At 38.6% G+C, this 144,179-nt stretch overlaps 5 protein-coding genes and 1 pseudogene across 7 annotated transcripts in view; 2 read left to right on the top strand and 4 right to left on the bottom strand.

Annotated features, from left to right (window-relative positions):
• LOC144636226 (polycystin-1-like protein 2) overlaps positions 1-38,051 on the bottom strand; it is a 144,606-nt gene extending 106,555 nt beyond the window's left edge. Inside the window, exons 1-22 of one of the 2 annotated variants that reach the window (XM_078495382.1) lie at positions 37,948-38,051; positions 37,814-37,868; positions 29,020-29,133; positions 27,749-28,080; positions 26,598-26,736; positions 21,973-22,298; positions 19,109-19,247; positions 17,871-18,509; positions 16,142-16,264; positions 14,633-14,755; positions 13,822-13,953; positions 12,445-13,156; positions 11,516-12,089; positions 10,658-10,873; positions 10,015-10,146; positions 8,708-8,902; positions 8,086-8,307; positions 6,271-6,981; positions 5,494-5,730; positions 3,039-4,352; positions 2,038-2,206; positions 1-1,030 (exon numbers count right to left, since the gene is read on the bottom strand). The exon at positions 1-1,030 is cut by the window's left edge and continues 1,383 nt beyond it. In XM_078495382.1, coding sequence (XP_078351508.1) covers positions 1-1,030; positions 2,038-2,206; positions 3,039-4,352; positions 5,494-5,730; positions 6,271-6,981; positions 8,086-8,307; positions 8,708-8,902; positions 10,015-10,146; positions 10,658-10,873; positions 11,516-12,089; positions 12,445-13,156; positions 13,822-13,953; positions 14,633-14,755; positions 16,142-16,264; positions 17,871-18,509; positions 19,109-19,247; positions 21,973-22,298; positions 26,598-26,736; positions 27,749-28,080; positions 29,020-29,133; positions 37,814-37,868; positions 37,948-37,980 — 7,667 coding nt within the window. In that variant the 5' untranslated portion in view covers positions 37,981-38,051. The remainder of the gene's footprint in view (positions 1,031-2,037; positions 2,207-3,038; positions 4,353-5,493; positions 5,731-6,270; positions 6,982-8,085; positions 8,308-8,707; positions 8,903-10,014; positions 10,147-10,657; positions 10,874-11,515; positions 12,090-12,444; positions 13,157-13,821; positions 13,954-14,632; positions 14,756-16,141; positions 16,265-17,870; positions 18,510-19,108; positions 19,248-21,972; positions 22,299-26,597; positions 26,737-27,748; positions 28,081-29,019; positions 29,134-37,813; positions 37,869-37,947) is intronic. The other variant, XM_078495381.1, reaches the window with a different exon arrangement.
• Positions 38,052-40,584: 2,533 nt separating this feature from the next.
• Positions 40,585-63,597, top strand: LOC144635516 (uncharacterized; annotated as a pseudogene). The gene is made up of 14 exons (XR_013567375.1): positions 40,585-40,611; positions 40,694-40,745; positions 49,196-49,318; positions 51,134-51,256; positions 51,784-52,368; positions 54,174-54,314; positions 55,515-55,640; positions 57,717-57,839; positions 58,452-59,037; positions 61,288-61,428; positions 61,865-61,990; positions 62,415-62,543; positions 62,898-63,008; positions 63,458-63,597. The product of XR_013567375.1 is annotated as an uncharacterized LOC144635516 (transcript).
• A 3-nt stretch (positions 63,598-63,600) lies between these two features.
• On the top strand, positions 63,601-79,321 carry LOC144636239 (polycystin-1-like protein 2). The gene is made up of 11 exons (XM_078495398.1): positions 63,601-64,235; positions 64,693-65,263; positions 65,654-65,857; positions 66,256-66,381; positions 68,231-68,431; positions 68,721-68,969; positions 69,385-70,092; positions 71,496-71,732; positions 72,476-73,732; positions 76,410-76,578; positions 77,045-79,321. The coding sequence occupies exons 1-11, from the start codon at positions 63,601-63,603 to the stop codon at positions 78,280-78,282; spliced, it is 5,595 nt and encodes a 1,864-aa protein (XP_078351524.1). The 3' UTR covers positions 78,283-79,321.
• A 3,332-nt stretch (positions 79,322-82,653) lies between these two features.
• LOC144636235 (polycystin-1-like protein 2) lies at positions 82,654-103,295 on the bottom strand. Its single transcript, XM_078495393.1, has 15 exons — positions 103,195-103,295; positions 98,118-98,256; positions 97,049-97,174; positions 96,531-96,662; positions 95,564-96,272; positions 94,679-95,252; positions 93,802-94,017; positions 92,731-92,856; positions 92,308-92,490; positions 91,312-91,533; positions 90,022-90,732; positions 89,433-89,669; positions 87,977-89,293; positions 86,322-86,490; positions 82,654-85,932 (listed from the first exon to the last, which is right to left on the bottom strand). The coding sequence occupies exons 1-15, from the start codon at positions 103,204-103,206 to the stop codon at positions 84,461-84,463; spliced, it is 6,345 nt and encodes a 2,114-aa protein (XP_078351519.1). The 5' UTR covers positions 103,207-103,295; the 3' UTR covers positions 82,654-84,460.
• Positions 103,296-103,595: 300 nt separating this feature from the next.
• Positions 103,596-107,494, bottom strand: LOC144636525 (contactin-associated protein-like 5). The gene is made up of 4 exons (XM_078495754.1): positions 107,383-107,494; positions 106,861-106,927; positions 104,710-105,032; positions 103,596-103,848 (listed from the first exon to the last, which is right to left on the bottom strand). Exons 1-4 carry the CDS (start codon positions 107,407-107,409, stop codon positions 103,720-103,722), a joined length of 546 nt encoding a protein of 181 aa, XP_078351880.1. The 5' UTR covers positions 107,410-107,494; the 3' UTR covers positions 103,596-103,719.
• Positions 107,495-113,956: 6,462 nt separating this feature from the next.
• On the bottom strand, positions 113,957-140,167 carry LOC144636234 (polycystin-1-like protein 2). Its single transcript, XM_078495392.1, has 19 exons — positions 140,073-140,167; positions 139,592-139,658; positions 133,088-133,428; positions 132,621-132,759; positions 131,912-132,240; positions 130,549-130,687; positions 128,302-128,427; positions 127,576-127,707; positions 126,588-127,302; positions 125,683-126,256; positions 124,647-124,862; positions 123,965-124,114; positions 123,121-123,303; positions 122,685-122,906; positions 120,944-121,657; positions 119,770-120,006; positions 117,532-118,848; positions 116,648-116,816; positions 113,957-116,325 (listed from the first exon to the last, which is right to left on the bottom strand). Exons 1-19 carry the CDS (start codon positions 140,097-140,099, stop codon positions 114,851-114,853), a joined length of 7,272 nt encoding a protein of 2,423 aa, XP_078351518.1. The 5' UTR covers positions 140,100-140,167; the 3' UTR covers positions 113,957-114,850.
• Positions 140,168-144,179: the final 4,012 nt, after the last annotated feature.

Here is a 144,179-nt window from a genome sequence, read left to right as displayed (position 1 = left end):
ATAAATGGCTTTTCATTTCGCAGGTCATCAAGTGGAACAGCCCTGCCTAAAAGAAATTCAAACTGTGAAACGACTGCGTTACCGTAGCTCGAGTATTCAAGGACTATGCCACCGAAAAACTGCATTCCTGATACAACAAAAGCATTAAATACGATCAAGAAGAAACACACGTAGGACAGTTGGTATCCTACCGACTGGCGAAAAGACGAAAACAAGTAAATCACATAAGGGTTGAAACGAATGAGATTCAAGAGCTTCAATGTAACCATAAAAATTGCAACAGCGATTGAGGCATTTTCCAGGCTGGCCCAGTCTAGGGCTTCGTGAAAATGTACAATTTCATAAGGATTGGCCTGGATGGCCTTGATGCTCTTCAAAACATTCTTCGATCTGATCATGTAGAAGGCTACTGACGCTATAGAGGACACAATCATTAAGAAGTCAACCATATTCCAGACAGACTTGAAAAATCCAAGGCGCTGACGGTAAAGGTGGATCAGCATCACGATTAAGTAATAGAGCACCATGGCCATGAACAGAAACTGGCCAATGAGATAGAACATGAGAGCCCCTGACTCTGTACTGTACAACTCGAGTGTTTCAATCCGCCTTGAAGTGTAGGCAGCACCATTAGCCAGTACCTCGAAGAAGTACGTAGCGATGCTCATCAAGTTTGTATTCACGTTGAATACTGTGAACTCTAATATCACCGCGCGAGTCTGACGATCAAGCCAGCCATGACCGATGGTCTCGTTTAGGACGCCACTGGCAGTGTTTTCGTCATACCCAAGCACTGCAGGATAGCCACCCCCTCCATATGTATTTTGAGATGTTTTTATTGGATCATTGTCTAGTTCGTCGGCTGTTTGGTAACGCCAGGGCTTTGGACACATTTCTAGAGCCTTTGGCCATGACGTATTGTAGGGGAGAGGTTTCCAACCTGGAAGCCTCAGCAATGTAGTGTCTTCGCCATCTTGAGAGTAGTCGTAGAAGCAGTTTGAAATTATGTTAGAGAGTGATCCACAGGAACCTTCAAACGAAGAAAATTTTATTATTAAATTGGTGTGAAAGTACCACTAATTCACTTGAAAGACGTTTACAAACATCCGCAAAATCTCGAAATTATATCGGGTAAGTACAAATGTTGGTTGCAAAAGTACAGGAAACAATTCTCTCCTTCTTGCTGAATGCAATGGAATTTTTTAAATATGGCACGTATACATGTTTTTTTCGACAAAGGTAATTTGATATACGGATGACTCATTTTCCTGCATTTAATAGGTAATTTCTTTTGGTGCAAAGTTAAAGAGGGAAACATTCTGATTCCGTGTTCCAAGATGGTATTCGTCAAGACGCCTTTTATTGCTCATCACTAGTTATGGCTTGCAACTTCAGAATGCTAAAGGAAAGAGTTTTCGGGGACGCTCGGAAAAACATTTTGCTAACTTCTGCGAAAAGAAAGCGTTGTCATTATCTCTAAGATGTCGGTGCAGTACCCTACCAACTCAGCTATCAGTCTCTGGGAGCTGGTTACTCTGTAATTTCGCAATGTACCCATAAAAGATATAGTTATAGAAGTATCCAATATTTGAATTGCACAATTGAAATACATGAGCAGCCAGTGTATTTGAAAAGGAGGAAAACACATATTTTTTTTAAAAATTATCATTCCTTATTCTTAGTTTGCTTAAAGTCAGTGAATGATATTTTGAGCAGCCATCCCAGAAGAGAGCTGGCCTAGCTACTTCAATAATAGCCGAAGGTGCAGGCGTCGCCGGAATATAATAGGGCGTTTGTTTTCCCTCTCATTCTTACTTTTTTACACCTGCATGCAGGCTACTGCATTGATCACTTCACTAAATTTAAAACCATTTTAAAATAATTTCCTGTATTAAATTTTAACTAAAGTCGAATCATTGAATAGGACAAAATTCAAATCACTGAAGAAAAAATGGGACAATGTTTACATGTGTATTAAAGAAATACCCGTCATAAACGATCACTTGTTGAAAAGGATAAACTGCACTAGGAGCTTACTCTTTTTTATTCTCAACTGTCGCATCCATGGCATACCGACCAGTATAGACATCTTGTTCTCGATGTACACGTCATTGCTCTCTTCAAGCCCATTGTACCACGGTTGGTTGTAAATGTTTGGTAGGAACTGCTGCGTTAACCAACTCCATAGTCTGTGTGAGTCGGTGACCTGAAAAATAAAATAAGAGTTTGATTCAGGGTCAGCTTTAACATTTCAGTTGGTTTGTCTTCAAAGTATTACATAATGTAGCTACGATTCATGTTCCAAAGAAAAGAACAATCCCCCAACTGAATGCGAATGAGACGTCCGCTTCAATACTGGTTGAAGGTTCTAAGCCCTTCCAAGGTATTGAAGAAGCATCACACTAGACCATAGCCTGTGAACAGGTTCTCGTTTCCCACCCCAACTCGGGTAGTTCACTCAGCCAGTTCGTTCGTTGCCCGCGGCCAGTTCCTCTGTTGAAACTGGATGAGAACAAGACTGGTCGTCACTCTAGTTCTCTCACTGGAATGAGAAAACATAGGTAACTCCGAATCTGCGAATCTGTTGATTAAACTCAATTTCTTGTCGCGCCACCCATCAAAAAAGCAACCTCCCCCAATATATAAAAAAGCCAATTTCAGAAAGATACATAGATAACAGTGATAGATAACAATGCTAGTGAATTAGTTCTTCTCTCGTGAAATGCGTCTGAACATTTACCCTAATATGGCCAAAGCTATTTGGTATGTTATGAGTTCATTTATGACATTATAGGTTTTAGTAGTGCAGCTTTAGAAATATATGCAGGTAAATGATTTTATCTGGGAATATCTTTAACATCCACGGAAAGATTTTACTACAACGATGTGATATTTTTTTGACTATTGACGTTTACAAAACGCAAAATTGCATTGCTTATATAAGCTGGAAGGTCGAAAAGCTCCTTGTCATAAGAGGAAAAATCTTACCATCACTCGCATGGATATAGCACCTACGCTATCGTATAGCAAGTTCTTACCTTATCAAATTTCGTGAATTGATTTCTCATTGCTGTTGTCATCAAAAAACGGTTTCCATTCTTGTTTCCGTAACAAACGATAGCAAGGAGGAACACGAATATTAAATGAAGGATAATTTCCCTCACCATGACTGTCAACTGAGCCTCCCTTTTAGATCGCTCACGCATCTTTTCCATCTGATATCGCTTAAAACGCTGCTTGGGATCATCACTCAGAAAATCGATGTCATTCTCATGTGGATCACCTTGTTCACTGCCCTCCTCAGAATCTCCGCTATTGTCCTTGTTTCTGCTCAAGATTAAAGAAATCACAATGACTGCCAACATAACCTTTGTTGGTTGTACAACGAAAATATCTTGTCCATTGGAAATCAAAATGGAGGCAAGCCATTGCTCGGCAACCTCTTTACCCCACATTAAACTGTAAAATAAGGTGAACGTTGCTGCCGTAAGAGTTGTGACGAAGCAGAGAAACCAACCGACGTATACAAAGAAATGAGGCAGCATGCAACCTGTTTCACTTATTTCATCCACGAGTTGCTGGGCATGATCAATGTCTTTATATTTGTTTCCCTTTTTCCTTCTTGGTCTGCTAGACTTAAACAAGAGGACAATCAGGATGTTTACAGGTGCAACTATGATTCCACTTTGCACACCGACGACAATCTGTTTCCATGAAAACTTGAATGGTCCAACTTGTATAGCTCCATCCGACTCGCCACCAATGTTATAGAACATGGCATTAGCGATCATGGCACTGAACAAAACTGAAAGACAACACGAGGCTCTTTGTACGCGTGTGAAAGTACTACTGCATGCTTTCCCAAACACTGACATCCAAAGATGACCATCGGCAATTTTTCTCCCAAAGCGTGAACGCACTTGAGCTGAAAAGGAAGTAGGACTTTTGCTGTCCACGGTGACTTCTATCTGTCCGTCGTCTTTTTCCAATGCAATCCATCGATTTATCGGGAACACCCATCTTTCCTCTGTCTGCCGGTCTTTGATGACCACTGCTTCTACAAACCAAGAAGGATTATCCCCTGAATTATCGTGGCCCAAAGTTATTTCTTTAAAAGATCCTAACGGTTCGTTTGTGATAAGGACAAAGCCATTAATACTTCCTCGTGCAAATATGTCACCTGACTCTCCTTTACTTCGGATTGGAATTAAGTTGTGCTCACTTATTTCGCCTTTGATACTAATTGTTACGTTGGCTGTTGTCCCTGAATGTTTCCAAACGCCAGTGCTTATAACCATGTCGTAAAAATAGGTTCCTCCTTCATTGATAGCGACATGTTTTGGAGGACAAATCTACAATAAATAAAGAAATTGTTGTACATTAAAGTGATAGTCCGTTATATGTAACGTTGCAAAATTAGGATACATATGGTAATGGTGCGAGTACTGGTGATGAAGGTCGTGGGTTGATAGTTAGTTAGATGCATATTTACTATGAAAGATGCGTCAAGTTAAATGCGCACGAGCTGATTCAGTAGCATTTATGTGCGATTACGAACTAACTAAAACAAAATAAAAAATATGAATAGAAACAAAAGTGCGGGAAATTGCATATCTGAGCGTTTTCCCTTAAAAGTAAAATGGAGTGGGAAATTTAGGCCTAGTTCAAACGTCGTGCTTCTGCCGTTCGACTGTAGCACGGTATAAACACGACCCTGATTCAGACGTCGTGCGAGAGTTGTACCAAATTCAGGATTTACTGAAGCTTCGTAACAATTAGACAGCGTTGATCAAACAAAAACTCCCACTTTTAGAATAATTGCAAGACTCAACAAAAGTAAAGAAAGGCAACAGAAAAAACGTTTCCTTCTGTAAGTATGGTTTCCAAAAACTTGCTTATTTCAGATTAAGCCTCGCTAGCTTCTTCTTTGCCCTGCTCCCTGTCATGACTGTCATCTTCTTCGTATTGAAACATCCTCGCTGGCTTTTTAGCAAGAATAAAATTCAATGCATACACTCCGTAAGGTAGAATTATCCCCGGGTCTCCTCGTAACTCCTCGCGAGAACGTCATCCCACCAAAATACATTAATATAATTTATGAATTTTGTTTGGCACGGCAAAAGCACGACGTTTGAACTGCTGCCGTGCCAGAGTCATGTAGCATGGCATAGCGTGTCAAAAAATTGCTTTGCCGAACTTTATTCAAAATTTGGATTAAGACGCCGTGTTACTGCCTTTCTATTGTCGAAATTAATTCCTGAATAAAGTTCGGCACGACGTAAGCACAACGTCTGAACTAGACCTTTGTGAGTTCGAGTCCTTCCGAGGTCTAAAAGAATTGAGTTTACTGGATTCGTGTGGTCTTCCATTTTCTTTCTACGGGTTAACGTTCGAAGGGAATCTTATATGGGTTATTTTATTGCTGTGACGGATTTAATTTCCTTATTTACAGTTAAACAACAACAACAACAACAACAACAATCAACAACACACCTTGTTTTCATCTCTCTTGTCGGCCCTTCTCGCAAAGATCAACACAACGAAGTACAGAAGGAAAGCGCATGCAATTGTCACAAGGACTGAAATATTGCCACTCTCACCAAGCCTTGTAAACTCAGTAAAAACTTTATCAAAGTCAATAGGATTTGGCGCTTGAATGAAATTTCCACCAAAGGAAGTCAGGTGATTGCAGAGACATTTAAGATGGGTGCTGTTTGAACTAGCGTCAACCTACGATAGAGAAATCTGTTGTAAGCAAAAATAAAAGGAAATTTTCCATCTTGCACTGTAACTCGTATGGAGCTTCTGCATCTTTTCCTTCCACGTTGGCAAGCTTATTCGGTGTTCGTTTTGTCAACAAGTAAACATGTTTGTAAGAAAAACGTTTCCCTAAAATATCCCCTCCATTGTTCGTTTCCAAACACGTGCAAAGTATGGCTAAATGATATATGTGATCTTTTAAACTTTAACTTTAAATTTAAACAAAAAAAAAATATCGTGGCTGTGCCTTTCTTAATAAGCTCTGCGACCCTTTGATCTCGTCCGGTCTCCATTTATGGCGAACGTGTTTCGTTCGAGTTACATCTATACCAAGAGAAAATGATTTATACTTTATTTTGAAATTATTTTAAGCATGCTTCGAATTCACCTTCTACGATCATGATTCATGCAAGCACTGCCTGATGAGAAAACATTTCGAAGTCAAACGGTCTCATTCGTTATTTGACTAACTGCTCTAAGACTAATCATGATGTCGGGAATGTGATTTACCTTGCAGCCATCGGACGTCCACTTCTCTTTATCTTCAGACCAATACAAGCAACTTGATTGGGTAATACTGAAGGTGTAGTTGACATCTGTTAACGGGTCATACTGTGGAACATCCGTTTTATAGACTCCTTTTGGTGGAGGATCCTTAACACCAACGCATGACCGTCTTTCACGACCATGACCAAAACACGATCTTCGCTTTCTGTAATGTTCGGAGACATTTTTTGTTCCTAGAAACAACAGGCCGACGTAAACAGAACTTGGCTCCAAAGGCACAACTGTTACAGAACTCTCTTCAATGAGGCAGGATGTTTTGTTTTGCTTGTGATCTGTTTGGTTTGAACATGTTGATGTAACAGTAAAGTTGTGATCAGAGTCATCGATTGTAGGTCTTGATCCAACTTTAACAAACATCTCGATAACAATGTCTTCTTCTTGCGCACCGATTTTAATAGAAACGGGAACATCTGCTAGTTCCGCATAATAACTTCGGAAGGACATTTTGTTTGGCTTTAGAAAATTGTGCTTCGTTCCGTTGCTGGTGTTTTTTGGTGGACTGGAAATCGGTATAACAATCTCAATGTCATTATCGAGATTTGATACATTAATTTTTTTTCCATTGCCACTTTGAAGATCGAGACTGGTCACACTTGATTTGACCTTTTTGCTGCTCTTGTCCCAGGTAAAAGGATTAAAATTAACGGCCTGCATCTGAAAAGGAAAACAACAGAAGTAGCCTTAAAACGTTCATTTATGTTGTACGTTTATTAGCAAGGCAGCGAAATCTACATGTAACAGTTTTTAATGTGTAAGTTTCAGTTTGATCTAAACGAGACGACTGTGTTCCCGCGCTGTTTAGTGTGAGAGGTGAATGAAGCACGTTAAGGCTGAAAGCAAGCTAGGCAAATTTTGTTCCGAAATATGCCTTGCACAGTCTCATCTTAATTTGCCTATATTGTCGGGAATTGTGAAAAAAAAACCCATAAAGGTCGACGTAAAGCCAAATGATTGCCGAGCTCAAGATTTTATATGTTATACAAGGGAAATGAAGCATTTGAAGAATGAAGTATTTGGTTTACTTGGTTTACTTGTCCCCTGCCCGTGGTTGTTATCATCAAGACAACAAAATAATAAAAACAATAAAAAACGTTCACTGGCTGTCGCTCTACAGCCTTCGACGGATAAAAAATTGAATACAAAATGTATAAAATATATACAAGAAAGGCGAGATAAAAAGAAAATAATAAAAAACAAAAGCGAAGTAAAAAAGTGCTAATAAAGAAATGTGCTAATAAAAATGTGCTTATTATCTGTAGAGCGACAGCCGAAAGCTCATTATTTTTTAATAATTTTAGCCAGTGAACGTTTTTTTATTGTTTTTATTATGTCTCATCCTGGTTGGCTTCAATCTTTAATCATACTACAAAATAAGTTGCGTTGAAGCGACCAAGACTTAGATCCTTCATTGTCAACAGTTTTTGCCAAAATAAGAATTCTTCTTAAAAAGGTAATAAGAAATATCATTTTGCACAAAAATTGCATAAAACCGTAGCAATCTTGTATCATCGCCTCGCGCTTACACATGCTTGTTTTGTCCGAGTTTTTTGAGGCAGCTATTGACCTGTGATGTCATTGTCACGCAAAAAAGGTTCACATGTTAGTTATAAAGAGTCTAACATTGTTTGAATTGGTATCGTGTTTTAGCCTAAGCCACAGGCCTTTTAATATTAATGCAAAAAACCCTGGTGGGAAGAAAATGCCTTTCGTGGTATAAACGCTACAACAACATCTTGACACCGATTATACTCTCCTTACCTTTGCGTTGATGTTTCCACCACCCATATCTCCAAGGTTACCGGGTAACTTAAATTTTGAAGGTCCTTCTTCCATACCCAGTCCCTTTACATCGTCAGCGGACACCTTCTTAAGAGATATTGCTAAGTTGGTTGTTTTAATAACAAGGTCTTCAGCTGGAACCAAGCGGCCAAAGAATGCATCGCTCATGTTGCTTAATTTTCCAGAAGCCTTTTTTACGAACTGCAGCAAGAGAAGAGTTCGAAAATGTGAACTTCAGCAACTGTTGTTTAAAGAAAGGTTATATATAGGTTCCGTCAGGCTATAGACCCTTTGCATAAATGGCGTCTTCATTTGAATAACAATACATATACATCCTAAGCCTCACATTCACGCAAAAAATCCTTTGTCAAAAAACATCCACATGAGGCTAAGGATGTACAAAGTATTGTTATTCAAATTTGGGCGCCATTTATGCAAAGGGTCTATTGGTTATCTCACTCTGGAAAAAGAAAATTCAAACGAGATTCCCAGTACTTGAGCAATTATGTTTATACTACAGTATAAAAAAGCAGTAAAAGATATAACTTTGACGGAATATATAGCTGTTATTACACGTACAACCCCGTTTAATAAGTTATACCTCTGAGGAAGGTTCATTCTCATCTGAGAACCCGCTTTCTTGAGTCGCGCCTGCTGCCGACTGAAGAACATTCGTAAGACACTCTGTGACACTCTTAGCCGTCAGCTCCATTACCGGGAAAAATGGCTCTTCTAAGTCCTTTACGTTATCCATCAGCATATTTGTGGTCTTTTCTGTCATCTGCATCGTTGATTCCTAGAAAAGAAGTATATAATATTATATTAACAGGTGCGTGATAGTTCTCAAGAGGATGGCTTTGTTAACCCTATTGAAGAGGCAGATGACTAGGCAAAACAGAGGAGCGATTGGGTTGCAATTCCTCAGAAAACAAAAAGAGGGCTTATGCAATATGAAGCTTTCACATCGTTTGCATATACTTGCTTTTGTCATGTTGATTTTTTTATTAATCAAAAAGGCATTTATTGAATCAAACTACGCACAAGCAGAGAACTTATCTAATTGGTTGTCATGCTAAAAGCATGAATAAACCACCATTAAATGCAAAACTAAAATAAGTATCACTTATGCAAGCATGGCCTTCTCGAACACGTTTAAACACAGCATAGGTCAGGTAGATGTCAGCGCTACCGCAGAAGAGTGAATAAATAGAAGGTAAAACTCCCACGAGTAAGCAGCTGAAGCTTTTTTGGACTAAAGTTCTGAGAAAGCAAAGCACAACTGATTCATGCTCACCTTCTTTATCATTTATGTGATGAGAATTTTGTCAACTTGTGAGATATTCACAAAATTGATGCTTTTAAACCAGATAAAAGTGTTTCTAAAAAAGACGTATTTCGATACAGAGTTGCAAAGTTAAAGAGGCAAAGCATTGCGTAACGTTATCTTGTTTCATTAGAGCACGCATAAAGGCAACAATGACGAAGGTGACACGTTATATAAAATTTTCAGCCTTGTTTTACTTTGCTGGTGAAGATCGTTATGATCAATTCCCTTACATTATCCCGGATAAATCACGTGAAAGTATTCGCGTTCTGTTGTCGCTCCCAAGTGATAAAATAGGAAACGGCAACAATACAGACTGATTAAGAGGAACGATTCTAGTGGACACATGTAAATCACTACTAAGCATATTGATCAGCAACTAAATTAGCAACTACGTTGACTAAGATTTGAAACGTGGACAGATAGACAGACAGACAGACAGAAAGACAGATAGACAGACAGACAAAACATAGATAGATAGATAGATAGATAGATAGATAGATAGAGAAAGAGGTTCAGAGAAAGGTAGGTAATAAAAATGACAGAAAACGTGAGCTTTGTTTTGTCTTGATGATGTTACTTACTAGGCTAACGCTATTACTGCCGCTTCCTTGTCCGCCACCCATCGCCGCGCTAACCACGGACATAATCATGCGAGACATGTCAAGACTCTCAGGCGTTATAGCTGTAAACTTCACAATTAATGTTTCTGAAATCTAACAAGAAGACAAAATGCTAAAGAAGCCGACATTGATACACGAAAGACAAAGTATTTTGCTTATTTACTCCGTACCACTAAACAGACATAATCATGATAAAGCGAGACGTGGCACCAGCCCTGCTTGGTGTCACTGTTAAATTTTCCGTTTAGGAAGATAAAATCAATAACTGTGTGTTGTATCGACGTTTGAGTTGTTCTCTGAACCTTTGCCAAACAAGAATATGATCACTGTACGCAATTTGTCAGCTTGGGTGGTGATATAAATTCCCCAAATTAAAGTTATAAGGAAATTTGTTAATCAGCATGTAGAGTTTCAGTCCTTCAAAATAGGTTTCATTCCATGATAACAACGGTTTGAACAAGTACATAAATTACACCACTAAAAGATTTGCTTGTGGATTGGCGGGAGAATTAAATGCTCTGACAAGTGTTTGCTTTTTAGCGTCGATTTAGCCTATAACCAAAGAAATCGTTTTGCTCTCTTAACAGTGTGTTAGTGAACGTACCAACGTTTTTACATCCGGATCCAATTCTTGTCCACAATCATTTTCCTCGTTGGTAGACTTGAGGACAGACAAAGACAGCTGGACAGCCTGGGAGAGTTCCCCTTTATTTAGAAATTCATCTAGCGGATTGCCCTCCCCGAGTACATAGCTTTTCAATTTGGTGGCAACTGCATCTGGAGGCGAAAGGCACAGATCAAGTGAGGAAGATGTTGTCACCTGCAAAAGACCAATTGATGGGATTAAAGATTTTGATGACAGATCAAATATGTTGGAATTTTTTTACGGTACACAATCTTTTGTTTTGAACACTATGTATAAACTCCAAAACAGTGACTTTTCTATTGGCTTGTTGCTTTGTTAGAAGTAAAAAAAACTAATGTGTTTTGTGGACGGTCAAGACCGAAACATGCGAACTAAACGAAGAACTTTTCCAAGCTATTCGCATTCTACACGAATGCATGCATTGGTATTAAAATCTTTTCGAAACAAAAAAACATGGTGACGTCTAACTTAGCAACGGCTTGATTGCTACAGATTTGCACGGTTTCCCGACACCGTTATGTCATTGAAGAAAAGTGCCGACTTTCTCCTCCCCCTGGTTCAAGATAACAAGGCGTCTTCAGTACCAGAAGTCCGAAAATAACCCCAATTTGTTTAACAATAATTGGGTACTTGTTTGATACCAAATTTTGTATCAGTGACTGATTATTATTTTTAGCACTGACTCATCAAAGTTAGAGCTGGAAAGTGCCGAAAACTGTTCGTGTGTACAGCCTCCTAACTGCACTTCCGTTTAACAGAGAACTTTTGGTTTCCTAGTTACAAAGGTGAAAAAATAAACAGAAATATGTTTTTTACCTTAATAATCAGCCGTTCTACAACCGCTACACCAACAGCATTTTTGATAACGATGTTAATTTGCAACTGGTAATCGTCTTCTGGAGATCCCGCCGGTAACACCGTCGACACAGACTGGGAAGAGCTGCCATATGATATTGGCTCTTCTCCAAGTTGAAATTCATAAGTAAGAGAACTTGTATCTTGCCAATCAAAGCACTTAAAAGTAAACTCCGTCTCAAGTGAAACTCCTTCACTGACTGACGACGTACAGTAGCCGCTGTGGGGCGCTCCGGCTGTCTCAAATTCGAGCACGGCGAAACCTTCTGCTCCTTCTGGAGATGTTACGATTAACGCTAAACTGTATTTAGATTTGGACTGCAATGAGTTCTTCTTGATAACCATATTCGTCGCGTTAACTGCAGTTGAAGTCATGTTAGGGAAAATAGGTACATCTTCCCAGTTACTTGAATCGTCATTGAATCTTTTTAATCGCCATGCATAAACTGAACCATTGCAAGGAGAGTTGGGGCATTCTGATGTCACTCGAAGCTTGTTCGAAGCAGACACTACTGCACCACAATCTACGAAGCATCTAAAATAAAATGTATAACAGCAGTAGGGATTAAATTTCAGTTTTGGAGCACTCATTTGATGGGCATGAATGATGAAACTACAATGTGGTCAGTGTCGATCAGTGAGTGAAAGAAATGGTGCGATATGTCAACTACCTCAATAAAGCCAAAGTCAAAGGCAGTAAGAGTATGTGGGGACAATGGATCACCAATTATGTATGAAGCAGTGAATTTGACTTGGTAGAAATTCAAAGAAATTCAAAGTTACATCAGCAACAGCAGATTGGTTGCTCGAATTGGTGTCAAACTTGGAAAAAAAGTTCGTACCCAAAAGCATTTTGCAGCCAGCGTATTGTTTTTATTATAGTGTTTTACCTTAATGCCACCTGAGGTACTTCGCCCGCTGCTATCTCAAAAGACATTTCAGCAAAGGAAATCCTCTCATCTTTCAAAACAGTTAATCTTAAAATATAGTTTTCACCAATTACGAGTAGACCAGGGTCGATGCTAATGGCAGTGGACATTGCATTTACTTCTCCAACAAACGAACCGAAACAATCGTTGCTAATAGTAACGTTGTCGTTCGCATAGAGACAGGACCAAGCAAAATTAAGCCCAGTATGATTTCCAGGACCGATATCTCCATCGTAGCTCAATGACCCATCCACGGTTACAGTTCCCACAGATCCCCATCGAACGCTGCTTCCACCATCAATAATGGCACGTACCGGCGCGGGAACTACCTCAATAAAGCCATAGTCGAAAGCAGTAAGAGTGTGTGGGGACGATGGATCACCAATTGTGTATGAAGCAGTTAATTTGACTTGGTAGATACCAGCGGGTATGGACCTTCTGTAAATGGTCCACTCAGTTGTTCCTTGACTTACTATTTTCCCTTCCGCTGTCTCTGAAGCTGCCAGTTCTGCTTCACTTATGATACGCCATTCCAGTGTCCGTGATAATACAGCAGCAACATTAGGTGGTAGACCTAGAATGAGCGCTTCTTGGACACTTTTGGCGGACCTTTCGACAACAGTTGAATGGTACTTGTCCTTAGAAATGTTTCGGATGCTCACTGAGAAGTCTCCTGCCAAATACAATTGAATGAAGCAATTGATGTGAGAGTCGCTTGACTTTTTACTAAAACAATAGCCACAAAACGCATTGTTACGTATGTTCGATATTCAAGAACGAAGTACTACAAACGTCTACATTTGGTTGTTCTGTTAATGCTTCCTGCAAGTGTTACAAAAACGTCATCAGGGAAAAAGGTAAGCAGGTTATAATTAAAAATCTGCGCCAAACCATTCAGTATACTTTATAGAGTAAATGGGTTTTGGTATACACGTATACCCAAAGCATATTTCCATTGAAAGAAGCGCAATCATCTATTTTTGTGTGAACATGAGTGATTTAAAACACGGCGCATTACAATGAAACTTGCCAAGAAAAAGCGATCTCGAAGTAACAACTTGGATAAAAAAAGAATCATAAAATCTTATATGGTCTCCAATTTTGGAACAAATCAGGTATAAATGTACTAGAATTTTCATCTTGGTCTATGGATTGTTTGGAGAATCCAGATGATTGCAGATAATTTTTGATGTAGCGTTTTACATACATTTAAGTTATGTGCTGGCATCACAAGGCGGTGGGAGTTTTCTTGTGAAAGTATGTTGGACGAAGAGAATTTTGATACAGTTGTAAACACGTTGAAAACGTTTATTAGATTATTTAATTATTTACACTCACCCAGGGGCTCACAATTTACTATTCCATCACCAATGTAACCATCTCGGCACTCGCAGGTGAAGGAACCATCATTGTTGTAACAGTTAGCCACTCCATGACAGTTGTGAGTTGCTGTTGCACATTCATCAATATCTGTGGATAATTATTAAAGCAATATTAGTCAGTTTGTTTTGTATGGAAGATAAAGTAAACGTTTAACTGTTTGTCAAGACTGAAAGTTTCTTGAAAATTTGCTTACGTGCTGATAACTGGCATAACATATCAAATGCTTACGTGCAAATATAAATCAACTATCCTGCGGTCCTCGCCGGCTGAGAAACAGATGATATTTCGCGCGATTTTGAAGGATAATTGTCCGAACAATGGATGTATGTACATTATGTGTGTCGCCAAACTGGTTGGTTCGAGCAGCTAAAGATTGTATTTGCACATACCAGTATGTATAATGACAGAAATTTCGCCAAAGGAAGGCAAAAATCATCAATTTGTTCAGGTGGTGAAAGCTCACGGTACCGCAGTTTTTTTAATCTTCCCCATACGTTGTGTGTTCTAACTTACTATGTTAATTCAAAGCCTTATAATTGTATGAAAACATTTGAATCTGTCCTGTTGTTGTTGTTGGCATCAATACGCTCAAATCATCTTTCCACTGGACGATTAACTAAACAATATCAATCTACCTATCTCTTATGTGAAAGCTCGGATAGCAGGACTGCTGGTTGCAAATGTAACATTATGCTACAGTGACCGCCATTAATAACATTATGATTGTTTAGATGGTAAAATATTACCAAATGCTGACTTGTCATACCCAAGCAGTTTACACCATCTCCTGAATATCCTTGAATACAAGTACAATAGAATGAACCATCAGTGTTGTTACACTGAGCTTTAACGTCACAATTATGGGTCTGATCTTGACATTCGTCGACATCTGCGGAGAAATTAACTGGTAATTGGTAAAATATTTTAACGAGGACGCGAGTGCAAGTGTCTTGTTAAGGATCAAGCTGGGCATCGTTTATGCGCAACTTAAATACGCAGCCGGAAAACGAATTTTAAATGTCACACACGCATTCGCAACAAAAACTTAGACACTAAAAGCATAGCTTAAAGTTTTACTGGTACGTGTTTGGTTTTCATTTCAGGGCTGCGCTCTAGGAGGGCCCGGGTGCCAGAGGTGACGTCTTTTTCTTTTGGACGACTTAGATAACTTTGCTATCATAAAAGCTTTTAAGAGCTGGGCACCCAAGATTCCCTACGTAAAAGCGTTCGGGCACCCTGCAATTATACCAAGAGCACAGCTGTGCATTTTTTTTTTTTTTTTTTTTTTTTTTTTTGTGCATTTGCCAGCAAATCCAGAATGTTCACCTTTCCAGTATTCTGAAGTAGGGCTCTATGGTAGGCAGCCGTCTCCTCGCCCTATCGCGCTGGGACGGCTGACACTTCATACTCTTCCATTGTGGTACATTGGACGATTAACGTTATTTTGCAATATTTTCAAAGTTCTGCCGATGGTGTTACAAGAGTTAATTACGTCAAATGACGCGCTTTTGGCCAAAAATAGTGCGGGTACTCGTCTTTTCAATGCATTGCAGCTTGTCGGTCGGGTTAATTTGGGATCCACTCTGACTTCCCTAGTACATATTTGTATAAGTGTTACTTTGTGAGCCACCCAAGATAATTTTAACAAGGATACCGTATTTACTCGAATAAGCGCCGCCCCCGAAGAAGCGCCGCTCTCGAATAAGCACCGTATTTAGGACAATGAGAATGCGTGTGAAAGTCAAATCTGACTCAATTAAAGCAAAACTATTTAGTACATAATTAACACTCTCTACATTCCACATTGTAGAGTCTTTAATTATATGCAACGAGACTTTCACACGCATTCTCATTAACAATTAGACTACGCCCGTTTTCTATGAGCAATAGTCAACGGGCGCAGCCGGTTGACTTCGCTCATGACGAGGGCGGGTCTAATTGTTTTGTGCTCGGATTCGTCCACCTACATATTTGCACTTTGAGACATCATCCGCTAGCTCGCGAGCGCGCACGTTCTTCGGCGAATGATCGTGGGAGACCATCAGATTCGCGATTTCCATTGCACAGCTGAGTCTACTAAATATATATAGAACTCAACGGGAGAACCTGACTTTTTAGAATTTGATAATGATGAACAGCGAGTCATCGAAACGTTATTCTAAATTTCTATCGCTTATTTTTATTCTTAATTACTACAAATGGTGAGAAATAAATGGCGAGTACACGATCATCATTGCCGTCACAAGAATGTGTAGACCAAACGATAATATCATACCTGAACAGTTTTTGCCATCCCCTGAATATCCCTGAAGACAAGTGCAGTTGAACGATTCAAAAGTGTTATTACACTGAGCATTCACGTCGCAATTATGTGTTTGATCTTGACATTCGTCTTTGTCTGTAGAGGAAAAACAGTAAGTCAAAAAGCACCTCGTTGGCTACATGTTTGCCTATTCAACTGATGTATGTTGGCTTTAAAAGAAATTAGTATTACAACAGGTTAAGTAAGCGTTACTCGCGACAGCGTAGGAAAGTGGCGAAGTAAATGCGTTTCTACACATAGCCAAACTGGGCGTTATACGCCAACAATTTCGTAGCTTACCTCTGAAAAACTTAAAAATCTCTTGGACAGAGATTTACCCTGCGGGTTTTAAAGGGACTATGTCACGGATTTTAACAGATTTTTAGGACAGCCAAAATGTATATTTGTGTCGTAGCAAACTTAAAAATAATGGTCCATTTTTATTAACAATTGTTATTTTAGAGCACTAAAACTGTTTAAAAGCGCGTTTGGCTGCGGATGGTTCGGATGGAAATGGATTGCAATTTGAAAACGTTAAGCCAACGTTTTCCAGTTGTTTCCGCGCGCCTTAAAAAAATCAATATTTATAGCCGAAGTTTGATTTCTATCCTCAAATAAAGGATATACCGTTGCTTGCATCTAAGCGTGAACACGAGCCGCCGAAACATGATCTAATTGGGTATCAAACGTGGCATGTTTCATCATGAAACATTGAAGTTTAGCAGACCGTAACGGCAACTTTCACGCTCAAAATGCTCACCATAAACACTGAGAACAGACGAAACTTTGCACCAGAAGTGATTCAAGTGAACCTGCAAATGCATATCGACACAGATCAGGATCAATTTGTCGGAGGAAGGCCTTGATATCCAATCTTTCCGCCATTTCGACTGTTTCGAAACCGGAATGTGTTGAAGTTTCGGCGCGAAAGTTGCCGTTACGGTCTGCTAAACTTCAAACGTTTGATGACCAATCATGTCACGTTTGATAGTTTTTTACCCAATTAGATCATGTTTCGGCGGCAGTGTTCATGCTTAGATGTAAGGGACGGTATCTTCAGTAAAATGTTCAAAGATAATGTTTTTCATGGGTAAAGTTGCCTACCACTTGTTTCTGAACAGTTTAGATCAAAAATCTGCGAAATCCCCGTGACAAAGTCCCTTTAAATTTGCGCCTATGTAAGACGAGGAACGAAACAAGCGACCATCAAACTGAAGTTAATGAATGTGTCTACACGTTATTGTTTGACCTTTTTTTCGATGTTAAGCTAAAAGACATTGTGGTTTGCGTGTTTTCTGGTTGAGATCGTGACCTTGTTTCGTGTAGAATTTAAAATTTCTTGACTGTTTTACAGTTGACTCGTATATGCATTTACCTCGGATAGCTCGCGCATTAATGCATGCTTTAACCCCAACATACAAACACGTATGTATGCAATACCCCGAAATATATTCTGCCTAGTTTAATTGGTCGGACTGTGCGAAGACTCAACGAATCTTAAAGAAGCGACACTGGTTTGATTAATTTCGTTCCGTAGTCAACCAAAATGTTTTATTGTTGAATCTGTAAACATAACTCTACTTTGCTGTATATAGGTTTTAGTGCACACCAAACCCACTAAACCTAGTTGTGGTGGGTTGCTTCACTCTTCATAAAACGATTAGCAGTAAAGAAATAACTAGAAGAAGACACAGATACCTACCTAGACCGGTGTTTTTCACTTCATTTATTTGTTTTGCGGTCAACGCAGCGTCGTAAACCTGCATGGCGGTAATTCGTCCCATAAAATATCGACTATCGCCCTCTTTTGCACCCATTCTCACGTCATCTTGAGTAGCAAGAGTCATGCCGGCTCCGATATCTTGCTGCAGGACTCTTTCTCCATTCAGCCAAATACTTGCAGTACCAGTTGTGTGATCATAGGAAGAACCAACATAATGCCACTGGTTTAGTGCCAGGGATTGAGCGGTAATCAAGGGGGATGTCTCTGTGTAATCTCTATGCGTGTATTTAGCGTACACGGCTCCTGGCGCTGTAATCCACATATGAACACCCCAATTGGTACTTGGACCATATTGGAAAATAGGCCCGTCTGTATTCTCAGGATACAGCCAACATAGCAATGTGATGGAGTGTTGCACATCTAAGCCCCCATTGTTTGGAAACTGAATGTAACTGTTGATGTGTCCGTCGAATTGGTAAGAACCACCGTCGACATTATTTGGGCCAGCTGCTAAAGACACCCCAAAAGAGGTACCCTGTGGTTGTTCGTCGTAGATTTCCCGTGTTGCAAACCAGCTGTTCAGAGGATAAAGGGCCTTAGGACGTGGAATATTGACAGCTACAGGACAAAAAATAAAATTACTAAGAAAAGGCAATGCAGAAACCTAGTAGCGTAAACTCACCCAATTTTTTGTTAATTAATTAATGGAAAGCGTGTTGACTGTGAACTCAAAATTTACTGAAGAGCAATTTATAAGACCTCAAACAAAGAGACTGACAAGTTCTATTTGTTTCACTTTGTAAAAATCTTGTTACAGTGCGATTGTTTACTTACTCCTGAAGCACAGTTTTAATTTCACTGCTATATGACCTTTACGTTCTCTATTCATCAGCATTTGTTTTGTATTTGTTGTTATCATTAGTTTGTATATATTTTTTGTAATGTAAAAATGTGTCCCAAATATAGAGCGTTTTGTTGCTGTTTCCGTTGTTTTAATTTGTTTGTGCTTTCCTTTTATGATAATTTTCGAGCATTAATTCAATTCAGTTTAAAGCAATATATTACGTCTCAGGTAAAAAGGAGCAGTATTTGAGCAGTATACTTGTATGCATTGTAATCCTTATTGTGAATCCAGTATAAAAAGAAAGTCATACACTTGGTATGCAATATGCTGGTAGAAAGACGTTAAAATAGAAAAAGAAAACCTGCTACAGTACCTACACAGCCATAGAGCTCAACTCTCATTGCTATTGCTTTATGCCAAGTAACTGGTCGAAAACGGACGTAACGTGCTGCGATTGGCGGATCCAGGTCATGATAAACAGCAGTGTCCAGGTCTGTGTTTCCAACAAATTCCTGATAATTGACATGAAATATTGTGAGAATATGTACTTATTGACTGAGTGGGAGGTCCGGACGGGAAAATATTTGGCTCGAGGTCAGGACGTACGGACCGAGCGCAGCGAGGTCCGTGCGTCCTGACCGAGAGCCAAATATTTTCCCGTCCGGCCCGACCTAACTCAGTCAATAAGCATTCGAACAGACGCAATTTATGGCTGTATTATTTTCATTTATTAAGCGCTACATAAAAATGACAAGAAAACGTCCTATTTTAAGTCCACGCCATGTCTCTTAGGTATATGAAAGGGGTACCTTTTTTCAGTTAAAGGTATACGAAAGGGGTACAATTTCTGTCAAGAATGGTATATAAAAGGGTAAGGGGTTAGAACTTGGGGCGGAGCCTCCCCGTATAAAACTTTTTTGAGTACCCCCCCGGGATTTGAACTGCGATGTGCGCACAAAGTTTTTGAACTTTTGTTAAAATTGTCAACCAAATCTCCGAGTTTCAGCTCCATTCCAAGAAGATTTAAATCCGACTAAATTCCTCGTACACGAGTGCAGTTAGTAGAAATTTCAAAGGAGGCGTTTACGAAGGACGACAAAGAGTTTGCACGACGTTTCGGCTAGTCGCGCTCGTCTCAGCGAAGACTGAACTTATCCTGATTAAACAACTTAGCGACGTTTCTTCTGGTTTGAACGAGAGGATTAATAAATTTTCCACCAAAGGATTTTGGACGTTAAAAACAACATTATATCTTAAGCTATGATAAGGACTTGGAAAGGGATTGTACTGGCAGTTCAGGATTTTGCTTCGAGCTTCGTTTCCCTTCGACTTCAAGTTGTTTTGTTTACCACGGATCGTAGGATTCATGTCTGCTGTTGCTTTTTAGTCCCTGAATTCGTTAGTTCCTCGACGACGTTGAGCTCTGCATTACAGTTGATGTCCCAATTGTGCTTAAAATGCTCCGTGAAAACTAGCGGGAAACTGTGTCATTGATCAGGTTAGTCGTAAACATGTACTCGCATTTTATTTGTTGTGATTTAAAAATTTACGCAACAGAAAGAGAAATTTGAGTTTACTTCGCATTTGCTTTTTTTTTCTTCAATTTTCATCATGACTACAAACCAGGATACGACTTTGTCCGATTATGTTGTTTTTTTTTGACGGCTTTTATTTCGATTTTATTGTTGTTGTCAGGAGTATTTCTTCATCATTTGCCAAGTTTAAAACACGTTTTGTTATAATTTTTGCGCCTGCAAACTACTTAAGTCTTAATAAACATGTTGGACATTCTTTGCTTTTTAGAAAAATCTTAATTATCGTTCATCTGAATTCAAAGCCGTGGAATCAACTGGTTCCATGCAATTTCGGCATCTAGCAGCAGTAGCGGGGCCGTACGCATTTCTAGTAGGGCCGTACGGCTTTTTCCGGCCCTGCTAGAGCGAGGCGTACGGCCCTCATACGGGACTTTTTTTCATATGGTTTTCCAAGGAAATTGCGCGCGGGTCCGTACGGGTCATATGATAATATTTACTTACTGACTGACTGAGAGGGCTGGAAGGGAAATATTTGGCTCGAGGTCAAGACGTTAGGAGCGAGCGCAGTCCTAACCGAGAGCCTAATGTTTTCCCGTCCGGCCCGACCTAACTCAGTCAATAAGCCTTTTATCATATGACCTCTAAGCTTTTTGATGTTTTTTCTTTCGTAGATGCAGACGCGGCAGTCAATTTTGCACGCATTTTGAAAAGCTAATGGTAGCTCTTTTTTGGGGGAAGCCAGTGAGGTGCAGTTGAATTTTGAACTGTAAAGTGCGTACAAAGTATTCAAACTTCTGTTGTAATTGTCAAAACTACAACAAAATCTTCGAGTTTCTACAAGCTTAGTTTCAAGGAGATTTCCATCCAAACTTCTCGTACGTGACTGCATCTTATGAAGGACTACGACAAATTATTTGCACGACGTTGCGGCTAACCGTGTTCGTCTTAACGAAAACTGAATCCAACAAAACATAGCAACGTTTCATCTGACAGAGCCGAAATTTGCACTTGTTGGAAACAAGAGAATTAATTAATTTTCCACCAAAAGGATTTTGGATGTAAAAAACAACAATTTTGGCTGTTGATCTATGAAAATGTGGTATGACTTGGAAAGGAATCGTACGATCGTACAGTTTGATTCGCTTCGTTTCCCTTCGGCTTCAGGTCGTTTTCTTAACCATTGAGTATTCTAGACGTCTGCCGTTGCTGCTCAGTCCTTGACTGAATTCGCTAGTTCCTCGACAATGTTGAACTCAGCATTTCGGTTGTCGTCCAGATAGTGCTTTAAAGCTTCCTAAGTCAAAATGACTAGTGGGACCTTCACTGTGTCAGGTTAGTCTTTGCTATCGCTTATTTTGATTTCAGTAAAAACTGTTGAATCAAAAGGTTTTAACTTTCATCGCGAGCTAGTCCCGGGGCCGTACGGCTTTTTCCGGACCCTCTCACGCCAACCCATGCGGCCCAATAAACGTCAGTATTCATTTTGATTTTTCTACTGGAGCGTGGCCGTACGAGTCATATGATAAATGCACCTTATTGGCTGCCTTTCATTGATCGTTAACTAGCTAGAGAAGCCGCGGTTGGACTGATAAATTGAGATACAAATTCTGGCTCCCTTCGTAGTACAAACGGACGTCGATTTTCAGAAATGAAGAACTTCAGTTTATCAGAGTTTTAGTCGATAATGAAAAGTTTATTTTACCTTGTCTGCGCTTTGTCCTTGTTCTGTATAATACTGAAAATTCAGTCCGTCGTCACTGTACTGCAGCTTGTACTTGGTAACCCACATTGGCCAATCAGCAGTATGTCGTCCTTGTGTTGCTACACCTGTTACCTCAGTGTACACACTACCTAGATCCACCTGGAGCCATTGATTGACATCTTCTGCGCCTGCCCTCCAAGCTCCAAAACCTCCTGTAAAGTGTAGTCTGCCGTTGAAGGGGGCAAGTTCTGATCTCCTATGCGAAGAGGCACTTATATGTCCGTTTGAGATTGCATTGTTCTCCATGCCAAGTGCTTCTTGACATTCTAAGAGATGAACGAGAGTGATAAAAAAGTAAAGGTGATAATTTAGGAAACCAGCACCTTTCTTATGTAACTGTGCCTCATCAGTGCAGCCATTTTTTCAAAAAATAAAAATTAAACTATCGATTGATGGCTCTATCTTGTAGGAGTTGTGACATGTTAAATTAGTATCAAAAAAATGAAAGGAACCAGTCATCATGGGTGGAATGGGTAAACTAAATGTAAAGTTTACCTACTGTTACCTTAAGCAAAACCTGAAAGCTACATGTCTGAATACTCGATGATGACGGTATTAATGACGAAAAAGAGCGAAAAGACTGCTGATGAGACATAAACAACGACGGGATCACTCGCACCAAAGCAACTGAGGGTGCGACCCGGGAAAAGCTCTCCGCGGTGAGTGAATATGTTACTCTCCCCAGAAGAACCTGGCGGTCCTTAAATAGGTTGAATCTGCTGGCATCAAAATCGGGTATGGAGCCAAACAGCACAGTAGAGGAGTGCGACGCGATAACACTCAGCAAACCCTTAACATGATCTAATACCAACACTGGAAGAAACACTTAGGATAGGATAATCTTAGCACTTTATCATGTGAGGCATTCCAGAACCAGAATAACCAAAGATAGCAGGCGCGTAGCCGAGGGTTTTGGAAGGGTGTTCGTATTGACAGCAATATTTATTCGGGGGTTATTAATTAAATACGAGCGCCGAAGGCGCGAGCCTCTAGGGGGTCTGGGGGCATGTCCTCCCAGAATATTTTGAAATCGAAGGGCCCGGAAATGCTATTTTCAGCTTTGTGCACGTCAATATTTCAAACTCGATGGAGTGTGTAATAAATAACAGGTACTTTTAGTCATAACAACAATATTCCCGGCGTTTTGTTAACTTGATACATTCATACACACACACTGGCTTAGTACACTAAACGTTTTACAAAAGCTTGACGTGTGCTGCAAAGGCATCTCAGGGTAAAAGCTTAAGCCCCCCACCCCCCGGCTCCACCGTCCATGTACTAAAAGCAGCGTCAAAGCGTCAATATGTACTAAATACACGTATAACCTGGGTCCCCCGAAATTGTACTCCCCGCCTTTCGTCTATTAATTCTCCATTTATCAAATCCCGAACGCCTTTTAAGGAAATATTTTTCAACGATGGTATTATTTTGACTACATATAAATACTAGGTCACTAGGATATATTGAGGCCACTTACTTATTCACTACAGGACTATTCGTAAAGCAAATTTGACAATTGCACCATCCTCGGGTGGAGTCCTTGAAATATATTGACAATTTCGTCCAGAACGGCAGGCATATCATACTTGATATGCATGAGAGCCAGTGATGAGAGCCCATTCTCCTAACAATTATTTATTTACTACTTTCCCGATACTTATAGCGTTTTCTTGCAGGGTAATTTAAAAGCTGCAACACTCAAAGTTTGTTTTCCATTCCCCCACTATTTGCTTAAGGCTGAAAATCAACAGTTTGTGTTTTCAGTCCTCCATTATTGACCTCTCGAACCCCCCCCCCCCCTAATTATGTGCCATTTGCCATCCTGTGACGTAATGAGTGATACGTGTTGTATAGCAAGATAATGCATGCTAAATACATGCAACAGTGTTAAATCAGGCTCACGGAAATTTGTGAAATGTTTAATATTTTTTTGGCCCCTTTTTCAGAATAAAATTTAACATGACAAACACCGATGAAATGTTAGTGGCTCCATAATGGATGATAAAGGAGTTTAGATCGATGAAACCATTTGCCGATGAAGAAACGGAGAGATCAACTAGCGTTTCCAAGCAACAAAAAATCAAAGGATGCCGTTAAATTGGTATTGTCGTTAAATGGAAATGACTGATTCATTGGAGCATAATATATATACAATTTAATTTGTCAAAGAGTTGTTAAAGCCATCAAGTGATCACGGTCTCGCGTGCCTGAAGGATTTCACGTCTTTAAACAACAAACATTACTCTGCAACTTCCTTTATTGACCTTGAGGTAGAAATCTGTAACTGTTTCAATCAAGTTAGACAAATAAGTATCTCCTCAAATGGCCGCTTTCATTTCTGTTTGAAATAACAAGTTGTGCAAAGTAAGAACGTATCCTTTCCCTGTGTTTCCATGCAATGTATTAAATAAAATTAAAAAATGGTGCGCGGTGAAGACACTTAATTAATTTGTCAACCGTTTAGGTATGAATTACCCCCCGCCCACGGCGTCGGTACTCTTCACAAACGGAGAGAAGAGATTGATCACTAGTAAATGGCTTGTAAAAATTTAACTTCATGTGGAAGCGAAAAACAGTTTCTGTGAACCAGTTAAGCAATTAATGGATTATCAAAAAACGCCCTGGTTAAGGAAGTGAAAGAGAAATGCCAACACGTGTTGGCAACAGTCAATACACTTTACAGAGGTGGAAGGTGATTCCCGAAATATCTGAAAAATGACTGCAATTAGAATTTTAATGTACATGGCTGTCGTAAGTAGTTAACAAAAAGATAAATTCCAACAAGAAGATCGAGAAACCGTCAAGACAAACTATGAAGCCAATGGCAATGCTGATCATTCTACATTACAAGACATTACCATGTCGCTAGAGGCCTGGTTCCGCTAATAACATTAGCAAACATTTAACAGTTATTGGACGAGGTTGAGCAAAATATCGTGATTTGTCAGTGGCGAGCAGATCAATTATTTGCCTTAGCCGAAGGCTGAGGCAAATAATTGATCTGCGAGTGACAAATCGCGATATTTTACGAGAACCGAGTTCAATAATTGTTTTATCATTCGATCACTGAATTTGTTTTGCACAAGCTACCTTCGGGAACTGCGTGGAAACCGCACTATTCCTTGCTGAATTAATGCAGACGAAAGCGTATCTTCGCTTTCGACAACCATGGCCAGAAATTGCGGACATCGGATTCGGCGAATTTTGATGCATTGTACATTTAGCGGTCACGAAAGTTGGTAATAGCCGCTGATTCAAAAGCGTGACTTTGGGCTCATAAACATCGACGAAGACAAAAGAATGAGGCCTACATAGATAAATATTTTGTGTAGTAGGGAAACCACTGGTCAAAAGTATTGCATGATAAAAATAATGAAGCAAAAAATCTTTCAAACGATGGCTTTTGCAGCAAAATTGGAGCAAAGACGGCTGAAATATCGCAGTTCAAAGACAGCGGAATTTGGATTTCAATATGGACTGCCGCCTGGTTTGCTTTTCGACGATTTACGAGATTTTTAAAAGCAAAAAGCAAAGCGAAGAAATCAGCACCGAAGGTGAAAATTGGCCAAATAGTACATCATACGGTACTTATCCTCAAACAAGGGCGGCACTTGGGATATTCAGCGAATGTTATCTGCTACGGCGGATCAAAATCTACTTGGGATGCAAATATTGGATTTCAAGCCTCTGAAATATAGAGCGTTGTATGAGCCAAGCTTCGAAAATAAACATCGATAAAAAGCAGGGCCAGTATCATTTGTTGATGAAAAAAAAACTAATCAGAATAGCCGAAGGACCTTTCAAGAACTCGAGAAGAGGGCGGCACTTGTTCCCGGTAGGCCAGAACTTGCTCTGTTTTATTTTGTTTTATTTCTCTCATACATTTCCTTTGAGTGTTTGGCGGCCATATTGCCAATTAAACTCGCGCGTGCGTCGTGGCGTTGACCGGAATTTCTGGCCATGACGACCAGGTCTTCATCCAATTCTCTTTCTTTCAGATATTGCCGAAAAACAAAAAGAGGAAATTCCATTGCCTTCTTTGTAGTTTCGCTGTGTTTTACAGGCCTAGTAGACAAATCCAAGTGGACTCAACTACGCATGAGCAGAATATTATTTGTAGCAAAATCAAAGCAAAATCACTGTCAGACGCTAATGCATACGAGCAGACCATTATTTGTAGGCAGTTATTTGCAGATCACGTGGTGGGCTCTCGGCCAATGAAAAGGAAGAAAAAATTGCATCGAATGATAAAAGATATTAAATGCACTTTCAAATAAGCATAGTAAGTAAGCAATTATTTCAATAGGTTGACTCTATCAGCTTTACATTTAAAACTGTTATCAACAGAGGCCCTAGTAAAAAGTAATAATTAAAAGCCACAAAAAATGACGTAATAAAAGCCATTGACACACCATTTACTATTCAACGATTTTACCCATTATGTAAAACAGTTTTTGAATAGATAAGTACTATATTATAAAAATGGAAACCGCCATGAATATACATGAAAGTTTACGTCTTTTTCTTTACATACATGTTGAAGCATGTCTTAATATACAGTTTACCTCTACAACCATAGAGCTCCACTCTCATCGATGTCCACTCATACCAAGCAACTGGTAGAAAACGAACGTAACGTGCCGTGATTGGTTGACTTAGGTCATGATACACAACTGTGTCCTGGTCCGTGTTTCCAGCAAATTCCTAAATCAGCAAGACAGCAATTTGTTAGAGATTTTTTAACTAAAAGAAGTTCGAAACGGTATTCCTGGAACTCGGTTTTGTATTCTCATCTGCAGTTTGATCTCTTTACAACGAGAATACTTGGGATAATAAAGAAAAGTGATCACTGAGGGAGTAGACGCTGTCTTTTAGCGTAACTAAAGAAATACGATCCGTGTCAGCTTGTGAAAATCAATTCTTAACAGTGAACCACGCGTTATAGGGACAAAATCTCACGATTGTTTAATCTAAAAAAAGCCAATTGTCCCTGGACATAATTTTTTATAGCAAGCTTTAAAACCAAAAGAATTCGTTTGCATTAAAAATTAAAGTATTTGCCATCACTTCCCCCACAACAATTAAGAAGCACCTGCCAAAGGAACATGAAGAGAATTTTAAACTGTTTGCAATACATATCTTTCCTGTGGAAGTTGGTGATTTTCCTTTCCATTAGAAAAAGCTTAATTTTAAATACCACAAACTCGATTGTCCTTTCAGACTTTCTATGATCGTTAAAGTACTCGAACGCTTCCCCGTGTTTGATTTTTTCAGCAAAAATGGAAAATAACCGATGATGTCCTATGGCAGACGCGTTTTAGAGCTGCGATTCTCTAACTTACGTTTTGAAGTGAAATAAAACAGGATTGGTAATATTCTGTGGTACAGTGGAACCCCGATATAACGATCTTCGATATAACGATATTCCCGATATAACGATGAATATGTTATGTCCCGGCAATAGTAAAATGTATGGGACGGAACCCCGATATAACGATTCCTCGATATAACGATATAATGTCCCTGCCCCCTTGGCATATCGTTATATCGGGGTTCCACTGTAGTTATAGTTAGCCTTAAGTTGGCGGAGGATTCGTTTTACCCACCGTTGTTATTATTGATACAGATGGCCGTTCAACATATTTGTAAGTAGGTGTAAGTAAGTGGATGTTTTCAAAAATTGACTGTAATCAACAGTCGATTAGGTCTATTTTACCTCGTCTGCCCCTTCTCCTGGTTCTATATAGTATTGGAAGTTCACTCCATCGTTACTGTACTGCAGCTTGTATTTGGTTACCCAGTTGACGTATGCGCCATTTCGTCCTTGTGTTGCTACACGTGTCACTTTAGTGTACCGACTACCCAGATCGATCTGAAGCCACTGATGGGCATCACTGGTGGCAGCCACCCAACTTCCTGCTTTAACTGCAGTTGCTTGATAGTGAAGCCTTCCCTGGTGAGCAGCCTCATTAGCATTCCATTGGGAAGATGCAGTTATTTGTCCATCAGAGATTGCACCGTCTTCCATGCCAAGAGCATCTATGCATTCTTTACGTTTTTTGGAAAAGATGCAAATACACAGCTTATTTTAAGACATTACTACAGCACCTCAAGTTAAGTACATGTTGAAAATTGCTATCTTGGCAATCGATCTGCGGGGGTACGGGGCTATGTATTTACTTAGACTCTACACCACTTGTTATGTGGCCGGGGGCCCGTTTCTCGAAAGCCCCGAAAACGTTTCGGGCCCGTAAAGCCATTTTAATTTATTTGTATTTTAAAAACAGAGAAGTGTATAGGTCTGAAACTTTGTACGAAGGAAACCTTTGTTCATATGAAAAATATCATAGAATTAATCAGCTCTGTGATATACGGTTTGGGATTTTGCTATGGCTTTTCGGGCCCCTGCAGCAGAGCTATTAAGTGCCACTGCAAATTTCATTTCATTATTTTGGTGTTTCGTTGGACATCATTATTTCTGTAAAGATCAGCTAAGAAACTTATGGTAAATAGTGACCTTTCAAAGCCTTCGGTATTTATAGTTTAAAATTAGTTGATCCTTATAACCACAAAAAGGGTCACGAATTCTGACGAAGATTCCAAATTTGACGATTAAACTTCCGAGGATCTTCGAAGTTGATCAAAAGACCCGTGAAAGTCGAAGTCAACCCGATGGCTACAGCAAATACCCGAAGGAGTTTTGTAGGCTAATCATTCGTAGAACAAAAATAAAACTCACGTAATTTTGTTGAATGTACTATAAATAAGATTTCGCTGACCTTTGATTACTAGATACTTACTTTTTTTTTGTTTTGAAAATACTCAAATTACACTCGCCTCAAGGCTAGTGTAACTTTAGAACTTTCAAAACATCACTCCGTACAGCAACATGATGGCCAAATAACTTATTCTTGTCATGTTACTAAAGGGTAATAAACTATGCTTTATTTAATTTAAAGGATTCTCTTAGAAGTTGTTATACTGTACCTTTCTGGCAATTGTCTCCATAAAATCGGTCGGTACATTCACAGACATAGCTGTCGTCTTCTTTTTCTATGCACGTTCCTCTATTTCGACAGGAGTTGCTGGAACATGAAATCACTGAACGAAGAAAAAAGTAGATCTATGTTATACAACCAGGTAATAATTGTTGGTATACTTTTAGTTCATTTTAACTGTAATTTTAAAGTAAAGATTAGGTTGATTACGGTTCTTGTTTTCGAAAAAGCGTTTGTTTATCATAAACGAAGCACTGAACAACGGTCAAAATTTTAATTGCAGGTGCATCGAGGATAAAAGTAGACATGAAACAAAACTAAACGTTTATACTACTTGTTTTGAGAAAGGGAATGGCGGCGGAAACTTACCCATAATTCGGTTTTGTTTTAAACACTTGCAATAATTTTGTACTCTCATATATCATTGGAATATAAATTATCATCAATCTATAGCCTGCTTGTGGTTTGTATAAATAGCCCGTTACAATTTTTTTGAATTAAATATTTTGAAATCACAACCCTCCTCAAAGCTACTTTTACCTCACAAAACAATTGTCGTCATCCAAAGATCGTTGGTCTAGTTTTCGAAATACAAGTATAGTACTATATTATTTCTGCTGTCATTGTTATATGGCTAAGATATGGAGAGCGACACTCCGGTGAACCCCTAAGCGACACAGAGTGTCACCGGCGGAGCGGGGGATTTTTTTCTTCGGGCGTCCTGGAATACAAAGCGGTCAACAGCAAACGCGGAGGAAACAAAAACAAGGTGCATACGCCCGAAGACAAAATTTAGGCTCCGCTGGAAGTTGATGCACCGAACACAGATCGCTAAGGGAGGGAGGGCGGGGCGCGACATTTGAACTGTAGTCGTGGTGTTTTACCGTCGGGAGAGAGCCATGGGGATAATTAGCCATTTCCACGGGACTTATGACCTGCATGCATAATAAAGTACTATGCAAATGACTTTGAATAGTACTTAATAATTGTGGAAACCCCCCAAAAACCCTTGGCAAAAATTTATCGTGGTTTCTTATCTCAAAAACCCTCTTTTACTTAGATTATTCTAACACTTCGTCTTAAGGTTGACAAACCATTGTATTTTGACGTATTGAAAAAGTGATGTGATGTTTAAACACAAGAGAATACTACAGTTGTTGATATGGTAACGTCTGTTGCTAAGAAACCTGAAGTTGCCCGATTTTCCCCATTCTTTACAAAACGGAACTATGGAGGTTAAAAAACTTCATGGAGCCTCCTCACATATGCATCATTCTTGCACTAAATATATTTTAGAGTTCGGTTAAGATATGAGAAAAGGTTCTGTTCCGAACTTGGGTCAATTCACGTCCTTTGTTTTGACAAGGACACTATGCGATATGGGTGTTAAATAATGAGCGGCGATAATTGCTTTTTGACTCATAAATAAAACGACAACGGCTATCAATTCTGAGAACGGAAAGCCTTATTTGTGAGAATTGTCTGCAAAGTGATTATTTAAAATAAAAAAGTGGTAGGTCCCAAGCTTTATTTACTAAAATTGGAGTAAACAACAGAAATCTTATAACTTGCTTTATTCTACCTGCTGTTATTCAGGGGAGACAATATTAACAGTGTAGTTAATTTTTTTTGACATACGACTTAAGTTTTTCTTCGAAAATATACATGTATAGAATCATTAATGGCACTTGCTATGGGAAATTTTAATTTCGCAAATGGCATCAAACATTGGACAAAGAAATTAATGGTGAAAAATTTCCTACGAAATTTCTTAGATTCAGGTTTGTGAATACCAAACTACGTCAAGGTGTGTAAGCTCTAATCTTTTCATAAAATTACGTTATCCTTTTCCTGATATCTGTTTCGCACATTTTTGTCTCAAAATACCTCAAGAAATTGGAATGCAAGACCATTGACAGCATTTCAGACTATTACAAGGTTTGAAAATTTGAGATAATTTCAGCAAAGGGAATTAAAACGCACTCATACTATATCTTTAACCTCATTTTAAGAGGGCGTCCGTGTTACAACGGACAAGGCACTTTTCGGACCTTCACCGATTTCCCTGATTTTTTCAGTGAAAGTCGACAATTATATCCCAGTAACAAATATCACATTTATTTGGATCAATTCGATATTTTATATTTTTTGCGAGGCGATTTTCAAAGTCACCTCAAAACCATGCAATTCGCCATTGGAGACTGCGTAAACTTGCTATAAATGACGGTCGCTGCCAAAACTTTATTACTCAATTCAACGAGCTGATTATTTTACATATTGAAGTTTCATCTTCCCTCGATAGTGTAGAGGTTTTATAATTGAAATCTATTTAACAACTCCTTCCATTCAAGCAGCTTCCCACTTTCTTGGAAAAAGGCAGAAATCGTTCCAATTCTTAAATCGGGGGATTGCGAGGAGCCTGCGAACACGAGACCTATTTCGTTACTTCCTTTATTATCTAAAGTGTGCGAAAGGGCAGCGCACTCACAACTTGTTAATTTCCTCAGCTCGAACGATATCATACATCATCTGCAGAGTGGAAATAGAAAATTTCATTCAACTGAATCTGCGTTACTTCACTTTACTGATGAATTACTTAATAACATGGATCAAAGGAAGATATCTGTCATTGTTCTTTTGGACTTGTCCAAAGCTTTTGATAGTATTCAGCATGACTTAATGTTGTGTAAACTTCGCAAAGCTGGTGTATCTGAAACCGCGTGTGCCTGGTTTGAAAGCTATTTGTCACAACGTACACAAGTAGTCAAGATCCAGAATACCTTATCCCACCCCTTACCCGTAACGGTAGGGGTACCGCAAGGATCCATCTTGGGGCCGGTACTGTTTACATTATATGTAAATGACCTCCTTCAGGTCCCAAAACATTGCAAAGCACTCGGCTATGTGGATGATACCAAACTCTTCCTTGGGTTCCCCTCCAACCAACTGCACGAAATCATCTCTGCTGTTAACGATGATCTTAAAGAAATTTCAAGTTGGTGCTGTAGAAATTCCCTGCTCATCAATCCTGATAAAACAAAACTTCTGTTTGTGGGAGTCCCACAACTCATGAGGACTTTACCTGCCACTCTACCATCCGCGACATTATTAGGAACAGAAATCAAGCCAGTAACTGTTGCAAAGGATTTAGGAGTGTATATTGACTCCCATCTGAATTATAATGAACATATCACTAAAACCGTTTCAGACTGCATTCATAAACTAACTAGAGTTAACAGGATAAAGCACCTTTTGGACCAGAAAACCCTGATCTTTCTCATAAATGCCTTTGTATTTAGCAAGTTGTTCTATTGTTCGACGGTTTGGAGTAACACAACCAAAGCGAATGTGGGAAAACTCCAGTCAGTTCAAAACTATGCTTGTAGGATCGTAGCTGGCTTAAGAAAGTACGATCACATTTCAGGGACCCTGAAATCCCTTCAATGGCTTAGTGTAAAAGATAAATTGCTTTTTAACGACCTAGTAATGGTAAGGAAATGTTTAAATAATGCCACTCCAAGCTATCTTCGTTTTCAGCGACGTTCAATAACACACACCCGTAACACCAGGCAGAAAAACGATCTTGAGCTGCCGAAGTGTAGACTAAAGACAGGGCAGAGATCTTTTGCCTACCGTTGAGCGAAGCTCTTTAATAACTTGCCTAAGAACATTAGAGAGACAAATGACCTGAACCTTTTTAAAAAGAGAATTTTTAAACATATTTTAAATTTGTAAATGCCCCTTTAACTGTAATGTATATAATTTTAATTGCGAATTTTTTATTTCAACTATACCCCTTTTTTTTCTGATTTTTTTTTTTTTTTTTCTTTTTTCTTCTTTATTGTAAATATTTTTATCTTTTATCTTTTTAATTTCTGTATGGCGGAAGAGCCCCCAAGGGGGAGCTATGCAATAAAGTATGTATGTATGTATGTATTTAAGTTTCGTTAAGTTATGATTTTTTTAATTTGACTCCCAACAAACTCCAGAATGTGCAAAACGCGACATGCCTGTAGTTGAAAGCCATTTTCTCGAATGTGGGACCTGATCTAGAATCGTGTCTATTGTAACTCAAAAGTACATTATAGAAAAGTATGAAATAAAATTTGTGGGCACTCTTTACTGCGCGCCGTACAGAGCTCCACGAATTTCCCAAATATTTGCCATTTTAATCCAAAACAAAAAAAACGCTTGAGCGATCGATAAACCAATTCCAGAACCGTAAATGTTTGGAGATGTGTTAAATACTGCTAGGAGTCAGACTGTAAATGGAAAATATTAATATTTTTCTTTCGCAGTTCCAACCGTTTTAGCCGATTTCTCGGTATTTTCAACGCTCACAGCAATAAATATATCACTTTCGATCAATATGCAAATTTCGGCATAAGCCCGTGTTGTCACGGAACATCTGTATACCGCAAACAATTTGCCTAAAAACGTTTTCCAAAGCGATTATTTCCTTCTTACCTGGCCGGGCGATAAGATTCTTTAGGCTTCTATGTAAAAACTTTCTTTTTGTTTTTGGCTGTAGAGAAGCTGTTTTCATTTCCCACGCTGCGATAAAACAGTGTTTGTTTTGCCGCAAGACTGACTTGTTCGTTTCAGTCTAATTCAATTAAAGCCTTATTTGTCAAACCCCTGTCGGCCCCGGAACAAAATTTTGCAGACCTTTTAAACAAATTGTAAGCTTCTGAGGATGTTTTTTCATACCCAAAAGGGTTTTTATTTGCTAAGCTTTTTTTCGGAGGGATTTATTCGAAAAAATTACATTCCAGTCTGGTCTTGTGGAAACAAGGGAAATCCATGATTTGCGTCGCACAAGTTTTGTTTGCATATTATATGACAGTGTTTTCTGAAAACTATCGGACTCCAATGAGGCAAAGCAAGTTCTACAATTATCTTATAAACATCAATAGTCTTTGAAGCATTGTATAAATAAAATACAATTAATTGGAGTAACTCAATGTTTGTTTTTGCAAACTTACTTGTTTGTTTCAGTCTAATTCAATTTAAACCGACCAATGTCAGCGATTTCGTTTAATTTCGAGAAAATCCTTGGGCGTCCTTTCTGCACGAAATGGCAGCTATTGCATCCAATTGCTCTCTTCACGAGATATTACAGACTCCGTGTGGATCTAGTAGGAATGAGGAGAGCCATGTGTTGCTCTCTGAGTGTAACTCGGATTTTTCAGCTCATTTGTCGAGCTGCCACTTATCGAAATACGGCGATGTTACGGAAGCCGAACTGATCATGGCGAGAGCAGGTATTTGCGTTTTGTCGGCGAGCCAACTCGCAGGCGTGACCATCTGCCCGAAGCAAAGACACTTGTTGGGAAGATTCTGGCGAGCACCAAAGTCATGCCAATATCCTGGTCATACTGGGAAGACTGTAAGTGTGACAGGAAGACACGTAATAAACTTCCAGATGACAGAAGAAATATCTGTTTTGTTTAGCAAGATCACTACTGCTGTCGGTTCACGTAAGTACCTCTTTCCTTGTGATTTTGGTGAGAAAATTCCGCATTGTCAGTTTTTCGATAAGTTTTGTTTTCGTATTATAAAAACAGTATTTCATGATCATCTGTTCATTTTTTATCAATTTTATACTGCTTGCCTCACTAGTAGTTGACGCAGGTCCAAAAACCGAATCAGGATTTCCACTATCTTCCCTGGTTTTACAAAGTCTGACTGCCTTTAAAAAAATCATCGAATGATGTCATGCATGCCAGTCACCACTGAAAAACCCAACTGGCGCGCGTAGCCTTTCATTGCATCGTCACGCAACGCTTCTCCCAGAGGGTGCGTTGCGTGACGTTACCAACGGCTGTGAAGTAGACTGAGTGCGGGCTTGACCATAACAAGGTGTGGTCGATTCGATTTTCTTTTAAAAAAGCGTTAAAACTATCCGGCTGAATTTGAGTGAAATATATCCCCCCCGGGGGGGGAGGAGACCTTTAAAAACTTTTATACGGTAAGGCCCCACCCCACAGACCGGGCTTAAAGCTGACCCTCAGCAGGTGTCAAGCGATATGCGGAAGGCAAGAGACAGCAGAACGATCGCTTATTTGGCAGAAAAGAATGGCTGACCAAGAGCCAAGTGCAGGGCTTCTTTTCCCGCCTTGCAGCGGCTAGACGAAGAAAGCAGGAACCAGGAGAAATCGACCTGAGTCCCAGGGAGCTATTGCTAGAGGAAGAAGAAGCCGATAGACAACAGCTTGTTAAAGAGGTAGTGAACGAACTGAGGCCACAGCACCCATTGTCGTACGACGCATTCAACCTGTGCGAGTGTGCGAGAGAACATAAACTGGACAAATTTAACGTGCCAATGCCCAAAGAAATCTTGCGCCATTTTGAGGTCCAATTCAAATCGAAAGACAAAACGAAAGACCTGATTGAACAACTAAAGTTGTTCATTCAAGAATGTGAATGCTTTCAAGATTGAAAAAGAATGAATATAAAGGGATAAACAAGTCACTAACCTTGCATAGAAACATTCACGTGCATATTAGCACATAAGGTTAAACGTAGTAAAATGCCGTTAACCGTTTTCTGTTATTGCCCCCGCAGGGCTTTCGCCCAGAGACAAAAGCCCGAGGAGGCATTCATTGTAGCTTGCGCGTATACATAGAGAATGTACTTACAGTCAAAATATACGGTATGTATACAGAAAAAATCTCGATTTGCTCGAGCAAGGCCGCGAGGAATCTCTGAGTAATGATAACGTTTTGCCGCAAGGGATTCCTGGGTAATGATGACGTAAAAGCAGAAAATGCCCGAAGAAGTTATGGGTATTATGATGTCACGATAACAGGGGGTAGCGGTAAATGAAAATCCCTATCTTGGGTTAGAACGGTATTAAAAAGACTGACGCGTGTTTGGCATTTGTCACACGTTGATTACTCCGATTTTTGGCTTACGCGTGTTCACAGATTTGTTCGAGCGGTTTCTCTGCTTTGGTTGTGTTTAGTGATATTTGAAGCAGTCGTTAGTAATACGTCGAAAGATTTCGAGCAATCGGTTTCATGTTCTTGGCTACGTGTGTTCCAAGAGCTGGTTCGAGCATTAAGGTTTGCTCTCGGGGGTAATTCGTTTCGCTATCAAACTGTCAGATTATTTGATCCAAAAAGTGGTTTGAATAAGGATCAAAAATTGTTTTCTCGAATCTTTGAATGTGCCATATTTTGTTACTCGTGGAATTTTTAGGCTTTTTGAACTGGAAATCATTGTAAGTTTAATAAATGTGAATGTTATAAGCCCGGGAATAATCTTGCGTGTTGTCAGCACGAATAATGTGTTATGTGTTATTTCCGCTAGGTGTTATTTCCGCGCGCTAGGTAATATATTCGACTTGAACTTGTGAATATTTTTGGGACGCAATGGTGTCACACAACAAGAAATTCCGCAGCAAACAGAGCAAACAATGTCTTGACGTACATGGCACAGTAAAAAAGAAGCCTAATTTTAAAGGCGACAAAAAGACTCCACTAATCCTGGATTATTGCTGTAAAACAAATTATAAAAAGGCGGGGGCAGCTTTATAGTGAGAACTATTACTAGTCAAGACTTGATGAGTTAATGGATAAATGTAAAAATGCGGGTTCTTTATATTTGTTATATTCATGTTGTCGAAAAAATATATTTCGTAGCAGAGCTCGCGACTCCCTTCAATTACCGATGGTAATAGAATACGAAATGCACATTTGTGTTACATATTTATTTTCTTGTTTTAGAGTACACTTTAATGCCCCCGCCCACTAATTATGACAGATAAATTAATGGCCACCATCATATTAAAATCAAATCAATACAATGACTTCCAATTATAAAGCCCCGACTGTTGGTGTTTTTACTTTTATGTCTCGAATACTTCAGAGACTTTTGATGTTCATCAAATAACTGTTTATTACCGGCTGTTTGTTTATGGGGAAGGGCTAGAAGGGGGTAAAATGGGAAATAGGAGTGGGCAAATTGTTGCTGGGAAAATGGAATTTGGGTCACTGGGACTGGGAATCACAAGTAAAAACCAATAGATAGAACTGGGATTTGGATTTAGAAAATACGGGAAAACAATAAGCTAGGGCTGGGAAATCGGCTTTACCCCCCCCCCCCCCCCCCCCCCCTGGAATTGGTTTATCGGTCGGTCGAGCGTTTTCTTTGTTTTGGATCAAAATGGCGAAAATTTGGGAAATTCGTGGAGCTCTGTACGGCGCGCATTAAAGAGTGCCCACAAATTTTATTTCATACTTTCCTATAATGGTGTTAGTACTTTTGAGTTACAATAGACACGATTCTAGATCAGGTCCCACATTCGAGAAAATGGCTTTCAACTACAGGCATGTCGCGCTTTGCACATTCCGGAGTTTGTTGGGAGTCAAATTAAAAAAAATCATAACTTAACGAAACTTAAATAGATTTCGATTATTAAACCTCTACACTATCGAGGGAAGTTGAAACTTCTATATGTAAAATAATCAGCTCGTTGAATTGAGTAATAAAGTTTTGGCAGCGACCGTCATTTATAGCAAGTTTGCGAAGTCTCCAATGGCGAATTGCATGATTTTGAGGTGACTTTAAAAATCGCCTCGCAAAAAATATAAAATATCGAATTGATCCAAATAAATGTGATATTTGTTACTGGGATATAATTGTCGACTTACACTGAAAAAATCAGGGAAATCGGTGAAGGTCCGAAAAGTGCCTTGTCCGTTGTAACACGGACGCCCTCTTAAGTCTTTAATACCGTGATAAGAAAATGTACTGTTATATAACGAACAAGCACAAACCTGCATATGATAGTCCTCCATTAGTTAAGAAAATCAAGCCAATAAGCCAAAAAGTCTGAAAATCAAAAATCAAAACCAGTTAGTAAAAAAAATATCAGGTTGTCTCACCATGCAAGACACCACAATGGCCTCACCTTGAATAATAAAGAAGGCGACTTTTCGTTCATTTTTGGTCACATCGATTAAGGCTTGAAAAGGCAAACAGTTTTTCGTTTTCCAAGGCGTTTGGAGATTTTTAGCTTTATACAACACTTTGTTTTTGATTTTAATGTTTTCACAGTTGCAAGAGTGGCCCCGCAGATATTATTTTTATAGAAAGAGCGCGCAGAAAGCCTTGTTGCTATTACTCGATATAAACACAGAACTTGCGCAAGCTTAAGACATAGTGATTGTAAAAGTTAGGAGAATCTACATTTTGAAGATCACAATCAGCATGCCATTTCTTCCAGTTCCTTTTAACAAAGAAAAAAATGTTTATCGTATTATATTGGTCTAATTAAGCACAATGAAAAGTTTGGGAGAACTTGAAAAAGCTGTGAAAAAATTCACATACTGTTCGTGCTCTCACAACGTTTCTGCTCAGCTCGTGCTCGTATATCTGTTTTAGAAAAACGGGGATTGTTTTCTTTCACTTATCTAAAAAAAATGTCAGCAAATTATCTATGGAGAAAAGAATTATCTAGGAATCAATAAAAAAACATATGAATGGGGTCATGGTAGGTGCAATGTCAAACTGACTTTGGATGATAAATATAAATTTTCCGTTTATGGAAACCCGAATGTGTGACTTGAAAACAATGCTGCAGAGCTTTATTTCGTGTACAATAACTAAGGCGAATAATTTTCAACTTTGAACTTTGGCGTAACCGGGTGAGCCGTGGCTTGAAAATGTTTTACGCCTTAGATTTTTCTAGACTTATTTGGAACAATTTTATTAATTTTCTTCACAATGGTCCTTTCTTTGTTCACAAATTACACAGGAAATGCTTTAACAACAAAACTGAAGCTATTAGCACGAAATAGATTCAAACCAAGTTGCAATTCACCGATAAAAATAGTGATTGTAGCCAGGTTGAGTGATAAGATTTTCAGTGTTGTTCCAAAAAATAGGAATGAAACAAACCTTGTATTTTTAACTCTAAACTTAAGAATATTGTAGAGATTAGTATATTTCCTGAAAAACAATCTAGATTTGTTTCTTTCAGTTCTACAGTCTCAGTAATTACAAGGAGGGGAGGGGGCCATGAATAAGTTAAAAACGTTTAATTACTTAGAATAATAGCAACTGTTTGCTTCAAACGCAGCTGCCATTCATCGTGTAGCTTCAAAAACATCCCCACTTGACTGTAAACATCGTTAAGACGTATTGACTTATGGACCTAATAACGAATTCTTAAGAATGATCGGGAAATTCTCTTAATTTTGTTTTCAAAACATCAAAACATTGATAGACAAACAGATCTCAAATGTATGTCAGTAAAAATCCGGGTTTATTGGGTCATAAACAAATCGAAGTTCTCGGATGGCGGGTCAATCACGGGACTTAAATATTACGGCGGGTTAAAAAAAATTAAATTAACTTCTCACATTATTTCGCCATGGGGTACAAAAGAGTAAAGTTGTCGCCGAGAATGAACGAATGGGTTCATTTGTGAGAAGTAATTGCGCAAAATGTCGAAATTGACATATGTAAGCCGTTTAGGATTGTTATTAAACTGCAGACACAAAACCGAAATGTTATCCTATCTTTATTGTCATAAATAAACGATTTTTCGTGTATTTCTGTACATAAAGAATGTCAAAAGTTTTTAAACTTTTAAATAAATCGTCACAAAATTTAAAATCGATCGTTTATCCGATAACGACGACTAGTTAGGGTGCTCAAAACATCCATCAATATTTTCTTTTAAAGTTTTTCTCTTGAAGTTAAGAAGTACCTTTGAACTAAAATGTCGTGAAAAAGCAATGCGCTCAGCATTGATATATACGTAGCGCCACTTCGACACTACTAGTCTTCAAGTTGGTACTGTACGATTGTAAAATGGAAAATAAAAACAGAGTTAAATGCATAAGGTAGCCTCCTTCCTCCATTTTAAAAAATACCACACTTTAATTAACATCGTTTCACTAACATCAAGGTCTTGTTAACGAACTAACTAATGTTTTTGGAAACGATCTTCCATCTTCGATATTTCGTTTTTCTCCTATTTGCTTAGATAGCAGCACTCATTTAAATGTGCTGTTTCTTTCCCTCTAACCTTTAAACGCAAAATAGTTTACAGAGGTTCTTCTTCGTGCTCTATTTTTTGTTTGATAGTTTGAAAATTGTCTTTTGTAACAACAGTAATTAAATGAAGAAAGAAATATTGTTTGTCTTACTACACATTAAAAGCTTTGAAGTATGAAAAAATGTCAAGCTGACATATAATTGGGTAGAACGTACACGCAGCTATACATGCAGGAATGTGTTGTCTTGTTTTGTTCACAATTTATCTTTTTTTTTTTTATAAAAACCCGCATTATTAAAACTGAGTCCGTGCAAGATATTTACATAGAACTTGGTCGAAAACAACCGGCGAGTTGAAAATGGAGGATTCCAGCTCCTTGTGCTAAAAATTGGTTGAAATTTTCTCGACCCTATATTACGCATAACGCACGTCATACAGATTACTTCGGATTGCCCGCCTACAGGGTCATAAAGAACGATATTTTGCCAAATTTAGCTCTTAATTAGTTCGCAGGTCACGATACCAGTTCATTTGTATCAGGCAATGAATCCTTTCAAATGGAAGATGAAGGTTTGATATTTTAACTTCTTAAGGTTTTTTACGATGGAATTTTAGATGTACTTAAACGAAAACGTTTAATTTTCTTTTGCAGTTGGTTTTCCTATGTGTCACCACTTGGCTACAACTGCTGAGATTGGCACAAGGTAAGTCAGTGTTGATGATGCAAATGTTTCTGTTGCGGAGAAACTTGTCAAACTAGCTAAGTTCAGTTGAAATTCCACAAAAATTTAGAATTTACAATCTGCACTTGTTTTAAATTAAACGTTGCTGTGTAAACAATTCGTGTCATTCACGTTCCTCTTAAATATAGTAAGTCCACTGTTACGTTTCACTTTTATGGAAAACTAGTCTTTTCTCCAAGGTTACTGATTTTAGTATTCAGGCTAATTCTTAAAGCTTTAAACTTAGGAATTAAACGTTTGGCACCATGCAGTTCTTGGGTTCAGCTTAAGAATCAGAAAAAAATCAAATTGTGTCAGCAGATTACTGAAACGCATATACTTTCTACCACCTTTAAACGACGGCTTTGTATATAATAAAGCTTTCCTATATCCCGCGTGCGTTGAACCACGAGTGCCCTTGATTGTTAAGTGATGTTTGAATGGCTTTTTCGTTTGCATATGCTTCAATACAGTTCTGAAATATAAGGTTTTTTGAAAGTTGGTTTTACAGTAACATTAACCGACTGTTAACTGGGCCACCCAACATTTGTCGGCCAACCAAAGCAAGAGAAAGATCACAAAGTTAAGCAGTCGACTATTCTTTCTAAGCAGTATCGAAGAGACTTGTCATTTTAAAACCTGGCAATATGTCTCAGCTCAGTCCTTTAGCTCAGTTTTAGAACGCATCAGTGGTGCGTATTTTTTGTGTGTGTTCTTCTTCCTGAAATTTTAGAGTTGTCCTGTCTTTCGTTTCGATTTCAGTCTAAAGAAATCTAAGGCTTTTGTTTTGCCGCCAGGTTACAATTTTTTTTTTCTTTTCGAGGACCTATTTTCCGTTTCTGATGCGAGGCATTGAAAATTTTTTATTTCATTAACTACTTGATTGTTCGTAGTTGTTTCGTTCTTGCTGGGCTCACATTTGTTTAAGTGATTAGCTTCAAAATTGTATATGATTCTGGAGCATTCTAAGCATTAGTTTGCCACATAAAACATGGAGAAAACTACGTACAGTATAGGAGGTAGCGGAAGAAAGAGAAACCCTATAACACTTGTAATATTAGCTATATAAGCTTTCTTGTGCACGTTACGGTAATTAAGATGACATCGATATAATAAGAGCGATTTTTTTCCGTGACCGAGTGAGATGTGGTACAAAATTAAGACAGGACTACTCTCAATTTTTTTTTTTTTTTCAGAGATACCTTATGGTGAGTCAATCAACGTGGTGTGTTTTTTTCCTTTTAAAGCTATCTTTGTTTGTAAAAAAAAAAATAAAAACTGTCACGAGTGCCGACAGCCATAAAATGTCCGAATTTCATACCGCGAGTAAGAGCACAAGAACTTTGCTGCTCACAAGCGCAAAATAAAGCAGGCTTTTCTAGAATTGTTATATTTGTAAAGGAGGCATTAACGAATGATTTGAGTCTAAGAATGTGATTATTAAGGTTAATTTGAATTTTCTGGAGCCTGTTTAAAAATCACTAAAATTTGATTGATAAAAAATCAAACTTTGAAGCAGTTTTTCAAGGAACACTTTTCCTATGCGGTATAACTCGGTCTCACTTAAAACTTGGGTTTTGATAAGTGGAAATGATGTTCTTTATAATGGTTTAAAAATTAGTCTGGGGCTTTAAATTAGCACCAAGAACTACCCCTTTCTATTTGACCTATTTGGACGAAATCACAACACCAAAATGTCAACAACCGCAGATAATCAAAATACGCTTTCCCTTCTCAAAGCAAAAATTACAACAAAATCTTATTAGTTAGCACTCTACTTGATCTGAAACTCGACATATTTCGCTTACCTTGTGTAAAAATTTGTTGAAGATTGCTTTGTATCCTGCTTTCGTTTCAAATATTTCGTCACTCGGACGGTGTTTCACAAATCGCACACTCGGAATTTAGTAAATCAGCAATAACTATTCCGGATGGTTCTTGCAAAAAAACATCTCATTTCTGTCTTGACAGGTCCAACCGGCCACTTTATGGAAGAAACTTGTTTTCACGTTTTAAAAACCGTGTTTTGGCCGTTAATATTGCAGAAGATCAACTAAAGCGAAAATGGCGGTTCGACTTTCGCTTCTTGATCTGTCACGCAATGACATGTCACTCGAGAGAAGGCATGGTTACAAATACCCTGAGGAATACCGAACGTAAAGTGCCCGGACAACTTATTTAGTGGTTTTGGTGGGTTGTATAAACGTAGGAGCTTGCTACCTTGAATTGATGAAATAATAAAACCGTTTCGAAACAAGCCGTGGCAGTGTTGATGGAAATAATAATCAAGCAAAGCCCTGTTGGCTGTGGATTCCTGTGATCATCCAGGGGAGGGGGCGTATTTCCGGCGTGGGGGTGGGGGGTTATCACCGGATGTGAAGCCTTGAGCCCCTATTATCTGACCCTATTAACATCACAGTCACAGACAAGCTAGAAGGGGTTTTTCATTTCTTAATTCTCCGTGTAATTTAACTTGAATGTTATCTTGGTGTAGCGAAAACAACCAGTGACAATAATGGTCTGTTTGTGGTTAAACAAAATACTACACTCTTTTTTTTTTATAAGAATACAGTTTTTCCGATCCAGGCTGAATATTCTTATTTTTCTGCCGATTTTAGGCTGAAAATATTCTTATGAACATTCTTAGAAAATACCGTTTGACATTTCCGGTTTAACAAGTGTTTGGTGTCCACATCTGTATCGTGTTACATTGTGCACATGTATGTACCATTGCTTTTCATTGCAGCCTGGCCGTTTTGGCTTTAAACAAAGCATTCCTCACAGAGATAAAGTGACGGAAATGAAACTACCTGATTTTGTTTCAACTAAAAACTATATTCTTTTCAAAATCTCAGCCTCGGTTTTATTCTTAAAATATTCTTAAAAATTCGCAAATTTCAGCCTCGATATTCTTATAAACTAGATTCTTATAAAATAAAAGGAGTGTATGTGGTTAAAACAAGCCACGGCAGTTTAGGCCTAAAAATGAGGTACCTAACACAGTGTGGATATTTTTTTTTCTCCGTTTTGGTCTGTGAAAATCGAGTTTTAACGACCCGTCTGATACCAGCGGTTGATTTTGTAACACATGACGTGATTATATTCTACTAAAACTCTAACCCCGTTTTCGAGTAAATGGAGACGAAAATTATTGCGACCGCGTTTATGGTGCCCAGGCTGTACCTAGCGCTCACGCACTGACAAGTGTAAATGGCCACCTAAAGCAAGCTGAAAAACGTAAAAACGTTTATGAAAGACTCCTCTGCGTAATGAAGATGGGGAGGGGAACTCCCTTAGGTGTGTAAGACACGGATTTTGGTCACACCTAGGGTGTTCAGCAAAGGATGCGGGTAATTTTAGCCACCAGGTCTCGTTTTAGAGGGTCTGAATGGGGTTTAGTGTTTAGTGTTGTTTGCCCATAATTTTTACTGTTTGATGTTTCATTGGTCAAGTTTTTAATGTCTACAGTTTCCGAAGAAAATACTGTTAAGTGTTTGGAGGGTTTTCCGTGAACACTTTTAGCTTTGTAAATTCTTATCTGCTCTTTAAAAATCGGATAAAATCACTCATGAACTTAAAGACAATTTTCGGATTCTCCTCGGCAATCTTCGGTAGTCTTCGGATATCTTGTCCCCGGAAATTTTCGGCAATCTTTGGCTGTCATCGGGAATATTCGTTAGTCTTTGGAAATCTTCCGAAATGATTGGAAATCGTCGGAAAATGGCCGAAAACTTCTTCATATACTTAGCAAAAGAATATGGATCCATTTTGGATATATTTTTAAGGCCTGTCAACCCCCCCCCCCCCCCCCCCGCTTTTTTATTTTTTATTTAATGTCTTGCAGTGATGGGAGCATGCCTCCCTTTGCAAGACCCCCCACAATGTAGATATATATGTTTTTGTTTCCTTCTGCTATAAATTTACTTGTTGCAGTGATTTTTTTTACTGTTAGTGGCAAAATACCTGAAATATAACTGTTTCATGTTACAGTACCAAAAAATTAAGTGTTTAGTGTTATCGAGGTACCCCCATTCAGACCCTCGTTTTGGGCTGCCCTTCAAGAAAAAAAAAAAACACTTAGTGATTTTTTTGCAGTCTAGATATAGGGCCCCGTCCACACTGACCGGGATAAATTTGAAAACCCATCTTTTTTTTTTCCGGCTAGGCCAACCGTCCACAATGAAACGGCTTTTACGATATCCGAAAACGTTTTTTTTTTTAAATACGCTCTCCAAAGTGGCTATCGTTTTCAAATTTACCCGGGTCAGCGTGGACTGGCATGGAAAATGCCAAATGGTATCTTCCGGGGATCGAAAAGGAAAGCTTGAGCCCCACCCATAGTGTTTTTTTTTGTTGGGGGGGGGGGGGGGGGGGTCCGACAAGCATTGCCCTCGTTTGAATCGTTTGCAGTGACTTTAATAGGAATAAAAAGCCGTGCGAATTACTGCAGTTGTTGTATTTAAGACATGACTTCTTTGTGCATGATGTAGTGGTCAGGACCGGAGCCAGACTTCTGGCATAGACGAGGTAATATCTTGCTAGGGTGGTCTGGGGTCATACCCCCAGAAAGTTTTGAAGTCTAGAAGCCCTGAAACGCGTTTTCCAACATTTTTAATAAGTTTTTTCTTGCGAAAAATCAATGTTGTTAAACTGAAAGTTATTTTTTGTTTTAATTCTGACGATTACATAGAGGATTATACATGGTTGATTGGAGATATGAAATTTATCTTCTCGTGTTCAAATCCGATATCTCACTCGTTCGCTGCGCTCACTCGTGAGCTATCGATTTAAACACTCGAAAATAAATTTCATATCTCTAAGCAACCATGTATTATCCTCTATGAAATCGTTAACTTTGGAATGAATTAGGCTCCATTTACGCCAAGGATCCTGAAACGGGATTTTGAAATTCGGCAGTTTTTTTATTTGTATATAAAAAAAATCATGCCAATGTAGTTTAATTTTATTACTTCTTCTAAGCGTTCATAACATATATAGTTCGAGGCCAACCAGAAAGGATAGCCCTTACATATTCCTTTGTTAGGAAAAAACAATAAGGAAACTGCTTCTCCTGACGAGAATTCTTCACTAAAATCCCCCTTCAAATACTTTCATGAACCAACCGTTTGGTGGGTCTGTTCGAAAAGCATTTCAAATACCTAAGCGGCAGTTTGTATACCCTTTTCCATACTCCACCTCGTGAGATCGATCTGTAACCCTCTTGTTTGAAAAAAATGCAGCCTTTTCGGGGAGTACCCCTGCACAGAACGCACCACCCCAGCCCCCGGGAGGTTCGTGCTGTAACAGACTCTCATTGCGTGACAAACACGGGGATCCACGAGTAATGACACGCAACCGTTGTTTGAATTTCAATGTCGCATTTTGGGGCTCTTAACCTCGTTAAGTGGATCTGTTCATCGTGTTATCAAGTAACTTGTATGAACGGCCGCTTGGAACCTGAAATGTGGTTAAAATTGTCAAGAAATACGATGTTAACGAGGGCTTCGCTAATAGTGACTAATTGTGTCATGAGTACCATAGCCGCTTGCCCGTGGGAAATTACAATTAGCCTACGAAAGAAAGGGAGAAAACAATGTTTTACCTCTGTTTTGCAAGGTAAGGGTTAAACACAAAGTAGTTAACTCGTTTGGAGCTAAACGATAGGATTTTGTTCGAATTTTGGCTTTATTAAAGAGAAAGCGTACTACGTAATTCGATTATTTCCTTTGTTGACATAAGTCGCTGTCGAGTGATTTCCTTGAAATAGGACGGGCTATTTCTCGGATAATATTAAAAGCCCCAAGCAAATTTTTATATCCTTAAAAAGTACATAATTTCTACTTATCTTAGCCGTAATCTTAGGTAAATCTGTGTTATACCGCATAAGAAAAGTGTTTCGTGAAAAAAATGCTCCAAAATGAAATCTGTAAACAATGGAAAATTGGTGATTTTTAAACGCTCGCCTGGATTTCAGAGTTCAGTTAATTATCCTGATTTTAGACTCAAATCATTCGTTAATGCCTCCTGTACTAATAAACAAACTTGAGAAAGGTCTTCTTCATTTTGCGCTTTTAAGGAGCAAAAAGTCTTGTGACCATGTTCGTCGCCCTCGTTTCGGGCATTTCATGGCGGCGGGCGCTCGTTATAATTTTTGAGTATTTTCTCGAAAATGAAAAAAAGATTTAACTAAAAAAATACACCACGTTTATTAAGTCTCCATAAGGTATCTCTGAGCAAAAAATGAAGGAGTCGATTTTCAAAGCTTGTACCGCATTTTCCTGTTTTCACGCGCGGTGTACAAAAACATTTTCTCTTAAATACTATGACTTAAGATAGGCGGCTAGTTTAAGAGATCTTTCTGATTCCAACAGATATCAAAATTGAATCATTTGAATCCGTTGCAAAAACAAAACGTGTGTTCACTGCCAGCCGAGGAAAGCTTAAAAGTGCTGACACAAGAAGTTTTTTTTTCCTAGGGACATGTAACAGTGATATGTAGCAGAAAAGAATTCACAATATGTATACATTCAAGAAAATGAAGCGTGTACATATTGCAGCAACACATCCCGTAAAACGTATCACTGCAACATGATCCTGATTAATTTTCTTGTCTTTGTACATGTTGTGATTTTGTCGTTGCGACATGCCCCTTCGTGTGTGCACCAAAACACAAATTATGATCTCATTCATCAAGAATAGTGCAAAGCTAAGAGACCTATCTTTTTGTTGCTGGAACATTCAGCGTTGTCAGTTTCCTGCGCTGGCTTTAAAGTTAGATTTTACTACTGGATCTATCACGGAGTTTCCTTGTTCGTGCTGACTTTAGAAACTAGTATGTTTGTCGCTGAGTTCATTTTTCTTTTGTTTTATGTTATCAAAATTGTTTTAAATCTTTGTCCAGAGTTGTTTTCCTGTCTAGCTTAATTGTCTTGCCGTTGGTTTTAAATAACTTTTGATGTGAAACCTGTCGAGTTGTTTTATCTGTGCTTTCTTTAAAACTATGTTTTACTTGTTTGTTGAGTTTTTTTTTCTTCCAGTCAAGAAAAACAGGAACATGATTGATCGGATGATGAATATTATTTTAATTTCGTTTCGAAATGATGCTTAGTTCGTTGAAACATAATTGTCGCCTGACCGTAAACTTAAATTGTGGTATGTAGCATTCAAGCATGCTAATGGAGCCTGCACTGAGATATTTCTAGTCTTATGCCTAGTTTTTTAAAACATGTTTGAAACCACTTGAACCTCAATATACGTGGCGATTGCAAGCCATCGCAATTATATCGTACAAAGTTAAAGAGAAAGTTAAAAGCTAGTACAAGTACAAAGTCTCGCGCCTCGCCACCCTATATTGCAGTATCATCTAAGAAATTCAGAATTTGTCTTGCCAAGATTTCGAACTGTTGCATTCGGCAAACATGACATAAGCAATTCTGTTCCTGTTATTTGGTCGAAACTTAGCCAATTTATTCGATCGTCTGAATCCGTTGACATTTTTAACAGGCACATTAAATCAGTCGATCCCCTTAATCATATGTGCAAACTTGTAAAGACTGTTTCTTATGTCAAGGCTTATTAACAAATCTATTTATTTATTTACTTATTTTATTTTTTTAGCGCTTGATATGCTAGCGATACGACACAATAGTAAAGTTGTTGTTGTTGTTGTTTCTCAACATGAAAATACTCTCTTCGAATATTCACGCATTTCTTATAATATAAGTTGGGAGAGTTTCAGTTGCTTCAAGTCGATTTGTTTTTAGCGGTCATCATTTCGCGACATTTGAGTTCTATTCTGAAATTTCCGTTTTGAATTAATTTACATACAACTTAAAATTGCAAGAAAAGAAAAATATTAATAAAAAAATATCGCAAAAAACGAAAGATAAAGTCAAGTTTCTTTCTCAAGAAGCTTGCTGGTAGAGCAGATGGTTTTGCTTTTCACGTGCATCGGGACAAAGCAGGGAAGGCTTAACAACAACAACAATAACAACAACAGCAGCAACAACAAAAACAATAGTAATAACAGCAACAACAACAACAACCATTCTATTAAAAAAAAATAAAAATATTTACAGCATGATTATACCATAATTTAAATCCGACGTTTCTTACTAATCGACAAACTAGTATAAATTGCAGCAGTGTACGGGTTGCTTTTCACTTTTAAACATTCTTCTATAGCATGGGTAATTCCTAGCTTCTGCATATATCATTAGTAGAAAGACCGGCAGGTGTGCGTAAGTAAGTGGGTTCGACTCCTGTTGGGAGAAATTTACAACTTTTTGCAATTAGTTTGTTTCACTGACTAAAAAAATTGGTTCAGTGGTGTTAGAATTGGCCAAGTGTAAGCTCCTCAGTAGAGTGCATTCTCTTAACTATTGCAAGCTACCTGGGTTAAACTTGAACTACATGGTACGATTTCTCTACAGGTTTCAACGAATGTGCAAAGTTAACTCACAATTGTGATCAGAACGCAGACTGCACTGATTTACCACAAGGGTTTTCTTGTCAGTGCAAGGACGGCTTTGACGGCGATGGAGTAACCTGTACAGGTATTAACTTTATCCATACCATTGATGTATACCTACAACAATAAAACAAGTTCTATGGTTTGCATTGCCCAGTAACAGCTTAAAGAATGACCTTGAAGAAAACAAACAAAAAACAAATAAGCAAATAAACAAACAAACAAACAAAAAAAAAAAATAAACAAACAAAGTCGGTTGCAATGTGCAGTAACAAGAGGAAATGTTTAATCCGTCCGCGCCAAGGGCAGAATTTTGATAATTGTTTAAACTTCTTTCGGTTCATCTAATTCTTGGAGCACAGCTTGTTGGCTAACTAACTATGGTGATAATTCACACTACTGTGAAATCTAAAGCCTTTTTGAGTAATTAAACGAGCCAAATCGACCGTTGGATTTGTCGAACTCAATCGAATCCAGTCACGTGATTGAATCGTTAATGCACAATTGAACAAACCCTCGCATGCAAAGAATTGGAGAAAAAGAGAAACGCAGTCGAACAGATAATTAGTTTTGCGGCTGCAAACGAGGTTCTACTTTAGATAACATTCGATTGAAATTGCACATGACGGGTGGGGAGGGGGGTGGGGGGGGGGGGGGGAGGGGAAGATACAAGTGTCACCGAAGCATACGGATTCTTTCCCGGAATCTTCCTTGTGGCTGGGATTTTAAACGCCTGGCTAAACTAGGAAACACTGTTGCGGACACAAACGTGTCCCAGTTTAGCCAAGCGGAAAACAAATGTTTAGGAAACAAATTTTGCTTCACGAAAACCAAAAAGTGTTTCTGCCTCAAGTCAAAAACATTTTTGCTTCCGAAACATATATGGAGGCAATGTTGACTAGTTTATGCGCATGCGTGTCACTGTTTCCAGAACACTGTTTCCTAGTTCAGCCACTCGAGCAGCAAAACATTTTCCATTTTTAATTTGACCACCTAAGAAACATAACAAGGAACAATGTTTCCGCAACAATGTTTCCTCGTTTAGCCAGGCCTTAAGTCCGCAAAGCGGCAATGGGTATATGGAACTGGAAAGTTTGTCAATAATATAGAAGGATGAAAAATAAATCAGAAAATTGTACTACAGTTAAGTGTGATACATTTCTATTTGCCCTTTGAACTTGATAAGTAGATGTTCTCAAATGATAAAACACACTGTTCCAATGTCTGGTAACTTTTAAATGTACTTGATTGTTGCAATTGGCTTCGATTGACCTCGAATAAGTTCGATTAACGTCAGTACGGTTGGATGAGTCACGCGTGGATCGTGTTTAATCTTAAATTGCTGCAGCACTGCCAAAATCGACAATGAATACATTTGCAAAATAATCTAAATTATGCGCGAAAAAGGCAAATGAACAAACCTTCCTATATTCCGCGCCAATAGCGCACAATGAACTGCAGTCGAGCTATCTTTCAAACCAATCAACTTTGTCAAGAACAAAAATTTTACCAGATGCTTTCTTAGAAAAATGGAGAAATCTGTAACAAGGGTTGTTATATTTTAATATTTATCACGGTAAGGGGGCTTTTATTTATTAGTGTATGGGGGAAGAGAGGAGGTTGGCAAAACACTTGGAGTGGCTTCCAAATATTGCCCAGCCCCCCTTCCTTGGTAGGCAGAAATGTCACATCCCCCCAGTAATTCACCCTGTTTTTTTAATCAATTAATTATTTATTTTCTGCCAATAATTTGCTGTAACCACTTCCCCCTCTTTAGCTTCCCAAAATATAATAACCCCCACAATCTTGTCAACTCCCCACATGCACAAATAAGTGAAAGCCCCCTAACGTTATATCCTATTTTTAGACATTTTTTCCTTCCATAATTGCTTTCAAACAGATATCGACGAATGTGAAGTTTTAAAAGATGTTTGTCATAAAGACGCGTATTGCACCAACTATAATGGTTATTACAGTTGCACCTGTGTTTCCGGGTACTCTGGCAATGGCACAGTTTGTATTGGTGAGTATTCCACTAGGTGGAAAGTATGGAAAGGTCTTGTTGTTAGAAGAGTTCTTGGTTCTTATTGTTAGCAGTACTGAACAAAAAAGGGCAACTCGCCAACGTTCGACGAATAAACTGCAAGAGGAAAATAGAAATGACCGTGAAAAATGCTAAAATCCACAGCCGCCTGACAGTTTTGTGTAAAACATAAAGAAAACGAGACCGAGTAACGTTAGCAAGTTTTGGTTTATTACAAGATGACACGAAATGTATAAACAATTTTTCGAATTATTTAAGATTTACAGTCATGTATGAAATTATAAATATTCCAAGAAGTTAGCTTATAACAAAGTGTTCAGTCAAGCTGTTGATATTACATAATGAAGAAAAATTGAGCAATCTTTAAAGGGTTAGCCTGCGAATACAGCCGCCTCTCATTCGCTCCCGCTACTACGTGCGAAACGTATTCGCAGGCTATTAAAGGGTTCGATACCTTCATTAATGCTTGGCTTAATGAATTTTGTGTTGTATTTATTTTTTTTTAGCTCCAGAACAATGCCCCGCATCACTGGACCTGATCTTTTTACTGGACGCCTCAGGGAGTGTTGGAGCAGACAATTATGTAAAAGAAAAGGAATTTATAAAGATTGTGACCAGCAGATTTGAGATAGAGACCACCAGCCAAGCTGCTGTTATTGCATTCAGCTATGACGCATCCGTTGAAGTTCAGTTAGGCTCTAAGAATACGGCATTGTCTTTCGCTACTGCGGTCGACAATATCCCGTATCCTGCAAGTTATACCCGTATTGACCTGGCACTTCGGCTGGCTTATGATGAATATTTTTCATCGGCCGGTTCGAACGAAAACCAGAAACTAGTGATATTGTTAACCGATGGGATACAAACTATATACGGTGGTATGACTCCGTCTTACATTCCACCAGCTGATACAGTACAGCTTCTCCGTTCCAAGGCTGCTCGTATCTTTGCCGTTACTATTGGGAGTAATATTGACATGAATATGATGAGAGACGTGACTGAAGAAGACGACGATATTTTTCAAACCATAGAATTCAACGACTTGGTAGCGAAGGCCGCCTCGATATCGAAGACATCATGCATCGACGCTCGTGAGTTTAACGTATTGCTGGTTTGCAGCTGACGTCACAGCAGCCATGTTGGATGACAGGAACAAAGCGTTCTCCTCCGTTGGGAACTAAACTTTTTTATTATGCAAATTCCGCCAAAACATGTTTTATTGTTTTGTCATCCAACATGGCCGCCTTGTCACGTGGTTGCAAACCAAGAATACTGTGCAAATACTTTACATTTAAGCAAAGTCTATAGAGGGAAATGGTAATGAAGCCCGATAAAGTTCTTCGTTGAAGGTTTTTGTTCGCTATTTTGGGGGTTGACAGTACAAAAACCTGACAAAATACAATAGGTGGTTACGTGTGTTCATGCAACCAACCAGTAAAAATATTGCGATTACGTAACTCATGCATAGTGTATGAGCGAAAAACACTAAAAGATGTACACGGTCATGGATCTTCCAACCGAAATCTTTCCCCTTTTTGTTTGCTCCTTTGATGTTTTTATTGCTTCCTAACCATTTCCCTCTATTAACTATGATTTAAGTTCTGTCTTACCACATGGGATTACGCACGAGATTGAGCGTAAGAATAGTGAGGACAGCAGGAATTTAAGCAGAAGCGAAGGTACAGGAATACAGAGACTGGAGACATTATCGTCCTCTTCGCGTTTTGAAAATGGGACAATGCGTAATGCAAAATTTGGAGTTTTCTATCGGAATTTCAGGGATTCCAAGGTCAAATACCTTTGTCAGAATGGTATTTCTGCGTAATTTATGAACTGCCGTGAGTTTATGATATTAGGCAAATTATTTTACTGATGAAATATGAGAAATGTGGCCTGGGTGAGAAGCCTGTAATCGCGTAGACTGTTCACAGTCCCCTATTTTTCCGTGAAGTCGTAGAGATCGAGCGTTGAGATCGATAGGCCTCCATCTTGGTTTCTGAACGCGAGTGAAAACTGGGGAGAGTGCAAAATGCCCGTGGTATAAACACCCCGAATCCCTACCCACAGGGTTTTGGCACTCTACCCAGTTTTCGCTCCCGTTCTGGAACCAAGTTGACGGCCCGTCGAACTCAACGATCGATCTCTACGACTTTACGGGAAAATAGTCTAGTAATCGCGTCTTAAGTTTCCCATTCATCTGTCTATAAACTCTCGCGTTGACAACGGCGCCGTTTTCCAGACAAATTTATGTGTCTAGTTTTACCCCCGATTTCTTGAACGTAATTTTTTCCCATTGGAGGTTCGAGAAATTGGTGTTCCAGGGTACACTCGAGCTCATAGAAGATGAAAATTCATAAACTCAAAGGTATCATTGGTATCCCGGAGGCATTCACAATGATTGATGATGGGTAAATAAATGGATGGCTGAATAACTTTGTTTAGGTGTCGGGGTAATAAGCTCACGCAAATAATTATAAACAGTATAATACAATACAAATAAATTAACAATGAAAAAAATCACTACGATAAAATAACAATTTCTCAAGCTTTCAGCGAAAACGAAAATTGGTTCGAGAAACTTGGAGTTTTAGAAAACAGGGGGTAAAATCGCAATGTTCGACTACTTGAAGCAAATTCAAGGGAGCAACCTTTGGTTAACGATACCGGGAGGCTGAAAAAATCGAGGATTTGAGAATCGGGATCCTACGCTATGTTAAAAATACAATTCATGTGGTGAGATTCATAGGTAACTGCGATCAGTCATTGTAAATAGTTTTAATTAGTTGTAGAAGAAATAATTTGCTAAAGCTGCCAGCTCATGATAATATAATTTTATTATCATGAGCTGAAGCCTCTTGCGGAGTAATAATATTGTGTATGGTTTTCTTTTTACCAGTTCAGACCCAAGGAATAGCGTTTTGTAGTACTGATCCAGAAATGACAAATTGCGATTTTCCAGCGCATTGCGTTAACACAGGTAGCGATTTTCTGTGTGTCTGCAGAAATGGCTATGTTGGTGATCCGCCCCAGTGCGAAGGTAAGTGATTAACAAAAGAAACAATGTATTGTGGGACTAACATGTACTTAGTCTAGATTTTTCGCTTAAAGGGAAAGTTCCTTCCAAAATGACACTTTTTCTTCGCGACAACGGAAAGGTTACACAAAGATTTGTTACTCACCAAACTTTCAGCTTCCAAAGAGTATTCAAACCCTATGAATTCCTTGTCTGAACTCGTTCAAAAATCGAGAACCGGCTGCTGCCATCTTGGAGTAACTTAGCAACCTGGCGATAAATGCGTGATATCAAAGAGCTCAACTTTTATTCTCTTGGAGCCCATTTTGTGCAAAATGATGCTGCACGAACAAGTATTTCAAAAAGCAAGCCGTTACAAAATTAACTAGGAGTGTTAAGTATTTAAACAATGTTTAAACTTCAGGTTGAGCTCTTAAACGTCATAAATACATCGCCAGGCTGCTTAGTTTCTCCAAGATGGCGGCGGCCGGTTCTCGATTTTCGGACTAATTTAGACAAGGATTTCATAGGGTTTGAGTACTCGTTGGAAGCTGACATTTTGGTGGCTAACATATCTTGGAATTATCATTTCGTTGGCGTGAAGAAAAGGTGCTATTTTGGAATGAACTTCTCATTTATGGCGAATGCACTAATAATTATATGTTCAACTTGCTTGAAGTCTGTTGTAAATAACATAATTAACATTCCAAGTCCTTTGCTTTACGCAAGCTAATGTGATATTTCCGCTACGTTTTCTGGCAAATGTGCTGACATTTTATCTTTAGGTCCCCAGTGACACTTTTTTTTTCGCTTCTCTTGATTTCTGAAGGCAGATTCTTTGCTTTCGCTGCAAAAGCATTGGCCGTAGTTAGTGCTAATTCTGTGCCGAAGTTGATGTGGTCATGCACGATGTAACAAACTTTTCAGGAAAACCTAACATTATATAAGCAAACCAGTGTTTCATCCAGCACACGTAACAATATTCAGAAATGCTTTGCTTTGCGCCAACAGATCACAAAAATGGACTCCAGCACTGCTGACTGCTGAGTCATCAGACCACTTCTATCGCTTAAATTGGAAACGATTTTTACCTTATCTGATAGCACATAAATTATTTTGCCTTACAATTTTTATTTTTAAATTTAAGAATTTATACAGCATAAAAAAGAAAGAAGACAACTAATAATTAACATTTTTTTCTAAAACTCCTCTTTGTATTCCAAGATATAAATGAATGTGAAGATGGGTCACACGACTGTCACGTCTCTGCTAATTGTGTCAACACCCCAGGCTCGTATAACTGCTCATGCATCCAGTCGGGATACAGTTATAATGGCAGCATATGTGTAGGTATGTTCAATAATATATTTCCCCTGTATATATTCGTCCAGAATACGTTAGAACATCTCATTTCGCATTTTCTTTATTTAAAAAATTTAAGTTGAAACTTAAGTTGTGGGACGGTGCAGGCTAAGCGAAATCGTAGAGTCTCAGTTCAATAATATTTTTGTTCTGAAGTGACATTTCGTTGGCAATACGCCTTTAGATAAGTGATTGCAAATAAAATAGAGAAATTTATAAAGGATAGTTCGACAGAAAGTGCCGAAAAATATTAAAAGCTAAGTACGCTACACATGAGAGATGCCGATAAGTGCGATATTGTGGTGCCTTATTTTATTATGTTCATGGGTTAAAAAATTGTAATTGAAAGCCTTTTTCCAGAGTCGGGCTCCTCGCGTATGCCTTAAAATTTTAAGACTTTTTCTCACTGAGTGGTCGATAAACATCAATGTAGCTTTTGCCAATATTCACACGGCAGTTCCAGCAACGGTTACTTGATGGACGTACGGACAATTACGTTACAACCACAATTTTTCAACTCGATCGGCTTACAAAATTTTATAGATTTGGCGCTCCGCTGGCGCGCCTTTCCGCTGTTATACAGTAGATCCTCGCTGACCTGAGACTACTTTACCTGAATGATAAACCTTTCCAATGCAGAGCGGCTTCGAATACAATACAATTTACAATACAATACAATACATTTTTATTGTCCATACGTGGGACGAGGTCTCCCTCAATGTCCGAGCCAGAGGCTCATGTATAAAACGTAGGACTAAAATTAAAATACTATATGCTATTAAAAATATAAAAAATTTATCCCACCCATTAAAAATAGAATGAAAAACAAGAACAAAACTAATACCACCCCCTTCCCCTTACCCCATACTGTATAATTAGTTTAAATCAATGGATCAAGTGATAAAAATATATATATATATATATATATATATATATATATATATATATATATATATATAATATCAAGTGATAAAAAATATATATATATAAAAACGCACATTTAGTGGCTATTTTTACCTCTGTTAAGTGACGTTAATTGAAAGGTAGAAGATCATTTAAAGTTCCAAAGTGTTTGTAGTTGAAGCGATTTCATTCTGCGCTTGCCATCTGAGATAATCTGTTACACGTTTTGTTTGTGTTTGTTTACGGAGAAAATACGGGTGTGGTATTCGCTGTGTCATATATATCCTGGTTTATTTTGACGACATTTATGCCAAACGTTATTCTGAAATTTGACTTACAACAGAGACTGCTTTTGACAATATAAAGAAAAAAAGCAAAAACAAATTATGATAAACAACTTTGTCTCTTCTCAAACTCTCTTTTTAGACATAGATGAATGTGCCGATGGGTCACATGACTGCCATGTCTCTGCCTCGTGTGTAAACACTGCAGGCTCATACAACTGCTCATGCAACCAGCCGGGATACAGATACAGTTATATCAACAATATGTGTGTAGGTATGTAACCTCATGGATTTAGGTTGAATACCAGGTTATGTATTCCCTTCGATACTTCCAATTTCTACACTCTTTTTTTTATAAGAACGTCTACTTTCGGGACGACGCGGATTTTTCTTTTTTTTTACAATTTTTTTTTTTACAAAACGTTCTTAAGATGCTCTGAAGTTACATTCTATAATATAGTCCGACCTCGATTCAACTAACCTCCTGTCTATACAGGAATAGCAAAATATATGGAAAAGAACAGCGAAATAACATAAAGTCGTAATTGCGAACATATTTTGCCAATCCCTTGGCCCTTCGTTGTATCGAGGTGCAACTGTATTTCAATAATTCAATAGTCCTAAGCAAAAAGAAATAAGTAGAGCCTAAGTTGGACTACAATCTGAGAAGTCCTACACAAAGTGTGTCATACAATAAGAAAACCACATTGTTAATGTTAAGGTATGTTCCTTCAAGAATTGGGCTAATTGCATTGTTAGACCACAAAGTATTCCCCTTTCCGAAACCCCGTTCTTCTTTTATGGGGATTCCGATTAACAAGAATGGGTTGAGAACTTAAAAGTAACGATCTTTGCCTTTAACATTGCTTTTATATAGACATCAACGAATGCCAATCTCTACCAGACGCTTGCCATAAAGACGCGTATTGCTACAACTATGACGGCAGCTATGACTGCGCTTGTGTGCCTGGATACTCTGGCAATGGCTCAGTCTGCCTGGGTAGGTTTTGAAATCATCCTCGGTATATCATGTAATGACAAATAGTTGCCGACGTGTCGGTCGACTGTCGGCCGTGTGTTGGCCCACGCGTTGACCGACGCGTTGTTTGGATCGGATTCTTTACCTTCACCGAGGAACGTAAGGTCATTTTGGGTATTACCAGATCTCAAAAAAAGCTATATTTAAGTTTTATTTCAATTATTTAAAATGATATCATGTAAGAAAGTGAACGCTTAAAGACGTAGTTCTAACTATGACGACATCTAGCTGACGTAAACTGCTGATGTTTTGATTTGCATTTTGATAGTCTCAATAAGCGTCGAGCTTCTCTTTTCTTTCATCACACTTATGTTAAGAAAAGCACTTCTATCATGTTCCTTTTATACGGTTTCTAGAAAACCATTTTTTGAAGAACTTGAAAAAGCGCTTGCGAAATGCCTACCACAGCAGACTAGATTTACAAAGGTTTCTACACGTGTTTCCACAACTTGAATGCCCGATGGAAACTGGGAAGTTGTTTTCCTTCACAAAATGCGTTTAAACGCGTTGAAAGGGTAAATGGGAATAATTGAAACATAACTACGATGGTTGATTTTTTTTTCTTATTGTCAGCTCCTGAAAAATGCCAAGCACCACTGAACCTAATCTTTTTACTGGACGCCTCAGGGAGTGTTGGAGCAGACAATTACGTAAAAGAAAAAGAATTCATAAAGATTGTGACCAGCAGATTTGAGTTAGAGTCCACCAGCCAAGCTGCTGTTATAACATTCAGCAGTCAAGCTTCCAACGAAGTTCAGTTAGGCTCTAAGAAAACGGCATTGTCATTTGCTACTGCGGTGGACAATATCCCGTATGCTGCATTGGAAACCCGTATTGACCTGGCATTTCGTCTAGCTTATGATGAATATTTTTCATCAGCCAGTTCTGAACGACAACCAGAAATTAGTGATATTGATAACTTATGAAATACAAGCTCAATACCTTGGTATGACTCCGCCTTACATTCCAACAACCGATACAGTACAGCTCCTTCGTTCCAAAGCTGCTCGTATCTTTGCTGTTACTATTGGTAGTAATGTTGACATGGCGGACATGAGGGCTGTGACTGAGACAGACGAAGATATTTTTCAAACCACAGAATTCAACGATTTGTTATCAAAGGCCGAATCCATATCAAAGGCATCATGCGTCGACGCTCGTAAGTTTAATATCACCATATCATGCAAATATTTAAGACGATAGTTAAGACGTTTCCATCTTTTGTATGTATAGCTAGCCCGACGATGTGACGAAAACATATTTCGTGTGAACTAAAACAAGCGATTTATCAGCGAACAAGATCAAATCCTTAAGAGATTTAACTTCTTTGCGATGGCAACGTCAAAAGGTACAAAAATACCCTATTTACTATCTTTATCACCTGATCGACAAAAGAATCATTTAATTTATAAAAAATAACATCATAGCTCTGAAGCCCTGCCGAACCCTATATGTGACCCTCCACGGGAAAACAGGGACAAAGGTGATAGCACGCTCACAACACGCTTCCACTCTAAAACAATAGATTTCGATTTTAGCACGCTTAAAGCGTGTTCTGAAACTTGCCTCATTAGTAAGCCTTTGTTTTACAGGACACACTAAACACAATAAAGCGTGCGTAGCCGAACAAAAAAGCGTGTCAGCACACTAGGTGTGCTCGCCCGCACGCCTAGTGTGTTGTGCTCGCACGCCTAGTGTGTTGTGCTCGCACGCCTAGTATGTTGTGCTGACCTAGTGTGTTTAGCACAACACACTAGGCGTGCAAGCGAGCACTTAAAGCGTGTCCAGTCTACTTTATAAAGAAAGATCGTGTTGCTCTTAACCTACCATTCCTTCGCGAAAACGAAAATAGTCTTATAGCTTTTCGCTATGTTTTGATTAGTCAGCGACGCCATTTTTGTATCGCGGCTAGAAGATTCGATTCCAGTATTTCGCGGCTTTCTCTGTACGATAGAAAAAACAAAAAACTTTTAAGAGAATCAAAAGAGCAGGAGAACGACTTGAATACATGTTACCAAGTCGTTATACATTTCTCTAATTTTTCATTACGTAAACACATGTAAAAAATTTCTCGTCAGTGGAAATCCAGCTTAATTGAAAAAGTCTGCCTAAAGTCGTTGCTTTGACATTCGCTAACTACTAAGTTATGTCAATGCAGTATTTGTGTTGACGTCTAAAATTTTTAATTCACACTTGTGTTCCAAGAACAGGGAGTGAAAACCCTGAATACTGTTCGGTTTGACGCCTGAGCAAATTAAGAGAGATCACTAAGAAGTTGAAACTTAATGGGCATTTGTAAATGAGTCTTTCTTTGTTTCTTCCAGACAAAGTTTAAGTAAGTTAAAGGAATATTGTTTACGCTCATTTTCATAGTTGACTTGATCATAACACTGACGGCTAGTTTGGTTCGGAAACGGCCGGGAAACGGTAGAAAATAGCTTTAATTTTTTCGTTTTTTCCTCGTGTGCGTAAGTTTGCCAAACATAATCTGTACTGAATGACTGTTGTTTCAGTCATAACCCTAGCGTGTTCTCGAGTGTTCAAGCGTGTTAAATCGCACGCTAAGCGTGACTTCGATTCGCACGCTAAGCGTGACTTTGAGTCGCATGCTAGCGTGTCTTCGAGTCGCACGCTAAGCGGTCTTCGGTCGCACGCTAAACGTGACTTCGAGCACACTTATCAAAACAAAAGGTTTAGCGTGCGAAACAAGGCTTGCGTGTCCTGCATTGTTGTAGTGATTAAATATGTGCATATCTGTGTCACAAGACACGCTAAGCGTGCTGTGTTAGCGTGTTGTGAGCGTGTTATCACCTTTGTCACTGTTTTCCCGTGGAGGGTCACATATAGCTGTTGTGCCAAAAGTATGTAACTAACAAGCTAAGACTCACTTTCTTCGGGTCGCTTTGAAATTATTACCCTCAAAAGCCTTTTCGCGTTGCCATTGCAACGAATTTGGTCGTTAATAAAAATCCATTTGTTGATTGGTTAGGGCTATTTAAATTTTTACTTAAAGTTATTTCTCAACATATTTGGCGTAGCGGCGATAGAATGCCAAAGGGCGAGAATGTTTTACAGCATTTTTTAGCCACCTTAAGTTTGTTTTTCACTAACGACGTTAGCGTTCTCCACAAGCTATTTTCTTCGCAAGCTGTTCTAACCGCCACACGAGCATCTGAATGGGTATATCAGCATGGGTATGAACATGAGTATGGGTAAGCATACGCATAAGTATGTGCGTGCGCATGAGCGTAAGCAAGAGCACGCGCATGGAAATGGGCATGAGCACATTCCCTTTTCCTCCGGGCAAAAGTCTTTACCTACATTTGTTAGGGCTTAAAGAGAAGCAATATGAAAAGAAGAAGAGGCTAATTGAAACCGTCCACTGCGTTTGGTTTTTCTTTTGTACTAGTCCATACTCAAGGAATCGCTGTTTGCAGCACTGATCCGGACATGACAAACTGTCGTCTCCCAGCCCATTGCGTTAACACGAGAAGCAATGTTTCGTGTGTCTGCGGAAGTGGATTCGCTGGTATTCCACCTCAGTGTGAAGGTGGGTGCAGTTAATAAACTCTAAACGTATTACCTCTTTTGTTCTTGGCATGTAGATTTCTGTATAATATAATATAAGATAGTCACCTATTGATCTTATGTCATGGTATGAAAGCGTGCTGTCTGCCGTCTAGGCTTTTTTTCATTCCTTTGATTCAAATTAATTTCAAGACGATTCAGGTATACTAAAACGACCTCAACACCTGTAAACATACTGAAGCTTTGCCAAGCCTGACATAATGAAGTACCGTGAACAAACAGTTGTGATAGAAAATGTACCGAGGGAGGTTTTAGAATTAAGATTGAAATACTTTATTAAAATTATACAAAAGAAAGAATCGTGGAAGGTTCGAAAGCAGTTGCATCACCTGCGTTATTGTATATTTTGTTTATGCAGGGTTGTTAATGTTGTAACTTCAAATGCTTTCTTTCCTTAGATGTAGATGAATGTGTCGAAAAGTTATATGACTGTCACGTATCTGCGTACTGCGTCAATACTGTAGGCTCATACAACTGCTCGTGCATCCAGTCGGGATACCGTTATAACGGCACCATGTGTGTAGGTATGTTAAATTATATATATATTTTAAATTTAACTGTTTATGCTTGAACAAATATACCTCGTAACTGTATCAAAGAAAGCTTCTGGCAGAGAAAAAAATTGCGAAAAATATTATAATAAAACTTTAAAAAACACACGAAAAGTAAAGCGAATGACCGACTAGCGGTTTAAGAAGTAAGGACCAATAAGCACCAAACGAACAATGCTTTTAATTAAATACGAAGTCATGTACCAGCACTGCCAGTGCAAGGCTATTATTTGTGCTGTGCTGACGATACACATGTCATTGGAATCGATACGCTTTACCGTTCACTTTGCCGAAATAAAGCTGCTTAATTGTATTTTTAACGTTAGATGGAAATGTTGCTTCTGGTCATCATCATTTACTCTATAACGAAGGTCCTTTCTTTCTTAACCCCTCACAGATATCGATGAGTGTCTTGAGGACTTGGATGATTGTGATGAAGCCGTAGCCAAGTGTGTTAACACACCAGGATCCTATATCTGTTCCTGTTACAAGCCAAACTATGTTTGGAATGGAAGCATTTGTATTGGTAAAATACACAAGTTAAAAAATGCATCGTAGCTGTGCACTCATGTCCTCTTGTTGGTCAATTTTTCGATTTAAACATCGTATTTGCGAGGCTTTTTTAAACTCAACGTAACGCAAGAAAGTAAATGAACTGTGTTTGTAGCAAATCTGAAAAAAGTGACCGAACTTCAAGCTAGTCGCAATTCAACCGTCTCAGTGTTTTTTTTTTGTCTGAAGGAAATGAGCAGACGTTGGCTTGATGCTTTCTTCCTCGCTTTGGCACGTCTTATGTACTTCCTGTTGTTGCTCCTAACCAAATCTAACCAAGTCCTAACACATTAACTCTAAGGTTTAATTCCATTCTTTTTATGTAAAGACGCGGACGAGTGTGAGGAACCCGCCCATTGTGCTGAGAATGCCACTTGTATAAATTTGGATGGAACATATGATTGTAACTGCTCAGGCGCAGAATCTCATCTCTGCTATGGTATGTACAGTGGAACTTCTCCCTACGAACACTTCTCTAATACGGACACCTTTCTATTACGAACAATTTATGATATCCCGACAAAATACTCACATAATTTATTTTCTATAATACGGACAACGGTTACATTTATTGCGTGGACTTGCAGTTTATATATTACTTATTTTGTCTTCATGACTGTCGTCGCCGAATATGTTTCGAAGTTGTATTTAAGAAACGTCGTGATAGGCACTGATGCGTTAATATAGATTAGACAAATACTAATGGAAAAGGGAAAAATATAAAATGTACACGTAAATTACTTTAAACTAAGGTTATTAGAAGCGCCAGTTGTCACACTGATTAATTATCAGCTAAGCTTTAAGGAAGAAGAAGTGCTTTTAATACACCTGTCTTTACTTCATACTTCAAGCTCAGAGGAAAAGAACAATTATTTTGCTCTTCTTTAGGAACTACATTATGTGATGCTCCACGAGCAAGAATACTTCATGTCGGCCGGACCATTGATCAACCCATGGTTGTTCAGTTGAGCTCATATTACACATTTGAAGCGAACATTGAACTGAGGTGCGCTCAGATATGGGCACAAAACATGTCTTGGATATTAGCCGATCCATCGTTGAACGATTCTGAAGCTATTTTAAATGGAACCGTTATTTCGGCAAAAACTAACGAATGGACTCTCGCTGACCATCATTTAGCATTCGCCCATGAACTACATGCTTTGTATTTCCCTTTGACGGTAATCCAAGGGCACAATAATATAACAGAGAGAGTATATGATAAAGGTTATATCATAATACGACCCTCTCCACTGGTGGCAATAATCTCAGGTGAAACCGAAATAACCAGAGGAAGTAAGCAAAATTTCATCCTAAATGGCACCGAGTCGTACGATCCTCATGTGGGGCCAGGAGCCCTGGAAACATTGACATTTTATTGGCTATGTAAGAAATCAGATGAAGAGTTCCCGACGGAAAACCCACTTGAGATACAAGTGGTATTTATTCCTTTGAATGACTCTGAGAGATCAGGTGGGGGCTGTTTTGGTACCGGTATTGGAAGACTGGAATCCAATGAGCCTGTCATTGTTTTAAATGCCTCAGCTATGGAAAACTCGACTGCATCATATGTCTTTCAACTCATTGTAGCCAAAGATTCCAGAACATCGAGTGATATGAAGACCGTTCATGTCGTTGAAGGAAGCCCTCCGGAAGTCTCACTGAAGTTAGTATGTTAATTAATGTGTTTTATTCTTAAGAACTAAATGAAAGCAAAGCGACAAACTTAGTTGCTTAAGCACATGGCTTTTACAACTAGTTGCTTATTAGATTTTCAAGAGCGTTTTACAAAATCCTATAGAGACAGTTTAAAAACATTTAAAAAAAGAAAACGACACTGAAATAAAAGAAAGAAGAAAAAGAAAAACTAAACAGCTTGCCCTTCGGCATGTTCGGAGATATCGAAGAGTTTAAGAACATTGTTGAATGTTGGTAATTGTTTTTTATTTTTTTTCCTAATAATGACGTTACCCGCTGCTTTCGCCCAAACTTTAAAATAAACGACAGCTCTTGCACTTGCATGCTTTTCCAGACTCACCTTTCTTGCTACTGTAAGTCTTCTGAAACGCATGGTATATTTTGTCGACGTAATCATTTCTTTATTTCAACGTTTTTCCCAACAGTTTCGTATTAAACGACCGCTTAAACGTCATCCCGTCAGCGCCGCTGACCATCTCAGCCGATTATTTGGGCTACTCGTGTGACGATCAGGCGGAGTACCAATGGACCCTTTACGAAGAAGACAAAGAGGCGGAATGGATGCAAAGTTTGAACAACACAGAAAATTCCAAAGTGTTTACAGTGGATCCAAACATTCTCAAAGACAATACGAAATATCGGTTGGTATTGACCGTGCTACTCAGCAATGGAACTCCTTCTACAAGTGTGCAGGTTTTCAAGACCGCAGTCCTCCCACGCGATGGCTCTTGTACTATAACACCGGACACTGGCGAGGCTGTTTATACATTATTTGAGCTAGTATGTTTCGGCTGGTTCGCACTCAACGAAACTTTCACCTACGAAGTACAAATAATTGCGGATGGTGGAATTCGTTATACATTGTATTATGGCCTCCTGGATAAACAGCAGTTAGTTTTACCGCAAGGAAATGCCTCACGTGGATATTTATCCCACGTCAAGGTATTTGTGTCGAGGAGCAACGGTGCAACTTCTGAGCTAGATCTTCCAGTAACGGTAAGATTTTTTTCAATGCATTTTTTTTTATTACGTAAAATGTCCTTTTTCACGGTAACCTGCATGTCATTGTGTAAAAGAAAATTTTGCTTAGCATAAGGTTTCTTTTTGAGAGAGTGAAATCATATATATGAAAGGCCGGAAAGGAATGGCGATTGCTAAAGATATCTAGAAGTGCGGGTGGAATCAAAAAAGACTATCTTTTTTATTCTGTATGTAAAATGTTTTTCTTATACTTGTTAAATAAATATTTTGACGTCTATTGCCATAGTGAACTAAAGCTAAGGCTTGCGACCGTCCTGCTGCCGATCAATCCTCGAATGACAAAAAGTGGATGCAGTCCACTCGTTTTGAGTTTACTTTTTGAGTTACTACTTTTGTTTCATGTAGGTTACTCCACCCAAACCCAGAGCGGCACAAGACCTTTTTGGGCTTTTAGGAAAATCTCCAGGCTTGTTTGAGGAATATCTTAACACAGTAGATACGCAAGAAGCTTGGCAGATGATGACCGCAATGTTATTGACAATAGAGACACAAGCATTGGTCAAGAGCAACTTCCTCAACTCAACCCTATCGACTGAACAGAAGAGTATTGTAATTATCAACCTCTTAAACGCCTTATCTATGTTTTAAGTAATTTATTGCAGCAAACAGCTCTCTCTTTCTCAGGAAAAAAAAGAGAAATATCACAAAAATCCCGGAGCGATAACTTAAGCTATAGAATACTATCCTATATTATATTTATCAAAGCACGCGTAATTGGAAAATATGTTGTTTACATGCTTGTTTTGATGATAATGTCGCCGTTGAGATTTGCTTATCTTTGGATTTATAACTTTCCACCTTGACGAACACAAATATGTTCGTTTACAGCGCTCTGATTAAAAACCTCTGACCGCCCAAGAAATAAAAAATATTAGGGAGTGAAATGAAAACAATATATTTTAATATATTATTTCCTATATCAGTGATTACTATGACTTGTTTTGCAGCTCAGAGACATTGCCCTAAAGAAGTTTCAGCTGGCCAAACTCGATGACCTTTCAAGTGTGGTGTTTATTTCAGCCTTTCTTGCCTCGGCAGGAAAAAATATAACCGAGCTATCCATCAACAGTATGGTAATATTTTGAATTCATGATTGGAAAAAAAATGATAACGAACGAACGAATGAATGAATGAATGAAAGAATGAATGAATAGTTAATCCTATAGCGTGCATATGCATTGGAATATTTCATTGTGGCATATGCCCGCGTTTTAAAAAAGCGTAAAAGTGTAAAAGCTTGATAGCATAAGGTATTATAGGTAATGAATACACGTATTCGCATTTTTTCTTTCGCTTGCACTAATTAAAACACTGTAAACTAGGATCAAGGAACGGTAAAATCCTACTGCTAAGATTTTATTTATAATACCTTTTGTGGTGCCGTGTACGCTTTCACGCCCTACTTAACTTTAATCAATTATCAGCAAAATATAATGCACTTATACAGTACAAACAAAACTGGAAGATCCAAAAAACTTCATATAGTGTTTTGGCAATGAGATCTCAAGCTAAGAGAGGTAAGCCTTAGCAAGTCTCTGTCGAAACGGTTGTACCCTACGGGCTCCTAAAATGGTGCAGTTTGGTAGTAAAACGGCTGATTTTTTTTTAAGCGAACAGCCAAGAGGAAAAGATTTTCCTATTGATTGGAAAGATATTTATACTGGTAATAAATGACAAAATGTCATTGTTAACAAACCGTTAACTTGCCTTCAAGTTTTAATTCTCAATCAGAAATAAGTTTCACTCACCAGCCACACTATTTAACAATTAGATTATGAGCTCGAGATTTCTATCGTGTGATAGTTGATGAGGGCGAAGCCCGAATCAACTATCACACATAGAAATCGAGAGCGAATAATCTAATTGTTTTAGTATATATCTACTAGACGTTCAAAACTTAACAACAAGACAGGCTCTCGTTTTTATTGAATAATGATGTAAATTATTCACACAACACGCGGATAATTGACAACTGCACCACATTGCATTGGCTTCTGTGTGCGCGTTTGCATTTCATTCACGATTTATTGAAACCGTTATATGCCCGAAACTGAAGGAAAAGCCAAATTTTTATTGTAAAATGACGATTGAAAGATGTACTGACGTACAAGGGCCCTTGGAAGTCAAGTGTTTTTAAAATTCGAAAACGTAAAAGATTAAAAAAAAGTTAAGCGAGTTGTTCGCAAGGAAGAAACCACATTGCACTGTTTAGCTTCTGTGTGCGCCTTTGCATTTCATTCACGATTTATTTAAACCGTCGATTGCTCGAAATTGAACTAATAGCCGGATTTTCATTGTAAAATGACAATTTAAAGATAGACTGACTTACAAAGGCCCTTTGGAAGTCAAGTTGTTTTAAATGTAGGAAACGTGAACGATAAGAAATTTATGAAAAGTTAAATAGTCGCCCGCAACCTTGAATTCGCTTTCAATTTTGTTCTTTTATTTAAGTCTTATTGATGCATAAAAAAAACTTGCAGGTCGAATCTGTTTAGCCTTTCTTTTACTGCTCCTCGATGGGACGATGAAACTGTGTTAGTTTGCAAAGACATTTTAAACTTTATTTCCACAAAATGTCTCGGTGAAACGCATCTCTGAATGTTATAAAATTATAGATTCGCCCGCTTTTGAAAGCGTAAATGAATATTAATTAAATTTCTTACCGTGTAAAATCTTCATTACATATTTCGGTACAGTCTTTATCTTCTCCAACATCGCCTGGAATAGTAAATAATCCAAGTCCTTCTTTACGGTCAATTTAAAAGCGAAAAAGCGGCGACCATTCTGTTGACAACCGCACGCTGTTTCGCTACTCACCTTCTACAACAGAATAGATAGTGAGTAGCGTAGCCAATCAGAGAACAGCATTCGTGATAGAACGCTAGTAGATTTATACTAATAATTGATATTAATTGTTTGCAGGAAATTCTCCCGAAAATATTAAGAAACATTACTGATATACTGCTTTCTAACGCCAAGAATATGAACGCCAAAGATGAAAAGTTTATTTTCCAAGGAGTTTATAACTTACTTTATGGAACAGTTGAGCTGCTAAGGGTCTCTTCAGACGTAGCGGCGGCAGTGCCTGGGGACCGTTTAGCTATGACTGCCGACCAACTAAAGGTAGGCCATCATAAGTAGGTTAAGTCTGCGTTCGAGAATGATGGCCTAACATGCCACAGATTGTCCCGGTTTCAGTAGCATGAAGCGACTAGAAGTATATCTACTCCCTCCCCCCTGAATGGGATGCTTGTCCATCGCAGGGTTAACACCCAGCATTACATTCGACGGTACCCATTTATGCACCTGGCATTGGTGGGTCAGGACACCATAAGTAATAATAGTTATATACAATAATTTTGTGGGTGACCTTTGCGAGCATTTGAGTTAAATTCGTTTTTTATTTTTCCAGGCAAGAGACATTGTCCTGGAATCAATGGGCATTATTAGAACGCTACTCCATACTGTAGCAATAAGATCAGCGGTATCTCAGTCTCCCAAAAGGCTACAGGTCCCTGGCATGGATGTCATGCTGGGTCGCGATACCAAATGTGGACTTGAAGAAAAAAGTTTAAACATGTCAGAGGGCCAGAGTTTTGTACTACCACAAAATATGAGAGAAGGGTTTAACAATACACGCTTGGAAGAAGCTGAATATCATGTAAGTATGATCTTTTAAACAAATTATACCTTATTATGTAGCAAAACGGAAGAGGATAAAAAAAAATAGATTGCTCTGTCAATGCTCTCGTATTCTGCCGCTCTAACGTTCGGCATGCTTTTCTCTCCAGTAATTAAAGCTAAGATCAATTATTTCGACTTGACCGAATTGTGTAAGCGTTCCAGAAATCGAAACACAGCTAATAGATCAAACATTATTAGCCTGCAAAACAGGTATGTATTTCATTCAGAGCTGCTTTCTACGCTTTCACTTGCTGACGCAGCCGAGGCTTACACAGTTGATATTTATGTTTTAGTTACTACTGTGAATAATATAGTTTTTTATTTTGTTATTAATGAATTGATTAAGTAATTAATCAATTAATTAATTTTTATGAATGTTGAATTTTTTACAGATGATCCGTACGGATTTTAATCCATACCGGTGGCATGAAAGCCACCAAAAAGTAAAGTCAGAAATACTGAGTCTTGAATTCACAGACAGTAAAGGGGAAATTTTACCCGTTGGAGGAAGCAACATAGATATCGACATCAAAATACCACTTAATTCTGGAAACTCTTCACTGAATAACTTCTTTGTCAGACCACTCATGATGCGATACCACACGGTGTTACTCACCGATATTTCTGATTCTATGATACTTGAGGTGAAACCAGTAAACCGCAGTCTTGTAATGATAGTGTATGTTAAATTTGGAGAACGCCCAACTGTGAACAGCTACAATTATACCGCCATTGTACCAGACTACTCCTCTTGTAACTGGATCAACGTAAGTGGTCAATTGGCAGCAAAGTGCTCGAGGAGTCCATACGAGATTATGACCACTGAGGACTTTAACCAGACAGGTTTGTATTATGTCGGAGTGCTGTACGTGGAACGTAGTCAGCTGAATCATACTCGAGTTAGACGTTCGTGCTTTGGAAGAAGAAGACAGAAAAGGGATTGTGTTGAACCAAAGCCACCTCCAGTGAAAGGAACAGTGTACAACAGAACATTGATTTTTAATCCTACTACTGATCAGAACTACAGCGTCAAGGTTAAGAAATACAGCTGCTACTACTTTTCACTGACGCAGGACCAGTGGAGTAAAGATGGTTGTAAGGTGAGTAAATAACGTTTGTTACAAATGAATCATAAAAATGATGCTTTTGTTTTTGACTAAACCTGTCTGCCAGAACTTTGAAGCTTATAAAACATGGTCACTCTATTAAAATCAAGCATAAGACAGTGGCTGATTTATAGGAAAACTTGCAATCTGATTGGCTGAACGGGCCGCACCCTTAATACAAGGCCCTTAAGAGTGAACGCTCGGTTTTTTTGAGGCCACGAAGCATCAAAATAAATACATTTTCATGGAGTTGAAGATTGGATCATGCTAAAATGTCATTAGATTGCTTGCTCCGTATTCTGTTCTTTGATCCTGGAATTCTTCCCACGCCAACCACATGCTTACTCTCCGCGAAAAAAAAATCAAATACTTAATCAGTTTAGTTAAAGATTGTAACAAAAACTAGAGCAGCAGACATAAACTTTTTTTAACGTTTGTAGAAAAGTTGGCAATCGAATGAGCTATCGCCAGCGATCGCCAGAAAATGTGACTACCCTATGTAAGCTGCATGGTTAAACAACGCGGCTTTTAAAACGCAAGCATTCTAAGCTGTTTTATTCTGAAATAGGGTAATATTTGAGGAATGAAAAAATAGCCGTGTTCTTCATGCGTCACCTTAAGACGATAAGGTGCAGATTGTGTAGGTCAAGCATATAAAGGGGAGTGGAAATGCATAACTTTAGTAAAAAATATACAATTATTTCTTGAACCACGTAAAACAACTTCACCTATACTTATGGTCAGTATTGTGCATGGGAAACAATAATGCCACAAAATATTAAGATGGACAGATGAGAATACCACTATTACGAACCAAGTATTTCAAGAGTTCTTACGCCTTTGCTTGGCTTTCATCTGATGTCGTTTGACTGTTGTCGTATTTAAATACCAAATAACACGGAATGAAATTGATGATGCATTGTTGTATCATCTACAACAAATTAAACCCACAGTTTTTATGCGACACAGGGTCTGTAGTCTTAGTTTCCACTTGAACATTAACCAAGGAGCGTAAATAAAATAATTTGAGTTCACCTTACATCCTCTAGTATTAAGAAAAGCTAGTGCTGGTAAATGACATGCCGATCACGACAACTTGAGTGCGAGTTTCTTTGCAAGGCTCAAGTGAGAAATAAAAAAGAAGGGGTTTTTGGTGTGCTAGAGTTATGCCAAATCAATTAAGGAAAACAAACAAACAAACAAACAAAAAAACAAACAGATCTGACCAACAGGTCACGATGAAGAGACTTAATTAAACGAAAGAAACCTTCGGTTTACGTTACCAAACTGCTGAGCCTGTAGCATATATCATCACAAAAACCATCGACTGATACGTTTTGGCCCGTACGATTTATAGAATGTTCAAACTCTTGGAACTTTTGTGTGTTTTTATTTAGGTTGGAGATGACACGGATGACGAACAACTCCAGTGCCGATGTAATCATCTCACATCATTTGGTGGCGGCTTTCTTATTGCACCAAATCCGATCGACTTCGACAAAGTGATTACAGAATTCTCCAGACTTGGAGAAACTGGGAATTACGTGGTTCTTGCAACGGTCTGTTCCATTTTTGGCGTCTATCTCTTGGTGTTAATCTGGGCAAGGAAAGCTGATATGCTAGACGAAAGAAAGGTACGTGTACCATGTGCCACTCGATCCATCGTAATAAAATTAAAAAAAACGTTATTAACATGTATAGAGAAGAAAACAACAAAAATATCTTATTGAAAATAATTCTTATTACATCAGACAGCGAACTAAAATATAATACCTTTATAATAAGTGTAATAATAATGTGGTTCATCTAAAACAATTATCAAGCCATCACTTGTTTCATCTGCATTTTCATTGTTTCTAATCTCAAGTTAAGTTAACGGAGTTCCTTCACGGATTTTAAAAGGTTATCAGATATTTGAACCAACATTTTTATTTCTGTCGTAGGAAACCTAAAAATAATGGAGCGGTTTTGCTACAAATTGCTTTATTAGAGTACTAAAACTGCTAACGTTTATGGCTAGGATGGGAATGGATTGCAAAAAGGCTAAACGTTTCAAGTTGTTTCCGTGCGTCTTCAAAATATCGCTTTTATAGCTGAAGTTTCATTTATATTTTCAAAGATAATGTTTTTCATGAGTTAACCTGCCACCTACTTCAGAACAGTTAAGACCAAAAATCTGCAAAATGTCTGTGACGTAGCTCCTTTAACGGTTTGATTTGCTACTTACGGAGCATCGATACTATTGCATGTAATATGTTGCGCCCAGTACGTTTCATGTAATTTCGCCTGAACTATTGGCAAAATACATGTCATTGGAATAGCATTAACGAACGACATTGTAGAGTTATTAAATGTGAATTTTTTCCCCTCCTGGTAGCTGGGTCCAGCTGTACACGTCAAACCCACCGGTAATGGCATGTGCAAGTATGACGTGACTATAAGTACGGGCGTTTGGCGAAATGCTGGGTCGACGGCTAGCGTGTTCATTAAAATCTTCGGCACCGAAGGCATTGTAGAGGCTGTGAATTTAACTGGAAGCTCTCCACCAGGAAGAAAAATGTTTGGAAGAGGCAGCATCGACAGGTTTATTTTCCATCTTGAGAATTCGCTCGGAAGTATAGTTAAGATAGAAATGTGGCACGATAATTCTGGGAAGAATTCTTCATGGTTTCTGGATCAAGTTCGCATTGTTGATAAAAGTACAGGCGAGAAGTGGGATTTCTTCCACCACAATTGGCTCGCTCTTCACAAAGGTGACGGATCGACCAAGGTTACTCTGATGTCCAATGATCCAAATCAACACGGTCCTGGATTAAAAAACATGTTTTACTCCGTCTCTTCAACAGACCTGGCAGATTATCATCTTTGGGCCTCTGTCGTTACCAGACCACCACGCAATCCATTTACACGTGTCCAGCGAGCCTCGTGTTGCTTATCTTTTTTATATCTGGCGATGATATGTAACGCCATGTTTTATCAGGTGACTGGAGTTTCAGACGAAGTGATTCAGATTGGACCATTGAAGATGTCATTACGTCAAGTAATTATTGGTCTTCAGAGTTCGTTGATTGTTGCCCCAGCAAGTGTTTTGATAACTCTATTATTCCGTCGCAGAAAAGCTAAAACGAGTGACGAGAACGAAGAAGACAACGCTTCCTCGGCTAAAGGGGAAAAGAAACCATTTTTGTTACCACATGCCTTTGTGTATCTCGGTTGGTTGCTCTGTATTGCGGCGATAGGGTCTTCTGCCACCTTTACAGTATTTTATAGCCTTCAATGGGGGAAAGAAATTGCAGATCAATGGCTTGCTTCTGTAGCTGTCTCCTGTGTCAAGGATGTTTTTGTCTGGCAACCGTGCAAAGTTTTATTCTTTACTCTTTTGCTGATTATAATCTTCAGTAGGCCCAAGTCTCCGGAGAAGATCAATGGAAATGATGGATCATCGTTTGCAGAGGATATGAAGGAACTGCGTGCCTATGAATTACAGAAAGCGACATTTTTTAGGTTTGCCCGGCAGTTTGGTGCCTTTATGGTCTTCTATGTTATGCTAATGACAGTAACGTATGGGGACAAAGATCATCACAGATATCTGATGAATAAAGGCACTCGTGATAGCTTCGCCTTCTTTTACAAGGTTTGTGCAGATCATAGCGATTTTATGCGTCTGTGATAAACAAAATGCAAGATGCTCTAACTGTCCTGATAAAAATCGGTCGGCCCTTGTGTTTATAATTCCCATTAATGGGATATTTAATGCATGTTCAATAGCCGGTCATACAGAGACAACCGAATGTACGTTTCATGGGAATGGTTGGTAACAAGCTATGTTACAGTGTTATGGAGATTCCTTTTCTTGTAAACAGTAAATTATAGCGGAGCTCCTCAGCGCGCGCCAGCGCGCGGAGCGGGCACCATGGGTAATGCGGGTACGAGAGAATTTTTGTAAACCCGGAGGCCGGTTTTGCGTCGCGCCCCGCCAGACTCTCGGGGAGGGGGAGGGGAGTCCCAAGGCAACCCAGGCAGGGGGGGCGGGGAGACATCTTCTCTCCTTCGTGGGGGTGAATTTGCCCTGCGCAGCGTGGTGCTGTGTGGTCCTGCTCTCGGCCCTCTCGGGGGACTTAGTTTTGTCCCCTCTTTTGTCCCCCTGAGGCACTCCCGTGCCAGCGCTTTTTCTGTGGTTCGACTTCTTTGGACTCCTTTTTTCTTCAGCTGTCCCCGCCTTCTCGCGGGCTTCGTCGCTTTGCCCTGCACTCCGCGCACCCTCCTTGGGCCAGCCGGGGTTTCTTCGTCTCGCTTACCTCTGGTGCAACGTAGGGCTCGGGGATCCGAATGGCACAGTGGGGCGGCGGGGTCGCGCGGCTGACCTCCCCCTCGCTCTCACTGGGGGGTGTCGCTGGTCGGTGTGTGGTTTTCTCGCGGCCGGCCGCTCCCTGGTGCTTCCCTCTTGCCTTTTTCTTTTTTTTTTTCTTCGCGACGCCGCTTTTTTCCTCTCTCTTTTCTTTTTCCCCCTTGGGGGTCCCCTTCGGGCTTGGTTGGCCGCTTGTGGTGGTCTTCTTGTTGCCCGCTGCCTCTTCCTCTGCGGCGCAAAGTCTTCGCTTCTTCTTTTCTTTCTCCTTTCTTTCTCACACTGGGATTTCTTTCCCTGTGTCATCCAGCTGGGGGGGGGGGGCTTTTAGGGGGGTGTTAGGATTTGGCGTCTTTGAGTTTGACTGTGCTTCCTTTTTTGTCTTTGTGGTGGCTTCACTCGAGATGTTTTACTATTGTTGCTTTTTGTGGCTTTTTTAGGGTAATGAGGCAGGTTGGTGCCAAGACAAAAAAGAAAGGAATAGGGAGGGCTGGTGGCTGCAAATGTTTTTGGGGATGGTGTCCGGGAGTGGTGGTAGTAAGCTTTTTTTTTGACTGGTGCACATGTGTCGCGCTTAGTCTCTTTGGGGGTGTGGAGAGAGTTTTTGGTTTTTGTGTGCCAGTGTCGCTGCTCCTTGTGATATCAGGGAAAATAGGTATTGGTATTTCTATAGAATCTATTTTTTCTGGGTTAACTGATTATTCTTTTTTTCTGTTGGGAGGGGGGGGCTTTGGGGGGGGGTGGGGGACCCTTTCGGTGGTGAAGATGTCACTCTTTTTTCTGAGTTAGGTTCCCCCTGTTTGCTCGCGTGCTTTTTCTCTGTTTGCTTCGGTTGCTTTCTTTTCTCGTTTGCTTGGTAGCTTGGGCTCTGTCTTGCTCTCTCCTTTCCTTCATTATTAGGATGTAGAATGAAGGTGATGAATTATGGTTTCTATCTATGTTGTGATTTTTTTTTTTGTACTTTCCTGGGTGCCTTCACCCCGACTCCCCTCTCCTCCCTCCTTTTTTCTACTGGGTAATCCCGTTTTGCAACATAATTCCTTCAGACTTCTTGAAGCTTTCGGTGGAAATAATTTTGATTGATTTTGTTTGTTCTCTTATTTGTGTTGCTGTACGGTACCCTGAGGGGGGTGGTACTCCCTATAAGAGCTATACGGGTATGTGCCACTCAACTGGGTATGCCTTTTTGCCTTCGCTCTGAAGGGTATACAATCACCCTTTTGACTCTGGAACGGGTTGATTGTTTTCCCAATCCTGATTAAACACTATTAAGTTGCTTGTCGTCTTTTTCCCCAGTGAGTCAAGTGGGCTTGTGTGTACGCTTGTGTTTAATTTCCATTGTGATTTGCTGGACAGGGTACTACTTTGCAGTGTTTGTCTGGAACGGGTCGCAATTGACCTTTTGTCTCTGGACGGTCAGGTCTCAGCGGTACACCCCCATAGTATTTAGGGAGTACCCCCCCCCCCCCCTCAACCCCGGACACGGTAAAAAGAAATAAGGAAAAATATTAATTATTATTTGTTAAAAAAATAAAACGAATATAAAATTCTCAGCCTTAAAGTTTTACAATGGCCAGAATTCAGAGTTCAAAAAAGTGCAAAATAATTAACTGGGGAGCTCCGCTTTTAGGCTTGCCTAAATCTTTATATTATTTTTTCTCAGGCTTTGTTCTTAATTGGCTTTTGTGAATAGTTAAACGTATTACTATGATCGTTTGTCAATTTTATTTTACATCCAAAGAGATACCGATCGTTATACAGGAATATTCACGAGAAAATTCTGATAACTAGTCCTTCAATTTCGACAATTCTACTCCTGGCATTACCATTACCATAACTCTGATGAAAAGGAATTACACCAAGAATATTGCCTTTCACCAAAGTGAAGTATCACGAAAAAAGAAACACCTTTACACCACTGAATGGTCCTTTTCCAATTGGTTGTTAGCACATATTTCTCTTTCAGGTAAACACGGGCGAAAAACTTTGGATTTACATGTTGGGTAAGTTTATTCATGACGCGTATGCCGGTGAGTGGTACAATGGACAGTGGGAACAAACGCCAGAATACATTGGCAATAAAATGTCAATGCTTGTTGGAATGCCACGCCTCCGACAGCTGAGGATACAGGAAGGTAAATAACGTGCACATGTTGTGTTTGGGCACCCTCAGGATCCTCTCAGAATAGAAATGAAATTTCTCAATGACTGTTGTTTTAATTCGGGGTGGTTAAATATCACTTTGAGAATGGGAAAAAGTTCATCTAAGTTTTTCAGAAAGGCAAAACGGAACAGCTCGCAAATTCAGGTTATTAGATTTTATGGTCAAAACGTTCTGCATTTTTTGTTACTTTGTGTCAGGTTAAACAAATATCCTTTTAAAGGTCCTTTACGACATGGTAAAACAGAACATCTTCATTCAAAGTATTATTTAGATGTTCGTTCAGCACTACTGGCTCCTATTTATCGTGTACCTGGGTGGATGTAATGTTGCGGTAAAAACATTTTTTTAAAATGTTGTTTAAAATATTGTAAAACATCTCCTATAGATGCTTTGACTGAAGAATGTTAACCATTTTTCATGCACTTGTTGTCATACAGAATCATGCCGAGTCGTGAAAGAGTTTGAGACGATCATTGACAAGTGCTACGACTTCTACTCGATGTCAGAAGAAGATACAACTCGTCTGTATCTCCCACATTGGATTCATCTGTCAGACGCGCAGCACGGATGGGCTAACCTTACTCAACTCTGTCCCATGCCATGGCGTTATTCATCGCCAGAGGAGCTCAATAACTTCCCTTCATGGGCACAGCACCATATATATGACGGTGGCGGATATGTCCTCGATCTTGGGTACGATAAACCGACTGCTATCCGCATGATGGAAGGCGTCAAAGACAAGGACTGGATTGACAGAAGAACAAGGGCCATTCTACTTGAATTTCAAGTCTTAAACTTGAACACTAATTTAATGAGCATTGTAACATACCACTATGAGGTTCTCCCAAATGGATTTGGGCTAACGTATGAAAAAATTGACACGATAAAAATATTTAATTTTGGAAATCTTTCTTACAGTTTTTATCTAACGTGCCAATTGCTGTTTATGTTGATAGTATTAGCGTATGTCGTTATCCTTTTGATGAGATTATGCCGTCAGCGGTGTGATTTTTTCAAACGTGTATGGAACTGGGTAGATATTGGACAAATTATGAGTGCCTCACTTGCCATTGTGTTCTATATCATTAAGGTAAAGTTTATGCATGATAGCATTCAAGAACTTAGAAAAAACCCTTTCGTGACAGTGAGCTTTCAGTTTGCAGTTTTTTGGACTGAAGTTGAAAACGCTGCTCTTTCTCTTGCTCTGTTTATTGCCACCTTTAAAATTCTTCATTTTATTCGCCTTAATCCGCATGTGCAAATCTTAGCGTGGACGATGGTTACGGCGAGACATGACATATTTTCATTTTGTGCTCTCTTCGGCATACTGTTTGTTGCACATGCCCATTTTGCCTTCATAGCTTTTGGAAGCTCTGTGTTTTCCTTTTCATCATTTGCTCGCTCGTTCGCGTCCGAGTTTGAACTGTCGCTAGGCAACACAATTCACGTTGTAGAGATTAATGATATTAATAGACTTTTAGGTTCGCTTTTTACAGCCAGTTTCATGCTCACACTTGCAGTTCTTCTCGTCAATATTTTTGTATCGATTCTTGATATAAATTTACATGACGTAAAAGAGGACGAAGAAAAAATCCAGGAAGCTTTTGGTATGGGAGATTTTATTAAAACGTTCTTGTTTGGTCAAAAGAACAAAGGAGAAAAAAGCCACTTGTAAAACTTTTAACGGAAATTTAGGGCGCGTTTTTTAAACCACAATTCTGTAATAAGAATAGTTGATACAGAATGCTACGAATAGTTTGGATTGCCTGCATTAAAAGACGCCCACGAGTAAACATTGCGTAACAAATATGGCGGCTGGCGAGGAAGCTACTATTGCAGCCATTATCACTGCAATTTTTCTACTTAATAAAGAGGAGGAAGAAAGTATGGGGTCTGTCATGTATTTGTCGAATGTTCTGGTAGTACTATTCACAAAGGATAGGAGACACATCCCTCGAATCAACGGCTATGTCGTCCGCCATCTTGGATTTCATTCCCAACATTCTGTTCATTCTGCCCCTGGAAGCAGAATGAATGGAATGGCGTTCTGTCCATTCCGGAATAGGAATGCGTAATAGAAAAACGCGCGCATTTTACATTCTGTCCACTCTCATTCCAGAATTGTGAATAAAAAGCGCGCGCTTAGCTAACTACGGGTCTCTGCTTGTTTAAATATGCATCCAATAAATACTTTACTTCGCAAGGTGGCTGTGGGGCAGTGCAAAATTTTCCATTCCAGTTGAACAGTTTTTCCTTTATCCACACACTATAGATGTATCTTGATATTCTATGTTAGAAGTAAGCAACCCGTCTACGAGTCGTTAGCCGCTTCAAAGCTAATTAATAGAAATCATCTTTTTGTAGTTTTGATTAATCATTGACTGGGTATTTCATTTCATTAAATTGAAGTACCGAACTAGTGAATAAAGCCGAGCAGTTAAAAATTACTAAGAGCACAGCGACGAAGCATATTTTTTTTATTAATTTTTTAGGCTGAGTTTGACTCTACACTTGTTTAGCACACTTTCTGGTTAAACCACTATGTTGTAGAGCTCATACTTTATATATATAAACCATCACCAAGTTTTCACTATTGCATATAACGGAGTTTTGTTATTTCGAAGTAGTTCCACGTTAATTGTAGGTAAATGTAGGTAAACTAAAAAACTATTACCATTATTTAAGTTTGAATAAAAACCCACTCAATAATGAGGCACCACTAAATAAAATTACTGTTTGAAAATATATTAGATACAACTGACTGTTTGTTTAGAGCTCTGGTGAAGATACTGTATACTTTTTAAAACGTTTAGCTGGGAAAGCTATTGTTTCAAGAGCTTAAGATGCTTTTAGCACGAAATGCATTTCGCATCATCTGAACTTTATCCAGGAATGGAATGCGTGAAAAGAGACGCAATATCAAGACTTGACTCTATGGATGATTTTTTTTTAAGTTATTAAGTCATTCACGGGCTTTTGTGATGGTGGGGGACATCATGTTTTCATTTCGAGGAATCGGATTTCTGTAATAAACATTACTAGACCCATTAATAAAGACACTTCCTTCCTTCCCCCTACATCTCAACTACACATAAATCAGTGCTGCTATATCCTGAAGCTCGCTTGCTGAGCCCCAACACAATAAAAAAACCAATGTTGGAATTTAATGGCTATGAACAAAGGCTCATAGCCGCTTAAATAAAATCACTGTTTTGAAATCAAGATCAATTCACAAGAAACAAAATTAAATATTTTTCTGGCCCAGTTAAGGTGAGTACACTCAAAAAGGCCAAAAGCATTTTTTCACGTTCAAGCGCAAGCGAAGTCCTATTGTTTAAGTTCTAGTGAGCTGTAGGTGAAAGAAAAGTTCTGTTCTTTGAAAATCAACGCGCTCGCTGTTATTGCATTATCTTCTCTAGAGGAAGAGAAACATGTATTATATGAATATGCTGTCATGTTTGGCACATCAGTCGACGAAGCAGTCAAAAAGGTTTCTAATTAGCGGGCAGCAGTGTAGTACACACATTCAAATTCATATTACAAACTGCAAACATCACATACAGTTTCCTCACCTCGCATTAAAATTCAGATTCCAGCCTCACTAGAGACGAGCAGGCTGGAGTGTCAACGTTGTCTAAATTGCAAGGTACATCCGTCAGACAAGATAACATAATGCACAGAGCGGGCATTTTTCCTCTGAATTGATATGAAACTGAAATAGTCTTGCAAACAGTAACTTTGAACGTACTTCTAGGCATAAAAAGAGTTCCAAGCGAAAAATAAGCCGCCTAGTTCATTAATGAAGATGTCAGTTTGCCACCAAAGTCTCCTAACAACGAACAGCTAGACAGCTTTAGCACCAGTGACAGTGACTTTGAAGAAGAGGTAGAGAGCACTCTTGAAACAACACTGAGCATGATCCGTCTGAACAGGCTTGGAAGCACGATAAGAACACTAACAAGTCGGATGACAGACTTCTTGCAGGCTATGGTCTTCAGAACATCTTCGAAAATCCTCGTGAATTTTTGGGTCTTTATTGGGTAGTATTTAGAAGGCATACTTTTTCGGATTGGAAGAGAACATTGCTGGTATGTATAACACTCGGATTTTTTTTCGAATTCTGCTAGTGGGAATGGTATTTAAATACTGGGAAGTGTGATTTGGAAAAAATGGGCTGAGAAATGGGATTGGTACCTCCCCCCAGGACTCTCTCTAATGCCACTTACAAATAGTATGGAAAAGTATTGGAGGCAATGGTCATTGCATCGCCTGGTAAGTTTCATTGAGGCAGTTTTCTGAACTAACAATTCTACCCGTGGTTCACGGATAGGAAATAGACGAGTTCTCCATTATTTGCCTTTTATCCAATTGAAGAGAAAAATCTAAACGACGAAGAGAGTCTGTTTGAGATGAAAAACCCGCGCCTGTGTCTCCTGAGATGAAGCCCTCATCACAGAGTGGAGCCCGTAGGCGAAAAAAGACGAAAGAAGACGATTCCGATGAGGTTTATTGATACTTAACGTAGATAATTGGCCTCGGTTGTTAAAGAGCCGATAGATTGAAGCTTATCTGGCGTACAGCTAACCAAGCTTCAACTCTCTTCTATAAGAGTGCTTTTCAAGGTCATTAATAAAATAAATATATTGAAGCAGAAACGAATAGACAAAATAGCTCTGGATAAAAATGGATGAGACTGAATTTGCTGTTAACTATATCGCTTAATCCAGCTTTGAAAAACGGGTCCTATAACCACTAAACCTTGGTAAATTACTTTGTGCATTGACTTGAAATATGTTCAGTTGCAGTTTGGCCGTTTTCACGCTAAAAGACGCACAAATCGTCTAAACGGACAAGTCGTCGGACGATTGTTTTCGTCTAGTGCAAATTTAAGACGGATTCTAGAAAATTTGTCCTTCTCGACGACCAAGTCGTCCTCGAAAAATCGTCTTCCTAGAGGTCAAATCGACAGACACATTTAAACGACTTGTAAGTCCAAATTCGTGTCTGTCCCGTTTTCTCATTAAGACGATTTGTCCGTCTCAGACTATTTGTCCGGCTAGAAGATTTGTCTGTCTCTAGTATGAAAACGGCCATTGTTTTATAGTCCTTTTTTTCCTCTGATGTATTTCACGTTAAATGAGAAACGTGCATTAGCTGAGCTAATTCAGGAATGGATTTGGGTATTGTTGATACTCGAAAGTGTAAGTTTTTGTTTGAATAACCGTGAAATATGTGATCAAGTTTACCGATAAACCTCCTTGCTTTCGTAAGGTTTATTTTGAAATTAACATCTCAAAATGGTCTCGAAATATTACAAATTAGGTATATATCGGGAGTAAATTACTTAATAAAGCCATTTGGGTTGTATTTACGTGTGTACAGGATTATTTCTATGCTAAGTTATACAAATAATTTTAGTAATATGCCCGGTCGCTAGCGATGAGTGTGCTGTTTGCGGTATGTGATAACTATCGAAGGTACCCAGAGAGGCAAAAGATTCTTCCTCGCGATGGAATATTAAGACTCCACCCGCCCAAGAATAAGAAAGATGATTTTTCATGAGCATGGCCGGCTCTAAAACAAGGTTATATCTTTCTCGAAGTAAAGCTAAGCAGCCTCTGGCTAAACAAAAATAAACATGTCATCCGCGATACGAAGCAACACATTCACGCAACACTGTACTAATCAACATCTTCATGGACAATTTAAGATCTTGTCCTTCCAGAACGAATTTAAAGCACATCTTGCAAATATAAATGAGCCAAGATAAATCACAACAGTTCCAATAGCCAATACATAAAGTTCATATAACAATAAATACAGTGCAGAGGTGTAAAAATGTACTACCGGGAAACTACGCAGACCTTCGACCTCTACACATTTGCTGGCGGCATTGATAGGGCTCTACTCAACTTAAAACACTTCTTAATAATACAGCTGACAGGATATAGTTCCCGTTATAAACTAGTAATAAACAAAATAGATTTAACAAACGACCAAATCCAAAAGCGAATGGGAAATTTATAAAAGTCACGATCGTAGGAGACTGTGAATGTCTGTCACCTTTAATATTACGAAGCCATAATAATTATTTGTTTATAAAAGACGTGACTAATAAATTTACAGCTTGTGCAAACGTTAAATATTATTCAACTACTGAAAGGACTTTATTGAGCTATTTCCAATTTTATAACATTTCGAGACCCCAGTTTATACGCGATGTCTATTTCACAATACATGTAAACCTTCATAAAAGCGGTAGATTTTATCGCATATCTTACGGTTATTCAAACAAAACCTAACACTTTCAACGTACCAACATTGCCCAAATCCATTTCTGATAAAATACTGGTGAAAAAGCCTTGATCTCCCTCCAAAATCGTATTTTTGAGCGTCAAAACAACTTTTCGCCATACATTTTCTTCTAGCGACTTGCAATGTTTGCCCCCTAGCGATCCCAGAATCCTCCACGCAAAACACAGGATCCGATTAGTGGCAAATCATTCATTTCAGAACTGACGAACTTTTGACACAATATATCGGTAAATATGCTTTGACATGGTGTTTACTCATCGTGTTTTGTTTTAGGGAAGGCTCCGCCCCGAGGTCATATGATCATATGACTAAAGCTCATATGAAGTCAATATCTTTATTACATTGCCTTGCATCCTTTACATCATTAAAATGCATTTAACAATGCTTTCATAATCCTGCACTAGCTTGTTTTTTTTTTTTATACTTGATACTTTTTTTATTTTTTTTGTGCGAAAATGGCTTGATTATAAGCGATTTTATATATTTGCTAAAACGGTTTTTATACTTGTTAAAACGGAGGCTGTGATATGTCCATTTGTTCTCGGAGCGATTCCTGGTATATCCTCCCTTACGATTCTTTCGAAACAATGTTTTTGTACGCACCGCAACAGTGGCTTTTCGTTGGCGCAAGTATTCTCGTTGAGTTGTGTTCAGATCGTCAAGATTCTGCTAAGTCTCACTTTCAGGTCAAAAATAACATTTTCGCGGCAGAAACAAATAAGAATGTTCATGCTGATCTTAATTACGTGGATGTTAAAAATATGATTTAAATAAGATTATTTAACAAAAGCCTATAAAAAGTACAGATAATGGTAATAATAGCTAAGTGAGCTCACTAAGAGAAAAGTTATCGGTATAGATTGTTAAAGAAAAAAACACGCATGTCTGCACTCAGGAAGCCTGTTATTCTCGTCAGGAGCACAGAGACAGACCAGTTAGAGAGTTCATGCATGATTATGAGGACTAACGTAGGGTGAAAGCGCGCGCAGGGAGACGTTACATTAATCTTGGTATCCGTTCTGTAACGAACTATACAACGTAAAACCAACCCAGGGTGAATCTCGCTAACCACCATGCCCAGGAATTTGAATATTTATTTGAATTAAAAAGAAGAATTGGATTGATATATCAAATTCAGGAACTGCGAGTCTCCATCGTCTCATATAGAAAGTGTGGAAAATGATTCGGAAATCGAAGCTATGATCATTGGTATGGTAATCTCTTTAGGCCTAAATAAAGAATTTTTGCAGCATGGAAGCTTTGAGGAAAAAGCTAAAAAGCTTATCTCGAAAGCACGAAAACCTGCTAAGGCACTTGAAAACCTTCTAGCCCGCTTACGGCTGCGATGTGACGCAGGGGGTATCCCACAGTGTGTACTGAGTTAGAACTTGTTAAAAATCATTGATTGTAAGCCTTAACATGTGCTTCAACCTTAGTGCTAGTGAAAGACAGATCGATTGTCATAAAGACAAGTACTTAGACAAAAATAAAAAAAAGTCTTAACATGTGATTTAACCTAAACCTGGAACTAAAAGGAATTAATGAAGGCTTGCTTGACGGGTAGAAGAAATAGTTATTAGGAAGAGTAGATCAAGGAACTCAGCTTCCTCCTTGAAATGATCAGTCTCTATGTTTTGTGTTCTTCGAGTAAGAACGGTTAAACGCTTCTCAACTTTATCCAGTCTCTGCTCAGTACACTGAATGACACTTTCAGAATTCAAACAGAATGGCTCAGCAGTAGAAACGCACATGTTCGTGAACGTTGTGTCGTCGCAAAATAGCTTGAACTCAGGTTTCCTTTTGTCTTCCTGGAACATGTCCAAAAAACGTTCACCAATGAATCGGGCCATTCCAAGCTCCTCGGCACTCCCTTCAATGTTTGTCTTGGCATCAGTGTAGGACTCATTCAGGACAGAAACCAACATATTCATCAGGATTATAGTCATGCATAACATGAACAACAAAGCGAATGTTGGGCCAATAAAGGGCTTGTCATTACGAAGGTCATCAATTGGCACAGCAGTTCCTAAGAGGAATTGAAATTGCGAAATGACTGCTTGCATGTAGCTGGAGTAGTTAAGGATTGTGCCACCAAAAAATGTCATTCCCGATATGACAAATGCATTGAAGACGATCAGAAAGGCAAACAGGTAGGACAGTTGGTAACCCACAGACTGGCGGAAGGATGAGAACAAGAAAATCACGTAAGGGTTGAAGCGGATGAGATTCAAAAGCTTCAGTGTCACCATAAATACTGCAACAGCGATCGAGGCATTTTCCCAGTAAGCCCAGTCTAGGGCTGCGTGAAAGTGCACAATTTCATAGGGATTTGCTTGGATTGCTTTGATGCTCTGCATTATACTTTTTGATCTAAACATATAGAACAAAACGGAGGCCACAGAAGACACAATCATTAAGAAGTCAACCATGTTCCAAACAGACTTGAAAAATCCAAGGCGTTGTCGGTAAAGGTGGATCAGCATCACGATGAAGTTAAAGAGAACCATACCTATAAACAGAAACTGACAAATCAGATAGAACATTAGAGCCCCTGACTCTGTACTGTACAACTCGAGTGTATCTACTCTCTTTGAAGTATACACAGAGCCAGCAGCAATCATCTCGTAAAAATAGGTAGCGATGCTTATCAAGTTTGTATTCACGTTGAAAACTGCAAATTCTAGGATAACCGCTCGAGTCTGGCGATCGACCCATCCATGTCCAAATGTCTCACTCAACACTCCAAGGGCAGTTTCCTCGTCGTAGCCTAGCACGGCAGCATAGCCACCTCCTTCATATGAATTGTAGGAAGCCTTGATTGGATCATTGTCTAGTTCCTCAGCTGTTTGGTAACGCCAAGGTTTTGGGCACATTTGCAGGGCTTTTGGCCATGACGTATTGCCGGGGAGAGGTTTCCATCCAGGTAGACTAAGTAATGTTGTGTCCTCGCTTTCAGGTGAATAGTCGTAATAGCAGTGTGTGATAATCTTAGAAAGTGGTCCACAGGAATCTTAAGAATAAAACATTAAAAATGTATTAAAATTACAGAAGTGATGGACAAAAAGTCCATAATGAGTTTTTTTATGACCTTTAATTCAACCTTTCTATTGCAAGTGAGAACAGAATCAAAACCGTAATACTGCTCCGAATTTTAGTAAAGGACAGCTTTCCTCTGTCGAAATTTCAGACAAAACAAAGGTACAGAAGATCGATGGCTGTGTTATTCAAAAAAGCGGACAGCGATGAGCTAGCGCTCTCTTCCAAGATACAGCAAATGTTTTCGTTTTTGCTCTCTAAAACGTAGGAGTTGCAAGTAATGCTTATCCCGTTTAGCCTCGTTTTTGATAGGATAGATTTTTATAGTTTTGTTTTCGGAAGTAGCATTTACTATAGCCTTACTATTTTTGACTCTCAACTGTCGCATCCAAGGCATGCCGACTAATATGGACATCTTGTTTGCAATGTACACGTCATTCTTCTCTTTCATACCATTGTACCACGCTTGATTGTAAATATGTGGAAAGAATTCTTGCCGTAACCATCCCCTCAGTCTGTGCGAATCGGTTATCTGAAATTTGAACAAGAGTTTGTGTAAGTATTGGTTGCAAGTTGCCAAGTGGTCCCCTTCTCCTTAATTAAGATACGATAAAATGGTTTTGTGGGCTCCTATCTTAAAGGGATTATGTGTCTAGTTTACAAAAAAGTGTTATGAACTAACTGAATAAATAAAACGTTTTGAAATTTAAACAGCTACATTTACTAATTTAGTGGTTTACCCATATAATTTTAGAATTTTTAGATTTTAAGAATTAATTTAGAATTTTTCAGTTATTATATATTGTATTTTACTTATGTACATATTGTATTTTTACTTATTTTTAGACGTTGGTGTGATATCCGTATGGACTTCTTACCAACATATTAAATGTAGATGTAGATGTAGATGTAGACAAAGGAGAAAGAAAAGTCGTGTTTTATCTATTGAAAGGAATGAAAGCTTGCCATTGAGTTAAGTAAACTATCGAATGATGAAAATGCAAACTTTGAAATAAAGAAAATAAATGTTCTTTAATTAAAAAAAAAATGTTTTCAGACTTGGGAATTTGACACGGCTTTTAAACAACATTTTTTTGCTATTATGAGGCAACCCATACAAAAGCAATTGTCAGAAAGTTTAAAAGAACTTAATACTTCGGCAATTCTAGTCACCGTTCTTTCTGGCAAATAGTACCTATTCCAATGGCAACTTTATTTAGTTGGCAAAGCAAAAAGCTTTCTCTAAATTTAATTTGGGATGACATCACAAGCTTTTCGGGGGCTTAACATCCAGTTGAAAATAATAGCAATAAGGCTCACAAATTGGCCCTTTTTGGGATGAATAAAGTTGACCTGTTTTGTGAGCTCTATCGATTTTCGTAACTTTTAAAGTCCTAAAATGTTTTTCATGCTGATTCAATGCTTGTCAACATGTCTTTAAAAGGACGAGCTTACTTTGAACGTAGTATTTTTATTATTAGTTACCTTATTACATGAAATTTTCGCGACACGTTAATTTCGCAATTTTGCGAAAATGTTGTATTTTAAATCACTTTATTTTCGCGTTTTAAGGAACACACAATTTAAAATTCCTAGGCAGCATTATTTAACATGTCCTTAAATGAAAAAAACGACTTTATCAAAGGAAAAAAATAACGTCAAAATTAACAAAAACGCAACGGCAGGACTAACAGAGCAGTTCTCACAATGACCACAAGCAATTCACGCTTGTACGTGAATTATTGTTCTTGAGTTAATTGACCACAGAATCCATTTACATTGAAAATTCCTGGTATTTAACTTATTCTTTCTTGAATATTGGCATAACTTGAGTCACGTAATTTTCGCGCCATGTTATGTTCGCGACACTTATTGTTCGCGTCACTTTAATTCCGCGATTTTTTTGGAATCGCGAAATTCGCGAAATTAACGTGTCGCGAAAATTTCATGTAATAGGGTTCGCCAGCAAGGAGAACTTTCAGAAGTAGTTATAGACAAGTCACGAAGTCAAGTCTTACCAAGTCAAACTTTGTGAAGGGATTTCGTATTGCAGTTGTCATTAGAAAACGATTTCCATTCTTGTTGCCATAGCAAACGATAGCCAAGAGAAACACAAATATTAAATGAAGGACAATTTCCTTCACTATGTCTGTCAACTGAGCCTCTTTTTTGCTTCGCATACGCATCTTCTCCAAGAGATTTTGTTTAAAGCGTTGTTTAGGATCATCACTTAGAAAGTCGATGTCATCGTCATAGGCATCGCTTTCTTTACTCTCCTCCTCAGAATCATCACTTGTGTTCTTATTCCTTCTGCTGAAGAGCAAGGAAACTACAATGACTGCCAGCATTACCTTTGTTGGCTGTACAACGAAAATATCTTGTCCATTTGAAATCAAAATGGAGGCAAGCCATTGCTCGGCAACTTCTTTACCCCACATTAAGCTGTAAAATAAGGTAATCGTTGCTGCGGTAAGAGTTGTGACGAAGCAGAGAAACCAACCGATGTATACACAGAAATGAGGCAACGTGCAACCTGTTTCACTTATTTCATCAACAAGTTCTTGGGCTTGGTCAATGTCTTTATATTTGTGTCCCTTTTTCTTTCTTGGTCGGCTAGACTTAAACAAGAGGACAATCAAGATGTTTACAGGTGCAACTATGATTCCACTTTGCACTCCAACAACAATCTGTCTCCATGAAAACTTGAATGGTCCAACCTGTATAGCTCCATCAGACTCGCCACCAATGTTATAGAACATGGCATTGGCAATCATGGCGCTAAACAGAATTGAAAGACAACACGAGGCTCTCTGCACACGAGTGAAAGTACTGCTGCATGCTTTTCCAGCAACTGACATCCACAAATGACCGTCTGCAATTTTTCTTCCAAAGCGTGAACGCACCTGGCCTGAAAAGGAAGAAGAACTTTTGTTGTCTACTGTGACTTCTATTTGTCCATCTTCTTTTTCCAACGCAAGCCATCGATTTATCGGGAACACCCATCGTTCTTCTGTCTGCCTGTCTCTGAGTACCACTGTCTCAACAAACCAAGATGGATTATCTCCCGAATTGTCGTGTTCTAAAGTTATTTCTTTCAAAGGACCTAATGATTCGTTTGTGATGAGGACAAAGCCATCCACACTTCCTCGCGCAAATATTTCAGTTGAATCCTCTTTACTTCGCAGTGGAATAAGCTTGTGTTCGTTATTTTCGCCTTTTATGCTGATCGTTACACTGGCTGTTGTTGCTGAGTGTTTCCAGACTCCAGTGCTGATTACCATGTCGTAAAAGTAGGTTCCTTCTTCAACGATGTTCACATGTTTAGGAGGGGAAATCTGAAATAAACATATAATAAGATGTTATTTCACGCAATTCGCGATCGCTTACGCTTACTAACGACTGTGCTCTCTATAATTTTATATTATGAGCTTAAATATGTAATGTCATAGAACTGTAATACCATCACTGATGTACCTTATTTTCGTCCCTCTTGTCGGCTCTCCTTGCGAAGATTAATACAACAAAGTAAAGGAGGAAAGCACACGCAATTGTCACAAGAACTGAAATATTTCCGGTTTCACCAAGCCGCGTAAACTCAGTGAAAACTTTGTCAAAGTCAATAGGATTTGGTGCTTGAATGAAGTTTCCACCAAAGGACGTCAAATGATTGCACAGACATTTAAGATGGGTGGTGTTTGAACTGGCGTCGACCTATTTTCGGAAGAAACATGATTTGTCAGTAACAGTGTTTAGAAGAGGAACATTGATTGTATGTTTTATTCGCTTGATCTTCTATTTCTGCCAGAAGTCTGATCGAGGTTTTCTCATTACATCTGTTTGCAATGACAACAGGTATTATATTTCAGTATTGTCAGCGCCTCCTTCGATCCCTGTCTAAACCTTTAAGCACCCCGGAAACGAGTTCAGTAGGAACGTTGATCGATGACTTATCTGAAACTAGATCTAAACATATCCTTTTCTGGTGAGATGGAAGCTCCTGATCTTAGTCATTTTTTAACCAGAATGAAAAGATGACTAAAGACATGACGTTAATTTAATTTACCTTGCAGCCATCGGAGGTCCACTTCTCTTTATCTTCAGACCAATACAAGCAACTTGATTGGCTAATAGTGAACGTGTAGTTAACATCTGTTAATGGGTCATATTGTGGAACATCCGTTTTATAGACTCCTTTAGGTGGCGGATCCTTGAAGCCAACACATGACCGTCTTTCACGAACATGGCCAAAACATGATCTTCGCCTCCTGGAATGTTCAGTTGTAGTATTAGCTCCCAAAAACAACAGACCAACATAGAGACGACCTGGCTCAGGTGGGACAACTGTTACGGAACTCTCTTCAGGAAGGCAGGATGTTTCGTTATGCTTGTCATCTGTTTGGTTTGAACATGTTGATGTAACAGTAAAGTTGTGGTCAGAGTCTTCGATCGTAGGTCTTGATCCAAATTTAACAAACAATTCAATAACTGCGCCTTCTTCCTGCACACCGACTTTAATAGAAACAGGAACATCCGCTAGTTCTGCGTAATAACTACGAATGGAAATTTTGTTTGGCTTTAGAAAGTTGTGTTCTGTTCCGTTACTGTTGTTTTTTGGTGGACTGGAAATCGGTATAACTATCTCAATGTCATTATCAAGATTTGAAACATTAATTATTTTCCCATTGCCACTATGAAGATCGAGACTGGTGACACTTGATTTGACTTTCTTGCTGCTCTGGTCCCATGTAAAGGGGTTGAAATTAACAGCCAGCATCTGAAAAAGGAAACAGACTTATTCGAGGGATGAATATTCCATGTTGTCTGTTCATAATGACAAAGAAACACTACTTAAAAATAATTCCATGCGCGCGAGTTAAATAACGAGTTTAATAACCTTCACCAAGTCACTATAGCATTACATTGCAGGCATTCTTAATTTTAAGCCCACTTGATAATGGCCGTTGCAGTTTGGTCGAAGTTGCGGGCCTCTCTTGGACACGCAAAATGCGATACAAGAGTCGCTCATTGCCAAAAAAAAGTTCTGAAAAAAAAAATACGATATGGAACAAAAGTCCTGCATTCATTGTTAAACTAATAAAAAAATAGCACAACATAAAGCACAAATCAAGCTAAGGGAAAGTATATCTTTCATTAATAGATAAGAATATACGAACATGGCGCATTCATAGAGAGGGGGTTTATGGTCTATTAGAATTTGATGATGAAAGGCTTTTTGTGGAAGTTTACGATATTTCAAAAAGCATTTCAAAATATTTTTTATCGCCTCAAATAAAGTGCTGTACAAAGGCTTCAACACGATCTTGAACGCAAAAAAAATAAAACGGTCTATTACCTTTGCATTGATGTTTTCACCACCCATATCTCCAAGGTTGCCTGGTAGCTTAAACTTTGAAGGTCCTTCTTCCATACCCAGTCCCTTTACATCGTCAGCGGACACTTTCTTCAGAGATATTGCTAAGTTGGTTGTTTTAATGACAAGGTCTTCAGCTGGAACCAAGCGGCCAAAGAATGCATCGCTCATGTTGCTCAATTTACCTAAAGCCTTTTTTACGAACTGTAACAAAAAGGAGAGATTTCGTCGTTCAGCAACTAATCTCCATGCTTGAAATTCAAACTAATAAAATAGATTGCGTTATTTCATGAAATTTTCGCGACATGTTAATTTCGCGAATTTGCGATTCAAAAATAATCGCGAAATATAAGTGACGGGAACAGTAAGTGTCCTAAACATAACATGACGCGTAAATTTAACTGTAATTTAGCGACTCGCATTATGTCAATAATCAAGAAAGAACGAGTTAAGTAGTACTGAAGGAAAGAATTGATTCAATTGATTCTGCAAGAACAAGGAGAGAACAAGAAGACTGATAACTGTTCTGTTGTTACTGTTGACTCTTTTTTCCGCCGTTGCGTTGTTCCTTATTTTGACGTTGTGGTTCCTATGATAAAGTCGTTTTATTTAATTCAAGGCCTAGGAAACGTCGAATGATATTGTTAAGGAAATGTAAATAGGGTCTTACTCAACAACGCGAAATTAAAGTGATTTAAAATACTAATTTTCGCAAAATCGCAAAATTTGAATGACGCTAAATATGCGCTCCTCAAAATCGCAAAATTAAAGTGTCGCGAAAATGTCATGTAATAAGGTATAATAAGGTATTATTTTGTTTATGTCGCTCGGAAAATAAAAAATACTTAAACCATTTTTTCTAGTTTCGAAAAAAGCAATGCGCAAAATGTTTACATTCAAAAGGGAGTAAACAATAAAGCCTTTTTGGTTTAGATGTAAATATACAATTGCGAAAGTAACTTCGGTAATTCGTTATACCTCTGGGGATGGCGAGGCTCCTTCCGCTTTACCTGCACCTGCTGCAGACTGAAGAACATTTGTAAGACATCCTGTAACACTCTTAGCCGTCAGCTCCAAAACAGGAGAAAATGGCTCCTCTAAGTCGTTAAGGGTGTCAGTAATCATGTTTGCTGTCTTTTCTGTCATCTGCATTGTTGATTCCTATGAAAGAAATCGTACATTATGGACTTCGTAATAATTCGCAGATAGATGGTGATGGTAAACCTATTACATGTATTTGCTTATTTTGCGCGCGAAATTGACAACAGGCACAGCTAGGCAGGAAGGCAGGCAGGCAGGCAGGCAGGCAGGCAGGCAGGCAGGCAGGCAAAATAATGGATAGAAAAATGTTAGATAAATAGTGATGAAGTGAGATAAGCTTTGTTTAGGAAGAAGATTTACCAGGCTATTACTGCCGCTTCCTTCTCCGCCACCCATCGCCAAACTAACCACGGGCAAAACCAAGCGAGACATGTCAAGACTCGCAGGTGTTATAGTTGTAAACTTCACAATTAATGTTTCTGAGATCTAAAAACAAGGTAAAGAAACAATATTTAAAAACACTTGTTTCTGTGAGAGCTATAAGAAAGATGTAGTGTTGTGTTTAAATAAATTAAGTGTTGAGAGATAAGCTAACAATTAACAAATAAATTCCATTTTGCCGTGCGTCTGTTCAGTTATAGATCACAGATAACGTCAAAATGTGGTATGAACAGAGAAGTGGCCCACGAGGCGCTAGCCGAGTGGGTCACTGATGTTCATACCACATTTTGACGTCTTCTGTGATCTATAACTGAACAGACCCACGGCAAAATGGAATCTATTTGTTTTATATAATAACACAAGACTTCGGCACCCTTCAGTTTGAGCAATGCCGCCGTAAAGATGAGCTAAGTTGTTTTGATTTCACCATTAAGTTTTCGTTAACACGAAGCACTGCTAATCCGATTGAATAAACAGAAAAATGGTCAATTGAAAGTCAATGAAAAAACTAACCTTTATTCCAATTTGGAAAGTTGTTCAAATCTGTAAACATAACCGAAACGTTCAACCGCAATTCGTTTGTTTCCCGTGGCGTCGTCCAACTGTACAACACCGGTCAAACTTTCATACAGATTTCGGATAATTTCTCGAATAGTTCACTGTCTTCTTCAAGCTTGTTTCGCCCAGTTAAATGCTTCGAAAGGTGAACGATGCTTGGCGTATTGTTTCTCACTGAAGATTTGTAATTAAGCTGAACTTTTTTGCTTTGTTGTGGCCCCGCAAGTTTTAAAAACTTTGCCGACAACTCTGATTTGGACAATGAACTCTGATCACGCGCACGAGTCACACCACCGCGTGACGTCAACTATGTGTCTGTACTCTGATAGATCATAAGTAGGAACCAATCAAAATGCGCGTAGAATTCAGGTTATTATATAAAGTAACATGGATAAGTGATTAACTAACATGGTACCGTTTACGTCAACACACCAATTTTTTAACATCCGGGTCCAATGTTTGTCCACAATCTGACTCCTCATTGGCAATCTTCAAGACGGACAAGGAGAGCTGAAGAGCTTGACTGAGTTCGCCTTTGTTTAGAAATCCGTCTAGCTTATTACCTTCGCCGATTACATAGCTTTTTAACTTGGTTGCGACTGCATCTGGCGATGAAAGGCAAGGATCAAGCGAGGACGGTGGTGTGACCTGCAAAAGAACAATAAAGCTATAACCTACGACCGAAAAGTGGCCAACAAAGCAAGGATCAAAAAGATATCTGCTACGTAATCGGTACCTTTTATCTTTAGCCAAATGGTCAAGAAAAATAGTTATCAGGCTTCTTATGAAGTCAGTACGCCTATAGATATTTCTTAGTGCATATTCACTAAAGTTGCTTCCAGTTTTTTTTTTAGTAAGGACACCTGTTGATGCCCCCTTCCCCTTGCCCCATAAAATAATGTTTTAGTTCTTGCCAATGACACTAGCTGTAAATCACGTGCACTAATCGAGAGCCAGTTACTATTATCGTAACGGACATTTACATTACCTGAAAGTTAAGCGGTTGATATATTTCACGACATATGAGCTAAAGATACTGATATAATTGAAAGTGACCTTCCAATAATATTCAACGATGTAAAAGGCGAGTGTGTCATTGAGTCTAATCTGGGACAGGATGGTCAATTCCCCTAATAAGGATCGATTGAAATGAAGAAGTGGCGATTACCTAATAACGGACTGCTTTTTTTTTTCAATTTTGCATACATGGGTATGTACTGAATACCACGAAACGATATATCGCATTGTTATTGTTCTTATCCTATTAGTTAGTCAAAGACAGAAAATATATCCACAATTTTATGGGTACCTTAACAATAAGATTAACTAAAACCGCTACACCGACAGCATTCTTGACTACGATGTTGATTTGTAGTTGGTAATCGTCTTCTGAAGATCCCGCCGGTAACACGGTCGACACAGACTGTGGAGAGCTGCCATAGGATATTGGCTCTTCTCCAAGTTGAAATTCATAAGTAAGTTTGCTTGTATCTTGCCAATCAAAGCAATTGAAGGTAAACTCGGTCTCAAGAGACACGCCTTCACTGACTGAAACTGTACAATACCCGCTGTGTGGTGCCACAGCTGTCTCAAAATCCAGCACGGCAAAACCTTCTGTTCCTCCTGGAGGTGTGACGTATAACGTTAAGCTGTATTTGGATTTGGACTGCAGTGAGTTCTTCTTGATAACCATGTTAGTCGCATCTACTGCAGTTGAAGTCATGTTAGGTAATATAGGTACATCATCCCAATTGCTTGAATAGTCATTGAATCTTTTTAATCGCCATTGGTAAACTGAGCCATTGCATGGAGAGTTTGCGCATTCTGATGTAACTCGGAGCTTGTTGGTAGCTGAAACAACGACACCACAATCTACAAAGCATCTACAATAGATTGAAAAAAGAAACAATATTGTAAAGTGTGGACCTACTTGCACTTATCGACTAATAATTAAGACATGAGTTCACTAGAAGAAGAGAAAAACTAACAATGCGTGAAAAGCAATGATGAGATATGTAAAAAATGGTTATTGTTTGCTGCAACATTCAAGTTGTATTAGCTAAACATGATGGTGCACGAATAAGTGCCATATACTATGAATTTTTAATAACTTTACCCTGCCCAAAAACGCAACTCTGTTTTTCTAAACGTCTTTCGCTTTGCCCCCCAATGAAAGTGTGCTATTAACATTTACCTTAGTGACACATGGGGTACCTCTCCTTCTGCTATCTCAAACGTCATTTCCCGAAACGATCTTCTGTCATCTTTGGAAACATTCAGCCTCAGAACATAGGTTTTGCCAATTTGAAGTTGGCCAGGATCGATGTTAATGGATTTTGAAAAGTCATTAAATTCCCCAACAAAAGAACCGAAGCAATCATTGCTGATAACAGTAGTGTCATTCGCATCAAAACATGACCAAGAAAAAATGAGCCCGGTATGATCTCCAGGGCCAATATCTCCATCATAACTCAATGAGCCGTCAACAGTTACAATTTCCGTGGACCCCCAACGAACGCTACTTCCTCCGTCGATGACGGCTCGTACTAGACCAGGAATGACTTCAATAAAGCCATAGTCAAAGGCAGTAACATTCTTTGAGTGGGAAAGATCACCGATTGTGTATGTAGCCGTGAATTTGACTTGATAGATACCAGCGGATATGGATCTCCTGTTTATTGTCCACTCATTTGTCCCTTGACTTACTAAAGTTCCATCGGCTGACTCTGAAGCAGCAAGTTCTGCTTCACTAATGATACGCCATTCCATGGTACTTGACAACACAGCGAGATCATTGTTTAGACCTTGCGTTATTGCTTCTTGTACACTTTTGACGGACCGGTCGACAACAGTGGCATGGTACTTGTCCTTAGATATGTCTCTTATGGTTACTGAGAAGTCTCCTGCCGATTGAAATTTATGAAAGAAGTAAAAAAAAATTAAAAGCCAAGCCACTTAGAGCACAAGTCAGTCAGTCAGCCTGTCATTCTTTGAAGCAGTCTGTCTGATCGTCCGTCTGTGTGTCTGTCTATTAGACTGTCAGTCTGTAGCGAGTTGAATTTAATCCAATCGCAAGTCAGTGTCCTTGTTTGCATACGATGCGCGAAAAGGGTGAATGTACGAACGCGCTTACAGACCTTGGAAACATTATTTGCACTTACCGAGGGGCTCGCAACTCAATATTCCATCGCCAATATAGCCGTCTCGGCACTCGCAGGTAAAAGAACCTTCATTGTTGTAACAGTTAGCCACTCCATGACAGTTGTGAGTTGCTGTTGCACATTCGTCAATATCTGTAAGAGAAAATTTTGGATATTAATATAACTTTATATTGAATTACAACGGAAGAAGCATTTAAAAAGAGACACTGTCATACACTCCCCATCCGAGAGGCAGTAAAACGTTTCACGTGGCATGCCTCCAAACTTCATACATTCCTTACATTATCAGGACGCAGGTCTAGAAGCCACTGCAAAACAACAAATGAGGGTGAGTGTTTCAGGATAGTGAGAGAAGCCGGGTAGCCTGTATGTTTCAATCGTGGATCCTTCCTTGTCATTGAAAAAGTTTACTTCGGTAATACATCATAAACTTGATCCCTAGTTGGGATTCAAACAGAGTTATTAGCTTCCCATTCCCTTTCACCTAGGAAGAAAATTGGATGAATACCCATGCATACCATAGCAATCCACGCCATCTCCCGTGTATCCTTGAAGGCAAGTGCATTCAAATGAACCAACATTGTTGCTACACTGGGCAAGCACAGCATGGCAATTGTGTGTCAGATTTTGACATTCGTCCACATCTGCGGATATAGTAATAATAGTTTATTTAACCTCTTTTGCAGTTAAAAGAAACTGAATTATCGAGTGACACTTACATGAAATGAAAAGTCTACTACTTACTTTTAAAAATCTATCAAAAAAGGACTAATTACAAAAAGTATCGAAATTTGAAATATATATCAGCCATTGTTAAAACATTTTCACGAATAGGTCAGCCTTACTCTACGCAGAAACAAGTACAAGCGAAAACTTAAAACTCATTAATAAATGCGCACCTTTTATGTATTACCAGTATGCAAGCGAAGAAAAGAGGTCAAAATGATGATAACTTGCATTCTGGCGTTAAAAGCACTATTCGAGGGCCAATTGTTTTATCGTAAACTTCCTTTTAAGAAGTGTCTTGTCAGCTTCTAGGAGCATGGTTGGAGCTAGGCTAGGCAAACCATGTCTTCTCTCAAGAGTCAACTATGGCCGGTAAGGGTTTAAATTAAATGCCGCAACTTGACGACAGTTCTTGAGTGTGGGGCAGTTTTCTAACAAAACTCGACGACAGTTCTTGATTTTGAGGCAATTTTAACAAGTATTTTTTACTGTCGTGTCTTTAGGATTTTGTCATCAATTGATCATTGACGCAAATAAGTATATTGCCACACCTACCGTACGATCCCTGTATTCATAGGCTATATAGATTTATATAGAAATCTTGTAAGGTATTATGCCCACACAGTCTTGAGAATTCTAAAGCACTGTAACAGAAAAACGCCGACTTTCTAACTTCCTTGGCTTAATAATAACGCATTTACCTACACTGCTTTTCAGTTGGTAAATATAATACCATGTGGCCAGATATATTATGGTAAACCGTTTGATAATTGACCGCTACCTTTTAATAGAAATTATACCAGTCTTAGGTATCATAAGCTGCAGCAAAGATGTAATAAATTATAAAACCTTTTACAGTACCTTGACAACCATAGAGCTCCACCCTCATTGATTTGTGGGTATACCAAGACACTGGCACAAAACGGATATAACGTGCCCTGATTGGTGGGTCGAGTTCATGATAAACGGGTGTGTCGCTGTCGGTGTTTGCACTAAAAACCTAAATTAATTAGTATAGAAATTGTTAGGGATTGTCTTACTGGCATTTCTTATTAATATAAATCTACCTAAGGAAAGCAGATATCGTTTTGTGGCAGTATTGATTAATTGGGACGAGTCAGGTCTGGCAAGATTAATTTAAATATCCGTTAACTAAAAATAAATTTATCCTCAAATATAAATTCTAAGAAACAAACAAAAGTAACTAAAGGTTTCGGTTACTAACAAATCGACCAAATTTCCCATGGCCAACATTCTTTTATAATGTAGTCGCTCTATACGAGCGTTAGAATTTGGGCGGGCATTGTATAGATAAACTGCTTAGAATTACAGAGGCCCTGTCCCCCAGATGTGCAAATGTTCTTTATAGTGATGTACTACTCCACCATTTTGCCTCGAGCTGCGAGAAGAAAATTGTTCACTACAAAGTCTTGAAAATTATGTGGTGTCGTTTTCATGATCTTTTGAAATGTTGACTATTGAAGAATTGATCTAATTGTTTATACAATAACATCGTAAATCGTTAATAAAGTGGTTATTTTGACAAGTTTATAAAGTTACTATCTATCTAAATCTTACAAAAAAAATTAGATAAAATATCGGTGCGAAATAGCGCTCGCGACGACAGCTAGTAAGCCGACGATTGTGTGGGGAAATTCGCACTTAATATTCCACTTCACGCCGGGCCAGCAGAGCGCTTGCATGAAGCGGCACTCTCGGAAAAACGTTTTGCTGTTTTATCCGATTAAGCTCAAATTTGGCACAATGATAGAACTTTTTATCGAATGAACAATCGAATGATTTTTGTTTTTCTGAATTAACGGTTTTTGGCGGGAAAATGACGTCACAGTACTAAAGGCAAATTTTTATTCCCTTGTTATGGCACAAAAGTACACGATTCTGAAAGAAGACGTTACGATAAAGTGAAATGCGAAAGAATTATTCAAAAATTTAATCCGCCTTGAAGATATAAAGATTTGAATTTTGTAATTGTTCTAAAAATAGTAACAAAATGGCGGGAAATTCAAATTTTCAAACTCTATATCTTCAAGACGGATTGAGATTTTTCAGTAATTTTTTCGCATTTCACTTTATCTCAGCGAGGTCTTTCAGAATAATGTACTTTTTGGATCATAACAATAAAATGAAAATTTTCCTTCAGCACCGTGACGTCATTTTTCCGCCAAAAACCGTATAATTCAAAAAACAAAAATCATACGATTGTTTGGGATAAAAAGGTCTATCATTGTGTCAAATTTGAGCTCAATCGGATAAATCAGGAAAAAGTTTTTTCAAGAGTGCCGCTTGATCAAGCGTTCCACTGGCCCGGCGTGCTTGACATTGAGCAACCCGCAATTCAATTCAATTGGCCCTAACTCTAAAGATGACTTCCATTCAGGTTGTCTAATTGTCAGTCGCCAACATCAGTTCCTTTTAGAACTACTCTCACCCTGACAAGACACTATACAAACTACTTATACTCCTGGTCTGACTGTCCAGATCAATCTGGAGCCAAGGACTAGCATCACTTGTGGCAGCTACCCAAGAGCCTTTTGGTTTCGTCAGGCGCAACCTAGCGTAACTCGCGCGATGAGAGCTACCCCATGTAGAAGAGACAGTGATTTGCCCACCAGATATTAATTTGTTCTCCATGCCCAAAGCGTTTTGACATTCTAACAGTATAAAGAGATTGATTGAAATAGATAATACAATGCTAAACCTATTTTGAAGCAATAAAGATGCCATTTTTATGTGATAGTCAGGTTTTGAATTAACTAAGGCCGCTGAAAATGATGCATAGGCACAAGGCTGGTCTCGATTCATAGTGAAATATTTACAATTATCAGCGAGAACATGAACTATTCACATATTCTCCGCAGTGTATTATTTTACAAATCAGTAATTCTTGCTTGTATTTTCAAATATTTTACTTCATATTGAGACTAACGCTGTTCAAATGCGTCTTGAGTCTATTTTATTTAGGGGCCTTGGTAAACTTTAACTGCACTTTCTTTAAAATACTATGATTAACTTTTTAAAAAATCAGGCCTTCCACGGTTAGCATTGTACTACTCTTGCGTGGGGGTAAAAGGGTACTTTTGTGAGGAGATTAAATTAATAAATTTACATAAATAAGGAGAAACTTTGTGTCATTGGTTCGAAAAATTACACAGAGTAGCTTAAAAGTTTAATTAGTTGAATAAAATTGCTGAAAAACAATTTATTTTTGCCAAAATAAATTCTAGCACCACAGCGACCACAACTACTACCACTACTACAACTACTACCACTACCACTACCACAACCACTATCGCTACCACTACCGCTACCGCTATTGCTACTGTTTCTGCTACTTCTACTGCTACTGCTACGGCTACTGCTACTGCTACTGCTACTGCTACCGCTACTGCTACTGCTACTGCTACTGCTACTGCTACTGCTACTGCTACTGCTACTGCTACTGCTACTGTAACTGCTACTTCTACTACTACTACTACTACTACTACTACTACTACTACTACTACTACTACTACTACTACTACTACTACTACTACTACTACTACTACTACTACTACTGCTGCTGCTGCTGCTGCTGCTGCTGCTGCTGCTGCTGCTGCTGCTGCTGCTGCTGCTGCTGCTGCTGCTGCTGCTGCTGCTGCTGCTGGTGTGTGTGTGTGTGTGCTGCTGCTGCTACTACTACTACTACTACTACTACTACTACTACTACTACTATAGAGGCATATGTGTTTCTAGTTGTCTTGGTAAGCTATTTTGTTCCATTCTGAATCAAAGATTATACTTATATTTTGAAGACAACAAGATTTTACATAATTCACAAATTGGCTTTCTGCCTGAAAACCGCACTGCAGACCATGTTTTTACCTTACGAACCCTAATAGATAAATATGTCCACTACCACAAAGAGAAAATCTATGCTTGCTTCGTAGATTTCCGCAAAGCTTTCGACTCCGTTTGGCACGAGGGATTATTTTATAAGTTACTCAAAGTGAACATAGGAGGAAATTTTTACAATTTAATTAAAAGCCTTTACTGCAACTCTTCATGCTCAATAAGAGTCGGAGAAAACAAAACACGATCTTTCGCATACTCACGAGGTGTACTTCAAGGGTGTATCCTAAGCCCCCTTTTATTTAATCTCTATATAAATAATTTGCCATATTTATTTGAAAACACTCTATCTGATCCATTTGTACTTCCAAATGGAACAAAAATAAACTCCCTGTTGTACGCAGATGATTTGATTATACTATCAAGATCCAAAGTTGGATTGCAGAACTGTTTAAACGTCCTTTCGTCCTATTGCGAAACGTGGATGCTAAAAATCAATCCAAAGAAAACAAAAATAATGATATTTCAAAAACGCCAAAGAAAGTCCATTGACATCAGCTTCAATATAGGCACTGAATCAATTGAAAATTGTTCAAGAATACACGTATTTAGGAACACGTTTAACCCCAACGGGAAACTTTACTCTTGCACTCGAACACTTAAAAGAAAAAGCGATGCATGCCTTTTTTAGTATACGAAAACACTCAACCCTTAATAGACTTAGACCTAATACTGCATCCCAAATTTTTGACACAATGATATTTCCTATCTTAAGCTACAACAGTGAGATATGGGGGATGTACATGAAACAGAATTTTAAAACTTGGGATAGTTCCCCAATAGAAAAAATTCATCTCAAATTTTGTAAACGGTACTTAGAAGTAAACAATAAGGCCTCGAACATAGCTTGTAGAGCGGAACTTGGAAGATTACCTTTAATTTACCAGAGAATTATGTACGTCAAGGGTGTACCTTTAATTTACCAGAGAATTATGAAATACTTTGTCTATCTAAACAAGAAAGACAACGACTCAATTGTCAAACAATCTTTTCTTATGTCAAAGAACTTACACTCTATCAACAACTCCGGATTTTATTCCAATTTTTGGAATTTAATAAAACACTACCATCTCCCCAATTTCGACCCGGAATCTTTAGATAATTATAGAATTAAACGATACACAACCAATATGAAAGAGAAATATATATCTTTCTGGCGACATAGCCTAGAACACTCAAGGAAATTAGAATTTTTTAAAGTTTTTAAAAATTAATACGTTGCATCTGATTATTTACAACAGTTAAGATATTTTAATGAAAGAAAAAATCTTGTGAAATTTAAATTAAGTAATCACAAACTTATGATTGAACTGGGTAGATATCAGACTGACCATATACCCAGAGCAAATAGATTATGTCCATTGTGCAAGTCAAATCAAGTAGAAAACAAAACACATTTCTTATTAGATTGTAGCAAATACTCTTCCCAAAGGCGGACATTCTTAAAACGAATCAATGAGATAGTACCTGACTTTGAAAGGAAAACAACCTCAGAAAACATTAAACTTCTTATGAACTCTAATGATTATCATGTTAATAAGCTAGTTATGAAGTTTATTTCTTCATGTATGAATTTACGTGATGCATTGTTATTATCAGGTGAAAGCGATGTAACTTAATCAAGTTTTAGTATGATATAATAGGATCGTTTTGTTACTTTTAGTTTAGATATGCTTTTGCAACACTGTAAACGGTAACGGTCATGCAAATAAAGCAATTTATTACTATTACTTACTACTACTACTACTACTACTACTACTACTACTACTACTACTACTACTACTACTACTACTACTACTACTACTACTACTACTACTACTACTACTACTACTACTGCTACTGCTACTGCTACTGCTACTGCTACTGCTACTGCTACTGCTACTGCTACTGCTACTGCTACTGCTACTGCTACTGCTACTGCTACTGCTACTGCTACTGCTACTGCTACTGCTACTGCTACTGCTACTGCTACTGCTACTGCTACTACTACTACTACTACAGTTACTACTACTACTATGATGATAAATACCTTGACAACCATACAGCTCCACCCTCATTGATATCCAGATGTGCCAACCAAGTGGAAAAAAACGAATGAAACGCGCTCTGATTGGTGGGTTTAGATCATGATAAACGACAGTGTTCTTATCTGTACTCCCAGTAAACTCCTGAATTAGCAAAAATAAAACAAAAAAATATTAGAGATTGAATTTTTCAAACCGTGTTAGAGGTATTTTTTAATCTCCCAGTCTATCCTACCAGCCTAAATTTCAGTTACAAGCTCGCTTGGTCTGTAATATAACACGAATGTGACGGCGGAATAATTTTGATTTGAAAGTCTCTGTTACCTTGTTTGCTGTTTGTCCTATCTCCCTGTAGTAGTGGAAGTTTACTCTGTCGTTACCGTACTGTAGCATGTAATAAGTTACCCAGTTGCTATGCCAAAAGGCATCTCTTCCTTGGGTTGCCACACGCGTCACTTTAGTGTACAAACTGCGCAGGTCAACTTGAAGCCATTGATTGGAATCACTTGTGGCAGCCACCCAACCACCTGTTACAAAAAGCGATTCTTGAAAGTGAAGTCTTCCATGGATAGCGGCCTCAGCGACATCCCATTCAGAAGATGCAGTAATTTGCTCGTCAGAGATCTCGCCATTTTCCATACCTTGAGCTTCCAGACATTCTGAATATTTAATGAGATTAACATCGAGATTTATAGCTTCCATGGAAATTACCGTACGTAACTTCGCAAAAAGACAAGCACAAGCCTTGTATAGAAGATTTATTATACTCTGGCGGTTCGGCGGTTCAAGCCAATTTTGAGTGGTTGTCACAAGGTCACAAGTCAGACTGATTCGCAATTCAAATTATAACAGTAAGAAATGAACAACAACTAACTTTCTGCGCCATACACCTCAACTCGCATACAATTCCCATTGTGAACCTTCATTGCATAGAAGCGAACGTATCTGGCATACACTGGCACTGGTAGTTGGTGTTGATCAACCGTGTTAGAGTCACCTTCCCTGTGAAATATCTTAAAGGTAATAATATAAAGATTAAATAAAAGGGCAACTCAGAGACCTTCTAAGGGCTTCTTCATATGAACCCGGTTGCATGGGCTGGCCCAGTTACCGAGATCTCGCCTCACTCCTATTTTCTTTGTAAAAATTTCGATGTGGACGTGTTCATATGTGAAGGCAACCCGTTTACCGAGATCTCTGCAACCGTGTCACTCCAGCCCGGTTACCGGGATGGAGCGTTTTAGGGGGTGAAATAGCTTCGCTTTCGCAAGTAGGCGGTCATAATGTCATAATTTTGCCTTTTAAGTATTTCCACTTTAGAAGTATGGTAATAACCTTAAGATTTATTACTAAAGTTACACTTGTCAATAAAGCTACGATAGTCGCGAGCGATGCAACTTTATCTGTCGCCATTTTCTTTCCTTGAATTAAATCCCGGTCAACTGGACTGGTCAGTTATGCGACCTTTACAGAAACGTTTCAGTTTTTGTGTTTTCTGTATAAATACGATCAAATCTTACCATTTTTGCACCGTTTCCATCTTTATACCTTTTAAAGTTGTTACCATCAGATGAGAAATGCAGCTTGAATTCTATTGGCCATTCATTGCTATTTATGTCTCCCTGAGTAGCAACACCACAAACTTCAATGACTTTTCCGAAGTCAATCTGTAGCCAGTCGTAAGGAGTATTATCATCTAATTTTGCGCACCATCCATCCCCTCTGTCACCGTTTAATCGCCCGTAATATGGTTGGTGGGAACTACTCCTTGCAGTGCTAGCTGTGATAAAGCCGCCAGGGATGATACTGAGACTAGAAACACCGACAGCGTTGTCGAAACATGCTGAGTTAGTGAAGAAATAAGCAAACAACAATTTAGTAATTCGTTCATTCTTTATGCAAGACTACCAAACTTGAACCTTAACTTTGTACCTTTATTTTCGCACGTTTAAATTTTGCACAAATAATAATAATTACAACACAATATATAATTAAATGTAAATGTCAAATAACTTTGTTACTTTAAAGCCAAGAAGACTACTACGCCACATAGTAGTATCTCTAAGCAGAAAATGCCTCGCATACAGGAGTCAATAAAAAGAAAAAAAAACATTATCTTCTTTATTACAATAATATCTGTTCTAGTAGGCGATAAAGTTTTCGTTTTGGTTACTTTCGGGAGGTATTTTGGTATTAAATGCTAAAAAAATGAAAAGTTTAAATTATGGTGAAATATACAATGTGTTTAAAAGAATGAAATAAACTTATAAATTGTAAGATAAAACATATTTTAATGAATTGTCTGCGGCTTTACTCTCGAAGTTGGCTTTGGAGAGGCGGTGAAACTCGTGCGGTCTGCTGGATTCTCGTATTATTCTTGGGAGAACTTTTAAAGCTTTCGATGCGCTACGTTTGAAAGTTCCTTGTACATAGTTTGTGTTCAATTGAAATTCACTGCTTGAGCGTAGCGTCCTAGTCGGTACATAACGCTCGAGTTTCAAAGTTCGGGCCAATGATCAGAGTAAAGTGACTTGAAAGTCACTTTACTAAGGAATCAATCAGGATCATAAATTATCTCTCCATTACTGCAATTTTGTTTTTGAACGACAGATGCTCCAGCATTTGGAAGAAAATTGATTCAAATTCGCCTGGTGACCTATAGAAATAATAATATAAAAACATAATAGAATTCGAAGTGTTAAAGCCATTTGTGATCGACAAATTGTTCGGGGCAAAAATCTTCTGAATATAGAATAATATTGTAACGGCCGTCTTCGTCCACAATTACTTTTATTACTTCAGCACTTCGAACTGAATAACAACTGTACTCTGAGTCTTACTCACATACACCACACAACAGGAAAGCGCAAGTTCTATTTATCCTTCGCACATGACTTCACTATGCTTACTCTTCGCGATATAACGATCTTTACAAGCTCGTGCACTAAAAACGGCACGTGCACTAAACGCCGTTTCGTTACAATATATTGCATGACACGTTCTCACACAAGTCCTAAATATATTGGAGCACATGTGAATTATAATGTGAACAAAGCGAAAGAAATGCCGTATTTACCTTAGCGTCTAGTTCAATTTAAAATATATATCTTGAAAATTTAGCTCTGTAAATCATTATAGCTACTGATCGTTTTAAAGTAGTCGTCTGTGTAATGTGTTGAAAAAAGTTCACTGCACTAATTTTCTACTGCCAGAGGTGCAGCCAACAGGAATAAGTACATTAATATTAGCAGAAGCCGCATCTTGCAGTCTGTGATGGCAATATGACTGTGTACGCATGTGACCAAATTATGTCAACGGCAACTTTTTTTTTTACATATAATGAGTCGCGAAATTGAAGAGGATTTAACTCACCAGTGATAATAAAAGGTATTAGATTTTGAAATTTTATAAATGTTTGTTTTTAACGACGTCTCTAATTAGGTCAAACAAACGCGGCAACCTTGGTTTCACGCCTTACATTGGCTTTAAAATGTTGTGTGGATAAATGGCTGGGATAAAAATTTTTTAGCTTATTTGCAAGTCGCTGAATATTTTTTAAATTGTCTTGGACAAAATAAATGTAATTAAAGTAAGATCCTTGGTTCAATTGCGCTGCCTTTATTCGTTAAACTTAATATTAAAATTATCATAGTTATAACAGACTCATATACCTCCATATGCTAGGCCTCCTTCTGTTATCAGCACTATGCCCTGGATTAAAAGCCAAACCGTTGCTTTCTGAAGAAAATAAATATAACTCTTTATGCTCTTTAAATCAAGTAGCATAGATCCATTTATTTGGAAATATATTCCATTTAATTGACAATGAAAATTAAAATGAGCGAAATTAAACAACGACGTTATATCACTATCTTTGCTCTTTGAATCAGGTAGCATAGATCCATTTATTTGGAAATAGATTTTGCTTAATTGATAGTGAAAATGAGCGAAATTGAGCAACGACGTTTTGAAGTCATTTTGACTCCATTATCAAGTAGAATGATATAGCGGTTGTTGCTTGTATTTAAACTCGAAACTTCAACCGTTTTATCTTTCTACTTGATAATGTAGTCAAGATGACTTCGAAACGTCGTAGGTTAATTTCGCTCACTGTCAACTGTAATTCGAAATGTTCTCATATTAGATTTTGTTTATTTTATTTTATTCGAGGCAAAACATAAAGATGACATTACCTTGGATGACAACGACAGTTCCTCCATAATTATTTTTCTGGTCACATCGATTACAACACAAAAAGGTCTTCAAAGACGACTGAAGCTCCTTAATTCGTCTATTACATAATTTTATTTTCACTGAGAATATAAGCAGATCCTTTGGGGATTATTTTTCAGAAGAAAGAAAAGCGTATCAATATTTTATCGGAAGTCCTTACAAAATAATGGGAGTTGACGTTCTAGAAACGTCAACTTCAATTTTGAAAATATGGCGATTAATTAATAAGACGATGACAAAGGTTAATTTGTGGTTGACATGACGATGTTGTTAGTAATCCGTAGAAGAAAATTCAGGACTTCACACTTCATCGAGAGGAAAATCGTCGCACTGGACGATTTTTTTTTCCAATGCATAAAATAAGTTTATAGAAATGTTGACACCGTAGAAGGAGCTGAGTTTACTAGAAAAAAAAAGAAGGAAAATTGGAATATACTTGTAAATAAATTTATATTAACAGTTGTATTAAGTCCCATATATTTTTGAATAAACATGTCCGAAATAAGTGTTAACAGGGGGTATTACCACCTTTAGCTTCAAGATAAAATATTAAGAGTGTTTTACCATAACAATTTTGTATTTTGTTTTCATCTCCAAGGGAAATTTTAATGCGTATTCTGATTGCAGTATAGAATTTTTGTGATGGTTGATTGAAGATCGGCTTGATTTTCGTTGCAGAAAAAGTTAAATACTGGCTTATCAGCGTTAAATTAAAACCCATTGGCACAAATAGTTGTTGTTACAATTCTCAGCGATATACAAACATGGCAAAAGGTTCATTTCTGCATTGCGGAAAAATCAAAATATCAAATCCCTTGTTTTTATTCTGCAGTGAACAGACGACAACGCTTTGACACATAAAACATGGCGGGTTACAAAAAAAAAGCACTCACTTACGGTAGCTTATTGCTTTGTTAGACTAAATTAAAGTTAATCCCCGATTAATATATCGCTTTATGTGCACTTAGAAAGCTAGAATAAAATCTCAGGGCGGATATGTGCAGATTTTGTTCAAAATTGTTCACTTTGTGTTAAAAGCATGAAATTTGGTGGATAGGTAGTTTTTGACGTGCTAATGGATATCTGATATAGTGCCACTGCAAAAATTCGACGTGAGCTGAGTTAAGAGGGTGTTTCAAAATGGCCGCCATCTTGAACCGGAAGTGGAATAGTAACTTAAGAATAAAGCCTGAACATTAAATTGTTTGCCCTGAAAATGGTCCTAAAGTAAGCAGAGGAATCAAATTTTAGTATATAAAAAAAATTGCTGTAATTTTAAGCCACAAAATACAAGACTGATACAAAGACATAAAATATTCAAAATGGCCGCCATTTTAAACCGGAAGTGGTGAAAACAATCTTAAAATAACCTTTATCTGTCTTGAAAAACTCTTTATTTTTCAAGTATGTTGCCTCTCTCGTCCTAATTACAAGCTGTTTGGCTCTCCTGCTTTTAAAAACTTCTTTTATGATGTGTTTGAGTTACAGATACATCGTATACATTCAAGTACAATAGACTGCTTGTTATGTCTAAACCAAAATTTTGCAAAAGGTTAGGTATTCTTGAGCAATAAAACAAAAGCCATTCAAACTCAGAGAGTCGCTGCATATGTTGCCTCGCCCATCAGGATACAACTGCATAGTTCAATTTTACCTGTTAACCCCTCCCCCCCTCCAAGCCTCCTCACCCAGGCAATCCCCAGGACAAGTCCGGCCCTTCGGCCCGGGGTGTGGTTGTTTGGTGGACTGGTCCTTGGGGAGGGGGCGGTGCAGTCCATCTTTTGGTTCCTTGTTTCTGGTATTTTGCTTTGCTCGCGTGGCTGTTGTGTGCTGGTCTTCAGAGAGTTGCTTCACATTCCCAACGGTTGCTCAATATCGTTGCCACCAATTTGGAGTTGTTTGCTCTCTTTTCCATTTTATTTCTCTTTTGCTTGCCATGTGTGCACTGCAAATACCAAAAAGCCGGCGGCGGCTCTGTTGCAGCGATACTCTGATTTAGCGACGTTAGATAGATGCTGATGTCCATCGTGGGCGTAAAGCAAGTGTTATTTTATTGTCATTTTATTGTATATTTTAAGTTTAAAAAAAATCAGTTTTGATTAAACCAGTTTAAATATAATCCTTTGAAATGAAACGACCTTTTATGGTTTGGATCGGTTTTATAACAATTTGTTGCTCAAAAGTTGCCAAGGAAGGCAAAAAATGCCCTAGGTTGCTGGTACTACAAAAAGTTGCTCAAAAGCTGCCGAGCACAATCTATTTATGCCTAATCAGCGATGCAGGCAACCACATGTATTTTGAGGTGTGATTCTTCTGTGGTAACAATTTTTATTACTATTATGAAAATGAGACAGTAAGAAAGCTAGAACTTATGGACCTTACATTTAGCGCGGATGCAGATCTCAATCCAGTGGTTTTTAAAGAACTACTTCAATTTGCTGTCATCATCAATTTGTTTCGGACCCGCGGTGTATGTATGTGCCGATATTTAGAATAAGACAGTGGCTGGTTCGAAGATTCTTTCTATCGAGGAAATGCAGGGTTGAAGTTTTTTCTTTGGTTTCTGGCATTCAAGTTTTCGACAAAGCGTCTGGTTTTTGTTCTGATTATACAGAAAATGGTATTGTCGTTTTATTTTGTACACAAAATGAGGTATATAGTGTGTCCCAGGGAGGAGAATTTCTCTTTGTGAGTGCCCGGGGGTGGGGAATTGACCAGCAAAACATTAAAAAATGACAAATCTCCGGGGTATGCCCGGGGAAACATGGTAACAGTTAGAATTGAACCATGCATCGCAGAGGGCAGTACAGTGTAAGAAAGCCTTCATGCAGGAACACTGCCTACGGCAGCCCTTCTTTCAGCCGCAATGAACAAGTTCTTGGCAGGAACCCATCATGTCTGATACTATGGTCCAGAAAGGCCTCCACAAATCACCATCTAAGGTCCAGCTTCAGTGTTGTGGACTTAATTGGCTTGTATGGATTAGAATCAGAGCTTGTTCCCAAATGTAACCAGCTTGCAAAACAGTGTGTTTGGAATGTTCTAACAGAGCTGCTATGATCGGTAGGATGGCATCACAAATTGTCTGCCCTCCTTAAGGGACTATGTCACGGAATTTATATTTGTGTCGCAGGAAACCTAATAATAATAGTCCATTTTTATTTAAAATTGCTATATTCAAGCACTGAAACTGTTAATGGGCATCTTTGGCTGTGGATGGATCACAATCAGATGGAAACGGATTGCAACTTGAAAATGTTGGGCAAACGTTTTCAAGATGTTTCTGCGCATCATCATAAAATTGATATTTATGGCCGTAGGTTCATTTCTTTCCGCAAATTTAGGTTACATCTTCCTTTAGATGTTCAAAGATAATTTTTTTTATGGTTTTAGTTGCCTACTACTAATTCCAGGACAGTTACGATCAAAAATCTGCGAAATCCTGTGACATAGCTCCTTTAACAGACAGCTGCCTGCGCACATCATTGACGACAGTTTTTACACTGGTCCTGACGTAAAACACTTTAATGTTTACGGCTTTACTCTTAAGTTACAATTCCATTTCCGGTTCAAGATGGAGACCATTTTAAAACACCCTCTTAACTCAGCTCACGTCGAATTTTTGCAGTGGCACTATATCAGATATCCATCAACACGTCAAAAACTACCTATCCACCAAATTTCGTACTTCTAACACAAAGTGAACGATTCTAGCACATATCCGCCCCACTATATATAATACACGTGTGGCTACCTGCAGAGTTACGCATAATTAACTCTGTAAATTGAGACCGCCGCTCCGCGCTCGGAGAAAACAAAACTAATTTCGCCTCCAACGATCAAAACAACTCGTTCAAGATCTCTTTTTAAAGCTCTCAACACGCTCTTTACTAATATATAAAGATAAAAGCTAACAATACAGTGCGAAAGACTTAAATCTACAAAATGTCTGCAGTGGTTATCAGACGTTCAATCACACTTCAAGAACAAAAGGATACGTTCACAACTCCGTTCGCTCAAGGTAGGTTAATTGCGCTATTGTTCCGTCTTTTGAAGTCACTTGGGCGGCTTCTTCCAAAATATCTCACCTTTTTAGAAACGAATAAAACCGAAGTTGTGCGACACGTTTTCGGTGGCTGCCGAAACTTATACCCAAAGAAATAAATGGAGCCTTCAGCCTACAATTTCCAGCGGTATTGCCCATTTCAAGACCCATTTAAACCGGCGCGGAGACGTAATGCTCTTTTGAAGTATGCGTTGACCCTTTTGCCTCGTAAGGATATATTTTATGGCAGGCTTAACTGTAATAACAGCTATTGTGTACCTTTACCTTTATGTGGAAATTCATTATAATTTGTGTCTGATAATAGATTCAATAACATGATATATTGTCGAAAACAAGATTTTAGCGACCTTCAGATTTGACCACGAGTACGAGATCGAGTACGAGTACGACTTTGGAATTTCGACACAATTATATTCCCAAAACTATAACTCTTTCCAGTTGCTGACTAACACATAAAACGTTAGGGATAAGATTGGTGTGATAAGTGATTATAGGAGGCATACCAATTTGGTTTGAAAACTCGTACTCGTACTCAATCTTGTACTCGTAGTCCAATCTGAAGATCGCTATTGGCGACTACAAAGAAACGTCATTGTTCTCCATTGCAAATTCAGTTTTACTTCTTTGGTTTTGCTTCTTAACTTCGCTTTAAAACATGCACATAAAGCATGAAGTCCATCTTTTTTGATCGCATTCTGCTTCAGTAAAATTCAGACAGTAAGCCTTGAAATCATTTTATGGTCATGGGTTAAAAAAGACGTGAGATTATTTCTGATAGATTGATTTAGTTGGGCTTTCGTTTTTTCAAGGACTTCAGTATATGAACTACGCAACATCTAAAAGAAAATCGGGATTGTTGTTTCATGGTACTTAGCGTCCGAGAACTACGCAACATCTAAAAGAAAATCGGGATTGTTGTTTCATGGTACTTAGCGTCCGATACAGAATGTTGCATTAAACTCGAGCTCGCAAAACAACGTCAGTGAAACACACAAAACACAAAACAAGTTCAAGTCAATGACATTAGTCAAGATAGAAAACCCGCAATAGTACTTGATGTGCAGAAGTGGCTTTGCTGAAAAACGGAAGATAATACACTTATGTTTTTTTCTTTCTTTTATATCTAGGAGAGGGGGGGGGGGGGGGTATTTCTCGATGGAAGTAAGGAGGAATATTGTATAAACGTCACAAAAAACGGGAAATAGACAACACAAAACAAGTTCTTGAATCATCGGACAAACTTCGTAAGTCACCGATGCATTGCAATGACATTAATCAAGATAGAAAACTATCCAGCAGTACTTGATCATACTCTTGTGTCTATTTCTTTCTTTTTTTCTAAGGGTAGGGGTAGGGAGGTCATTTCTCGATGGAAGTGAGGATCGTATTATCCCAATTTTATGGTATAGCAAGCGGCTCGGGTTCGCATGAACTTACGGGTTCTGTCGAACTTCCTCTCGTGTTTATTTTGAGGACATGGGAACCCTTATTCCGATTTGTTCATATACAGTTACTCACACACGGAATTAAATATTTCAGACTCCTTTCTTACTTTAGAGCATTGCATGGACATATAATCCTCTCGCACGTTTAGAGTTACTAATAAAAAATGGACGCCATGGATGCAAACGCACTCGAGGTTTTTTCGTAATTTTGAAAAAGGGGTTTTACTCTGTGATGCTGATATCTTCCGAACCTGTTTATTCATCCCTTGCGCAAATTTTGACATGCCAACTATGTGCCCATGACTTTCTCCTGTTGCCATGACAATGGCTGCTTGTGACTGTATGTGAACGTTTTTGACGGGGTGCAATTGTGAGCGTTTTGTCTCCTTATGTCGGTCTCCTACGATTTGTGATGGTTGTTGACCGAGTGTGATGACTTGTTACGGGGCGTTGGCAGTCTGTGAAGGCTAGGCCGTGCATACGCTTACGGTTTGAAATGCTTTTACGATTTTTTTTTTGTTCTTTTAAATTTGATCTTTTTTTTTGCAATACATCATTGCTCTTCGGATAGTGGTCTCATAATTTATACACCAAATCTGATTCGTGTAAAATTCAAGTTTCACTGATTTCGTTTTTCTATCGTTGCCATGGTAATATCTATTGCCCTAAAATAGCTACTAACAGACCAATATCTGGTGAAAATTTCATCTGGATCCGAGTCTGGGAAGACTGGTGAACGGCCACTGACAATGTAAGGTATGGTTTAGAAATACTCTATCGAGACCCCTTGAATTTGCACCGATAGGAACAAAAAGCGATTTCCAACACCGTTTTCCATTTTCGAAATGAAAAAGGATTTTTCTGGTCAGTGGCGCTATTTAGTTATCGAGCAGGCTCAGTGTATTGATTAACACCGCCCAAATTTACCGCATGAGAAACCAGATTGTTTGATTGTTGCTCTCAGTCTGAGGTAATTAGGAAGAGTTATGAACAGTGAGAAAATTTGCTTTATTAAATAGACAATTGTGTTCTTTAACATAATATTTAGTATTAAGTTTGAAGAAAACCAGCAGCTATCGTAATCAAATATTTAAGTACAACGCCAGAGTTTCTTCCTCGTCATTTTCACACAATTCGCACTGTTCAAGTTGACAACATTGTTGTTTATCATAAATTTTAAGTGCTTGTGGTTTTTGGTTTTTGTTTGTTTTAGTTTCGTTTTTAAAACTGATATATCATATTCAGGGACCGTAAGTCTCCATCGTCTCAGCGAGAAAGTGGGAAAATGCTAGTTCTAATCGGAACCAAGGCTCCGTGCTTTGTTCTGGCAATCCTCTTAGGCCTATAGACGAAATTTCCATATTCAGCAAGCGGCACTTCTTCCATACTCTATAGTATTATAATTTCTTGATAACGGAATATTTTTTCTCTGCTACTTTTACACTACAGAAACAAAACAAAACCTGAAAAACTTAAAACGAAACCATTTACAGCTTATCTCGAATGCACGAAAACTTTCTACGGCGCTTAAAACCATTTCAGCTCGCGTGCAGCAGCGATAGGATGCTGGGGTGCCCCATCTTGTGCATTAAAAAAAAAAACAGAGAGAAACGTGCCATTTCAAATGACAATAAAAAGCCTGCCAGACCAGTTTGGTTTAACTGGATATTGAAAACCAGCTTCTGTTGCGTAAAGCGACCGATGATTCACTACACCCCCTTTACCCTTGGCTCTCTCGACCTGGAACAATGTTGTGAACAACGAATAATTTGAACAGTTCTTGATAATCTTAAACTAACTTTGAAGTGCTAACAAATCAGTAAAAAAAAAAAACAGATAGATTGTGATAAAAAAACAGATATAATAGCTAAAAACGCATGTACGTGTGATTTAATCTAATCCTGTGACTGAAAGGATTTAATGAAGGGTTGATTCTTGACGGGTAGAAGGATTGGTAATCAGCAAAACGAGATCAAGGAACTCAGCTTCTTCCTTCAAACTATCAGCCTCTATGTTTTGCGATCTTCGAGTAAGAGCGAATAAACGTTTTTCAACTTTATCTAGTCTCTGCTCGGTACACTGGACGACACTTTCAGAATTCATACAGAATGGCTCTGCTGTAGAGACACACATGTTCGTGAACGTTGTGTCGTCGCAAAATAGCTTGAACTCAGGTTTCCTTTTGCCTTCCTGGAACATGTCCATAAAACGTTCACCAATGAATCGGGCCATTTCGAGCTGCTCGGCACTCTCCTCAATGTTTGTCTTGGCATCAGTGTAGGACTCATTCAGGACAGAAACCAACATATTCATCAGGATTATAGTCATGCATAACATGAACAACAAAGCGAATGTTGGGCCAATAAACGGCTTGTCATTGCGAAGGTCATCAATTGGCACAGCGGTTCCTAAGAGAAATTGAAACTGCGAGATTACTGCTTGCATGTAGCTTGAGTAGTTAAGGATTGTGCCACCAAAAAATGTCATTCCCGATATGACAAATGCATTGAAGACGATCAGAAAGACAAACAGGTAGGACAGCTGGTAACCCACAGACTGGCGGAAGGATGAGAACAAGAAAATCACGTAAGGGTTGAAGCGGATGAGATTCAAAAGCTTCAGTGTCACCATAAAAACTGCAACAGCGATCGAGGCATTTTCCAAGTTAGCCCAGTCTAGGGCTGCGTGAAAGTGCACAATTTCATAGGGATTTACTTGGATTGCTTTGATGCTCTGCATTATACTTTTGGATCTAAACATATAGAACAAAACTGATGCTACAGAAGACACAATCATTAAGAAGTCAACCATGTTCCAGACAGACTTGAAAAATCCAAGGCGTTGTCGGTAAAGGTGGACCAGCATTACAATGAAGTTAAAGAGAACCATACCCATAAACAGAAACTGACAAATCAGATAGAACATTAGAGCCCCTGACTCTGTACTGTACAACTCGAGTGTATCTACTCTATTTGAAGTATAGGCAGAGCCAGCAGCAATCATCTCGTAAAAATAGGTAGCGATGCTTATCAAGTTTGTATTCACGTTGAAAACTGCGAATTCTAGGATAACCGCTCGAGTCTGGCGATCGACCCATCCATGTCCAAATGTTTCATCTAAGACCCCGAGGGCAGTTTCTTCGTCATAACCTAGCACGGCAGCATAGCCACCTCCTTCATATGAATTGTAGGAGGCTTTAATTGGATCATTGTCTAGTTCCTCAGCTGTTTGATAACGCCAAGGTTTTGGGCACATTTGCAGGGCCTTTGGCCATGTTGTATTGCTGGGGAGAGGTTTCCATCCTGGTAGACTGAGCAGTGTCGTGTCCTCGTCTTCAGGTGAATAATCGTAATAGCACTGTGAGATGATATTCGAAAGGGGCCCGCAGGAATCTTGAAACGAAAAAAAAAACCCATTAAACTGGAATTAGTATTACAGATTGGACAGATCGCTAGCTAGATAGATATGCAGACAGACAGACAGACAGACAGACAGACAGATAGACAGACAGACAGATAGACAGACAGGGAGACGGATGGAAAGAAGGATGGACGGATGAACGGATGGATGGATGGATGGATGGATGGATGGATGGATGGACGGATGGATGGATGGATGGATGGATGGATGGATGGATGGATGGATGGATGGATGGATGGAATATGTAAAATTTTGATTTTTCATTTTCGAATATAACATTTACTTAGGTTTTACCTTTTTGGACTCTCAACTGTCGCATCCAAGGCATGCCAATCAATATGGACATCTTGTTTGCAATGTACACGTCATTTTCCTCCTTAAGACCGTTGTACCACGGCTGATTGTAAATATTTGGAAAGAATTCTTGCCGTAACCATCCCTGCAGTTTGTGCGAATTGCTTATCTAAAATGTGAACAAGAATTTGGGTAAAAATTTCCTGCAAGGTGTCAAGTGGTTCACCCCCCGATATAGATAAGATATGATATGAGATAAGATGAGATGAGATGATATGAGACGAGATGAGATGAGGTTTATGTAATGTCGAGCATTAATGTCGAGGCTGAGGTATCGATTACACAAATATATGATCAAGAATTAACTACATTCGTTTTGAGTTACTGACATTTAAACCAGTTCCATTACAGATATATTAAAGCGGTTATATTTAGTAATTAATTATCCTGCTTTATATTTTTATATCAGTTACAATTACTAAAGAGCAGAAAAAAAGTCGTATTATGTTGACTGAAGCCAGGGATTGCCATATAGTAAATCAAAATATGAAATAATAAAATCTCCAACTGTGATATAGACTAGATAGAAGAAGCAGTTCTCGATATACTGGGGAAGTCGATACATTCTTTAAAAAATAAGGCAGCCCACACGAAAGTCAATATCGGTAGAAAGTTTCAAAATGTATAGTACTTTGGCAATGTAAGTTCTGCAAATAGTATCTTTTATCAAACCGGAGAACCCAGAGAAAAGCCCTTGGAGCAAGAACAATAACCAACAACAAACTCAACCCACATTCGTATTTTAAGGGAAATAATAGCATTGTTAGTTACCCAAGACAAGAATGACTTCCCAAAATAGTTATAGAAACCTAGTGAAGTCTTACCAGGTCAAACTTCGTGAAGGGATTTTTCACTGCAGTTGTCATTAGAAAACGATTTCCATTCTTGTTGCCATAGCAAACGATAGCCAAGAGAAACATAAATATTAAATGAAGGACAATTTCCTTCACTATGTCTGTCAACTGAGCCTCTTTTTTGCTTCGCATACGCATCTTCTCCAAGAGATTTTGTTTAAAGCGTTGTTTAGGATCATCACTTAGAAAGTCGATGTCATCGTCATAGGCATCGCTTTCTTTACTCTCCTCCTCAGAATCATCACTTTTGTTCTTATTCCTTCTGCTGAAGAGCAAGGAAACTACAATGACTGCCAGCATTACCTTTGTTGGCTGTACAACGAAAATATCTTGTCCATTTGAAATCAAAATGGAGGCAAGCCATTGCTCGGCAACTTCTTTACCCCACATTAAGCTGTAAAATAAGGTAAACGTTGCTGCCGTTAGAGTTGTGACGAAGCAGAGAAACCAACCGATGTATACACAGAAATGAGGCAGCGTGCAGCCTGTTTCACTTATTTCATCTACAAGTTCCTGGGCTTGGTCAATGTCTTTATATTTTCCTCCCTTGTTCTTTCTTGGTCTGCTAGACTTGAACAAAAGGACGATGAGAATGTTTACTGGTGCAACTATAAGTCCACTTTGCACTCCAACAACAATCTGTTTCCATGAAAACTTGAATGGTCCAACCTGTATAGCTCCATCCGACTCGCCACCAATGTTATAGAACATGGCATTGGCAATCATGGCGCTAAACAGAATTGAAAGACAACACGAGGCTCTCTGTACACGAGTGAAAGTACTGCTGCATGCTTTTCCAGCCACTGACATCCACAAGTGACCGTCTGCAATCTTTCTTCCAAAGCGTGAACGCACCTCAGCTGAAAAGGAAGAAGAACTTTTGTTGTCCATCGTAACTTCTATTTGTCCATCTTCTTTTTCCAACGCGAGCCATCGATTTATGGGGAACACCCATCGTTCTTCTGTTTGCCTGTCTCTGAGTACTACTGTCTCTACAAACCAAGATGGATCATCTCCTGAATTGTCATGTTCTAAAGTTATTTCTTTTAATGTACCTAACGATTCGTTTGTGATTAGGACAAATCCATCAACACTTCCGCGCGCAAATATTTTACTTGAATCCCCTTTACTTCGCAGTGGAATAAGCTTGTGGTCGTTAATTTCGCCTTTTATGCTGATCGTTACGTTGGCTGTTGTTGCTGAATGTTTCCAAACTCCGGTGCTAATAACCATGTCGTAATAGTAGGTCCCTTCTTCAACGATGGTCACATGCTTAGGAGGGGAAATCTGTAATAAATCAAAAACTAGATGTTATTTCACGCGATTCGCTTACTAACGACTTTGCACGTGTTTAATTTATATTATTATTCATTCACATTATTTCTCCGTTTCTGATTGGCTTTCAATCCCCGGGAAAATCCAGCTAACCGTTGGTCGGCTAAAATTTAGCCGACCAAATTTGGAAGAAGGTCCAATTATACGACGATTGACGTCAAATGTTATCCGATCGCAACCTCGTTCCCACGCCGTTAGCCGATGGCAACCGCGTTCCCACAATACACGGCAACTGTTTTGAGCGGGAAAATAGCGAGATTTATGCAGTACGACGAGCAGAAAATTACCAAATTATTAGACGAAAAGGACAGTTTTAACACGAAAAAGGCAACGAAGACGAATCAAACGATTTCCAAAGCTCATCTTCAAGAAAAAACAAATTCCTGAACCAGCCACAGCGGAGGACTTGGAGCGGTTTTCCGAAAATTCTACGTCGAAGTAAGCAAAAACGATGTTAACCTATTTTTGAAAACGTCGCTATGTGTCGTCAGATTTAGCTTTACTAGACACTTCAAGCAACTGCTGAATATCGACATTATGAAGAACAAGAAATTTTTATGAAGGTAACCAAGTTTTGAAGTTTTTAAATCAACTTTCAATTCGAATGTTGCTGTATATTGTGTACTTTGGCTTTTGTCAAAACCCTATTAAATTCAAACTCTGGAAATATTTTGAATGGATTATAAAACAATTATTGAATTCAACTTTCGTATGATATGAAGAATTATACAGATGTCGGAGGGTGTTGTCCTGAAACACCCTACTCGATCTGCATAATTCTTCATATCATACTCTGCCTCATCCAATAATTGCTAATTATGAGCTAAAACATATAATATTTTAATGGTGACTTTGATACCATCAGTGATGTACCTTGTTTTCGTCTCTCTTGTCGGCCCTCCTTGCGAAGATTAACACAACAAAGTAAAGGAGAAAAGCACATGCAATTGTCACAAGTACTGAGATATTGCCAGTTTCACCAAGCTTTGTAAACTCAGTAAACACCTTGTCAAAGTCAATAGGATTTGGTGCTTGAATGAAGTTTCCTCCAAAGGACGTCAAATGATTGCACAGACATTTAAGATGGGTGGTGTTTGAACTGGCGTCGACCTGGTGAGAAACAAGCAATCTATGTCAGTAACAGGGAAGATAAATAACGAGTTAACTGTATGTTTAAATCCGCTTGATCTCCTATTCCTGCCACAGTTCTGATCGAATCTATCTAGTTATATCTGCTTTCAGTTACAACAAAAATCCATCCTTCTCTGAAGAAGACCGCAGAAGGCGATCGAAAATTTAGAGTATCGTTTTATATTTTTAGATCTGTTTTAAACATTTTTATATTTTAAGCTATGACTACAGATCGCTCCAGCAGTTTTATTCAATTACAACAGTTATTACATTTTTAAACTTGCCAACGTTTCCTTCGTTCCTCTGTCTAAAACCATAAAGCATTTATATGCCAGTTCTCGTGAAAGTTTATCGACGACTAATCTGAACCAAGCTCTAAACATATTTAGTTTTGGAGAGACCTGGTATAGCTATTAGCGCCTAAAATTATGTGGAACATGACCTGCTGAAAAACAAGGTTTGCTTGATCTCCTATTCCTGCCACAGTTCTGATCGAATCTATCTAATTATATCTGCTTTCAATTACAACAGTTATCATATTTTTAATCCTGCCAGCGTTTTCTTCGTTCCTCTGTTTAAAACCATAAAGCATTTATATTCCAGTTCTCGTGAAAGTTTATCGACGACTAATCTGAATCAAGCTCTAAACATATTTAGTTCTGGAGAGACCTGGTATAGCTATTAGCCCCTAAAATTACGTGGAACATGACCTGCTGAAAAGCGAGGTTTGTTGTTTGATAGATTGAATTTCTATGGAAGAGAACGACCGATATTAAATGGAACGACCGGATTTGAAATATTTCTATCTTTTGGAGAACGGCTTTGCAGGAAGATTGGTTCTGTCTCCCGATCTTGGTCAATTAAAAAAAACAGTGGAAAGTGAGATGACGAAAGATATAACGTTAATATAATTTACCTTGCAGCCATCGGAGGTCCACTTCTCTTTATCTTCAGACCAGTACAGACAGCTTGATTGGGTAGTAGTGAAGGAGTAGTTGGCATCTGTTGACGGGTCATACTGTGGAACATCCGTTTTATAGACTCCTCCTTTAGGAGGTGGGTCCTTGAAACCAACACATGACCGTCTTTCACGACCATGGCCAAAACATGACCTTCGCCTTCTGGAATGTTCAGTAACATTTTTAGCTCCAAGGAACAACAGACCGACATAAATACGAATTGGCTCAGGAGGCACTACCGTTACAGAGGTCTCTTCAAGATGGCAAGAAGTTTCGTTTTGCTCGTCATCTGTTTGGTTTGAGCACGTGTACAAAACTGTAAAGTTGTGATCAGAGTCCTCGATCGTAGGTTTTGACCCAAATTTAACAAACAATTCGATGACAGCGCCTTCTGCCTGCACACCGACTTTAATAGAAACGGGGACATCTGCTAGCTCAGCGTAATAGCTACGGATGGACATTTTGTTTGGCTTTAGGAAATTATGTTCAGTTCCGTTGCTGGTGTTCCTTGGTGGACTGGCAATCGGAATAACAATCTCAATGTCACTATCGAGGTTTGATACATTAATCTTTTTCCCATTGCCACTTTGAAGATCGAGACTGGTCACACTTGATTTGATCTTCTTGCTGCTCTTGTCCCAGGTGAAGGGGTTGAAATTAACAGCCTGCATCTGAAAAAGGAAACAACAGAAATATTCGAGAATCGTGGAATATTTGTTTCATTACAACTTTCACCAACGTTATACTATAGAATTTTGTTTAGGCTTTCTTCATTTTAAATCGACTTAATAATTATTGCTGACGTTTTAGTTTGCTCTAAACTAGGCGACTGTATAAAAGGCGTCAGAAATTGTTATTGAATGATTGAGTTGGTGAAATACGTAATAAAAGCGAGCATGACAGAATATGGATCGAAATATAAAGTAAAGGTTGACACAAACTGAATACATGTACCATGTTTGTCTTTTTTGTCTTCCGCCCCGTGGCTGCTAACAAAAGACCATGCAGCGTGAAATTGAGGATCAAATATATGATGCCTTTTTTGTTATTATGAATTTTATTACTAAAGCAATTGCTGAAGACCTGTTTTCCTCGGTAGGGGCTACGAATTTATTTATCACTTTGAAACATACAAGTCGGTCACTTACACGAGGTAGTTGATCTAAGAGAGAAAATCGCATAAATAGCAAACTATTTTTTAAAAAAGATATACTTGCACTAGTTTGAAAAGCCTTTTTTAGGTAGGGTCATTTTCTGTGATGGCTTTGAGGATGACGATGTGGAATTATTGGAAAGCATTTTTTATTTAAAAATGTTTGGGCATATATTTTATTTGAATGAAATATTGAGAATGAAAATATAACGGTATGGAGCAAACGTTCTGCAGTCACTATTAAAATAAATATAATTCGACAAAAATATACAAAGCAAATTCACACAGGCCTCTTGAAGCCTTGAAAGCGGGAGGAGATGATGTTCCTCGATGAGAGTTTAGACGAAATATATTCTTGTGATAGATAAGGAGTTAAGGGCTTCATTTCCAGTTTGCTGTCGAAAGTCTAATTTGCGGAAATCTACGGTATCTCACAAACTAAACGCATTCCATCGTTTGTGCTACAAAGCAACTTTTATCGTGGCAAGTTAAACGCTATATAAAGGTTATCACAATATTCTGAACGCCAAAAATGATCTCCTTACCTTTGCATTGATGTTTCCACCACCAAGGTTTCCAAGGTTACCGGGTAACTTAAATTTTGAAGGCCCTTCTTCCATACCCAGTCCCTTTACATCGTCAGCGGAGACCTTCTTAAGAGATATTGCCAAGTTGGTTGTTTTAATAACTAAGTCTTCAGACGGAACCAAGCGGCCAAAGAATGCATCACTCATGTTGCTCAATTTTCCCGAAGCCTTTTTCGCAAACTGTAACAACAGAAGAAGTAACACTGATGTTATGTTCTTTAACGAAGTTTTAAACACAAATCAACATAATAAAATACTATTGATAGCCTTCCGCTTACGATTTTTTTCATTAATGGCGCTCAAAAATGCCAATACTTAAATCATACAAACTCAGTTGTTAACCGCAAATATTCAGACACCAGAAAAGCAGTAAGCAACATTGCCGTTTCAGTACCTCTGGGGACGGTGAAGCTCCGTTCGCTTGACTTGTACCTGCTGCCGACTGAAGAACATTTGTAAGACATCCTGTAACACTCTTAGCCGTCAGCTCCAAAACAGGAGAAAATGGCTCCTCTAAGTCATTAAGGGTGTCCGTTAGCATGTTCGCTGTCTTGTCTGTCATTTGCATTGTTAACTCCTAGGATAGAAATGCTATATTAAAATGTGTACAATAATCCGCAGGGAGATAAAGTTTGAAAATTAACCAAGAACATATACTGAATTTATTACTACAAATGTATTATTACACAAATGCGTTTATTCCTCTATTTAACTACAGTTAATTGTGCGGAGAAATACGACTTATCCCTTGCCCTGTTTAAAGTAAACCGAAATTTCAGTTTAAGCAAATTTACGACTGATAAAAACAGTACCACTTGTGTACACAAAGCTTACTTGAACCTGTCAATTATTTTCGGAAGAAAGCTTGGGAATGGCATGAAGTGTATCGGACGCCAAACTGAACTCTCGCTTTCTTGTCGTCTCATTCGTCCCCAGCCTTTCCATTTATTTTTTACTTAACAGGCGCAGATGAAAATTTATGCAGTGGGAATGCGGTACCGGATGTCGTGCACTTTACGACATTCGTTAATCAGGACGGATGGACGGACGGAGTGACGGACGGAAAGGAGGAAAAAGGATGAAGATGGATGGATGGGAGGATGGACGGAAGGTTGAATAAATGCATTGATCAATTGAGAAGCTTAAAAGGTGAATAAAAAAGGTAGGGAAAAAAACGCTGATGCATTAATTATTGCCAGGAGTGAAACCATCTTTGTTTAGATAGAAGATTTTCTTACCAGGCTATTACTGTCGCTATCGCCATCACTCGATTGTTGTTGTTCTCCACCCATTGCCATTGCCACGCTTACCACAGACATAACCAAGCGAGACATGTCAAGGCTCTCAGGTGTTATAGATGTAAACTTTACAATTAATGTTTCTGAAATCTAAAAACAATGAAGGCAAAGTAATGCTTTTTAAGAACACTCGTTCTTGACAGACCGGCAAGAAATATAAAGTGCTGTGCTTTAAATAAGGGCATAATCAATCATGATCAAGCGAGATTTGCCTCGACCCTGAGTATCACTATGAACGTTCTCTTTTATTATGGTCATAAAAACTAAAAAATTTTACATGATGATCGGCTGTATTATTTCCTAGAAGGTTCCTAGAGGCGACAGAGTAATGTGACAAGCGTACAAAATACATATCCTAGGTATCGTGGCGATATAACACCACTCCATATTAAGTGCCACTTAGTATGGACACTCCCATTATTTTTTTTTTTTTTGGTCTGTGAAAAGAACGTGAAAAGAATACCACATACCTCCATTAACACAGGTTTCATGCCAGCAGGCAAGCGATTAAAATGCTTTGATAGGTGTCTGCTTTGTATATTATTGATTGTTAATGGCATAGGCCGATATACTAACCAATGGAAGCGTTTTGATCGCTATATATTTTTTTTTGTAAACGTACCAATTTTTTTACATCCGGGTCCAATGTTTGCCCACAAGTTGATTCCTCATTGGCAGACTTCAGGACGGACAAGGAGAGCTGGACAGCTTGACTGAGTTCGCCTTTGTTTAGAAATCCATCTAGCTTATTTCCTTCCCCGATTACATAGCTTTTTAGCTTGATGGCGACTGCATCTGGCGGTGAAAGGCAAGGATCAAGGGAGGACGACGGTGTCACCTACAGAACATCAATAAAATATTACAAAAAACCTCCAAGTTGGCCTACAAAGACTCACTATATATCCACTTTAAGACGAGCTATTAAGTTGCTTCTATTTTTGGTATGGAGACCTATCGGTACCCAAAATAAACAAAGTTTTAACGCTTGCCAAATAGACTAAATGTACTGATCGCGAGCCGGTATCCGTGTTAACACCACTGAATCATATAATGCTAATGAATATTGTACTAACAAGGAAATCCATTATTAGTCTTCTATACGTTTGATATAATTCACGGCATATTGAGCAAAAGTTAATGTAATTGATAATAACCTTCGAATAACATTCAACGGTTAAAAAATGATGAATGTATTATCAAGTTCAACAGGAACCATGATAGATAACTCCAATAATTAGGATAAATTGAGATGAATAAGTAGCGACTACGTTACTACAGGATAATTTGTTTTCCAATTATGCACTGAAACTGAATACACCACGGCATGTTTATTTAGTCTGAGAGTATTATTATAATGTGACTGCGTTATGCAGTTACATGTGCGTTCATTAATATACATGTAATGTGGTTGCGAGATGCAGGCGTCGTGCCACACTTGACCATCTCTCACCACTAGCGCTATCAGTAGCTCAGTGGCTGTAGCATTCAACTAGTGTACGGAATTTCGTAGGCTCAAGTCCCATCTCTAAACTCAGAATTTGTTTTCTTAGTTTTTTTCACCATACGTCATTGCATGAGGATTTATGTTCTCGTTGTTGTTCTTATTCCTATTAGTTATAGAAAGCTAGACAGAAATATATCCACAATTTTATGGGTACCTTAACAATCAGATTAACTAGAGCCGCGACGCCGACAGCATTCTTGATAACGATGTTAATTTGCAACTGGTGATCGTCTTCTGGTGATCCTGCCGGTAACACTGTCGACACAGACTGGGGAGAGCTGCCATATGATATTGGCTCTTCTCCAAGTTGAAATTCATAAGTGAGAGCATTTGTATCTTGCCAATCAAAGCACTTGAAGGTAAACTCCGTTTCAAGTGACACGCCTTCACTGACTGACGCTGTACAGTATCCGCTGTGCGGCGCTCCAGCTGTCTCAAAATCCAGCACGGAAAAACCTTCTACTCCTTCTAAAGATGTTACGAGTAACGTTAAACTGTATTTTGATTTTGATTGCAGTGAGTTCTTCTTGATAATCATGTTGGTCGCATTTACTGTAGTCGACGTCATGTTAGGTAATATAGGCACATCATCCCAGTTGCTTGAATAGTCATTGAATCGTTTTAATCGCCATTCATAAACTGAGCCATTGCAAGGAGAGTTTGGGCATTCTGATGTCACTCGAAGCTTGTTTGAAGCAGACACAACTGCACCACAATCTACAAAGCATCTACAACAGATTGAAAAATAAGAAAACATGAAATTGGTTATATTTAGTGGTGACGTAATGGCACTTACCGAGTAGCAGTTGAGATTGAAATCACTATAAGAAGCGAAAAAACTAAAAATGTGTGGAAAGCAATGAAGGGATATTCTAAAAATAATTAATAGTTAATGTTTGCTCGTAAACAGTACACATGTATTCACATACATGATGGTACGAGGCATGGGTGCCTAAAACACTTAGTTTTGATAACTAAACCGTGCCCAAAGGAGCAGCCATTCTTTCTAAACTAATTTATCACATTGCCTTCCAGTTTAAGTGCGATGCTATTATTTACCTTAGAGCCACCTGAGGTACCTCTCCGGCTGCAATCTCAAACAACATTTCACAGAACGAGCTTCTGTCATCTTTGGAAACAGTCAGCCCTAGAACATAGGCTTTTCCAACTTGAAGTTGTCCAGCCTGAGGATCAATGCTAATGGCTGTTGAAAATTCATTTACTTCTCCAACAAAAGAACCAAAGCAATCATTACTAATAGTAGCAATGTCATCTGCATCGGTACATGACCAAGTAAAATTGAGCCCAGTATGATCTCCAGGGCCAATATCTCCATCATAACTCAATGAGCCGTCAACAGTTACAATTTCCGCGGATCCCCAACGAACGCTGTTTCCTCCATCGATAATTGCTCGGACTGGAGCAGGAATGACCTCAATGAAGCCAAAGTCAAAGGCAGTAACATTTTGTGAGAATGAAAGATCACCGATTGTGTATTCAGCAGTGAATTTAACTTGATAGATACCAGCGGGTATGGATCTCCTGTTTATAGTCCACTCAGTTGTCCCTTGACTTACTAAAGTTCCGTCGGCTGACTCTGAAGCAGCAAGTTCTGCTTCACTAATGATACGCCATTCCAAGGTACTTGACATCACAGTGAGATCATTGTTTAAACCTTGAATTATCGCTTCTTGGACACTTTTGACGGACCGCTCAACAACAGTGGCATGGTACTTGTCCTTAGAAATGTTTCTTATGGTAACCGAGAAATCTCCTGCCGAAAAGGAGAAAGAATAAAGAATTGAAGGCAAACCACTCACGGAACAAGTCCGTCAGTCGGTCAGTCAGTCAGTCATGACGCTAGCCATGCAGTCAGACGCTTCGTCTGTCTGTTGCGTCTGTCTGTGAGTCTGGAATGAGTGGGGTGGGTGAGTGAGTCAGTCAGTCAATCAGTTAATCAGTTTATTCACTGACAAAGGCAGTGTTGCTAAAAGGGTTGATTGTAGCCAACACTCCCAATAACCTTGGAAATTTAATTTGCACTCACCCAGGGGCTCACAACTTATTATTCCGTCACCAATGTAACCACCTCGACACTCGCAGGTAAAGGAACCCTCATTGTTGTAACAGTTAGCCACTCCATGACAGTTATGAGTTGCTGTTGCACATTCATCGATATCTGTGGGAGAATATATTGGACATTAAAATATTTTTAAGTCGATTTAAGACTGAAAGAAGCATTAACAGAAGACGTTGTCACGTCTTCTCCCTAACTGATAGGCAGTTTACTATTGCACTAGAAGGTATGATGTGACATGCCTCAAAATCCTAGAATCTAGGACATATTAACAGTGAATCGTTCGAATACAAAATTATTAATTATTGTACACTCAAAAATTCTTTTCAAACAAAAAGTTAAAAGTTATATGTTAATAACTTTATTAGGGGTTTTTATGGTCATGGGTTCCTTCTTATCAATACTTTTCATATTCAAAGCTGACGTTGGTCGTTCATCATTACATTGACAACACGAAAACCGCGAACACTTTGAAAAAGGAAGTAGAGGATATAGTGGACAAATCTGTCAATGAAAATAACCGTCTGACTCCATCTCTGTCCATTTGTTTATATTTCTTGCAGTTTGAGCTATCATTCGATGCTTTTCTGTGCACGGTTTTTGGGTTCACACTGTAACTTGATCCCATTCTGGGTTTCATAAGGAGTTATAGGCTTCCCCTACCCTGCTAACTAGAAATTTGTTGAATACCCATACCAAAGCAATCCACGCCATCTCCCGTGTATCCTTGAATGCAGGTGCAGTCAAATGAACCAATATTGTTGCTACATTGGGCAAGCAAAGCATGACAATTGTGGGACATATCTTGACATTCGTCCACATCTGCGAATAAATAACAGTCATTGATAAAACACTTTAATAAGATGGCTAAAGAAAGAATTGTTCTGTTTCTTATAGCGTTATTCCATGCAGAAACAATTGCAAGCGAACGCGTAGGACTTCAGCACTTATTGTGTAATATAACCATCTTTATTGCAGTCAATCGCGTAAATGGCGCCCCAATTTTAAAGAGAAGATATATTTTTTCATTGGATAAGCGTATACATCCGATAATATAATTATAGATTTAGCCAAGCCTAAAGGTGGAGCTTCACACTTTTATTCTGGTTCTTTAAATTTTGTGAAAATACTCTAACTGAAAATACTGTTATGGAAGTTATCAAACGTACACACTCCAGAAAGATCCATAGCCGAAATTTATCGTCAAATCCAATCGCAAAAATTTCGCTTACAAAATCCTGTCATTACCCTAGACAAAAAAGTTTGATTTGAGCCCGCGATCGAATGAAAAACAGTAACCGGGCCAGCGGTCGGCTTAAAAAATCACATGACCTTGATGAGCTGTACACATGAGCCCGCAAAACGGTCATGTCATACTGATCAGCCGATTACTTGTTCTGACAGCTGCCAATTGATCATACATGGATGTCCGATATCAAAGATACAAGCCCACGTTGGTTGCCTTGTGACTCCTCTCCCCCTCCTCGAGAGTCTGTAGGCGCGTGCGTGCGGGCGGGCGCGCGTACGCTCACTCGATAACCATATTTTTTCGGCTCCATTATCCCAAATTTCCTTACCCATGGTGCTGCGCTTGCGCGCTTTGTGCGCTGAAGCTCCTCTAAAGCTTCTAAAAACTGCTATTCACAGAATATTTATCAACTGAATAAAGCGTTGTTGCACAAAAGCCGAGTTTAAGAACCACAGAGTATTTAAAACTTGCCGCCTAGGGAATATAGCATGTTGTCATTCGGTATCAGAAACTCATAAGGGTTAATACGTGTAACGCACGTTCACAGCGTTTGAATATTCAGTTTTGCTAAGTACCATATTTGGAAACACGAAGAGTTTGTACGCGAATACTTTACACACGTAATAACACGCGGCATCAGTTTTCGGTTTTGCGGTGAGTTAATTGAATTCCGACCTAAACGCCATGAATTTCTTACAGAAACAAAAGAAATTCTTTAAGCGTATCCAAGTGATGTTCCCCAGACTATTTAACGACGATAAAACAGGAGAATTTAACCAAATTCAACTTTATTCAACCAAGCTTGTTCAAAAACAAGATTACGCTATCGAGCGCGAGCTAGCGCGCGCTGTGAATTTAATCCAAATATTGCAATTTTGATTGGTTAGTTTTTTCTCGTGATTTTCCAAATATGGTACTTAATGAAAACGAATGTGCAAACGCTTTTTACAATGCGAATCATAGGGAGTTACACTTTTCAACCCTTATGGGTCTCTGTCGGTATCAAGTGCAATTTCGTCTGCTAAACGAGGTTAACGATGTAATTTAAAGGTGGACGACGAAAGCGGTATGTTGATTCACGTTCACAATACAGTATTTATAGCACAACGTAAATAAAGGGTGCGCTCTGATTGGATGCCGATGCGATGCAACCCTCTTTTATGAAAGTTGATTGATAGATTAAATGACATGGCCACTTGAGCGATAACACAGAACTCTAAACTCTCTACATAAATCACATCACAATCGCTGAACATAAATATTTTGCGATTGGTCAACACTTAAAAGAAGACCACAAGCTGCAAGTTTACAATGTACAAGACCAGTTTTCTGTTTTAAAGAAATGCCGCACGAAGCTGGACTGCTTAATTTACGAAATGCTCTTTATCAGAAACACAAAGCCGAAACTTAACACGCAATCAAATTCTGTGCGTGCTAAACTCTTTTCATAAAATTGACTATGCTAATAGATTATCACACCCTTAATATTTTCACTCCATTCTTTTTCATTATATTAGCTTCAACTCTTTATTCTAATTTTAACTTGATAATGATGACATGATGTCACCGAAACGTCGTTCCATTTTCCTATCGCTAATTTTTCTTCTCAAATCTGCATTTAATAGAGAAAATCCTTACAGACTTTGATATAAAAATTTGCAGCAGAATTCGAAACAAAAAATCGTCTAAAGTACCTTGACAACCGTAGAGCTCCACCCTCATTGCTATGTAGGTATTCCAAGACACTGGTAGAAAACGGATGTAACGTGCCGTGATTGGTGGGTCGAGCTCATGATAAACTGGTGTGTTCCTGTCGGTGTTTCCAACGAAGACCTTAAATAATAAATAGGAAAATTGTAAGGGATCGTTTAACTTGCATTTCCTATTTCCAATTAATGTTAACCGTTCACATTTAATGATCTTAGTATCCTTCAAGTGACAGAAAAATATTCAAAGATTTGGGAAAGAGGGCCAAAAATTTTATTACGTCTTTCTTACATCACGCAACCTCAATAGGTCATTATTCTTTTCTTGTTTGGCTTTTACATTTATAACTTCAACGACAGCAAGATTTGCTTCTGCACCAAGCCTATCCGACTTTCTCGTTATCGGAGGAAGAATTTAAACCATCGCTGTAGTATATATTAATTAATAATGCTGATGGTTTTCCCGGTGTTTCACAGCCAAATGAATCATCAAAACGCGCAACGCAAAAGAAGAGCTTGGGTTTCCCACATCCGAAAACTGGTTCAGTAGTTTGTCGAATTTTTCTTTTTTAGTTTACAATCCAGTGCTAAATTTGATGATGTGCGTGCCGAACAAGTCTTTACGTCTTCTGATATCTCACCAAAAACCGCATTTGATTGACATTCAATTTTTTTGTATTTGTTTTGATAGTGCGTAAGTTCGCTTGTAAGGATGATTGAAAAAAACTTGGAAGTATATACTACGGCTCTTAAGAAGAAGATGCGTTGTCACGGATACAAAGTAGGCTAGTGTACTTAGGGTCTACCTACTTCGCTAGTGTAACCCACCTTTTATATAGCGCCATTTTTATGTTTTTTTTTTTTAGAAAATTAGAGTAGTGAAGGTATAGATAGATCACTTTGTCATATACAAGCACACCAACAATTTGCAAGCCAAATACTGGGTGAATAATCAATGCAAAACTGCAGACACGTGTGAAAGTACGTAAGACGCAGTTGTGCCACATGTTACGTTTTTTTTTCATGGTTCATAAGTTTTGATCAATTTTAATAAAATTGTTTGTTTGCACGTTACTGAGTGTTTTATAACAGTCAAGAAACATGCTCATCCGGGACATGACGAATTTCAAAAAACTAAATGTCCTAAACGAATCACTGAATCGAAATTAAACTTGTACAGGGGTTCATCAGTGCTATTTAGAGCTAGAATTTGTAAAAAAAAAGACAGCCTTGTAAGATTAACAGTTAAGATTTTAGAATTTTGATGACGTCAGATGAAAACCACTAATAATCTTGAGTACAGTTCTCGACCATTGTGGCGCTAATGTTCTCTTACTTGTAGTCAATTTACCTTGTCTACAATGTCCCCTTGTTCTCTGTGAAACAGAAACGTCACTCCATCGTCACTGTACTGGAGACTGTATTCAGTTACCCAGTAGGGCGCGTCTTGTCTCCCCTGTGTAGCTACACGTCTTACGGTGGTAGTCTGACTATTCAGATCAATTTGGAGCCACTGGTTAGCATCCCCTGTGGCAGCTTCCCAAGAGCCATATGAAATGCTTGTTTCCTTAAAGCGCAACCTGGCCTGAATTGCGGCATGTTTGGAACTGAATTCAGAAGAAGCAGTGATCTGCCAATCAGATATTAAACCATTCTCCAAGCCCAGAGCTGTTTGACATTCTAACAGTATAAAAAATAGATTAAAAAATGGTAACGCCGACTAATGCATTTTTTTTTTCGTTTGACAAAAAAGATACCATTTGTATATAACCCTTACACCATACTGGTAATATGATGATGATAATGATGACGATGATGATGATGATGATTATAATTATTATTGTTTTTACTAAAACCTGTTTCTGTGGTATCTGAATTATAGTGCTTTGAAGAAAGCTACACTTTTACAAAACTCTCGCTCCGGGGAAAAAGTCAAGTGGGCACCTAAGTGAGCAAAACCTTAGAATTAACTTGGACAGACATGTTATTGATATAAAAAAATGCTTATTGTTTTTTAGCATTTGAAACACCCCGACAAAATGACAAAATTCCGACAATACCTTGACAACCATAAAGCTCCACCCTCATTGATATCCAGTTATACCAACCAAGTGGTAAAAAACGGATGTAACGTGCTCTGATTGGCGGATTTATATCATGATAAACGACAGTATCCTTATCTGTATTCCCAGGAAAATCCTAAATCAGTAAGATAAACAATTGTTAAAAATTGAGGTTTCAAAACAGTTTATAGAGTATTCTTTTTAAAAGTAAAATAAATAAAATAATGCTTATTTTGAAAGTGCCAATGTAGTTAGCACGCTGTTCTAATTGGAGAGAGTACTGTAAAGAAATAAACAAAATATGGTTAATCGAACAGAAACTAATCGAACAGTAACTTGCGAGTATTTTAATCGCACGACTTGAAGAGAATAACAGTATAAAAGTATAAGAAACGGGAGAATAAAAGTATAAGAAACGTCGTAACATATATGTATGGTTGTTTAACTAAAAAAATCTGTTTTACCTTGTTTTCTGTTTGTCCTTGCTCTCTGTAGTAATTGAAGTTTACTCCATCGTTACCGTATTGCAGCATGTAATTAGTTACCCAGTTGCCATCGTAAGCGCTATCTCGATTTCTTCCTTGCGTTGCTACACGCGTCACTTTAGTGTACAAACTAAGCAGATCAATTTGTAGCCATTGATTGACATCACTTGTGGCAGCCACCCAACCACCTGTCTTCGGTAATGCTTCTGGCAAGTGAAGTCTTGCCCGGAAACCAGCCTCATCAACATTAAATTGAGAAGAGGCAGTAATTTGCCCGTCAGAGATTCCGCCATTTGCCATACCTTGAGCCTCCAGACATTCTGAAGATTAAATAAGATTAATATCAATCATTATAAAATAACTCAGACACTACGCGCGCGCTGATTGGTCATATTGGTCAAAAAAACCTATCTACTATTGTACCGGTAAATTCTTGCTTCCCGGCATGGCCGTACCGCTACGCTCGACCACGCATAAGGACGAAGAATTAAAAAAAGTTAGTGTAATGTCTTCTTTTGATCTACGTGATGGTTAAAACAGGGGATGTGGATCTCGTAAATGTAAACTTAAATACTGAGGATGGATCACATAAATAAATTTTCCCGCCCACCACAGTTGAAGCGAAGGAACTAGAGAAAAAAACGAAAACGGAGAGACACACATAAGAGAAGGAACAGAATGAACAGGTCCGCTTTCACCGAACTGGAAAAATATAAAACACATGGAGATCGTTCTATTCAACATTTACTCAGAAACGTTATTTGAAAGGAATTAAAACTGCATCTTTTTTTCCTCAAAGTGCGGTCTATTGCTTAATTAAAACGCACCTTCAACGCTCTCGTGAAACCCATGGTACGGAATTTTTTACTCATACAATCATCGTAGTTTTTGGTAGGCCTTCAGGTTTTTCGGGCCCATTTGATCTGATAAGATTAAATAAATTTAGATACACATTTGAGAATAAAAATGAGCGAAAAAATACACAACGTTTCGATGTCATCTTGGCATCATTTTCAAGTGACAAAGAAAAATAACGGTTCAACAGTGTTATATATGCGGTTATAGGTGTGATGTTTCATTAACATATGTGACCTCTCACGCGAAAACGTTCCTCAGGACTTGCCGTTTTGACACGGATAGCCGCGCGTTTGCCGTTCAGTAGCCTTGTGCACGGAAAGGGATGCCGTTTGAGCCGTGTAAGCTATCCGTGTAACATAAATTAAGGGCCGTTTGAGCCGTGTGGCCGTTCCGAGTAAAAAAAATTGTCAGCCGTTCGAGCCGTGTGACCGTTCCGTGTGAAGAAACTGACTAGCCGTTCGAGCCGTGCAGCCGTTCCGTGTGAAGAAATTTACTTGCCGTTCGAGCCGTGTAGCCGTTCCGTGTGAAGAAATTTACTAGCCGTTCGAGCCGTGTAGCCGTTCCGTGTGAAAAAAATTTACTAGCCGTTCGAGCCGTGTAGCCGTTCCGTGTGAAGAAATTTACTAGCCGTTCAACCGTTCCATGCAAAGAAAACTTTTAGCCGCTCGAGCAGCAAAAGCTATCCGTTTAAAGTTCGTCAGCCCTTGTAGCGGCTCAAGCTACACGCTACACATACAAGAAAGTTGACAGACGTTCAAATGGCATGAGCTAAAAACTGCACCTTGGTAAATGTGTTGTTTACAAACACCTCGTTTTATACAGACACGGGTTTTTTTTTCTGCTCTTGAAATATCGTCGCTTTTATAACATTCGATCATCGATAAAAATTTATCTAAGACTAAAAACTTTTAGTATTTCTTGTATTGTAGTATTTCATGTATTTTAGTAGTTCGGTTCAAACCATTTACTGTATTCATGTATTTTATTCAATCAATTTTATGTTAAGGTGTTTCTAGGATCATGAATTATTGCTTTTGTTTGTCTAGCTGTAGTTAAACTGCTTTGTACTACAAAAATTACTTTGATTATAAAAGTGCTCAAATTGCAGAAATGTATAAGAATACTTGGCTTCACACTAGAGCTCGTAAGGATAATCTAATTGCACTTGGAACCTACTTTGAGTGTGAAGGGGTAAAACGTTCCTACTTGAATTTTACTTGGTGACCATGAAAACTTTCGTAGTTCAAAGGAGCCGAAGTACGCCGCACTTGACCAATAGGAAATGTAAGCCAAATGAAAGCGGCGTGCAGCGTTGTCACGATTCTGAAGATGATTGACAGCTAGTACCTCAAGTAATATACTTTGCAATCAAGTGTGAAGCCAGATTTTGTAAAATGCGACTATAGATTTTAAAGTGGACTTGAGTCAAGTGCTTACTCGAAACTAACTTAGCTTCTAGTGTGAAGCCAAGTAATATTTGTAGTGCCCTGACCAAACAGAATGCTTTGACTTTGAAATGATTTCGCAGCGCGGGACAGTTAAACAATGGCGGCCTTCTTTTACTTGATTTTGTGACGAGCGTAGAAGCATAAAAACGAAAAACTAGGAGAAAAAAATCTGCTTGGATGCTTTGACTTTGAAATGATTTCGCAGCGCGGGACAGTTAAACAATGGCGGCCTTCTTTTACAAAATTTTGTAACGCGCGTAGAAGCATAAAAACGAAAACCTAGAGAAAAAATATCTGCTTGGATGCTTTGACTTTGAAATGATTTCTCAGCGCAGGACAGTTAAACAATGGTGGCCATCTTTTACTAAATTTTATGACGCGAGTAGAAGCATAAAAGCGAAAAACTTAGAGAAAAAAAATCTGCTTGAATGCTTTGACTTTGAAATGATTTCGCAGCGCGGAACAGTTAAACAATGGCGTCCTTCTTTTACTAAATTATGTGACGCGCGTAGAAGCATAAAAACGAAAAACTAAGAGAGAAAAATCTGCTTGGATGCTTTGACTTTAAAACGATTTCGCAGCGCGAGAAAGTTAAACAATGGCGGCCTTCTTTTACTAAATTATGTGACGCGCGTAGAAGCATAAAAACGAAAACATAGAAAAAAAATCTGCTTGAATACTTTGACTTTGAAATGATTTCGCAGCGCGGGACAGTTAAACAATGGCGGCCATCTTTTACTTAATTTTGTGACGCGCGTAGAAGCATAAAAACGAAAAACTAAGAGAGAAAAATCTGCTTGGATGCTTTGACTTTGAAATGATTTCGCAGCGCGGGACAGTTAAACAATAGCGGCCTTCTTTTACTTAATTTTGTGACGCGCGTAGAAGCATAAAAACGAAAAACTAAGAGAGAAAAATCTGCTTGGATGCTTTGACTTTGAAATGATTTCGCAGCGCGGGAAAGTTAAACAATGGCGGCCTTCTTTACTTAATTTTGTGACGCGCGTAGAAGCAAAAAAACGAAAAACTTAGAGAAAAAATCTGCTTGAATGCTTTGACTTTGAAATGATTTCGCAGCGCGGGACAGTTAAACAATGGCGGCCTTCTTTTACCTAATTTTGTGACGCGCGTAGAAGCATAAAAGCGAAAAACTAAGAGAAAAAAAATCTGCTTGGATGCTTTGACTTTGAAATGATTTCGCAGCGCGGGACAGTTAAACAATGGCGGCCTTCTTTTACTTAATTTTGTGACGCGCGTAGAAGCATAAAAACGAAAAACTAAGAGAAAAATATCTGCTTGAATGCTTTGACTTTGAAATGATTTCGCAGCGCGGGACAGTTAAACAATGGCGGCCTTCTTTTACTAAATTTTGTGACGCGCGTAGAAGCATAAAAACGAAAAACTAAGAGAGAAAAATCTGCTTGGATGCTTTGACTTTGAAATGATTTCGCAGCGCGGGACAGTTAAACAATGGCGTCCTTATTTTACTAAATTTTGTGACGCGCGTAGAAGCATAAAAACGAAAAACTAAGAGAAAAATATCTGCTTGAATGCTTTGACTTTGAAATGATTTCGCAGCGCGGGACAGATAAACAATGGCGGCCTTCTTTTACTAAATTTTGTGACGCGCGTAGAAGCATAAAAACGAAAAACTAAGAGAAAAAAATCTGCTTGGATGCTTTGACTTTGAAATGATTTCGCAGCGCGGGACAGTTAAACAATGGCGTCCTTCTTTTACTAAATTTTGTGACGCGCGTAGAAGCATAAAAACGAAATACAAAGAGAGAAAAATCTGCTTGGATGCTTTGACTTTGAAATGATTTCGCAGCGCGGGACAGTTAAACAATGGCGTCCTTCTTTTACTAAATTTTGTGACGCGCGTAGAAGCATAAAAACGAAAAACTAAGAGAGAAAAATCTGCTTGAATGCTTTGATTTTGAAATGATTTCGCAGCGCGGGAAAGTTAAACAATGGCGGCCTTCTTTTACTAAATTTTGTGACGCGCGTAGAAGCAAAAAAACGAAAAACTAAGAGAGAAAAATCTGCTTGAATGCTTTGACTTTGAAATGATTTCGCAGCGCGGGACAGTTAAACAATGGCGTCCTTCTTTTACCAAATTTTGTGACGCGCGTAGAAGCATAAAAACGAAATACAAAGAGAAAAATATCTGCTTGAATGCTTTGACTTTGAAATGATTTCGCAGCGCGGGACAGTTAAACAATGGCGGCCTTCTTTTACTAAATTTTGTGACGCGCGTAGAAGCATAAAAACGAAAAACTAAGAGAAAAATATCTGCTTGGATGCTTTGACTTTGAAATGATTTCGCAGCGCGGGACAGTTAAACGCGTGGCCTTTCAACATCATCCGTGTGAAGAAAATTTACATCCTTGTAGCCGTTCGACTTCATCCGTGTGAAGAAAATTCACATCCGTGCAGCTGTTCGACTTAATCCGTGTGAAAAAAATTTACTTCCGTGTAGCCGTTCGACTTCATCCGTGCGAAAAAAAAAATTACATCCGTGTAGCCGTTTAACTTCATCCGTGTAACAAAAATTTACATCCGTGTAGCCGTTCGACTTCATCCGTGTGAAAAAAAAATTACATCCGTGTAGCCGTTCAACTTCATCCGTGTAACAAAAATTTACATCTGTGTAGCCGTTCTCGGTATCCGTGTAGAACGGCTCATCGAGCCGTTTCTCATTCGTTCGCTTGCCGCGCGCTTCGCCGAATACACGGATTCCGTAAGGAACGTTTTCGCGTGAGAGGTCACATATTTGTTTTAAACAAATAGTTTCGCGCGGATAGAATCCGATTGCGTGTTCAGGCTAGGTTTCTTGTTTCTAATAAACAACATTTCGTAAAGGTCGCAAAGGTAAGGTCGCCGATGTTATTAAGGCCGTGATCGTTCTTTAAATGCTTCCCAATGGCGGAGAACCTATGTTCATGAATACGTTGGTGCAAATGCCGGCTGGTATAGCCGACATACCGTATTTATTCGATTAAGCGCCCAACCTCGAATAAGCGCCCACCCCCTAGGTAGGAAAAGTTAACAAGCGCCCAGCCTCGAATAAGCGCCCACCCCCTCCACCCTCCTTCAAAAAATACTGATGTGCACAAGAGGAGTACTTTGATTATGATTGAAATTAAGATTGAAATTGACTAAGTACTACTAAGAGACTTCCCTGAAGACCGAGTTTTCTTAGTATTTTACAGACACTTTCAATGAACAGTTAAAATTTTGCTTTGGTACATCTTCATTATTCATTGTGTTGTTGTAAAATAAACTAACTACTTGCGAGAAATTGCGAAAATTTAATAAGCGCCCAGCCTCGCCGAATAAGCGCCCACTTCGAAAAAAATTAATAAGCGCCCAGGGCGCTTAATCGAATAAATACGGTACTCTGCATCGCACAGATCACATTGATAATTGTACACTACTCCTTGTTGCTCATTGATATTTTCGATTGATTATATCGCGCCAAAAAACGAAACTTGGCTCGATCAAACTCGCCTGGTATGCATGCTGCCGAAACGTACCAAAAATTAACTCGTAGATCTAAGTTCCCTGGTAGTCTGCATATCTCAGTTACCTTTACGGCAAAACCAAAACAAAATTTACTTGGTACTAGACCAGGCGGAGCTTAATCGAAAGAATACATGCATTCCAGAGTTAAATGAGCAGAACTGTAGCTCTGCACTAGCGTTATTACTTTTGGTATATTTCTTTGCCGTCTTCTGCAAAAACGACAACGCCAAAAGACTAAATTCGGCGTATTTTAGAGAGTGTGAACGTGAACGTGGGAGACGAGGTGGCCTCATGGTTAGTGCGCTGGACTTCGGATCAAACGGTCCGTGTTCGAGCCCTGGCCGGGGTGATCTTTTGTGTTTTTGGGCAAGACACTTTGCTTTGAAAGTGCCTCTTTCCTTTTCTAAGTGTGCAAATAGGTTATGGAAATTAGATGCTGGGGGTGGGGGTGGTAACCCTGCGATGGACAATTTTTTAAACCAATCTCTAAGCATAGTAATGTAAAACAAAAGCAAACGTGGACTCACTTTCTGTGCCATACACTTCAACACTTATGCAATTCCAATAGTAAATGCTAGTTGCATAGAAGCGAACGTATCTTGCATACACTTTCGTTAGAAAAACTTGTCGTACTTAGTTTTAACTCACATACCTCCATATGATAGGGCTACTTTTGCTATCACCATTAAGCCTTGGATGAAAAGCCAGAGCGCTGTTTTCTGAAGAAGAGAAATATCGCTCTTTATGTTCCTTGAATCAAGTAGCATAGATCCTTTTATTTAGAAATAGATTTCGTTTAATTAACAATGAAAATGAAACTGAGCGAAATTAAACTACGACGTCATATCCTTTTCTTTTGCTCTTTGATCAAGTAGCATAGATCCATTTATTTAGAAATAGACTTCGTTTAATTGACAAGGAAAATGAGCGACATTGAACTGCGACGTTTTGAAGTCATCTTGACTCCATTATCAAGTAGAATGATATAACTTTTTGACAATCGAGTCAAGATGACTTCTAAACGTCGTAGTTTAATTTCGTTCATTTTCCTTGTCAATTGTGTTTCGAAATGTTCTCTTATTAGATTCCGTTTATTTTATTTTATTTGATGCAAAACATAAAGACGACATTACCTTGAATGACAACCACAGTTCCTCCATAATTCTTTTTCTGGTCACATCGATTTCAAGGCAAAACGTGTCCAAAGACGTCTGAAAGTCGTCTATTACATAATTTTATTTTCACTGAAAAGATAAGAAGGAGACCCTTCGGGGATTATTTTTTCAGAAGAAAGGAAAGCATATCAATCTTTAATTGGAAGTCCTTGCAAAGTTTGGGCGCCTATAATGGGAGTTGACGTTCTAGAAACGTCAACTTCAATTTTGAAAATATGGCGATTAATTAATAAGACGATGACAAAGGTTAATTTGTGGTTCACATGACGATGTTGTTAGTAATCCGTGGAAGAAAATTCGGGACTTCACACTTCATCGAGATAAAAATCGTCGCACTTGACGATTTTTTTTCCAACGCACAAAATAAGTTTATAGAAATGTTGACACCGTAGAAGGAGCTGAATTTACTAAAAAACAATGAAGGAAAATTGGATAAACATGTCCGCAATAAGTATTAACAGGGGGTATTAGCACCTTGAGCTTCAAGATAAAATATTAACAGTGTTTAACCATAACAATTTTGTATTTTGTTTTCATCTCCTGGGAAAATTTTTATGCGTATTTTGATTGCAGTATAGAATGTTCGTGATGGTTGATTGAAAATCGGCTTGATTTTCGTTGCAGAAAAAGTTAAAGCGTGGCTTATCAGCGTTAAATTAAAACCCATTGGCACAAATAGTTGTTATTACAATTCTCAGCGATATACAAACAAGGCAAAAGGTTCATTTCTGCACTGTTTTAAGACCTCTTTTGAAGTATGCGTTGACCTTTTCGCCTCGTAAGGATATATTTTATGGCAGGCTTATCTGTAATAACAGCTATTGTGTACCTTTATCTTTATGTGGAAATTCATTATAATTTGTGTCTGATAATAGATTCAATAATATGATGCGTTGTCGAAAACGAGATATTGGCGACTACAAAGAAACGTCATTGTTCTCCATTGCAAATTCAGTTTTACTTCTTTGGTTTTGCTTCTTAACTTCGCTTTAAAACATGCACAAATAGCATGAAGTCCATCTTTTTTGATCGCATTCTGCTTCAGTAAAATTCAGACAGTAAGCCTTGAAATCATTTTATGGTCATGGGTTAAAAAAGACGTAAGATTATTTCTGATAGATTGATTTAATTGGGCTTTCGTTTTTTCAAGGACTTCAGTATATGAACTACGCAACATCTAAAAGAAAATCGGGATTGTTGTTTCATGGTACTTAGCGTCCGATACAGAATGTTGCATTAAACTCGAGCTCGCAAAACAACGTCAGTGAAACACACAAAACACAAAACAAGTTCAAGTCAATGACATTAGTCAAGATAGAAAACCCGCAATAGTACTTGATGTGCAGAAGTGGCTTTGCTGAAAAACGGAAGATAATACACTTATGTTTTTTTTTCTTTCTTTTATATCTAGGAGAGGGGGGGGGGGGGGCGGGGGGGTATTTCTCGATGGAAGTAAGGAGGAATATTGCATAAACGTCACAAAAGAACGGGAAATAGACAACACAAAACAAGTTCTTGAATCATCGGACAAACTTCGTAAGTCACCGATGCATTGCAATGACATTAATCAAGATAGAAAACTATCCAGCAGTACTTGATCATACTCTTGTGTCTATTTCTTTCTTTTTTTCTAAGAGTAGGGGTAGGGAGGTTATTTCTCGATGGTAGTGAGGATCGTATTATCCCAATTTTATGGTATAGCAAGCGGCTCGGGTTCGCATGAACTTACGGGTTCTGTCGAACTTCCTCTCGTGTTTATTTTGAGGACATGGGAACCCTTATTCCGATCTGTTCATATACAGTTACTCACATACGGAATTAAATATTTCAGACTCCTTTCTTACTTTAGAGCATTGCATGGACATATAATCCTCTCGCACGTTTAGAGTTACTAATAAAAAATGGACGCCATGGGTGCAAACGCACTCGAGGTTTTTTCGTAATTTTGAAAAAGGGGTTTTACTCTGATGATGCTGATATCTTCAGAACCTGTTTATTCATCCCTTGCGCAAATTTTGACCTGCCAACTATGTGCCCATGACTTTCTCCTGTTGCCATGACAATGGCTGCTTGTGACTGTATGTGAACGTTTTTGACGGGGTGCAATTGTGACCGTTTTGTCTCCTTATGTCGGTCTCCTACGATTTGTGATGGTTGTTGACCGAGTGTGATGACTTGTTACGGGGCGTTGGCAGTCTGTGAAGGCTAGGCCGTGCATGCGCTTACGGTTTGAAATGCTTTTACGATTTTTTTTTGTTCTTTTAAATTTGATCTTTTATTTTGCAATACATCATTGCTCTTCAGATAGTGGTCTCATAATTTATACACCAAATCTGATTCGTGTAAAATTCAAGTTTCACTGATTTCGTTTTTTAATCGTTGCCATGGTAATATCTATTGCCCTAAAATAGCTACTAACAGACCAATATCTGGTGAAAATTTCATCTGGATCCGAGTCTGGGAAGACTGGTGAACGGCCACTGACAATGTAAGGTATGGTTTAGAAATACTCTATCGAGACCCCTTGAATTTGCACCGATAGGAACAAAAAACGATTTCCAACACCGTTTTCCATTTTCGAAATGAAAAAGGATTTTTCTGGTTAGTGGCGCTATTTAGTTATCGAGCAGGCTCAGTGTATTGATTAACACCGCCCAAATTTACCGCATGAGAAACCAGATTGTTTAATAGTTGCTCTCAGTCTGAGGTAATTAGGAAGAGTTATGAACAGTTAGAAAATTTGCTTTATTAAATAGACAATTGTGTTCTTTAACATAATATTTAGTATTAAGTTTGAAGAAAACCAGCAGCTATCGTAATCAAATATTTAAGTACAACGCCAGAGTTTCCTCCTCGTCATTTTCACACAATTCGTACTGTTCAAGTTGACAACATTGTTGTTTATCATAAATTTTAAGTGCTTATGGTTTTTGGTTTTTGTTACTCGTGAATGTAATGAAACGAGTATGGTTATGGAAAGTGATATGCAAATTTTCACTCAGTCAGTCGGTCGGTCGGTCGATGGGCTGTTAAGTTTAATTTATGAATAATAATTTATGCATTGACCTCTCACGCGAAAACGTACACTAAGGGCTTTATACCGAACGGGTAAAATACACGGCTACCGAACGGGTAACGCACGGCTCACAAAGTTGTGTGGAACGGGTGAAACTGCACGGCTGAACGGCTTGTAATTTATTCGGAACGCACGATTATGAACAACCGAACGGCTGTCGAAAAATTTGGAACGCACGGTTATGAACAACCGAACGGCTGTCGAAAAATTTGGAACGCACGGTTATGAGCTACTGAACGGCTTACAATTTATTCGGAACGCATAGCGATGAACGGCGGAACCTAAAGTTTTAAACAGATAGCCGTAAATGCCCGAACGCGAAAAGACAGAATTAATTTGTGATTGTATGCAGACGGTGCGGAAATAATTATACTAGCGGCGGTAAATTTCACGCTTAAAACAACAAAAAATAACTTTGAACTGACAACCAAATGTTTCGGAAAGCCATTAATAATTTAAATCTCTTCGGCTTGAACCCAGAGTGGCTAAAAAGTATAATAAATTTTAATCAATCAAGCGAACAATCAATGATATAAACGTTAACATCCTGAGCATGAAACGAGACGCAAAAGGTCAAATTTTAATTACATTCGACATTTTGTCGCTTTCTTTCGTTTGTACGTTCGAGTTTCTTTCTCCAGACAATCCTTTTTTTGATAAGCATGCTATTCTATACTGATATTAATTTTTATTATAACTTAGGCCTGAAAACAAAAAAGCAAAACAAAACAGCTGAACTGCAAGCGGACTCTGTTTTGCTCAGTGAAGCATGACTTTGCGAGTCAAAATCTGAAAAAATTTGCATACGATTGACAAATCACCGTGACAGGTAACGCCAAAAAAAATGCTAACTCTGGTTCTGGTTCTAAATTTCGTTTCCCTCGGCTGTGAATAAAAATACAGCTTTGCCAAGGTATCAGTTCAAAGAAATAAGTGTAGAAAACACTTCACCCCTGTAAATGAGAAACAATCGTTTCCCAAACGATGAA

Source organism: Oculina patagonica, chromosome 13 (assembly GCF_052425735.1).
Source record: "Oculina patagonica isolate OP01 chromosome 13, crgOcupat, whole genome shotgun sequence".
Taxonomy (NCBI): Eukaryota; Metazoa; Cnidaria; class Anthozoa; order Scleractinia; family Oculinidae; genus Oculina; species Oculina patagonica.
Note: the sequence above shows the minus strand (reverse complement) of the source record. Positions and strands in the feature narration are given on the sequence as shown.

Excerpts from the sequence above, each read along its gene's own strand:
- LOC144636239 (XM_078495398.1), top strand. The coding sequence starts at position 63,601 with ATGTCTTGGATATTAGCCGATCCATCGTTGAACGATTCTGAAGCTATT. Across the intron at positions 66,382-68,230 it reads AGCTATCCATCAACAGTATG|GAAATTCTCCCGAAAATATT; the intron begins GTAATATTTTGA and ends AATTGTTTGCAG. Across the intron at positions 71,733-72,475 it reads ATATGCTAGACGAAAGAAAG|CTGGGTCCAGCTGTACACGT; the intron begins GTACGTGTACCA and ends CCCTCCTGGTAG.
- LOC144636235 (XM_078495393.1), bottom strand. Across the intron at positions 92,857-93,801 it reads ACCCGGATGTTAAAAAATTG|ATCTCAGAAACATTAATTGT; the intron begins GTGTGTTGACGT and ends CCTTGTTTTTAG. Across the intron at positions 89,670-90,021 it reads GGACCTCCGATGGCTGCAAG|GTCGACGCCAGTTCAAACAC; the intron begins GTAAATTAAATT and ends TTCCGAAAATAG.
- LOC144636525 (XM_078495754.1), bottom strand. The coding sequence starts at position 107,409 with ATGGAGGAACTGTCGTTGTCATCCAAG. Across the intron at positions 106,928-107,382 it reads AACTGTCGTTGTCATCCAAG|AAAGCAACGGTTTGGCTTTT; the intron begins GTAATGTCATCT and ends TATTTTCTTCAG. Across the intron at positions 103,849-104,709 it reads ATGGAAACGGTGCAAAAATG|AATGTCTGGAAGCTCAAGGT; the intron begins GTAAGATTTGAT and ends TTAAATATTCAG.
- LOC144636234 (XM_078495392.1), bottom strand. The coding sequence starts at position 140,099 with ATGGAGGAACTGTGGTTGTCATTCAAG. Across the intron at positions 124,115-124,646 it reads ACCCGGATGTAAAAAAATTG|ATTTCAGAAACATTAATTGT; the intron begins GTACGTTTACAA and ends CATTGTTTTTAG. Across the intron at positions 118,849-119,769 it reads ACAAGAGAGACGAAAACAAG|ATTTCCCCTCCTAAGCATGT; the intron begins GTACATCACTGA and ends GATTTATTACAG.